This window comes from Geotrypetes seraphini, chromosome 16 (genome assembly GCF_902459505.1).
Source record: "Geotrypetes seraphini chromosome 16, aGeoSer1.1, whole genome shotgun sequence".
Taxonomy (NCBI): Eukaryota; Metazoa; Chordata; class Amphibia; order Gymnophiona; family Dermophiidae; genus Geotrypetes; species Geotrypetes seraphini.
The window spans coordinates 41,159,548-41,303,726 of record NC_047099.1 but is presented as its reverse complement, the minus strand read 5'-3'; the positions used below and the strand labels follow the sequence as shown (position 1 = coordinate 41,303,726).

Below are 144,179 nucleotides of genomic sequence, written 5' to 3'. Positions count from 1 at the left end.
TAGACAATTACAGCAGTAAAAATATTCAAATAATACAAAGTATGGGCATAGGATGTTACAATATACAATAAAACATTTCAATTGGCAGCGTGGGGTCTACACAAGAATGGGATATATAGGAGGGGGTGCTGAAAAGTTCTCAGCCCAGCCAAGGGTTCAATCAATCATCTGAAACAAGGTCAAAAAGCATAGAATTTGGGGTTTCATCGTATAGGAAGTTGGTTGGCTGGGCTGAGAATTTTCAGCACCCCCTTTAGCTAGATAAGATAGAGTAATAGGAATTAAGAAATGATAAAGACATGATCAAAAATATAGCCCCATTAGATAGGCAGATATGTACATATATCTCTACCTCTATATTTGTATCTTACCTTTAAAAATGAAGGGCGGCCATTTATAATAAAAACAAGCCTTTCATTGCAAAAATAGCAACAAACATTTCTTATACTTTGGTTGGGGGGGGGAACTCATTATAACAATAAAAGCATAAAGGATCAAAAAAATTGAATTTCCAGGGGTGGAGGGAGGAGTAAGGGTACAATGAACATTTTAGAAAGAAAGTAAGACTATGTTGGGGGGGGGGAGGTGATGGAAGGTTCTCAGCCCAACTAACCAACATCCTAAATTCTGGGTTTCTCTTATTTTCACGAAGTGCCAGTTTGCAGACACGAAATCCTCTGTTTTCGAGACTCTTTCAGATCACTGATCGAACCATATCGTCCTTCTTTTCTTGGTTGGGCTGAGAACTTTTCAGCATGTCCTCTTGCTTCAATGGCCAAAGCCTTCAACATAATTTGAGGGGCCCGGCAGGTCATATGTTACCTGCATTGAACAGAAAACTTAGAAGGCTTTAGACAGCATGGAGGGGGGAAAATCATTCTACCTTATCTACTGTCTTGGGAGCTGCACCTGTGCGGTGAGATGCCCAGAGGTCCTTCCCTCGTCTCTGCCCGCTGAAAATGGTTGAATCTCTTTTCTTCTGGGCGTTGTGTACTCTCCACTTAGAAGTTCACCAAACCAGGACATTTTGAGGGAGCAAGTTGGAGACAGCTCAGTGAAATGCAGAAGCCTGAATTATAGATAGATTCATTAAAAAAATACAAAAGCTCGATAATGAACATCAAACAGCCAGGAATATATTACACAGAGATATATTTTGCTTTTAGTTTTCCAATTTTATGTTTAACATGAACAGAACAAGCAAATAGCCCTGATCCAGGTGAGATTTTTACCTTCCAGAGGGCAATATTACATTAGTGATTTCTATTCCGCCAATACCTTGTAGTTCTGGGCGGATTACAAAAGAAGATAACTGGACATTTCCAGGAAAATGACAAATTAGGCAGCTGTTTACATGGGTGAGACTTTGATGGGAAATTTGCAAGAGTCATGGAGATGTGTATCTACTCCATACTTTCTTTATAGCAAAGGTGAATGTCCAGTACAAATAATCACACAAACTGCACATAGACAACTAGACTTACCATCAACACTCAGAAGAGACCGTTCCTACTCCAAAGAGCTTACAATCTCGTCAAGACAAAGAAGGTGCTCAGGAATGACGCTAACCAGCTGCCAATAGCCTATGAACCACTGAGCCTCTCCAACTTCCTGCTCAAATATGACGTAGGAGAGCAGGAAACTGCGTCACAAGTTGCAAGAGGCTATCAGTCTTGCTCTAGGCTATTTCTTGGCCGTCCATTCAAACTACAGTGGACTGAGTCAAACTAGCACAAGAGAAGAGTCTAATAGTCAATGTCAAAAGCTACCCACAGATCCCATAACCATATATTTGGAGGATCCCAAGATTTCATATGCTTTTTACCATTTTTCATAGGCCACCGACTGTATACCAAGTCTACACCCAGCCAAAGAGGTCCTATTGGAGTGTTAGATGCCTGTTAATTAAAACATATGATAAAAAGAGAAATCTGTGTGTGTGCATATACACTTGGGGGAGGGGGGGGGAGAGAGAAATTTGGGTGCTTTTGTGGGCAAGTGCGTTTGGGGGAATATAAGCAAGGTCAAGCGGGAAGCCTTGTCTATGAGAGCAAGAGTTTCTTGCATGACCTTATCAGCCCCATGAAATCAGATTCTGGTCGGATCTTGTCCTTTGACTTTTTTCCTGGGTTCAGAGTTGCCTGGAGACCACCAGGATTGGCAATTAGCCTCCCTCTCCCACTGTCCAGTACAATCAAAGAGATAGGCTCGGATCTTGCTCTCAAGGATGACGCCATAGCTTCACACTTGACTTGGGAAAGGTACCCCCAAGTACCCCCGGTGGCTGGAACTGGGAGAAGCGTTAGATTGTCAACCTTTTTAGCCCCCCCCCCAGTTCAGAATCCCTTGTCAATAGTTCTTTCTTGATATCTTTGGCCAATGGAAAGATCTAGAAGAGTAACGAAAAGGGCTTGTTCGCATTTCTTGACGTTTCGTCTTCCTTTGATTTCAACAAAAGAAAATTCCATTTTCTAACGAAGTCTTTTTTTTTTTTTTTTTTAGCATCTTTGTTTTGGATAAAAGTTTTTCTCTGTGCATGAAAAATTTGCATTTCTCCAATTGCATCAAAACATGCTAAAAACAGATTCAAAGAGGCAAGTCGTTTTCCTAATAGTACAGAAATGAGAATTTATTACCTGAGTTCCTTCATCATTAAAGAACACTTTTCAAAGGACCAAGAGATAGATTGAAATACAGGGGAGGGGGTGGATCTGAACGGAAATATACCCCTGTTTATCTTCCAAATTGCCTCAGGAGATCAAAATGGCATTTGTCCCCTTTGAATGTTTCAGATAAGTAAAGGGACCCCAAGAGGGGTTTTATGGACGCTTCCAGGGCAGTTGACTTTTAGGCGAAACTCAATAAAAAAAAACTCAATAAAAACTCAATAAAAAAAAATAATTGAACATAAACACCAAGTCCAGATTCAAAATACTTGAGCCATGGGTGCAAAAAGGAAAAACAACCCCAAAACGGGGGAGGGGGGGGGAGAGAATTGCCCATGCTATAAAATGCATCTTGGATGTCTATTTCAATCTTCAAAAAAGAGTCACTCAGCATCTTCTTCTTCTCCTTGGGAAGGAGTATTTGACATATATCTAATTTACAGGATGGAATCAAATCAGTTTATTTGATTTTCTATACTGGAGAGCTCAGAATGGTTTACATGAGTTTATATCAAGCATTTGCCCCCTATCTGTCCTGCAATCTCTCAATGGGGGGGAGGGGATTGGGTGACTTGGCCAAGGTCACAAGGAACAGCATGGATTTGAACCCACAGCCTCAGAGTGCTAAGGCTGTAGCTTTGACCACTGCGTCAAACTCCCCTCCCACCCACCCACCCACTTCTTGCAAATACAACCCTGTTGCTCTAGCTCTGTTACCAGAACATTTGTGCCCCCCAGTGCTGCGTGTACCCTATATTTTAATTCTGGTTTCGTATCTCAAGCGAATATTTTACGCACTGAAGAAGAGCGATTTTAAAGCAGTTTTCATGTGTTTTTAGACCCATAATCCAGAAGAAAAAAAAAACAACTCCACACATTTCCACTTGCCCTATGGTATATTGAAATCTTACGAAATGTCCAAGGCGACTCGTAAAACTGGGAATGGAAAAAAAAAATTTGTTTTCGGAAGGAAAGGAAGGAACTTTTTTTGTGGTTTCTTCGTGTTTATTCTATGAAAACTGGGTGCAAATCTATATGAAATCTTTGACTACAGCTCTGGTCCTTTTTAAGTACATATGTATTCGCAATCGCTGCCTGCACTTTAAGAAAATGGCACTGGCGTAAATGATGCGAAAAGAGAGGTTTTGGGGGGTTTTTGTCAGTAAGAGCCGAGATCTTACTGTTCAGTGGAAATGATTTAAACCGTCAGGCGGTGAAGCACATTGTTAGAGACTGAAACATGTTTTAACCAATTGACGACTTCTGGATTTTTTTATTTTTTTTTAATTAATCCACACACAGGATAACGCAAACAAAACATGCTTTAAGATCGAAAGGATGTAAATGAAGGTAGGTGAGAGCTCTGAAGTACGAGGGGCCACTGGAAAGTTCTCAGCTCAACCAACAAAGTTGGGTCAGTCTCCATGGAGGTCAGTGAAAACAGTGGAAAATCACTGGATGGAGACTGCCCCCAACTTTGGGCTGAGAACTTCTCAGCAGCATGGAATGGTGCTACTCCTTGGGTTTTGGCCAGGTATTAGGGACCTGGATTGGCCACCGTGAGAAGGACCATTGGTCTGACCCAGGATGGCTATTTTTATGTTCTTACGTAAGCCAAGTACAGGACAATTAAGCCATTGTGACATCACTGATGAGGTTGGCTCTGAGGCACTGTGGAACGAGGCATTATGACGTCACAGTCTCAGCTCCGGAATGTTGCTCTCATTGGGGTTCCGGAATCTTGCTATTCTTTGAGTTGCTGGAATGTTGCTACTCTTTGGGTTTTGGCCAGGTACTAGGGACCTGGATTGGCCACCGTGAGAACGGGCTACTGGGCTTGGTGGACCATTGGTCTAATCCAGTAAGGCTATTCTTATGTTCTTACGTGAGCCAAGTATAGGACAACTAAGCCATTGTAACATCACTGATGAGGCTGGCTCTTAGGCATTGGTGGAGAGGCATTATGACATCACAATCTGAGCTCTGGAATGTTGCTCTCATTGGGGTTCCGGAATCTTGCTATTCTTTGAGATGCTGGAATGTTGCTACTCTTTGGGTTTTGGCCAGGTACTAGGGACTACTGGGCTTGGTGGACCATTGGTCTGATCCAGTAAGGCTATTCTTAGGTTCTTATGTTCTCATAGCTTGGTTGGAAATCCTCAAGCTAGTCGGCCACCCTATATTGACCGCACTGCCTGCCACTGGGATGAAGCAATGCATCCTGGACCCAGGCCATTTTCTCCTGATGGAGAACAGAGCTATTGTGGAGCTGGCTGGAGAATTTCTGGCTCTCTTCTACTGGACTGTCCTGCAGTGCTACACCTAAGCTTTGTTGTCAAACATACTGGGACTTTTTATGCTAATATTATGTGGGTGTTGGTTGTTTTAAGACATCTCGCTCAGTGGCATAGCAAGGGTGAGAGGCAGCCGGGGTGGTGATGCCCTCATCCCTTCCCACCTGCCACATGCATCCTTCCCTGATCCCTGCTCCTTGCGACCCCATTGGCTCTCCCCCCCTGTTGACCGCCGTGAACCACAACTTCCACTAGAGCAGGGGTCTCAAAGTCCCTCCTTGAGGGCCGCAATCCAGTCGGGTTTTCAGAATTTCCCCAATGAATATGCATGAGATGCTTTCAATGCATATTGATTGGGAAAATCCTGAAAACCCGACTGGATTGCGGCCCTCATGGAGGGACTTTGAGATCCCTGCACTAGAGGTATGGGGGAAGGGAAGGGGGGCGCACGCATGGAGTGGAGGACTAAGAAGAGGTAGGGGCAGAGAGGAAGAGGGGTGTTAGCGCCCTGAGCAACATGGCACCCAGGGCAGACCACCCCCTTCAAACCCCTTTCTACGCCACTGATCTCACTTGCCTTTTTTGTGGTACACCGACAAATCTGCGCAGGACAATTCCACTCTGACACATGTGCCCCGACAATTGCGTACACGGTCAAGTGCGCGCAGGACAATTGTGGCCCATGAAGGATATCTGGAAAGCCCTGATTTGCTGAGACTCCTCAGGCCCCTCCCCTTCGGAGGGGCTTGAGGCGCCTCAGGTCCCTCAAGCCCCTCCCAAGGGCATTTTTAGGGTTTTCTGAGTTTAAGACCACAGTAAGTTGTTTTCCACAAAATGCTTCTTCTTCAACATCTGGTTGCACACAGGTTGTTGATATCACAAAGCTACCAGTCACAGCCGGATTTAGTCGTAGCATCATCGGGGGTGTTGCCTTTGAAAAAGTGCATGAAAAAGTTCCCCTGGCCCAATCTTCTCCTGTAAACTAGTGTCTCAGTTTAGATACCCCAATGCCATGCGCTTAGCGCCAACTCTGTATTGATATTTTGGCTAGAGTAAGTCACCATTGGCACACCCTCTCAAGGCATGTCAGAAAGGTATATAAAGGAAGCATATAATGAATAGCATTCTATAATGTACATATGTAACTGAGTGGCAAGCCATGCTCCACCCACAATGAATATATATGAGATGGATTTGCATGCACTGCCTCCTTGAGATGCAAATCTATCTCATGCATGTTTATTATGGATATCCTGAAAACCTGACCTGGCTCTGGCTCTCGAGGACCGGAATTGCCTACCCCGGCCCTAGAAACTCGTGATGGACGGTATAACAAGAAATAAATAAGCTTGGAAACTTGAAATCTTGGATAAGCAGAATGGAGGTGAGTCACCAAAGCCGCGGCCCGACCGTCTGTTTCCCTCACATGGCTATCAGAAGCTACAAAACTTGTAGGGCAGGGATAGAAATCGGTTTGATTTGCTCTCTCCAGCCACAAAAAAAAAAAAAAAATGGTTCTTCTGCCCCTGGAAAAGAGAAGTGGGTGCTGAAAAGCATTCCCCTGTCCAAGGTGCTGATCTTATTTTCAGTGACTGCTCTGTTACAGTTTTCCAAATTCAAAATATTGACCCCTCCAACCAAAATGGAGCACTACCGTAGCTCCAAGATGTTTGGATTAGTGCAAAGGTCTCTGTTTTTACTTATTTATTTATTTATTTGATACATCCATACCTCTGATTTCAGTGTTCTAGAGTTTATCTAAAATGCAGAAATGCTTACAGAAACTTTGCCTACCCTGTTGCCCCACCATTGCTGAATTCAACAATGCAAAATTAATCTGGAAGATTCTAAGGTTATTTGAGGAGGCGACAGACTTCAAGGGGGGTACTTTCATAAAGCTTTTTTTTTTTTGTGCATACAGTACTCCCTCGATATTCGCGGGGGCTCCGTTCCAGGAACACCTGCGAATTTTGAAAAACCGCAAATGCGGTTTAGGAGAGGATCGGAGGCAGGAGAGGGCAGCAGGGGGCGCTGTCGGGATCATTCTTAGTATTTTCCGCCCGCCTCTTCTGGGAACTAAAGTCAGGCTACACCCAATCAGGTGCTTTGACACGCCATCTGATGTGTCAAAGCAGCACCTGATTGGTGTAGCCTGACTTCAGTAACAGGAAGAGGCGGTTGGAAAATACCGCGAAAGATTGAGTCCGCGATTTGTGAACCGTGAATTCACAGGGGGCATACTGTATATGAAAGGGTTCGGGAGTAAAATTTTACTTCTAAAATGACCTCCTGCGGAATGTGCATGCTGTAAGTTGCAGGCAGATTTTTAGGGACTCATCTTTGATGCTACTTCATGGGTAAATCATACAGCTTCCTCATGTATGTAAGAACATAAGAAGCGCCATCTCCGGAACAGACCCTAGGTCCATCAAGTCCGGCGATCCGCACACGCGGAGGCCCCGCCAGGTGTACCCTGGCATAGTTTTGGTCCCCATATCGCTCCAAACTTCTCGTAAAGAGAAGTGCATCTAGCCTACCCCTACCCATGTCACTTCATGCCACTCATAAGGAGATGTACATCTAACTTACCCTTAAATCCTAGAATGGTGGATTGCGCAATTACCTCTTCTGGGAGAGCATTCCAGGTGTCCACCACTCGTTGCGTGAAGCAGAACTTCCTGATATTTGTCTTGAACTTGTCCCCCCTTAGCTTCAGCCCATGTCCTCTTGTCCGTGCCACATTGGACATTGTAAATAACGTTTTTTCCTGCTCTATTTTGTCGATTCCTTTCAGTATTTTGAATGTCTCGATCATATCCCCTCGCAGTCTCCTTTTCTCAAGGGAGAACAACCCCAGTCTCTTAAGTCTTTCCTCGTAATCCAGATTCTCCATACTTAATATAATACTGCATTCACATGTAATGTCTGTGGCTTCATTGTAGCCTCAATTTCAGCAGCTTTTCCGGAGCAGTGCGCCTTTGTAAAAATAGACCCTACTTAGGCCCTGATTCACGAAAGTCAGCGATCGTCGCTAAACCTGTTTTCACAGGATTAGCGACGATCGCTGCTAGCCCGAAGCGCGGTCTGATACAATTTTGTTCCGTTTTGAATTCTATCAAAATCTTCATTAGGGTAGACACCCCTGATGGTGCGGATAACGCGAGGAAGGAGATCTTTTTAGAGGATGGAACGAAACCCCAGGGATTTGCGATTCCCAGCTCGGCTTGCGTTTGGAGAAACACGACCCATTTTTGCAGACGTGAAAAGAAAGTTGTGGATGATCTCATTTTAAATTTTGACATTTGTGAGTTATTTATCATTTGTAAAGAATGTCTTTCTGTATAATTTATATGTATTTTTACTCTATTCCTTTAATAAAATGTTTGAACATAAACGCTGGATTTGGGGGTTTTGGTTGGGTTTTTTATAAAATTTCCCGCTCAAATGACCAGCAGTGGAAAGTCCAATTTCTGATGGGTGATTCTTAACCCATGTAAAATAAATCCATATACCACAGCAAAAAGCAAATTCGACCACGTCTCCCCACTTCTGTCTAAGCTTCACTGGCTCCCAGTTCTCCTCAGGGTTCACTACAAATGCGCCTGCCTAGCCTTCAAGTCTCTACAAGTCATCCTTCCTCCCCTGTTTCCACTATCTTGGCTCTCCCCGAATCCTAACTCCACCAGATCCACTCAAAAATTCAAACTATCCTTCCCCCCTTTAAAAGGCATCTCCCATACAGGAAAACTTGGAACATCCCTCTTCTTCAAGATCACCGAGCTATGGAACAGCTTATCTGCCCCTCTTCGAAGTTTGCCCTCCCTCCAACGCTTCAGAAAACATTTGAAAACTTGGCTTTTCTCTAAAATGTAACCTCTCCCTCCCTCTCCACCCTACTTAATCCCCCCCTTCTTTCCTTTGGAGTTCCTTTCTTTAGTAGTTCCTGTAAACCGTGTCGAGCTCTACTTCCGTGGAGATGATGCGGTATACAAACTTAAGGTTTAGTTTAGTTTAGTTTAGATCAGGGATATCAAAGTCCCTCCTTGAGGGCTGCAATCCAGTCGGGTTTTCAGGATTTCCCCAATGAATATGCATTGAAAGCAGTGCATGCATATAGATCTCATGCCTATTCATTGGGGAAATCCTGAAAACCCGACTGGAATGCGGCTCTGGGGGACCGGAGTTCCCTACCCCTGCTCTGCACTTTATGAGGAAGACAAACAATTTTGGTAGCCTTCCTCTGGACCAGGGATCTCAAAGTCCCTCCTTGAGGGCTGCAATCCAGTCGGGTTTTCAGGATTTCCCCAATGAATATGCATTGAAAGCAGTGCATGCATATAGATCTCATGCCTATTCATTGGGGAAATCCTGAAAACCCGTCTGGATTGCGGCCCTCAAGGAGGGACTTTGAGACCCCTGGTTTAGAGCCATATAGCACAACAAACCTCTAGGTCCCCGAGTATATATTTAATTGTAATGTGAATTTGCAATATATATATCTATATATCTTAATTAAAGGCTTTCTTAAGATGACACTAACAGCATAGGCAGGGGTGTCAAAGTCCCTCCTCGAGGGCCGCAATACAGTCGGGTTTTCAGGATTCCCCCAATGAATATGCATGAGATCTATTAGCATACAATGAAACCAGTGCATGCAAATAGATCTCATGCATATTCATTGGGGAAATCCTGAAACCCCCCAACCGGATTACGGCCCTGGAGGAGGGACTTGGCACCCCTGGCATAGAGGAAGCAGGGCCATAAGCTCAAATTCTTCCCCTGGCAAACTTCAGCCCTCTTTGGGGTTTCGAATCGATTTCCAGTTTTCTACCATGTCTTTGTTCTGGGGAGGAAGCAAAGGTATCAGAATTTTTAAATTAGAGATTCAGGCAAGTTTCCATTTATATATATATATATATATTTTATACATTTTGCCAGCTGCATTCCTGAAGACAAGAAAAAAGCCCGAAATTAGGGGACAGGAATTCATCTGCATACAACTGTGTCAAGGGAGAGAAATGTACTCTATAATTTGGGGGGTGTTTTAAATAACAATTATTGTATATTTCCTTCAGAGCGGTTACAGATAGGGGTAATAAAGACCGAGGACTCCGACTGGGTGGGCGTGGCCTTCTCTGAGAATCTGTCCGCCCCGCATCCGCCCGTGCAAAGCGTTGCCGCGGCGCCACCTAGCGCTCGGTTTCCAGATGGCCGCAACCCAGCTCATAAAGAGATTTTTTTTTCCCCATTTCGCTTGTCCGTCTGGGGAAAATGTTTCGTTGCCTCTGACCCCCGGTTAAATGATACTATTAAGACCTTTAAAAAAACCACAATAAAATGCATTTAGCAAAACATGAGCCGATGAATTATGTAAAGAAGGCGCATATTTACTGATCAAATGTCACTTTGCAGAGCAGACTAGATAAACTGCCTCCTGTTACTATGTCAGATCTAAATTATTTTATCCACATCAGCAGAAATATTAGGTAAATACCACTTCTCGTTTCAGCTTTAATGGAGTTTACCATTGACCTAGGCTGGCTATGAAAGATGGTGCAGGCTGATCCAGAAATTTAATCGAACGGAATCATGCTTAAACATTTAAAATACCAAACCCAAAGGGAAAAAAGAAGGGTCCCTAAACCATTTAAAAATCGAAAACACTTCATTTATAACATTTTATTGAAGGAATCAAATAAATATACAATAATATGATACAAAGAGATATTCATTACAATTAAATTCACAATAATAATTTTTCCATACATATTTTTATCATTCCTCCAAAATATATTTCCATATAAACTAATCCATTCCTTTCTATACCCCCCCCCCCCTTGATCCCTTCCCCCTACCCTTCTCCCCTTCTTAAATGTGTACTGGAAAAATGAGTAGGTTATGAGAAATCTGGTTGTAACAACGAAAAGTGACATTAAAAGTGTCATAGCCTGCCAATATATATATATATATATTATATATATTATATTATATAATATATTATATATATTATATATTATGTAATATATATATTATATTATATAACATAATATATTATATATATATATATATAATATCCTTGTGCATTCACTAATACTGATGTCCATAAGGTAAAGAAGGTGTCAAGCTCCACCTTAAGCATTTCTTAAACTGGAAAACCTGGGCGTTTCCCCAGTGGTTTTGTGTAAGATGAGAAAGGGACATTAAACTGTTTCTAGCTGCCCTTTTCAAAACGTCTAAGTTTTATTTAAAAATATATAGAACATTAGTAAAGAAATGTTTAAATTTAAAAAAAAAAATCAAAAGGAGACAATAGAAAATTTTTTTTACATGCATTCTAACTTTTAATGTGTGGGAAGGGGACGTGGCTGCTGAGGAAATTAATACCCCCCTCCCCCCTCTCCACTTCCTGAAATGTCTTGATAGCTCTGGAAAAAAAACAAACATTTTTTATTTTACAAATTCGGAATTTTTTTTTTAACGTTTGACATCTTCTTTTTGCTTAAAAATCGCGCCGACTCTTGCATTAAAATCAAAATCTATTTGCTTACGATCAATAAATATCTTTTTCTAGGTCAGGGCTCTCTCATCACAAGAATATGGGGTTTGATCGGGGGAAGTAGCCACACTTTTCTATGTTGATATTGGATAAGGCCTTCCAGATAATATCCAGGATTTCGATGAGCAAAAAAAAAAAAAAATACTCTCAGAATCCTTAAGGTACGAGATCAAAATGGAATGTCACATATCCTAATAAAAATTCATTTTCTTTTGAAATGCATTTCTGTTTCCTGGCTTGAACAGAAGATGCTTTGGGCTTCTTTTAATTTAGAACTTTTTATTGAAGGAATCAAATAAGTATACAATAATATAATACAATAAGATAGTCACAATACTAATTTTTCGTACAGATTTCTATCAGTCCTCCAAAATATATTTCCATATTACCTATTTCTTACCTCACATTTCATTTTATACTTTTATTTTACAGGACTTTTTAAAGTCTTTTTCTGTGTCAACCTCTTGCCCAGAGCAATGCGTTGAATTCTAAACGGTGGCCGCTGGGCTATAGCGGGAAAGCTAAGATTCCAAAGGCCACCCCTCTCTCTTTGGGGCTACCCTCCTTATGTACTTCCCTTTTATGTACTTTTTCTTTAAAATTGTATTTCCTCCCCTCTTTCCTATTGTTTCCTGTGGTTTTAAAAAGTAATTACCCATGTAGGTCTGGTTTATGTGTTATGTATATGTGATTTCTCTAAAATCATATTTTTACCTTTTGTACAACACTTTGTAATTTGGAAAAGCGTTCAATCAAATAAAATGAATAAACTTGAAACTTGAATAGTATGGACAAAAATGTTCTTGACTAGAGTTGCAGAATGGTGAGTTCCCCCCGTCCAAAGTCATCGTCTTGTGGACAATACATTGAAAGTGTCAACCCCAAAAAGGGGGGAGAGGATGTTAGAGATTATTCAGAAAAACATGGCTTCATGGTGCGAGGGGGGGGGGTGCGAACAAGGATCCTGCTCCCTGTTTTGTGCAGTTTTTGTCCCCCACATCTCAAAAAATATATAAGGGAAATAAGATTCAGAAAAGGGCAACCCAAATTTGAAAACAGATTCAAGAAGTTAGGGCTTTTCAGCTGGGGGGGGAAAGAGGGGTTGATTGAGGGAATAAGTTCCTCTTTTCAAATAGGGCTAGAATTAAGGGGAAACTAACCAGTGGCAGATTTAAAACAAATTGGAGAAAGTATATCATTTTCCCCCACAATGAAGTTATGGAGGTCGATGGCTTCAAGCATGGCAGTGTTTAAAAAAGGGGGGTTGAGAAATTCCTGGAAGAAATATCCATAGTCAGTTATTAGGTAGCTGGTTTTATCCCAGACAAGGGCAACTCCGGTCCTCGAGGGCCGGAATCCAATCGGGTTTTCAGGATTTCCCCAATGAATATGCATGAGATCTTTTTGCATGCACTGCTTGCACTGGGGGAAATCCTGAAAACCCGATTGGATTCCGGCCCTCGAGGACCGGAGTTGCCCATGTCGACAGGGAACGACGCATCCATTGCCTGAGAATCTTCCATGTACGGCCCATGGACTCCGACGGGGCTTCCTACAGAAAGGGGCAAACCCATCATAGGAGTGCCTTAAGACAGTGGCTCCAGTCAGGTTTTCAGGATTTCCCCAATGAATATGCATGAGATCTTTTTGCATGCACTGCTTGCAATGCTTATTCACTGGGGGAAATCCTGAAAACCCGATTGGATTCCGGCCCTCGAGGACCGGAGTTGCCCATGTCTGGTTTATCCCATCCAGTCCCGACAGGGAACGACGCATCCATTGCCTGAGAATCTTCCAGGTACGGCCCAGGGACTCCGACGGGGCTTCCTACAGAAAGGGGCAAACCCATCCTAGGAGTGCCTTAAGACAGTGGCTCCAGTCAGGTTTTCAGGATAACCCTAATGAATATGCATGGAGCAGATTTGCATGCCTGTCACCTCCATTATATGCAAATCTCTCTCATGCATATTCATTAGGGTTATCCCAAAAACCCAAACTGGCTGGTGGTCCCCCCAGGACAGGGTTGGGACCCACTGCCTTAAGATCGCAGGAGCTTAAAACATACAAGGGGCCGCTGAAAAGTTCTCAGCCCAACCAACAAAGTTGGGGCAGTCTCCATCGAGCGCTCCGCACTTAATCCAGCGATTTTTCCACCTTTTTCGTTCCATATTTTTCCTGTGGACTGCCCCAACTTTTTCAGCGGCCCCTCACATCACTGAGTGGGAGGTATCTAGGAGGATCAGTGGAGAACCGGGGTTCAAATCCCCACTGCTGCTCCTTGTGTCTTGTGCAAGTGGCTGCTTCCCCCCACTGTCCACACTTATAAGCTTCCAGGGGCAGGGGAATAACTGAATGCAACTGAGCTTGGACTCGGAGTTCAATCCGAAAGCTCAGCTCCTGTGTAGAACCTGTTCCTGGCTCCCTAAGGTAACTCTCCTATGAACCAGCATAAAGCTTCTGCATTACTTAGGTCTGGGGGTACAGTATTTTTTTTTGCAATATTTTTGCAGAAGGAGTGTCAGCCGTGGAGTGTGGACTTTCCTGTGCAAACCGGTTAGTGCAGGGGTCTCAAAGTCCCCCCTTGAGGGCTGAATCCAGTCGGGTTTTCAGGATTTCCCCAATGAATATGCATTGAAAGCAGTGCATGCACATAGATCTCATGCATATTCATTGGGGAAATCCTGAAAACCCGACTAGATTGCGGCCCTCGAGGAGGGACTTTGAGATCCCTGGGTTAGTGCATCGAAATTATTAAGCTGGGGAATTGTATAGATCAGGGGTAGGGAACTCCGGTCCTCAAGAGCTGTAGTCCAGTCGGGTTTTCAGGATTTCCCCAATGAATATGCATGAGATCTATTTGCATGCACTGCTTTCAATGCATATTCATTGGGGAAATCCTGAAAACCCGACTGGATTGCGGCCCTCGAGGAGGGACTTTGAGATCCCTGGGCTAGTGCATCGAAATTATTAAGCTGGGGAATTGTATAGATCAGGGGTAGGGAACTCCGGTCCTCGAGAGCTGTAGTCCAGTCGGGTTTTCAGAATTTCCCCAATGAATATGCATGAGATCTATTTGCATGCACTGCTTTCAATGCATATTCATTGGGGAAATCCTGAAAACCCGACTGGACTAAGGCTTTCGAGGACCGGAGTTCCCTACCCCTGGTATAGATGGTGTCCTAAAATCAGACACTGATTTCATGCCCAACGTCTGCAATACAGGGTGTCCCAAAAGTCACTACACACTTTTTTTTTTTTCCTTATTTTGTTTCAGGTGTCATTCGCAGAGACTTGAGCCCTTGCGCTACTAGGTGTACACAGCACTGTACACATTATAGGCAGGTACTATCTCTGTCCCTAGCGGGCTCACAATCTAAATCAGTGGTTCTCAACCCTGTCCTGGGGACCCCCCCCCCCCTGCCAGTCGGGTTTTCAAGATATCCCTAATGAATATGCATGAGAGAGATTTGCATATAATAGAAGTGACAGGTATGCAAATCCTCTCTCATGCATATTCATTAGGGATATCTTGAAAACCCGACTGGCTGGGGGGTCCCCAGGACAGGGTTGAGAACCACTGATCTAAATTGTGTACCTGGGGCAGTGGAGTGCCCCGGGGTCACAAGGAGGCTATGGTGAGTGCTTTAGGACGAGGGGGTTATGAGTTAAAAGCACAGTGTAGGGAGTACATCCAAGCATACATATTCAATGCGTATATCCTGAAAAACAGCTGTAACTTTACTTAGGAGACGAGAACGATGCTCTCCGCTTTCTCCCATGTGGGTGGCGTTGCATGATTTCTTGCTACCTGGTGCCATCTGGAGGAATGAAAGAACTACCACACTTTAATTTAGAGGTGACCAGAAATCAGAGGGAGGGGAGCTTGATGGGGCGATTACCTGGGTTCTGAATTGGTGGAGGGGGGGGGGAGAGGTTTCACAAGGTTGGATTAAGGAAGAGGTGCAAAACTTAGGTTGTGAGGCTGTGGGTTCAAATCCCTCCCTGGGCAAGTCACTTAATCCCCTCATTGCCCCAGGTACACTAGGTAGAGTTTGAGCCCATCAGGACAGATAGGGAAATATGCTAAAGTACCTGAATGTAAAACCACTCAGGATATAAGTGGAATATTAATAATAAAATAATAAACGTAACAGTAATGGGGGCAGTGTATGCAAATGAAGTTTATGCATATTCATTGTGGATATCCTGAAAACCAGGACCGAGTTGAGAAACACTGCCCTAGAGGGCTCATAGGCTAAGCCAGGGGTAGGCAATTTCCAATCCTCCGGCAGGCCTGGCTTTCAGGATATCCACAATGAATATGCATGAGGGAGATTTGCATCTTAAAGAGGCAGTGCATGCAAATGTCTCTCATGCATATTCCTTGTAGATATCCTTAAAACCTGGCCTGCTTGTGGCTCTCGAGGACTGGATCTGAGTAGCTAGGATCACAAGGAAATGCAGTGGGATTTTAACCCTTTTGTCTTTGGCACCTAAGACTTTTCTTGCCGCTGACTGTTGGCTCATTGCACTGGTATATTCAGCACCGTATGTAGGAATGAGATATAAAGTCTGTTGCTTTTGTGGTATTCAGCCTATGCCTGCTACGTCTGTCCCCAGAGCAGTGCACAAACCAGAAGCTGATGCACTAGGACAGGGCTGCCCAAGTCCAATCTTCGAGATCTACTGGCAGGCCAGGTTTTTGGGATATCCACAATGAACATGCATGAGAGAGATTTGCATTACCAAGAAGGCAGTGCAGGCAAATCCCTTTCATGCATATTCATTGTGGACATCCTGAAAACCTGGCCTGCCAGTAGATCTCAAGGACCAGACTTGGACAGCCCTGCACTAGAAACAGCACACTTTAAATATCAAGCTGACAATTTTGAGGACATTTCTTCTCTGGCCTCTAGAGCAGTGATTCCCAACCCTGTCCTGGAGGAACACCAGGCCAATCAGGTTTTCAGGCTAGCCCTAATGAATATGCATGAGAGAGATTTGCATATGATGGAAGTGATAGGCATGCAAATTTGCTTCATGCATATTCATTAGGGCTAGCCTGAAAACCCAATTGGCCTGGTGTTCCTCCAGGACAGGGTTGGGAACCACTGCTCTAGAGAGAGCAGGAGAGCAGATTTGCCTGTTCCACAACACACACACAGCTCTAGCTCGGTTCCTCGTAGTCACCTAGAACCAGCAGGAAAGCTCTCGCACCTGAGGGCTTGGGGTGTGGCTGCAGGCTTTTACTCCAGAAAGCAGAACAGCTAGAGAGGTGGAGGGAGAAGTAGCAGCAGCAGCAGCAGCAAGGAAGGCAGGTTAGCAGTGAACAGCCAGAATGCATGGACCTGGTAGAGGCTGGATCAAAGCAGCTGGAGCTAGTACACCAGGATTTTCAAGCCATGGAGCTGTATCCTGAACTGCCTAATGGGACCCTGCCGATGGAAGTCTGCTGCACTAAAGGCAAGTTTGGACTGGAAGTTTTCTTTTTCTTCTATGGTTTGCTTATGAAAAACTGAATATTTTTGGATAAGGCTGCTATATGCTTATTGTTGAGTAACCCTGAAGAAGTGAGGTGATTTTTGGCACCTGAACTATGAGAGAACTGTTGTTTTCTGTGGGGGTGGGTTCTTTTCCTCTGTGTGGGGGAAGAGCGGTTAACAGTCCCAGGAAGTGGGGACTGCTCTGTGTTTTTCTGTGGTGGTTTTTTGTGGGCCTACTATTTGCCATATTGAGACCACACGGAGCACGCTCCCTGTCCAGCACGCCATATGCTGGTGCCTAGTGCCATAGCACTAGGTAGGGCAGGCTGAGTTATCAGATGTCAGCCCAAGGAACTGATTTGATAAAGTTGAATATTTGCTTTACAGAAAAAGCTGTGATGGCTTGGAGAAGTCATAACTGTGAGTTTGAGTTTATTTTGATTTTCAATAATGAGAGACTCAAGTTGCAGGAGTTTCAAAGAACTTTATTGAACTACAACACAGAGACTGATTTGAAATAAAATACCTTTCTTTCTGTGTGCATGGTGTGCACTGGTAAAAGGGCCATACTTTATGTGCTTGGAACATCCTGACAGTATTGCTTTCTTTTTGAATCTTGAACTGTTTAAATGGGGGGGGGGGGGGGAGGGGGGTTGTCTGAATAAACTAGGCTCTTGTTATTTGAAACCATACTTACCTGGTGTTGTGGTGTTCTTGTCGCTGGTGCCCTGAGGCTGCCCTTTGACACTTTTTAACCTTTTATTAGGTTTTGATTGATTTGATTTTAAATCTGCCCTATCTTTCATTGGTGTTCTTTTCTATGACATTATTAGACTGTACAGCGCCTCTAAGGTCTTCTAATTGGGTGGTATAGCAAACTTGAATAAAACTTGACAAATAGATACTCACTGGATACCATATATTTGTGTATTTATCTGACAGCTGTGCTGAGAACCAGTGGGGTATGTTGGTGGGGGCACTGGCACCCTACCTCCTCCCCTCACCAAGCGTGCGTCCCTTCCCTTCCCTGTACTTCAAGTTGATCACCGCCGCGCCACCATAATGGAAGTAAAACCCGGAGCACGGATATCTCAATCTGTCCTACTTGCGTTCATTTCTTTCAGTGGAAGTAAAAGCCGGATGTCTCAGTCCGTCCTCCTTTTTCTGGAGCTATATGGTAACCCTATTAAAAATCCTGAATTTAAAACCAACAGCAGCTCCCTGCTCTCCCACACACCTCTCTCTCTCTCTCAGCCTGCATTTTATTTTATTATGTATGTTTTAGGACTCCTGATGCGGGCAGGTAGATTTACCAAAAGCCCTGTGTATGTTTAGATGGTAGCCTGTTTGTGCTCCATTGGTTGCCATTAAAGTGTGGTTCATTCGAAGACCTGCTTCACTCTGCTCTTCCTCTGGATTCCTTGGGATTTGTGCAGAGCGGATTTTCTCTGCAATTCGGTTTACTGCCCCCTAGTGGTAGTGTCATGCTTCCACCTCCCTCTTTCCTGCATTACAGCTGGCCAACGTATAGAAAGAAGCCACCACTTTGAAGAGATGTGCCTCCCAGAGCTGGGATTTTCCCATCTTTTTATGTTTTGTTTTAAACTTGGAGTTTAAAAAAAGAGAGAGGGGGGGGAGTCAGAAAAATATGTAAAAGATATATATCTAAATATTTGACTAATAGCCACACTCTATACTTTCCACTTGTATTGATAAATAAGCAGGGGATTTGCCTATAAAGTTATTACGTTTGTTTGGTATAAATCCACCAAAAATGGGAGAAAGTGGGACAATATTTTTTGCTCAGGGTCACCCCACCCACTCCTCGAATATTCACCATTTTCACCAACACTGGCTTTTACAAGGCCGTGGCAGAGGATTCTACCATGGGCCGTCGATGTAAAGGTATTTTATTTAAAAATGTCAATTCTGCTTAATACCAAAGCAGATTACAGTAAAGCGTAGCTTTATCACATCAATAAAACGTCAATACATAAGAGCATCTACCTCGCTGGCCCAAGGTAGAAACCTCTACCACAGGTTTGTGAAAGAAGCCCTAAACCCCTGACTTCAGACCCATCTTACAAAGCTGCAGCAGTAAATGCACCGAAGCCCATTCAATCCCTAAGGCAGGGGTGTCAAAGTCCCTCCCGGAGGGCCGCAATCCAGTCGGGTTTTCAGGATTTCCCCAATGAATATGCATGAGGTCTATTTGCATGCACTGCTTTCATTGTATGCTAATAGATCCCATGCATATTCATTGGGGGAATCCTGAAAACCCGACTGGATTGCAGCCCTCGAGGAGGGACTTTGACACCCCTGCGTTAAGGGCTTCATGCATTTATTGCACCAGCCTTAATTTGTTTGCTTCAGTGCATAATATATAATGTTTGGTTTTCTCTGTATAAACATACATTTTTATAGATAAGATCTTTGCACATATCCCAAAGAACCCTACAGACAAGGTAACTTTTATTGTTATGATAATTATTACATCATGCTACATTTGCTTATTTTCCCATTAAGGAAAAGCTTAAGGATTTTTTTTTTGGGGGGGTGGCCTGAGATTGAGAGAAGTTGCTCAGATTTCCTGTTATGACAGGTGCCTCCAACCCAACCAAAAACCTGAGGTAATAGGGCGGTTGTTTCCCGATTTTGTCTTTACAAGAAACATTTGTGCATATCTAGGCCCTTCAAGACAGTTTAATGTAATTGAGGACCAGAAGATGTCTTGATCAATACAATATGCAACAGCCTTGGCTCTCTCTCTATTTTTGGGAGCTCAAACTATGCTCTCTTATTGAACTTCACATGGAGTATTGGCGCCATCCAGTGGCTAAACTATTTATCACAACTATGCATCCCCTGTAATCTCTCTCCCTACTCTCTAGTCCCCTCCTGTATGTAAGTAAGTTTTTAAAGAGTTTCTCATAGTTCAGATACATTTTACAGATCCTAAACATCAGAGAAATGCAACATATCTTGAAAGAAAGGTTAACTGCCCAGGTGTCGGCTCTGCTTGGGCGCCCCAATATTGAAATTCATTTCAGTGTCCAGAGGGGCGATTGCTGGGGAGGTTTGAAAGATGACTTCTAGGAGTCACTGCTTCCCCTCCAGAATTGCCCCTGTGGTAGCTGTCCACTATTGGATTAGGAATGCAGGTCAATGACTCACCTATGAACTTTGTGTTTTATTAAATATCTAGTTTTATTTTAAAAGTGTTCCTCCTTTCTGTCTACAAATAAGAGATGATTTGGTACGAGGAACACAAAAGATTTCAAAGTGTCGCACAAATCATCTGGATTTTGCAAAGAATTCTCCAAATGTTGTCTCTCACTCCTATCTGAGCGTTAGCTGCCACCCTTCTCCTCCAGGTGGTCAGCTCACAAAGGCCTTGGAACCACCTGAAGGCCCTGGAAGGAGTAAGGGCACGGGGCAAGGGGAGATCAACTAAGAGTCGGGTGCCAGACAGCCACCCCAAACTGGCTCTGTTTGTTGCTTTTGATCTTCATTGGCAGTTTATTTACACAGCCTCAGAATCACCTCAACAGAAAGATCACTCCTTGGGACGCGGTCTGTGCTTAAAGCATCTGAAGCTGGGGTATCTCCACCATCCTTCCAAAAAAGAGCTTATAATACCAGAAAAGAGCAATATCCAGGAGATAGGGTTATCTGATGCTCCCTGTCCCTAAGGCAGGCTGAAGATGGAATTTCTTGGAAGTTCAGTCTTCCCTAAGTGACATGGTGTCCTCTGGGAGTGCGTAGAAACTACCTTCTCTCTGTTTCACAAATAGCCCACGCCATTCTCTTTCCCGACTCATGGGATTAAAACTAAAGTGCCTATAAGAACAACATTAAATACGACCTCTGTGCAGATCTACAGGACAGTAATGAACCTCTCTCCTAAGTCAGGGTATGTGGTGTATGATCTTAGGCTCTCAAATGCACTGCTGACGCTCACCTTGGTACCTGCAACGTGCCAACAAGAGCTTCCTTCTGGGGGTTTGTCAAATGTAATACCCTTGGGCAACCTTCGCTATGCAGGGCAGCCTGATGCCTCTTTCTGTAGGAACGGAATGAGAAGCCCTGGGTGGGACCGGGTAAAACGCGGAACTCGCACACTCCACAGACCCCATGGATCTTAACCGAACACCCTTAAAAATCTGCTCATCTTGGGGGTGAGCGGGATCCATGGGGTCTGTAGGAGTTAAAACAAGGATCCCACGCCATGGCCACTTTCTTTTCAAGGCCATGCGCTTTACTCCTTGCGGTCCGCAAGATCGTCTTTTTAACTTCTACCTTTGCTGGCTTCTTTTCTGTTGGCGATTGGGATTGCTGGTACTGAATACTGGAGTCTTCCCCCGGACCTCACGGATCCTGCTCACCCCTGAGATGAGCAGATTTTTAAGGGCATGTGGTTAAGATCCATGAGATCCGCATTTTACCCGGTCCCACCCTGGGCAACTTAAGGCCAAGGGAGGCCCTGCAGTGTCGGGGAATTGTAGGGTCTCCACAGAGAAAGAGGCCTGGGAAGTTTCGCACTAGGGACGGAGGCCTAGATTCTCTAAAAACTGTGTTAAAAAAATGACGGGCCACTATCGCAGCCATTCTGGTAGTGAATTTAAAAAAGCGGGTCATTGTCCCAAAAATGCTCATGAACATGAGGTTGGCGGAGAGTAGCAAAGACTCACTAAATTTGCTTGTGCCCATCCCTGGTAGCAGCGGGAGAGATGCCCATTCTCTCCCACTGCATCACAACATCCCCCCTGCCTCCGACCCCTCTCCTCTGTACCTTTAATTAGATGGCTGACTGGAATCATTCATCTGGGGAGGACCCTGGGACCTCTGATTGGCCCGGATGCCTAAGGACCCTTTGGGGGGGGGGATTAACTTCTCAACATGGCTTTTCTAGCAGTCTCCGACACTACCGTAGCAGGGTTTTAAACAGTGCTATCACTGTACCGGTACCCCTGGACCTGTTGCTGATTTTTGTCGCCAAAAGCCCACGCCGCTCACGGAGAATGGCTTGGCAGTTTTAAAGAATTATAGTTTTTGGTGGAATTCAGTGTGTCATATATATAAAGAATGGAGAGAGCATTAGCTATTCAGAAAGGGAATTTTCAAAAATTCCAAGAAGTGTGAGGGCCATTAACAAATTTTTGCAATAAATAGGTATTATTTTCCCTGATTTGTACAAATGAAAGAATGGGGTGGGGGGGGGGGGACTTTGTTATGAGGTATTGAAGGGATGGGAGGGAAAGGGATAATTATTTGTAATTTAAAGAATTGTAGAATTTCAAGTGATTTAAGTAAAAATGATGTGGGTTGTTTTTTTTTTTTAATGCACTTGATGTAAGTTATTAAAAAAAAAAAAAAGAAGAATCCACCGGAGTGCTCATTTTTAATGTTGATGAGCCCATTTGCATGTCGGAGACTGATAGAAACCTCGCTAAAAATAGAGAGAAGCTGATTTGATAATCTGCCGCTGAAATGCGAGCGGGCTAACCCGTCGGAAAACAGTTTAGCCACGGCGTTAAACTTTTGAGAGTCTGGCCCTGAAAGAGATGCAGTTTCTACAGAACTTTGGGTGGGGCTAAGTTTTCCGCACGGTCTGAGGCGTGGAAGGCGCAATAGGGGAGAGAAACCAATCATTCTTATAAATAAATTTAAAAAACCCCAAAACAAGGTTCTTGTACATACCCACTTTTGATAGGGGTCCCTGCATTATAGGATGTTCCCTGTTCAGACTTAGCGCTCCTTTTACGAAGGCGCGCTACATGGAAAATAGTAACGCCAGCTCTATGGAGGCGTTAGTGTCTAGCGTGCACGCTAAAAACGCCAGCGCACCTTAAAGCGTCCCTCCCTGGCCATTCTTGTTCAGGGTCCAGGCACCTTAACGCCAAAACCTGCTTTTTTTTAACGATGCGTTTGCAGTGCGACTGTCCTTTTAAGGACATTCAAATGGATTTTTTAGCCCAGTTTCTGTGGCAATGATAGCAAATCGGGTTAAATTTTTACCCCTTCCCTTCCGGTTTTTTCCCCTCCCTGTTCTTACCTTTCTGTTCATTGGAGTTCGACCCTTTTTCCTCTCGTGTGAGTTTGATTTGCGAGACTCTGTAAATGTCTTTGTTGGACACAAAAAAATGTAGGGCTCCTTTTACGAAGCTGCGATAGCGGTTTTGCCGTGCACGCTAGACACTAACGCCAGCATTGAGCTGGCGTTCTAGCCGCGTAGCGTGGGTTTAACGGGCGCCGCAATTTTGCACATGCTAAAAACGCTATGGCAGCTTAGTAAAAGGAGAGCTTAGTTACTCATTTTTAATGTGTCTGTACTACCCTGCTTTCTGTTTTTTTATTTATTCTAAAGCCGCTTTGTAATTTTAAAAAGCGGGATAACAAATTTTTAATAAACTTGAAAACCTGGAAAGATTTATTGCATTACAAAAGGGTTATTTCAGGATGTATGGAAACCATTAACAAAATATTGTACGGAGTAGCTGAGTTTGTTTCCCTTAATTTTATTAGGGTTGGGATATTTTATTAATACATATTTATATTATACTGGATTATATGCTAGGGAGGGAAGGAAGATTTTAAGTAATGTGCAAATGATAGTTTGTAAGTGATATATTTATTGTTAATGTGATTGAATATATGTAACACTTAATGTAATCTTAAAAATGAATAAAGAATATTAAAAAAAAAACAAACAAACCTGCCCTTCCTACATGGCCACAGTATTTGCCCTAAACTTTCAAAGAGGGTACCTTCCTGACCGCATTCTCCTGGGCTTTTCTCCCCATCCGCTTCCCCCTCTGTGTGGTGGAGCATTTAAGAATAACCCCGAGACATAAACACACACCATGAATGAAGATGATAAAATTGCATTTGGTTAAAAATTGATTCAAACCTGCATGATCCGACCATGCCAGCTGAACGTCAGTTCAGAAACCCCCCCCAAGAACCCGAGGAAGGCGCAGTTGGGCAGTGTCCCCTTTTTTTGAGATGTACTAGGTGAACGATTCAGGTCCTGGTTTGACCCCCAAACCCATCCCTGGATTTGTAGCGTCTTCTCTGATGCAAAAGTATAAATCCACAAAAGCAAAGTGGGTTTGAGGATAAAGCCACAAGTCCAGGCCAGCCTTCCAGGTGAGCTTAGCTCCCTGCAGACCTAATGCATATATTAAGTGAACTCGTAAACCCCCCCAAAAAATACTACATGCCTCAATAAACTGGTCTAAACGTTGGCAACTGCTTCTTTTATTCTAATAAATTCATCCTCCAATGCCATCTTTTCTTGGAATTAGGTTTTTTTATACCCTTTCCTTCCCCCAGCTTTTAGCCTTCCTTACTCGATATCCTGAAGGCATAGGAGCCAACTTTGCAAAATTATTGGGGGAGGGGATGCTAAACTCACTGGAAATGACCTCTCCCAAGACACGGCCAAAAAGCTTTGCTCAACATTGAGGGTGCTCCAGCGCTCACAGAGCCGGCACTTATGAATGAGGTGACCGATGGATTCACAACCGCCCCTGCTCTTCCTTCTGTTCAGGAGAGGCAGGAATTTCTGATCTCATCATTTAAAAACCCTTTTAAAGTCAAGCCATAGGAATCTTGAAGAACAGCTCAATATTTCTACAAAGTTGTCCCGTGCCTGCAGAGCATCTTTGGCTTTTAAGAGGGATCGACTTGATAGCACACATTTCGGAACTCCTCCCAGCGAGAAATAGGGACAGTCAACCCCATCATCTATCTTCCAGGATTTCTCTTCAGCCGACACTATGGCTAGAATTCTTCACAGGCCTGGATGCTCTTCCATCCAAGTCAAAACTTCTAAAACCTATTCATGATCCACCCAGAGGTTTGACAGTTAGGGAGTAGAGGAAAGATATTTGGGAATGGGAGGGAGGAGGAGGTCAATAACTCAAGAGAGTAGAAGCTGTACAGTTAACTTTTAAGGTTCAATATTGTTACAATATACTCTGACAAAAATATAAATTTCATTTCATATCAATACAATCAGAAGAAAAGACAGTTCCCTGGAACCTGCACTAACATATTAAAACTCCTTATTTACAATTAGCAAGGTTAGACCAATGGTGATGAGAGGAGAAAGCAATGGAAAGGGGAAAAAAGAGGGAGGGGGAAAGACTTGTCTGGACAGCCACCCATCCCACCCCCAGAAAAGAAGACCCTTCAGAAGGTCGGTGGGGTTGATCCAAGTTGTCTTAGAAAAACTCAAACCACTTTTTTTTTTAGCCCAATTTAATGAAGATATCTTGTCCATAAATCCCAGCCAAAAGCAAAGCGGTTCTGGGGATAAAACTAAAGGATGAAGCGCTCTCTCCATATGTCATGACCAGAGAAAATGGAGGCGCTCAAGCTCAGTGAAAAACACTGTTTTAAATGATGCTTTTCACTGATTTTCAAGGCACCTAATGGCGCCGGAATCAAGCTTCCATATGTGCTTTATGGTGTCTAACGCCGCTGTAGGCTTGGCTAATGCCAGATGGAGGAGCGAGTGCTGTCACGTGATTGGCACAATCAGCAGACGCTTTTATGGTGGCCACTGACAACGCGGCGGTTAGAGAAGCTGAGTCTGTGTGGTTACTGCGGATGGACAGACTCTGCCATCATGTTTCTATGTTTCTATAACCCTAAAGCTCTATGACCTCACAATGCAGGTGTAAAGAGCCTTAGCCTATAGGAAGAAGAGATGCAGATGTTAAGAGCCTTAGCCAATAGGGAGAGGAGGAGATAGTAGATGCTGCGGATGGACCATTTGGCCTTTATCTGCCATCATCTTTCTATAACCATAAAGTTCTATGACATCACAATGCAGGTGTAAAGAACCTTAGCCAATAGGGAGAGGAGATAATGGATGCTGTGGATGGGTATCTGCCATCATGTTTCTATAACCCTAAAGCTCTATTACCTCACAATGCAGGTGTAAAGAGCCTTAGCCTATAGGAAGAGGAGATGCAGATGTTAAAAGCCTTAGCCAATAGGGAGAGGAGGAGATAGTGGATGCTGTGGATGGGCCATTTGGCCTTTATCTGCCATCATGTTTCTATGACCTCACAATGCAGGTGTAAAGAGCCTTAGCCTGTAGGAAGAGGAGATGCAAATGTTAAGAGCTTTAGCCAATAGGGAGAGGAGGAGATAGTGGATGCTGCGGATGGACCATTTGGCCTTTATCTGCCATCATCTTTCTATAACCATAAAGTTCTATGACATCACAATGCAGGTGTAAAGAGCCTTAGCCAATAGGGAGAGGAGATAATGGATGCTGTGGATGGGTATCTGCCATCATGTTTCTATAACCCTAAAGCTCTATGACCTCACAATGCAGGTGTAAAGAGCCTTAGCCTATAGGAAGAGGAGATGCAAATGTTAAGAGCCTTAGCCAATAGGGAGAGGAGGAGATAGTGGATGCTGTGGATGGGCCATTTGGCCTTTATCTGCCATCATCTTTCTATAACCATAAAGTTCTATGACATCACAATGCAGGTGTAAAGAGCCTTAGCCAATAGGGAGAGGAGATGCAAATGTTAAGAGCCTTAGCCAATAGGGAGAGGAGGAGATAGTAGATGCTGTGGATGGGCCATTTGGCCTTTATCTGCCATCATCTTTCTATAACCATAAAGTTCTATGACATCACAATGCAGGTGTAAAGAGCCTTAGCCAATAGGGAGAGGAGATGCAAATGTTAAGAGCCTTAGCCAATAGGGAGAGGAGGAGATAGTAGATGCTGTGGATGGGCCATTTGGCCTTTATCTGCCATCATCTTTCTATAACCATAAAGTTCTATGACATCACAATGCAGGTGTAAAGAGCCTTAGCCAATAGGGAGAGGAGATGCAAATGTTAAGAGCCTTAGCCAATAGGGAGAGGAGGAGATAGTAGATGCTGTGGATGGGTCATTTGGCCTTTATCTGCCATCTTGGTTCTCTGTTTCTATACATTCTATCCAAAAATTGGGAGTTCAATCCTCAGCCATATCATATGACTATCTAAAAACAGAGGATCAATTTATCAGATCAAAACAAATAAATAAATGTATTATAACTAAATAATAGTGCTCTCAATGTGAGAACCCTCCTCCCCTTACTTCCCTACTTTTGTCAACAAATAGGGTGTCTTAAATAACTAACGATGGTAATATGACAGATGAAAAAAAGTATGATTTTGTACTTATGTCGCTGGCTGCTTTTCACTTAGGGCCTGTTTTACAAAGCCACGCGGCAACAGCCCCGAAGCCCTTTCAATCTCTATAGCCTTCCGGGCCGTTACCGCGCTGCAGCCACTTTGTAAAACAGGCCCTTAGTCTACTGCTTATAGTACTCCACGCCCTCAACGTGCATATTATGCTCCCAGTGATATGTGTTAGCCCAAAAAATTTTTAAAACTCGAACCACAAAAAACTTATGTCCATTCACCAGCTAAAATCCATACTCCAAAATATTAATCCATCATAGAAACATAGAAGATGACAGCAGAAAAGGGCTACAGCCCATCAAGTCTGCCCACTCTGCTTACCCACCCCCTGTCTATGCCCTAATGACCCAATTTCCTTATCTTGACCCTCGTAGGGATCCCACATGGGTATCCCATTTATTCTTAAAGTCTGGCACGCTGTCTGCCTCGATCACCTGCACTGGAAGCTTGTTCCAATGATCAACCACTCTCTCTGTGAAGAAATACTTTCTGGTGTCGCCATGAAATTTTCCGCCCCTGAGTTTGAGCGGGTGCCCTCTTGTTTAAAAGTTATACTCCTTCAAACTTCCTCAATGCGGTACGTGTTTGCTTCTTCAGGAGGAAGAAAAAAAAAATCCGCGCTGTTGACCCAATGGAGTCTAGTTTATCTTCTAAATATCACAAAGAACTCGCATTCTTGAACATTTTGGCTTCCCAATGAACTGGAGTCGCCTCCAGAACCCACTAACGAAGCAAGTGCTTCAGGACGCCGCCAGCTGCCACACTGAATCGACTCTTTTGAATCGCTTACAGGGCGTGTAATCGAAGACGTTATTCAAACGGATTGGCTAAGCTAGCATTCATATCATAGACCACTCGATTAGTCCTAGAGAGGATACTGTTTTCCATTTCAAAATAGATCTCTGTTCACAATTCAATAATTGACGAGATATATTACCTCCCTGGGCATTGTGGAATTGTTTCAACGCTACAAATTCCAGATCTGATATACGATGATGTTTTGCATACCATTGCCTCCTCTCTCTCTTAGATCTTAAACAGCTAAGAGGTTCCACTATTCTAATCTTAACCACCAGCCTGCAAGGGCAGATCATGGCATGGATCACTTGTGCCGAATTACAATTAGTATGTCCAAGTAATTCAAGACACTGACCAGTATGAGGTATAGGCACTGACCTAGTTTGCAGGGCATGAGAACAATAAACATACTGGTCATGGACTTGATGGGCGCGATGGACCCCCTGGTCTGACCCAGCGGAGGCAACTTCTTATGTTCTTATACTGTCCACAGGGGTAATGACCTCGATTCTCTCTTGTAGGTTTAACGCTCTTCACCAGTTCACCTACATTGTGACCTCGCTTATAGGCAAATTAAGGCAATTCAGTAAACTCTGGGTGAAATTGCAATATCTCCCAGTGTCGCTGAATAGCTCTCCGCAATTGTGGAGCCTCGGAAGAGAACAGGAGAACACGTCATAGCCTTCTCTTGATCTTGTTTCGAGTTACTACCTAGCCAATCCCGATGTAAACTCCTAGTGCGTTTATAGGTGGTCTTCAAACATTTATTAGGGTATCCCCTTGCCTGAAATCTATCTATCATTTTAGAAGCCTGTGTTTTACTCTTGATCAGAAGAGCATATTCTCTTTAAACGGAAGAGCTGACCTACTGGAATACTTTCCTCCAAATTCCTGGGATGATGACTCTTTATAGGGAAGGCGAGTATGTCTATCAGTCTTCTTACGATAGATCGTGGTATCAAAGCTACCAGCCTGGTACGATCACTGTGATATCCCCAAAATTTATTTGATTAGCACGGATCGTTTCAGTGAAAACCAGATGAGGGTCGCAACCGTTCAAATATTGAACAAATTGTTGACCGCCACGCAACTCGCCTCTCCAAATGAAAAAAATATCATCGATGAACCGCTTCCACAGTATCATCGATGATATTTAGACACCATAAAACATCTAGAGAGGTGCAATTCCAGTGCCATTTTTTTAGGTGCCGGTAGGCGCCTTGAAAATCAATTTACGTCATTTAAATGGTGTTTACGTAGCTTGGGCGCCTACCCACAGCTAAAAAAAACCGGCACTGTTTAGAGCAATGTTTCTCAACTCGGTCCTGGAGTCCCCCCCCCCCCCTTGCCAATCAGGTTTTCAAGATCTCCACAATGAATATGCATGAAAGAAATTTGCATATAATGGAGGCAGTGTATGCAAATCAAGTTTATGCAAATTCAACATGGATATTCTGAAAACCTGATTGGCAAAGGGGAGAATCCAGGCTATAATGCCACAGTTCTTGAATATTTACACACCTAATAGGCTTGTAACTGTTATTTTGGTGCAAATGACACGGTGACAAAATTCATCACCATTCCCATCCCTGCGGATAACCGCGGAAAACCATCTTCATGTCGTTCTTTAAGGAGAGAGGGAAGAATCAGAGTATGAATGGCCACAACCACTGACCCACAAGCTTTGCTTTGAAGAATGCTGAGATTGAGCAGCAACATTCCAGAGCAGATATTATGATGTCATAATGCCTCATTCCACCAGTGCCTAAGAGCCAATCACATCAGTGATGTCACAATGGCTTCATTATCCTTGGCTCACATAAGAATCAGAGTATGAATGGCCACAACCACTGACCCACAAGCTTTGCTTTGAAGAATGCTGGTGTAGAAGGACCGAGGTTGAAATAGACACTAGAAAATGACATGGGATTATTTCCCGCGGTTATCCGCGGGGACGGGAACGGTGATGAATTTCGTCACCGTGTCATTCTCTAGTGCAGACTAAGAAGTAGTTTTATTTATTCATTTTTTTTAAAAAAAGGCCCTGTTGTGCGTGACTGGAACGATTCTGAAGGACCAGATTGGAAAAGCACGGTTTCAGTCTCGTTTACGTCCAGGCCTTCCCTTTCTAACCGGAATGTTCTGTTTCTCGCTTACCGTCTATATCATTGTAGCACCTGAATGTCGCTTACTGTACCCCAGCCACCTCCTCCTCTCCTCTAGGGTACAAATATTTAAATCCGATCTTACGTTGTCTGCGTTGCAGACCCGGCACTCTTCTGGTTTGCCTTTTTCTAAACCATCTCCAGCCTCATCTGGCTCTTTTTGGAGGTGCCACTCGTTCGTTTGTTCTAGCGACAAAGACATAGATCCAAGTCTATGAATTTGAGCTGTTTTAACCCCTTACATCCGAGTCGGCTTCAATCGGATAAGTCTTTGAAATATCCAGCCACTCTGCTTGCCATTCATGGATTTACTGTGACTATTCAGAGGTTCAAATCAAAGTACTTAAAGACATCTATCCCCCGACCCCCCCCCCCCCCAAAAAAAAGAAAGTGCAGTAGTGCAGACGCTCTAACACCCATTCAATCCTTATGGGAGTTGGATCGTTTGCCAAAGCTCGTCGTGATAATCGCCTTTGTAAAAGGGAGCCTGTGTTTGGAGTACCTTTAAAATTAGAATCGTCAGTTACCAAAAACTGCAAACTTTCGCAATGGTACCAACTCGATGAAAATCCAAAATGGCTTGAATCGACTCGAGAATGGTCCCAGGATCTGCTCTGTTAACCAGTTTCTCCGAGGCCGCTGGTTTAACTATCCCACAGCCTGAACGAACACCAAATCGGGGTGGTGGGAGGAGGGGGGGGGGAGGTAAGGTTCAGGAGGCTGAGGTATAGGGCAAGAAATGTGTTATGAGATGATATCGTATCCCAGAAGGTAAAGGACCATAAGAACGGGGGTTAAATAGGAATATTTCTATTAAATTCAAGAGAAAAAGAGCAAGACAGAAACTTTGGTAAGTAACCACACTTTTAAAAAGCAATAATATATATTTTTAAACATATCAGTGCATACTTCTTATATGAAAATATACACAAATCGTATTTCATTCTCAAAAACAAAACAAAACAGTAAAAGGAACATTTAAAAACAAAAGCAAACCAGCCAACACACAATATATTAAGTTCTTTTTTTGTCATTGTTTAAGTCTTAAAACGCTACACTTTTGTTGAGGTTACACTTTTTTCTCATTTTTGTTATTTTTTATATATTTTTTGTAAATGTTTCTTCATGCATTTTACACCTTTTATAGCTTTTTTGAGAATAAATAAGCTCATCTTTTTTTCTTTTTTAAACTACACTCATCTAAAAACTGCAGCATTTAACTGTTTTTTTTTTTGTTTGTTTGTTTCTGGTTTCAAAATCGTGCAATTTTATTTCCTTTTTTTTATTTTTTGCAACACCCCTTAACAAATTAAAAATGGAAACAAAACAAGTGAAGAGAGAAAAAAAAAAACAAAAAACCAAAACTGTCATATACAACTCAAAATTTCAACTTTTGTTTAAAAAAATATACACAATGTAAAAACACTGTCAACAGCACAGATGAGCACAAGAAATAAGGTTTAAAATTGGAAACACATTTATACAAGTTAAAACAGGGTGTTTATATATAATATATATATATATTTATATATATATATTTTAAAGATTGTCATTCTTGGATTCTTTCAAAAAAAATCAGCATGAGGTTTAATATACAGTCTGCAAGAAAATTAAGTTACAAATTCACAAAAAAAAAAATAAAGGTGAACGTAATGCCATTGCTTACACCCGATTTGCCAGACAGCCCGTGTCCTGGTCACCCTCTTTTCATAATCAGATGACCCAACAGCATTTGAACACCGCCATCCTTTGCCCAGCCCCCCTTTTGGAAAGGTTTCAAATTTAGGCCCCCTTTCATGAAGCCGTGTTAGGCTTTTATATCGCTGGCCGCAGCTCATAGGAATTCTATGAGAGTCGGGGCTTTCACCGCCATGGCCAGCGATATAAAAGCCTAACGCGGTTTGGCATGAGATCGCTCTTCCCTCTCGGGTTCTTCATGTGGAACCTGGAGCTGAAAGGGCGAAGGCGTAGAGGAAGGAGGAACATTGGAACCATGAAATAAGTTCCCCCCCCCCCACACCTCCTCCAGTTCACTCTATGGAGAGATCCATAATAGAGACTTCACCCAGACCTTAGCCATGTTGATGGTTACCCCAGAAGAGCAGAAAGGGACATCCCTTTAGTACCGTATTTTCCCACTCTCGCACCTCAACAAATGTTCTGGAAAGAAATCCATTGGGTTTAAATAAATGCCCTTTCCAGGCAGCTCACCCCAAATAGTTTACTTAGGAAGAAACCGAGCAGAAACGTTACAAGGTACTTCTGTAATATACAGTATTACTGGTGCCAAGGGAGGAATCCTTCTGGCCTGGCATATTAAGCCAAGTCAAACAGTTCTGATGGTGACAGAAGTGAACGAGAAAACACTCCTTTCTCTGCCTCATTAAGTATTTAGAAGAGGTGCAAACCCAACTCCATGTCCGATGCCGCACCTAAAATCCAACTACTCGGATGGCAGAAATCAGTTCGTGTAAGCCTGTAAGTGGCATTTTTCTAAAAGGGGCTGGGGGTGAATGGTGGTCCTGTCCAGTGATAAATGAGACTCGTGGGGGAGGATCAATCAGGAAACTGGGATCCAAATCAACTGTTAAGTTTACCGAGAGTCTTTCCACGGGCCTGTACCCACAGCCCCGTAGTAGACCAAGGACTTCTTGGTGCTGAGGAAAATCCGAACACGTGATCACATTGGGCATTATATTCGTAGAAGATTCTGAAAATTGCGTTCATATGGCTTATGTCAACCTAGAAGGGGTTAATATAAAAATGAGCAGACAGGACAGTGATGATGATTATTCCCTTAGGTTGCTTGGAAAAAATAGCAGAGGAAATCCTGATCTTTATGAAAGGTAGAAGGGGGGATTCCTATGACTCCCCCCCCCCAAATAAAATTACTAAATGTAAGCCGATAACCTGCCCAGCTTACTATGGATAGGACATAGGGTGAAATCAGCAAAAGGGGGAAAGAGATTCTGAACGGGCTAAGCCATAAAGTGGCAACTGATCAAAGAACTTGCTAGCCATATCCCTTGCCACCAATGGGTTAAGGTGCTTTCTTGACTGCTGTGGACCCATTTCTTAAAAAAACATACCACCACCTAAAACGTGATTAAAAAAACAAAGCTGGGTACAAGACATCAGGGCTCCTATCGGAAGGGACACACGGGTTTGCTTCTGGATATACCGGCCAAAAACCCACATCCTTCACCAAAGAGAAATGGGGGAAGTCTCCACTTTTCAAAATGGCTGAGTTGTGGAATAATGTTCCTGCTCAACTGCGTGATCTGGGCTCCTTCCAACCATTTCGAAAACATCTGGAAACTTGGCTATTTTCAAAGTTGTAAATTCCAGATCCATATTGCATCTGTTCTCTTTTCTAATTTCTTGTAAACCGTGCCGAGGTCTACTGTTATAGAGTTGATGCGGGATATAAACCTAGCTTTAGTTTAGTTTAAAAGCAGGAAGATATCAGTTCTGGTCAATGGGCTTGAACAGAAACTGAAAACGCTCAATACAGAGAGCCTGGGGAGGTTACAGAGATCAGGGGAAGGGATATTATTCTAGACTCCAGTGGAGCAAGAAGGCAGCTTCAGGAGCTCCTAAGACACTCTCAGAAAACTTCCCCCTCTGGTCACCTTTCCCTCCAAAAATTTTTTTTAAAATTCTCGCAAAGATTTTCTTAAGTTTTATATTAAAATGATGGTTCAAAGAAAAATCCTTTAAGGTTAAACCAACAACTAGTCTCCCACGTCGGCCTGAAAGATTTTCTTTCTAGTGGCTGCGATAAGGAGATTGTTGGTTCTTTAGAGGTGGGGAGAGGAGCGATCATGGAGGAAACTGGCCTATGGCCATTTAGATCAGATCTGCTTCATGCATATACCAATAATGGTCCGAAGCAAGGGCAAATCCAACATTATCTGACACCAACTCAGGAAAGATAACATTCAGAGTTCTCTCTCCTCTGCAAACTGACATTTTTAAAGGTGATTTTAACCAGTAAACCAGGGGTGTCAAAGTCCCTCCTCGAGGGTTTTCAGGATTTTCCCCAATGAATATGCATGAGATCTATTGGCATACAATGGAAGCAGTGCATGCAAATAGATCTCATGCATATTCATTGGGGAAATCCTGAAAACCCGACCGGATTGTGGCCCTTGAGGAGGGACTTGAACACCCCTGCAGTAAACTGATGTGTGAGCCAGAAGTCGTATACTGACCACTGTCACTTGAAGGTCAATTTAGAATTTTTATTTAAGGGCCAGGAGCTTAGAAATCAGAATCTGTTCCAAACACCGAGTTAAAGAACTGCTTCCCCCCCCCCTTCGTATATTAACGTTGAAATAACTAAAATGCAGTTTTGAAAAGCGTATGGCATTCGTAAACCGGCACACAATGATTTTCAGCTGCCAGAGCAGGTGGGGTGTACGATGGGCCACCGGGGTAATTTTGGTCTCTAAAGAGATAAAAGTAGCCTGCCTAGGATCACAGAGCTAAGAATCGGAACCGAGGCGCAATGAGAAAAAGCGACTTTCCCACAATTATAGAGAGAGTCGGGGGCAGAGCTGGGATTACAACCGAGCTACAGTATGCAAACCGTCCCAGTTTCAGGCCCCAGAGGCAGAAGGAGAGTGAGGACAACACCTGGTGGCCAGATTCAGGGTTGCAGAAAAAACTTGGGAATAGGAGGCCTGCCAGTCCCAGAAAGCACTTTGAACATTTATTCAATAAAATACAGATCCACTGACGGCTCAAATTCACCTTCAAAGCCATTTCCTTTGAGCAGGAGGGAGAATGAGCTGGCTTTACCCTCTCCTGACCCCACAGACAAGACCATGAAGGCAGCACTCGGCAGGCAGGCAGTTCACCATAGTCTCCAGCAGACAGCACGTGGGGAGTACGAGACCATGGCTGGCTTTGCAAATCGAATGCCCACAAGAGCCAACTTGTTACGTGAAGTCCTGTTTCTGAGAAATTGGTGTGCTCCCCTGTCCCCCTTCGTGTTGGTAACTTAACATACCTTGGCATTGGATATAAAGCTTGGAATAGCAGCGGTCACCGGTGACCAAATCATTCCACTGATCCGGTGGTGGTATATGCACTCTTCCCCTCCCCCCCCCCCCCACCACCACCACACACACATACACACCTACTGCATGCCCCAAAGGAAGAAAGCTGGCAAATGGCTCCATTTTCCTAAGGACAGTTTGATCCAGTCCTGGATTTATCCCATTGTACACTGGGACTTGTAGTTTTTTTTACAATCCCTACTGACTTCCTTACAAAATGCAAGACCAGAAGCCCGTATAAAGTTGTGCAAGAAAACCAGGACTGGGCCGACCTCCTCCTGAAAATCAATAGCCATCTGGCAACCATACAGAGAAGTTGGCTCCTCTTTCTTTAGGATGCATTTTGGGGGGGTGAAGACAGTTGGGGGCTAAGCATTGGAAGGCACTCTTCTTCAGGCTGGACTTTCAGCGTAGAAACTGGGGGTGGGGGGACCCTGCGTCAGCCAGGGGAGAGGGGATGGACGCCTTACGAAACGAGTTTCCATTTCTCTTCCTCGTTTTTGGCCAGGGCCCCAACACTCTCCTATTAGCACGCTGGCTTATTTGAGAAGAGCGGAGTTGTGGGGGGAGGGCCTCTCTGAGGCAGATCATCCCCAGGGAGGATTTTGGGGCGGGGAGGAGGGGGGGGGCAGGTGAAGTGCGCATATCTACAGCACAAACCGCAAACACTGCCCAGTAGCGCTGGACTTTGTTACAAAAATGCCTACAAAAAACTTCTAAAGCTATTTTTTTTTCAGGCAGTTGATACCAGGGCCCTCCCCCAAACCCCTACACACACATACATACCCCCCCTCCCTCATTGGTTACAGCCCCTCCCTTCCTCCCTCTCATTCCAACCCCAGGGTGGGGGAGGGTGTGAGCAGAAAGTGACAGAAGGAAAAAAAAAGCGCCCTGGGAGCAGCGGGTTATGTCACCCAGGCGTCGAGACGCATCCGCTTTACGGACGGGCTGTCTCCCTCGGCCTCGGTGACGGGTCTCAGGAGGCTGAGGGTGGAGCTGTAGTCGGCCCGGGCGTCCTCCCGGTCGTTGCCCTCGAAGGAGCTGGCGTTGCTGCTCAAGCTGTCGACGGGCGAGCGCCCCGTGGCTTCGTGCCGCGTCTGCTGAGCGTAGGAGGAGGACGGCGTGTTGCAGTTGGGCTCTTGGTTCGGCGAGACCGGCTCCGTCTTGATGTTGATGTTGGCGTTGGTGTTGACGGTCAAGGTGGCGGTGTGAGGCAGATGGCTCCCAGACCTGAAGAACCAAAACAAGACTAGGGTTAGGGAAAGAGAAGAAAGACCAGCAGATCCCACACAGGAAAGCTAGGGACCTCCCGCCACTTCAAAATCACTGAGCTCTGGAACTACCTTACCTCCCCTCTTCGGAACTTGAGCTCTCTCCAAGTTTTCCGCAAACATCTGAAAACCTGGCTTTTCTCAAAAAATGTAAGTCTCCCTCCAACTTAGGAATCAAGGAAACTCTTTTATCTTGGCATCCCAAGTCCTCTAAATTTTCTTCACACTTCTACCTCTAACCCTCTGTTGTAGTTCCTTCCTATTTCTCCTACTGTAAACCGCGTCGAGCTCTACAAACGTGGAGATGATGCGGTATACAAACCTAAGGATTAGATTAGATTAGATCAACGGAAGAGCGCTGGGCCTTGACCAGAGGGCCGCCGTGCGAGCGGACTGATGGGCACGACGGACCACTGGTCTGACCCAGCAGCGGCAATTCTTATGTTGTTATGAAATATTTTTCAAATCCTGTAAATACCATTATTTCAATCTTGCCCACCTGATATAGTAACGGCAAACAAATCTCTTAAGTGTGACTCGGGTGTCTCATTTATGGAACCTGCTACTGTTGACCATCGACAATGAAGTGAATTTTTTTTTAAAAAATATATTTGTTTTCAGTGTTTGCAAAACGAGCAGCGCCTGCAAGCTTGAAATCTTTCGGCGGCCCTTTACGTGAAAAAGGATGGAGTCCAGAGGCCTAGACCCGAGGAAGGTGAGAGCCGATTGCGAGTTCTTCCCTTCGCTCTAAAAATAATGTCACGAAATAACAATAGGACTTGATTTTCTAGTCGGCTCCTTCCAGCAGACGCGAGCTTAATTGCAGTTCCTTAATAAGGAGCCACCCACGGGACTCTTTACAGCACATGTGTGGCTTTTTCTTTTTTTTTTTTAAATCTTGGATTAATAATGTGTGTAGGCGAGAGCTGGTAGAGGGGTGCAAAGAGTACAAGAGGGACCTGACAGCCCCTTCGCTGCCAGCTCAGTTAATAGGAGGGGGTGGGAGGGGGGGGGATGTTGTGTTCAGAGATGTCATGGCTGTAAACATATTTAGAGAGAAATGGGTTTCACCTTATGATCTTAATGTTATACTGAATAGAGTTCTTTTCTCAAGCCTGCCACCAAGGTAGAGAGAACGAGAGGGCACTCTCTAAAGTTGAAAGGGGATAGATTATATACGAACGTAAGGAAGTTCTTCTTCACCCAGAGGGTGGTGGAAAACTGGAACGCTCTTCCGGAGTCTGTAATGGGGGAAAACACCCTCCAGGGAGTCTGTAATGGGGGAAAACACCCTCCAGGGAGTCTATTATAGGAGAAAACACCCTCCAGGGAGTCTGTTAAAGGAGAAAACACCCTCCAGGGAGTCTGTTAAAGGAGAAAACACCCTCCAGGGAGTCTGTTAAAGGAGAAAACACCCTCCAGGGAGTCTGTTAAAGGAGAAAACACCCTCCAGGGAGTCTGTTAAAGGAGAAAACACCCTCCAAGGAGTCTGTTAAAGGAGAAAACACCCTCCAAGGAGTCTGTTATAGGAGAAAACACCCTCCAGGGAGTCTGTTATAGGAGAAAACACCCTCCAGGGAGTCTGTTATAGGAGAAAACACCCTCCAGGGAGTCAAGGCAAAGTTAAACAACTCCTGCTGAACCAGAACGTACGCAGGTAAACTCAGGGCATGGACTGCTGGGCACGATGGACCACTGGTCTGACCCAGCAGTGGCAATTTTTATGGTCTTTACTCCCCACCCCCCACCCCTTTAACTTTTACTTACTGAATTTTAAAATGTAAATTGCTCTGAAAGCTTCTACTCGAGGGCGGTAAACGTCAAATTTTTAATACACCTAAAACAAGAGACTCCCCCCCCCCCCTTCCCAAGATGAAACAGCAGAGAAAGGCAAAGTACCGAGTTTTGAAAAGCCATCCGGACCCCCCGGACATGTCCTCGAAAAGGAGGACGCGGCTGAAGAAATCCAGACGTCTGTTCACCCTACCTGAGTTAATAGGGCATTTGCCATCACCCTTTACCGCTGACTCAAGAAACAACAGCGCAACTGAATTAGCAATTTTTCCCAAAATCTAATTTTTCCCAAAATCTAATGCTTCTGTTTTATAATACATCTTATGTGGAAGGAACTGTTTGATTTACTTGCAAATGTCAAGAATGCAGCTTGCTTCTCCTTGGCCTACGCTCGATCGCTTTTCTTTCAGCCTAAAATGCATCAAAAACCCACCAGAGAGTAAAAACTAAATTTAAAAAATGATAAAACCGTACACTAAATACTGCATTTACTATTTCTGTGCTGAAAAGAATGGGTCGTCACTGCCATCACTGTCAAACAAAGACGGCTTCCTCCAGTGTAACCACAACGCACGTAGGTTACAGGACATTCTTTTAAATTGCGTCGTAAAAGGGATCCAATCGGCTGATGCAGCATGGGGGGACGTCACAGTGTCATAATCGATAAGGGTGGGGAACGAGGGCCGCAATCCAGTGTTTCCTCAATGAATACGCGCGAGATCTATTTGCATACAGTGGAGGTAATGCCTATTCGCTGGGGAAATCCTGAAAACCCAACTGGATTGCGGCCCTCTTGCCGATCTTCGATTTGGGGGGGGGGGTCTCTTTTTTTTTTTTTTTTTTTATTCCCAGGTGTATTCTGCGCATGTGCCAATTACTATAACCAGCGACTCGTCCCATGCAAATTTAGAGACCCTCCGGGAGCCTCATTTGCATGTGCAGATTTTAGAGAATGACTCGTCTTTTTCAAACCGTCATATTTACGGCCGCGACAGCAGCCCGTCGGATTTTGGCGCGAGTGTTGGAGATTCCTCGCCTCGTTCTTTTTGAGCCACAAGGATTATACAAGACAAGCCCCCGTGGGAGGGGCTGTGGTCCATTCGATAAATGCTTTTCAAAATTCCTTTTGCATCGGGGTGTTTTTATCGGTTACACCCTAAAATCAGAAGTCTTAAGTAAACTTTTTTCAGTTTAAAGCTGGTTCCAAATGGTCTGACAGCCCGATGGACAACATTCAAGAGATGGGTCAATTCCAGGATTGGAAATGTTGGGGGAATCGGACATCACAGCACTTCTCTACCCAAAGAAAGAAGACCCCAATGCAACAGAAGCAGTTACCTTCTCTCTTCAGACCTGATAGGGGAGAGGAACTACACAGCATCCTTCAGGCGTCGCAAACACTTACACGATGTTGCTTAGAGAGCTGGGGATCAGCTGCTGGGGGTGAGCGTGCTGGTGATGCTGTTGCCAGGTAGAGATGTTGCCTAGAGACAACCCACCAGGAGAACTGAATGCCGGGAGCGAAGAGAGGTCCGCGCTGGTCAGTTGATAATCTGAAACATGGAAAAACACAAGCGACTGCGGGTGAGAGACCTCTCATTTACTGATCAGAAACATGTCAAACCTCCTCCTCGCTCGAGTCTATAAATGCAATGTCTCTTTGTTTCCGTAATGGTTGAAAAAGTCTCCACCTTCCAGAATTACAGCAAAAATGAGGAAGGCGTGGAGTGGGGAGAGACTTTCCAGGCTTTCAAATTGCTGATTATAAGCATAAATGTACCGATATATGCACACACACGTATGAATGTCAGGAATTGGGGACCGGGAGGGACTGGGGGTCCCAAGTCTTTCCTGTCGGTTCTCCTCCCCCTTTCCCCCCCCCCCCCCCAGCAGTAGAGATGCTCTGCCAGCAGAGTCGCGCCCGTACTGGGAAGCCAGCAGGGTGCTCCATCTACCGACGCTGGCACTTCCTCACATGCTCATTTCAACGCACCGACTGAGCATGTGCGGAAGTGCCCGCGCTGGCAGCCTTAAATGGCACCACTCGGCAATGAACCAGCTAGGGCAACCGCACGAAAGGCAGTCCTACCTCAATTCCCATGGATAATGCTGGCTGAATACTGGACCCTAGACGTTTGGCTCGTATATCCAGTATTTAGGTCTGCGACTGGCCTGTGTCTGCATCTACATTATAGGTGCGTATTTTCATGTTACACTCAATGGACCACCCCAGGCACCGTGTTCGCAGTGGTGCCAGCGCCTCTCCTCTTCTCGCGTGAGCAGCTTGCATCTTTGGCTCCTTTCTGACATCACTTCCTGGTTGCAGGACCCGGACGTGACATCAGAAGAGAGCCGAGGCCGGCGCAAGCGGCGGGCGGACGATGCTGCTCGAGCCGACGAGCTTTTCAAGAGGTACATAGGGAGGGCGCTCAAGCAGTGGGGAAGAATGAGAGAGATGCACGGCGCAGCCATGCCGGGTGCCAACCTCCCTCGCTACCCCACTGGTTAAGCTGGTGTTCCATGAAGGAAAGTGGGAGCTTCTAGTTCTTTACAATTATCAGTGCTTTCTTATAGAATTACCGTATTTTTCGCTCCAAAAGACGCACTTTTTTCCACCCAAAAGTGGGTGGAAATGTCGGTGTGTCTTATGCAGCAAAGATACAAATTTTTACCCCTCTCCCCTGTCGTACCTTTTTTAATTCCCCTTATATCCTGGTGGACCAGCGGTGTATCGGCAGGAGCGAGCTTTCCACGCTCCTGCCTGGGCTCGCGCCACTTCCTGAATGGCTGCGGGACTCACGAGAACTGACGGCAGCCATTCAGACAGCGGTGCGGGGTCAGGCAGGAGCGCAGAAAGCTCGCTCCTGCTGATATACCGCTGGACCACCAGGATATAAGGGGAATTTTAAAAAGGTACAATGGGGGGTGTTTCAAAAAGGTACGGGGGGGGGGGTGGTAAAAAATTGTTAGTTGGCTGGGACGGATCCCTCCTGTCCCTGCCTACCACTAGGCCACCAGAGAGGGGACAGGGTACAGATCCTGGTATATATTAGTACACAGTTTGGTTCAGAATGGTTTTTTTTTTCCTTGTCTTCCTCCTCTAAATCTAGGGTGCGTCTTATGGTCAGGTGTGTCTTATGGGGCAAAAAAAAATACAGTACCACCACACTGTATGTCAAGGAGTATAGGGGTGGGGAGAAGGATGGTAAAATTTCATAAGATATATAAATTTTCCGCTATTACGGCACAGAAAGGCCTGTGCATGTAGCAGATTCCACGCCACAAACCGAGCGAGACAGCAGAAAGCACGCTGCAGAATTCCAGCCCCCGGTAAAATCATTTCGTGAAGTTCTCCACTGGAGCTGGACTCACCTGTGTTGTATGCTGTGGTCATGGGAGAGAAGGAGAGGCCTTGTGTCAGGATGCTCGGGGTCGCCACGGAGACGACAGGGGTCGTTAAAGCATGGGCCGCCTGAGAGACCCCTAACCTCTGTGCATTCTTGAAAGGAAAAAGACAGACAAGACAGATCAGGGTCACATCACCAATAAATCCTACAGGCTTTGGAAGTCTCCTCACTACCCTGCCCCTCCACCGAATCTTTGGAGCTTCAATGTGTTCATTCCCCCTCTGACCTGAGGTGGAGTTTGAATACCTGGGGACTATGGAACCATCGAGGCTTTACTTCCTCCCCTCCCAGTTTGCAAGCTCTGGCAGGGCAAAATCTTGCTCAAAACATCAAATCCAGCTGGCAAGCTTTGCACCCCCGGACATCGCATATACACCCATGAAGTCAAGCACTTGTTAAGAAACTATTTTCAAATGGCTAAATGGTCTCTTTGCAGAGCAGACTGGACAGCAAAAAAAAGGGATTTAACCCTGCCCTGCAACACACCTTTGCACACAAAAAAACACATTCAGATAGGACGGCAGTGATAACTTGACCAAATCTTGAGGGAAAGCGCCAAGACTAGTCCAGGTATTTTATGACTGTCGTGTTGAAGATTAGAGAATGACACGGTGACAAAATTCATCACCGTTCCCGTCCCTGCGGATAACCGCGGGAAATAATCCCATGTCATTTTCTAGTGTCTATTTCAACCTCGGTCCTTCTACACCAGCATTCTTCAAAGCAAAGCTTGTGGGTCAGTGGCTGTGGCCATTCATACTCTGATTCTTCCCTCTCTCCTTAAAGAATGACATTAGAGAATGACATGGTGACAAAATTCATCACTCAGGATTTTGTAGACTAAAATCCTATCTCCCCTCAGCCATCTCTTTTCCAAGCTGAAGAGCCCTAATCTCTTTAGTCTTTCCTCAAACGAGGAATACAAGTGGAAGCCATGTGGAAAAGCCTCACGGCTTCAGAGAGAACTGCTGTGGGAGGGAGAAGGGAGAGGGTTACAGTGAGGAATGACTTTATCAGGTAGAATACAGACTCAAGACTCGTCACACAAGGACAGTAGAAAGGTTCACGAGAGTCTCCCAAGTGAGAAACACAACCACACTCGGGGGCCTCACCGGTCCACACCCACATTATCCCCGTTAGACAAACTCCCTAGCCTTCCTTAAGCACCCTATACCAAATTATAAGGTTGAGGTGGGGGGGGGGGGGGTTCCTGACGCAGAAGAATACTTCACAGGGATTAAGTTAAACCCCAAATGATTTCACTTACAGCCTCATATGGATTTGAAACCAGGTGTCCAGGGATAAGACACTCTAGTATTATCAGTGATTCACTCACCTTCTCCTCTATCCTGTTTTTAAAGCTTCTCTGCCCCCCCCCTCAAAAATATGACTCCACAGATAAATATTTATGAAAGTCAAGTAACTCTTTCCCCCCCCCCCCTGATTTTCATGACATTCTCGACACTAATAACTGTTTTCAAAAAACTCCTTTTCTGCTGTGATCTCCCCTGATAAGAATAGCTTTACTGGGTCAGACCAAAGGTCCATCAAGCCAAGTAGCCCGTTCTCACGATGGCCAATCCAGGTCCCTAATACCTGGCTAAAACCCAAGGAATAGCAATATTCCATGCTACCGATCCAGGGCAAGCAGTGGCTTCCCCCATGTCTTTCTCAATAACAGACTATGGACTTTTCCTCCAGGAATTTGTCCAAATCTTTCTTAAAACGAGCAGCATCTAAGTAATATCCAAAGTAAGCACAAAGGTGACCAGGGGGACACCAAAAAAATGATTTTAGAAAAGAATCAAAAAGACGGCAGAATTTAAATCAAAACAGAGAATCTGATTTAGAAAGAACTGTTGCTTCACACAAGAAATAGTCCGTTTCTAAAGATTTTACATCAAACCCAGCCGCCGCCTTTGCCATTTGAGTCTGCTGATTTGAGATTTCAGAAAGATGTAAGACATTCTTCTTTGAATAATTGTTTGATTTGTGGTATATTGTATATTTGTAGATTGTTTGATTTGTGTTTTGGACTGATATTAGATGTTTGATTGTTACTTGATGAAAAGGATCTATATTCATTTTAAAGAAATTCACGGACTGTTCAGTTTCTCCGCATGCATGGTGAATTATTTCAGGCGCGGGTCTCTCTGCATTTCCCACCCATAAAACCGTTTGAAGATTTGGGGGACTCTTACTACATTTGTCCACTGTTTCAGTGGCATGGGGGTAATCGGTTTCTGAATTTCCCCGTGCAATAATGGAATTAGAAATCAGGGAGGTGGGAGGAACCCCGACCCCCATGAAGGGGAATGACTGAGCTCTTTTGCTCCTACAAAGCACGGACATGTGCAGGGGATACCACACGCATGCACACGCATGCAAAAACACACATACACACAGAATGTCTAACATCTCACCAGCTCCAAGTGCTCCTCTGTCTGCGTGCAGAAAAAGCAGAAACATTTGTGCATTTAGACCAGGCTCGAATCCCTCTTACCGTCCCTCCCCCCATCCCTGCATAAAATGTATATACTAGCATGTGTATGTGTACTGGAAGAGTCAGATTAAAGCACAATTGCACTCTTGTCTCCCTCTTCCCGTACCCTGTATATGCCCACGGCTCTGTTTCCCCCCCTCTTTTCACCAGGTTTCTCAGAAGTGGCCACTCACCAAATGGTGCATTAAGCCTTTCCCGCCTTGCGCGGTGATGACGCGGAGGTCGGGCTTGCGGCTGTTGGTGCTGAGCTGAATGCTGTGGGACTGGGGCGGTGGGGACTTTGCCGGGATGAGTTTACTTAAACTGTTGCCGTTCGATACTGGAAGGAGACCTGGCGAAGCTCTGGCACTGATATAACCGTTTCCTGGAGGACAGGGGGGGAAAAAAATATCAGGAAAGTGGTGATCAAAACAGGCCTTTGACGCTTGGCTATCCATCTCCTCATGGAAGCTATTACAAATATTTCATCCTAACACCAGGCTTTGGTATATGTCCAGTATTCAGCTAAATTTCTTGGAACCTTTGCTATTAGAGTCAATCTAGCTGACAAAGATCAAGCTGCATTCTGAATCTCTCTCAGACACTGTGCGTGAGTCACAAGCTGTAAATATTCCACATGCTATGAGACAGAGCCTTTAAAGTACCATGTTCTCTCCACCACAAGCAGTCAGCTTTAATTACCCATGATGTAGTGGGTCGCCTCGAGCTCCTTGAAGGCAGGGACATCGCAGGCTGGGTGATGAAGGGGTAGGGGGGAGGAGTGTTTCCTTTAGAAAAGATTTCCAGTTTCAAAAATGATTTAATCAGTTTGGGGTAAACGATGGTTCATGATCTTCTTCTTCCCCCACAGGGGGGCAATTCTGTAACATGGGCCCTAACGTTTGCATGTGCATGGCACGAGGGCGGTTTGAAAAGTTCAATAATAAAAACCAATTAAACAAACACTTTAAAATTTGACACAACCTGTATTTTGTTTTTTCTGACGGGATGGGAGAACTGGACACACGCTGGATTAAGTCTCCATCGAGGGCTGTTTGCTATGTTGAGAAATAGAACTGGGTTTCGTTTTGTTTTTTAAATGTTTCTTTAACTTGATTTTTTTTTTACTGAACTTTTCAAACCACTCTTGAAATTGTTTACAATACTAGCATGGACGTTTGTATGTGTTATTCTAAATGAAAGCGGGTACCTTGCATACTTTGCAGCTGGGTGTACGCTGAGCAGGCCTTGGGCAGTTCTCACACCTACACGTGACTCTCTTTACAGGATGCTATAAAACATATGTGTGAATACTCTAAAGTACACCCGTGCCTCCTTAAAGACTTTAAAGTACATAAGGGAATACTTATTATAAAGTATGTGCATACCTCTTTATAGAACACCATAAAGTACACAAGGAAATAATGTAGTATTCTATAAATCGGTTAGCTTAGCGGGGTTTAAAAAAGGTTTGGAACCATTCCTAAAAGGGAAGTCCATAGGCCATTGGGGAAATAATATATTACATTTTGTAATCATCAAAGAACCTGATATCAAAATATATCCTGAAAAAAAAACCAACCAGGTTAACCAAATTATCATCTGTGAAATAAGGAATTTAAGCATTATAACATTGCACGACCTACAATTGAACTCTTTTAGAAGCCGGCACTTTTCATCAAGCCCAGACTCCACTAACCCAAAAATGCTTCCGACGCCACAGCCCCGACATGAACCACGAGACTCTCTTCCCTTCCTCGCTACCCACAAAACGCCTTCCGCTAAATTTTATCTGGAGGAAGCGTGCATCGTGGAAGGCGTGTGCCGAGACCCGTCCAGTCTTGTGGTTTTACTAAGGTGCGTTGGGGCTAAATTGCCCCGTGCGCTAGACCTTAACGCCAGCATTGAGCTGGCGTTATTCGAGAAGCGTACCGCGCGGTAATTTTCTGTGTGCGCTAAAAACGCCAGCGCACCTTAGTAGAAGGAGCCCTAAAAAGGCGATTCCACAAGCGGTTCTTTGCGGAAGGGCTCTGCCTATCTGGTTTAGTGCGCAATTGCTGGGGGCTCACACAAGTGGGCGGAGTGTGGTGGGCCAATAGACACTCGCAAACGTACAGACTGCGCCCTCAAGCCGACGCACCTAACTTTTGGCACGCCAAAGGCAACTTTCTTCAAACGTTCCATGATGGCTTAGTGCGTGTCCCAAAACTGTTGGAACAGTGGCATTTTCTACGTAGCGAGGGTGAAAGGCGCCCGGGTCGGCTGCGCCCTGCCTTTTTCTCTAGTTGAAATTGGTGCTCGCGGCCCCATCATCTTCTCCCGCCGACGTCACTTCTATGCGCGCCACCCGGAAATGCCATCGGCCGGCGGAGTCGCCAAGAGCACGTGGTTGACCACCGCAAACAACAGGGAAGGAGGGTGCACGCGTGGAGGGGAGGAGTGGGGAGGAGGGGTGCCCCATTTGCAGTTCTTAAAATCCGACGCACCGCACTGGGTCATGCAGAGTCACTTAGCCTTCCCATAAGCCTTGCTTTCCCCATAACCAGATTTGTACACTGTATCCTCCTGACCTTCAAGCTCAGGTCTGGGGAAGCTTTGAGCCTGCTGTATGAAATTCAGCAAAAGCGAAGGAGGAGGGGGGAGTGATCTCACTGCTTTCATTTGCACAAGTCGGCTTTCTGACACGGCCCTTACGCCTGTCCTCTCGGCAGCCCTAATACCCATGGCCTTAGCTTCAGATTTCAACTGTGGCATATCGGATGAAGCAGCTGGACGTGTGCAGAAGGGTGAATATCACATTTCAATTCCTGCTGGCAACATGCATCCAAACCAAAAGGCGTGACACAGACACACACAGTCTGCTTGCAAAGCCAAATGCTTTATTTTCAAGCTGCCCTGGGGAGAAAGAGGGCACAGGGAGATAAAATGACCTTGCCTCAAGGTCACCCAGCAAGATGACTGTACAGTGGAAGCTCGAACTCATATCCCAGGCCTTCCGAAAGCCATAGGCCAACTCCTCCCCGAGACAGACATGGAAGGGTGCCCCTGGAAACCAATCATGTCACGTAACCTAAAAGCCATGACTGTGCCTCAAGGTCTGGCAGTAAAAACCAAAGACGTTTGCCCCGCACATTCCTCAGTGGGGACAGCCTGAAGAACTGCCTCGCTGCCTTCACAGACCACACATGGTAAAACAGACAAGGAGGTTGGGGGGTATAATTTTTTTTTATTTTAAAGAAAGGGAGCTGCAGCAGGCAAAAAAAGCTCTGGAGGAGGGGGGAGGGAAGCTGCTTTGCTCGACAGGAGCAGGGCTGGTCTTCTCTCTTCCTGGCGCAGCTGAAGGAATGCGAGGAATCCAGCGGTGACCTCAGTGCTGACATTCAGAGAAACCTGTCCTGCTAGTAACTGGAACAGCCGCTCTCAACAGCTGACGCTGACAGGAGAAGGAAGGGGGAGGGCTGGTGCATGCAAGGGAGACAGGAAGGAAGGAAGGAGTGACTGATCCTTACAGGACAGTCTTCAAGCTTCTGATAAGATCATGACAAGGAAACCGGGGAAAATCAGGGTTCAAATCCTCCTGTGACCTTGGAGCAAGACGCAGACTCCTGCTTAGACTGTAAACTCTTTGGGGATCAGGCTTCTCGTACCTGAAAAAAATCCTGTAAACCACCTTAACCTTCAAAGGTTTTGTAAAAAATGAATACCCCTAAAACATTAGAATTAGGGACGTACAGAAGGCACAATGTTCAGTTCTGTTTCACACATTAATGCTAATTTAAAAAAAGTTCTGTTGCACAAGAGAACTTTTTAACACGAGCAAATCTGCTTTACTTGCTGACTGTACATAGATTAATGTGCCCTTAAATTGCTTTTGGTTTTATAGCACACCTTAAAAATACAGTGTGTGTGCAAATTCCATGCTAACAAATCAACATCTCTTGCTACCATGACCTGGTAGATATTTCAGTGGAATGATGGTCTAGCACACCCTAAGACAGGGGTCTCAAAGTCCCTCCTTGAGGGCCGGAGTCCAGTCGGGTTTTCAGGATTTCCCCAATGAATATGCATGAGATCTATTTGCATGCGCTGCTTTCAATGCATATTCAGTGGGGAAATCTTGAAAACCCGACTGGATTTGGCCCTCGAGAAGGGACTTTGACACCCCTGGTGTAGATGGACTGGAGCAGGGGTGTCAAAGTCCCTCCTCGAGGGCCGCAATCCAGTCGGGTTTTCGGGATTTCCCCAATGAATCTGCATGAGATCTATGTGCATGCGCTGCTTTCAATGCATATTCAGTGGGGAAATCTTGAAAACCCGACTGGATTTGGCCCTCGAGAAGGGACTTTGATACCCCTGGTGTAGATGGACTGGAGCAGGGGTGTCAAAGTCCCTCCTCGAGGGCCGCAATCCAGTCGGGTTTTCGGGATTTCCCCAATGAATCTGCATGAGATCTATGTGCATGCGCTGCTTTCAATGCATATTCAGTGGGGAAATCTTGAAAACCCGACTGGATTGCGGCCCTCGAGGAGGGACTTTGAGATCCCTGCCCTAAGTGGTCTCTTTAACCATGTCTAGAACAACATTCCCTTGAAGATAAGTGTAAACACATTTATTTTTTATATATACTTATTTGGAACAACCAAAAATCTCTCTTGGGTACCACCCTGCCCTACCCACTCACGGGTCACTGGCAGTTTTCAGAGTCTGGGCACAAATTCCATTCTTTTAGGCTAGACCAAGGCTAGGGAACCACAGACACTGAGGGCCATTTCCACAACGAATATTTGCATGCAATGGAAGCAGCACATGCAAATCGATCTCGTGCATATTCATAGTGGAAACCTTGAAAACCCGACTGCTTGTGGTCCTTGAGGACAGCGATTGTCCACCCCTGGTCTAGACAACAGGGAAAATGAAAATGTCATTCTGGGCCCAGTACTCACCTACTGGACTTGGACAGGCACCATTGGAGTTGTTCAAGTCTCCTCCTAGCATTGCTCCTAAGTGAAAAGGAAAAAAAAAAAAAAAGAATTGCACTGGTTAGAAATTCCCCAGAGTATTTCTCAGCCCATCGGCAAGTTAAGAAGTGTCTCTCTCATGTACCTATTTCCCCATGGCTGGGCCACCCTGAGGATACAGTCCTTTGGGCATGCAACAGAATCTAGATCTGTGCCAGGTCCGCCATGCTTAAGAATGTGGGTGCCAATTGTCCTATGGTGGCTACGAGCCTGGCATCTCCGATTATTCCTAGGAGACGGTGATCCGGTCAGGGTTTTGTAGCAGGAAGGGCTGGCTCAACTTGCCCTAGGAGGCAAGGAACCATTTGAAAGCCTTTCTGCTGCTCTCCTAAGCCATGAGGCTATCAGCCGCAGTTCATCCTGCCATGTGCAAATCGGTCGCTGCCAGCTTTCTCTATCACCTTTCTTGCCCCCCACTTTCTCTCTCTCTCTCTTAAAATATTTCTTCAGCTCACATCTCTCCTCACAGGAGCTCGCAGGTGTCGGCCAATGTGTGACTGGGAGCGGGAGGGGGGAGGGGACCAACAGAGCCGCAGTCATCTGTGCTAAGTATTTGACATTAAAGGGGTGAGAATCTGGAAGGAAATTATGGCTTACGTGTGAAAATGGAGTGCTGTTCGCAACACCACGTCAAATTCACTCAATTAAAGCCACGAGACCGAGGAAGAAAAAAAAAAAATGGTGCACGTCTGTGCACGCGTGTGCAGAGAAATGAGCAAAAGTCTAGGCTTTTCCTTTTCAGACTGCTAACTTTACTTCTGAAGAGAGAGCAAAGGGTGTCTGAGGCTCAACTTACACACCTACCCCTAGCATTATGAAACTGGGCTCACAAGAGCCCCAAACAGGTGTTGCACTAATACACATGAATACAGCACGGACAGGTGAAGAGCAAATTCAAGGGAAACATACAAGTCAATATTCACCTCGGTCAGCTTTTGTTTCAAACACCAGCTGTGGGAGTCAAAAAGACCACCTACGTTCGGTGTCGCTATTCACAGAAGCGGTGGCCAGACGGCGGCAATATTCAGCAGCTTTCTGAATTAATCGATTTAAAATTAGCCTTTCTATACTCCTAACGTTATCCAGGCAGTAGCTAAAGATTGCCGACTGGCCAGACCAATCTGATAGGGTCAAGGAGATCTGTGAATCTTTTCAGCTATAAATTCGTGGGGGGGGGGGGGGGAAAGGCACTAAATACGGAGAGTGGCTGCCACTACCTGGACCCAAACTTTTGAAAATCCAAAGCAAAATACAAGTGGCCCTTTTATTTCAAAAACATCAGAACATATTAGGAGCAAAAGGAAAGGAGAAGATTCCCTTCCCTTCCTGATTTAAACAACAACAGGGTTGGGAGGGGGAAAGCAGGGATGGAGGGAGGGAAGAGACAAAAGTGCCGTGAGCTGTGGCCACCACTGGTACTTACCTGCGCTGGCTGGTCTCTGTGGTAAGCCCGGCGACACCGTATTGCGCTGCATCGCTGGCTGCTGCGGTGATAGGAGCCGGGGGTCTGTTAGTGAAGACGACATGAGGGACTGGGTCACCAGGGAGCCCCCAGGGCTGCTGAACTGTAACACGTTCTGATTGGTCACCGGGACCGTCACTGGCATGGCGAAGTTGGGGGCTGGCACTGTGGACTGGAGAGACGAAAACAGGAGAGAGAGGCGTGAAGAAAAGCATTCATTTTAGGCAGCTCACGTTATTTCACGTTTGGTCTTTTGCACGTTGCACTAGGACATAGTGCTACACAATTACAAAGAATATACTAACAACAGTTATCTGTTAAGCGTCACGGATACACCGCAATGTCTTTCATATGACGTTTAGCATTGATTTGGAGCAATTTAACCAGATAGGAGAGACTCCTGGGTTGCACGTTTCTGTTGGGAGTTTTTTTTAACCAGAAAAAGTTTCAAGGTTATTAATTCTTGTTATCCCGCAAATCGTATCACAACAATAACTTCTGTAGTAAATTTAAAAAATAAAACTTTAAACTAATTATAAAAACAAATGTGAGACACGAGGATAGAGGAAGAATTACAGCGTTTAATAGGAAAGCAAGGGGGGGGAGGGTAACACATGGGGTTCTGGGAACGGTCCATTTGCTTCGTCTGGAGCGATTGATATTTACAGATCGTAGAAACTGATGCTTCTGAAAATAACAACAAAGTTTTGAGATCTTTCTTAAAAGTTATCGAGAGAAGTCTGAGATGACTCGGAAGAGAGTTCCATGACAGGGAAAAACAAAATCGAATTACGTATGGAATCGAGAAATGCAGGGCCGGAGTTCCGGGAGGGAACTCTTCAAATTGGCAAAATTACTGGCATTGAAGAGTTTCGGCAGAATTAATTTCTTTGTCTACACCAGTGGTTCCCAACCCTGTCCTGGAGGACCACCAGGCCAGTCGGGTTTTCAGGCTAGCCCTCATGAATATGCATGGAGCAGATTTGCATGCCTGGCACCTCCATTATATGCAGATCTCTCTCATGCATATTCCTGAAAACCCAACTGGCCTGGACAGGGTTGGGATCCGCTGATCTACACTGTTATTTATCCAACATTTCATTGTTTCTGGACTCTGTCTGTGGATTACTATTAAAATAAATATATTTTTAAAAACAGGAGAAGCTCCTACTTGGTCAAATTACTTTCTCCAAGCTTCCAAGGCAATTAACCAGACAGGTCTCTGACCGCTACCGCACTGTCTGGTTAGCGCCAGGGAAGTCCACTTATCCAGACAGTTATCCGAGTACTGGCAACGAGTATTGACTAATGTCGGATACCTTCCAGCAGCCGCAAAGCTCAATGTCGGTACCTGGATGAGGCCCAGCAGTGAATCTCTGGACCGAATTCAGCCCACAGGGATCGGTGCTTTTCACAAACGCTAACCACTATGAGCCGAATGATGGGGAGTCAATACTTTGGTACAATGAATTTGGCATTTTGTGAAAAATCACGTCAAGAGGGCATGCGTGAATGTACCAGTTTCTTCGATTTTCAAGAGGGCCTTCTCTCAAAATACGGAATCTTTCTGCCATGGTCTGGCTTATCCCCCAAGGCTCTCTAAAATGCGTTTGGGGCTGGTCGAGAACTAGACTGAAATCGTCAAGACGGTGAAGGCGACAGGGAATATGTGATGGGCACTTCAAAAATATGGTGTTAACCCCCAGCCCCAACTCCCCCCCCCCCAAAAAAAAAATAAAAACAGCCAGCAGCAAAAGATGAAAGCAGGTGAGAAATAAGAGATGGACGATATATATCCTCTCTCAGCAAAGGTGAAAAGTCGGTTTTCAGCGTTTCCCATAGTCTCTGTATTACGTGCCTCTATTCCTGGGCTTCGGGCCTATCAGGGACCAAAAATATATGAAAATCTGGCCCTCATTTCTCCAATACATCAAAAGGATGCAAAAAGATAACGTACATCAAATGTCATTTGACCGGGAGATATGATAACGGATTCCAGGGCCTGGACTTATTACAACATGATGATTTCAGAGTTCAGCCATTCTTTGGACCTCACTATCACCTTTGACGTCTTGTAAAAAGCCCAGAGGGGAAAAAAAAATATCATAAATGCAATATTTCATAAAAAGAAACCAGCCCAAGGAAGAGCATCTTCGGACTCAGAAAAGATGGCCTTTGGTGGTTGAAGGCCCCGAGATCTTGGTCAAAGGCTTTTCTACTAGAACAAGGGAGCTTGACTTTACTGAGTCACCTGAGATTACTAAAGGCTTCTTGAAAAATTCATCTTCTCGCTGAGCAAGAGAATAAGCTTAAGGTAAAAAGGCCTTCACGAGCTACTTTGGACGCAAGATGGATTACACAAGATCACGATGGCTTGACAAACCAAGTTTCGTGGCAGATTTCGTCTGCAAATTGGAGGACGTCGCTTCCCAAAGAACTTCAGAGAAATTTTGTATTTTCCCGCCTTGCGCGGGAAGCAAAAGAAACACAGATTTCACCATGCAGGGTGGCCTGACTAGCACGCTCTCTTTCAGAAGGCAGGGTTAGTCTTCCGATGAACGAATGGATTCGTGAGCACACACAACCAGTTAGAATAACAAGTCACACAAACGCCAACGTTAAGATACACAAATGTTGCACAAGAGACTTGGTGAGAAGCTGCTCTGCCTCTGGTACCAATCGATGAATAGTCCTGAAGGCCATCTCTTTTCCAAACATACCCCTTCCCCTAACTGCTCAGCTTTCATCTGACCAGCAATTTCAACAAAGTAGATGTCGTTGGCAGGAAGGAACTATTTGGTCCCCTCAGTCTTCCCACTAGTGACCATAGGCCTTACTTTATCTGTGCTTTTCTCCCTCCCCTCCTCCCCCCCATAGCACTAATGTCCCTCTGTGCCTGTCCCATGCATGCTGGAATTCCATTTTGACTCCTCTAACCACCGCTGACATCTGCTCCAGGTTTCCACCAGTTTCTCGCATGCATTCTAAGAAGGGTTTGCACAAGACATGGGGGAAGCCTCTGCTTGCCCTGGATCGGTAGCATGGAATGTTGCTTCTTCTTGGGTTTTGGCCAGATACTAGGGACCTGGATTGGCCACCGTGAGAACAGGCTACCGGGCTTGATGACCATCAGTCTGACCCAGTAAGGCTATTCTTATGTTCAGACGTGATAGAAACAAAATACCATAACCACAGCCTAGCCCGTTTCTAGCCATCGCAACATACGTGGGGTTGAGTCTGTTCAATATCTTCCGCACTTCCGAGATGACACGGCTATATATTTTCTACAGCGCGACAGGGTCTACTGTTCTGTCATTTCTGACAAATTCTCACCATCCGTCTCATTCCTTAGAGGTGGGCTATAAGCCGCTGTAAGGCCGAAGGGCCCTGCTTTATCATCAGTACTAACCCGATGCATCCTCGAATCCAGGTGTCCATCAGTTTCGCTCTTTCTTTTGGGTAACACAACATTTGCGATCTGGTTTTATCATTGCCTGAAAATTAAAATGCAGGTCTTTGCCGTCTGCCGGTGGGCAACACATTAGAAAAAGGCCAGGGAGAGAAAAGGTAGGCGTGTATTCCCTGAACGGCCCTCAATAAAGTGCCCCACCCTTTTTTTTCCCCCCCCCCCCCCGTACCAAAAGATATGTGGCAGAGCAGTGAACAGACCAAGGCTCTGAAAAGCAATGCCATGCAAAAAAAAAAAAGATAATTATATCCCCCCCCCCCAATCTCAAAGGTCTCCGTTTTGTGCAGGCACAGAATTCACTCCAACCCAGTACTCACTGCGAGTCTATAATTTTGCATCATTTTATCAAATTCCTCGTCAATCTTTTTATATTTCTCCTCCGTCTGTGGTGTCAGCGCAAATACCTCATCTGTGCCGGGGCTCTCGCATTCCCTGTGTTTCTTGTGCAGCACCTGTTGCGTTTCAGATTGTTTCAGGAAGGGGGAAGGTGGGGGGGGGAAATGGGATTGTTTCCATTAGGGGGGCAAGGAGGAGGGATAAGGAAGGAGCAAACGAAACAGAAAGGGGAGGGAAAAAACATCATGAGAGAGAGAAAAGCTGTGGGTACTTACACCATAGTGCTTAAAGAGAATGTCAAGGTCTTCGCTGGTTTTGCGATATTTGTCCTCCAAGAGGGGACTCTGATCAATCGAGTCGTCTCCATCAGGCTCGGGGCTGTCGCAACCGTTAAAACCTTTCTTTCTTAACGTCTGAAAACACAACCAGGAAATTCTCAGGGCTGCATCATCTCTGGCGGGGCGGGGAGAAAATGGGGACATGGGGCAAATGAAAGTTTAACAAATAATCTCAGGGGTGGGGTGGGGTTGCAAAGCAGGCTGTACCTTCTGGGCACAGCAATACCCTAGCCCCGCCTTCATTCCCAATGTTCCAGCCCCGTCATTACCCTAGCCCCGCCTTCATTCCCAATGTTCCAGCCCCGTCATTACCCAAGCCTCGCCTTCATTCCCAATGTTCCAGCCCCGCCTTCATTCCCAATGTTCCAGCCCCGTCATTACCCAAGCCTCGCCTTCATTCCCAATGTTCCAGCCCCGCCTTCATTCCCAATGTTCCAGCCCCGTCATTACCCAAGCCTCGCCTTCATTCCCAATGTTCCAGCCCCGCCTTCATTCCCAATGTTCCAGCCCCGTCATTACCCAAGCCTCGCCTTCATTCCCAATGTTCCAGCCCCGCCTTCATTCCCAATGTTCCAGCCTCGTCATTACCCAAGCCTCGCCTTCATTCCCAATGTTCCAGCCCCGCCTTCATTCCCAATGTTCCAGCCCCGTCATTACCCAAGCCTCGCCTTCATTCCCAATGTTCCAGCCCCGCCTTCATTCCCAATGTTCCAGCCCCGTCATTACCCAAGCCCCGCCTTCATTCCCAATGTTCCAGCCCCGTCATTACCCAAGCCTCGCCTTCATTCCCAATGTTCCAGCCCCGCCTTCATTCCCAATGTTCCAGCCCCGTCATTACCCAAGCCTCGCCTTCATTCCCAATGTTCCAGCCCCGCCTTCATTCCCAATGTTCCAGCCCCGTCATTACCCAAGCCTCGCCTTCATTCCCAATGTTCCAGCCCCGCCTTTGTTCCCTGTGTTCCAGCCCCATCATTACCCAAGCCCCGCCTTCATTCCCAATGTTCCAGCCCCGCCTTCATTCCCAATGTTCCAGCCCCGTCATTACCCTAGCCCCGCCTTCATTCCCAATGTTCCAGCCCCGTCATTACCCAAGCCCCGCCTTCGTTCCCAATGCTCCAGCCCCGTCATTACTGACATTGCAAACATGAAATCTCCCAGTGATTCAAGGGAATTACTTACAGGAATAGATGAATGCAGTGCATTGCAAGTAATTCCCTTGAACCACTGGGAGATTTCATGCTTGCAATGACATCACCAGTGACGGGGGCTCCCATTGGTTCATGTGCTGTGGGTGTGATGTCATCGGAACAGAACAGGAAGCTGTCAAAGACTTCAAGAGGATTTCAAAATACATTACTTGAATGTTATTTTTATGCGATGTAAGGGTGGGATGTGGCAAAAATACCATTCCTAGACCCAAGACACGCCTCACTCTTACAGGACCAGCACTAGCAAAATAAAATATAGGTTTAGATAACTCAGCCAGCAATTCAGAGGCCCTTTCAGACACCACTTCCTGCTTAGCCATGACTCCCACAACTGAACTTATAATACAGTGAGAAGAGAGGGGACACTGGTGCCACTGCACTGATCATCATTTGGAGGGAAGGGGGCTAGGAGGAACCTTTGTTAAGTTGGGAATTTGCTGTGTACACTTCTCCCTCCGTATTCGTTGTGATAGGGGATTAACAGAACCGCAAATAACTTTTTCGTATGTTATTCGCGATTTTCTATTAAAAACCATCGTGAATATGGTGAAACCGCGAATAACACGGTGGGAGATCTGGCCTGTTCCTGAAGGAGAGGCAAAACACGGTGAAGAAAGTGCTGGGAATCGGCGATTTTCTCTATGCAAGCGGATGCAATTGGGGGAGGGGAGGGGGAGGAGCCAGCAAGCTAAAAACCACATAATCGAAACCGCGAATATGGAAGGAAAAGTGTAAAATGTTTTCCTTTTGTGTTCCCATTTCCTTAATTTCTTTGTGAAATGTATTTTAAAACCCGTATCATTTAAAAAAAAAAAATCCAATCCTGCTGAAACGCAGTTGTGTCGAGCTTAGACAGAATTTATCTTCAAAACCTAAGCAACTATTTCTTAATCCCTTGGCCCTCACTTTTCTTTTTGCGCTCATTTACTATGTCGCTATATTTACACACCAGTTATGCATATAAATGTTTAAAACGTATGTGCCTACAGCCCAGGTATGTGACAACCTCCTATTCTGCACTATGCCCCTATCTCCAACAATGCGCAGTTTGCAGATGGGCGCAAGAGCGAGGTGCACATTTATACAAATAACTATTAGACTAGTGTAAGTTTTGTGCCTATCTCCAGCAGTTAGGAACGCGTGCTAACACCGAAATACCCATTAAGGCACCCATGTTCCTTTAAAGCAGGCTTGTCTCACTTTTTTGATCTGGCCAAAATGCGTACAAACACATTCACACTCGCTTTCAAAGTATGGATCACATACTCTAAACACACCAAGTCTCTTTTTCTCTCATATGCGCGCACACCCCCCCCCCCAAAGATTTCTCCCAGCCTCGTTCTCTCTTGTGTAGCCCACCAGCCTTCACCTAGGGTTACCAGACATCTGGATTTCGCCGGATATGTCCTCCTTTTGAGGACATGTCCGGGGGTCTGGACGGCTTTTCAAAACCCGGCACTTTGGGTTTTGAAAAGCTTCCAAAAAATCGCCATTGGGCAGTAGGGCATCCGCACCCCGACAAGAGCCGGCAGTGCGGCGGTGGGGGGGGCAGGATGGGTGGGTCTAGGGCAGGGGTCTCAAAGTCCCCTCCTTGAAGGCCGCAATCCAGTTGGGTTTTCAGGATTTCCTCAATGAATATGCATGAGATCTATATGCATACACTGCTTTCAAGGCATATTCATTGGGGAAATCCTGAAAACCCGACTGGAATACGGCCCCTCAAGGAGGGACTTTGAGATCCCTGGTCTAGGGGGTCCGGATTTTCCATTTGGGAAATCTGGTAAGCCTACCTTCACCCGTCATGTACCACCAGTCAGCCCTCACCCAGTGTCTCTCTCTCTCACATACCATTCCCAGCCTTCACCCATAGTAACATAGTAACATAGTAGATGACGGCAGATAAAGACCCGAATGGTCCATCCAGTCTGCCCACCCAGTCTCTCTTTCTCTCAACTGTCTTCAGCTGCAGAAGAAAGTGGGATTCCTGCTTCTTCACCACGACTTGGGCGTGAGCTGCCCACAGTGCCAGAAGTTGGGGGTTGGTTTCACAGTTTTTCAAGCCTCGCGAGCAAGCACGTGAGAGAGACAGACTGGGTGAAGGCTATAAGCATCTGGGGTTTCATCGCAAGAACTGCCAGGCACAGTGACGTGGCAAGGAAGGGGGGGGATGTCGGTCCATCCCATCCCCGCCCCTTTTTTTTACTTCCCTGGCGCGAGGTTGCTGCCCGTGTCGGCATCGGCGCTCTTACGGGACCCACGCCCAGGGAGCAACATCAACGGGCGAGCCGAGACCGATGTGGGCACGCTGCTCGCACCAGAGAAGTTAAAAAGGTTTGAGGAAAGGGAACAGGGAGGGCACACGGCTATAGAACTGCCCTCTACAACTGGCCGGCTCTTTCTAGGTTCCCCAATGCTACAAAGCGAGAGCCCATGGCCCTTTATTTTTTAGGGGAAGTGATGTTTTTCCAATAAAATCCAATAAATACCTATTTTGGCATCGAGGGAGTGTCTAAAATCAGAAGCTCTACTAGCATCGGGCTATTTAAACACGCCAACGCTTTATTGACATGTGCAACGGCTGCTAAAAGCTTCGAAAATGATCCCTAAGATGTTCCTTAATCAGGCACAATACATTGATCTGTAATTCACAGATCGTTCTAGTGGATTCAATGTTCAAGAGAGGATACAGACACACTTCACTTAAAGAGCCCGACGGCTGCCTGAATTTAAAAAGAAAATGTATAATCAATTCCAAGACTTTGGTTTCCAACAGTGCCTTTTCAACTTTCCCGAGGCTTTCATTGCCCGCTTGCCTCCACCAGGGTTTCTGTTTCAGAGAAAGAGAGCATAATGAGAAACCCCCCGAGATGTAAGACGCTCCTTTCGGAAACCCCTGCCGCGTCCGCTCGGCAGGAGAAGCGCAGCAGCCACCGACAACATTTAATGAACGCCTTCGCTCCAGCAGCCAAAATCTTAGCGACTGCACGAGATAGTGGAGCCTTTGAGCTAGGCTTGAGTTTTCATTTTGGATGAAATCAAGAGACAGTTTCATCCTCCCCCCCTCCCCCCCCGGGTCGGAGAGATTAGCGTTCCGTATGCGAGCCCCAACCTTTGCTCAGCTGGAGCTCGACACGCTCTATATTTGGCTTGTGAATATCAAGAAATCTGAAACGGTAAGGACTCGGAAATAGGTCGGGCTTCGAAGGGCCACATCAACAAAGTTGTGTCTTAGGATGCTGGATTCGGTGATGTAGACACCTGGCCCCTAAGGCAGGGCTGCCCAAATCCGGTCCTCGAGATCTACTGGCAGGCCAGGTTTTCAGGATATCCACAATGAATATGCATGAGAGAGATTTACCTGCACTGCCTTCTTGGTATGCAAATCTCTCTCATGCATATTCATTGGGAAAATCCTGAAAACCCGACTATAGGGCCTAGATCAGGGCTGCCCAAGTCCGGTCCTCGAGATCTACTGGCAGGCCAGGTTTTCAGGATAGCCACAATGAATATGCATGAGAGAGATTTACCTGCACTGCCTTCTTGGTATGCAAATCTCTCTCATGCATATTCATTGGGAAAATCCTGAAAACCCGACTATAGGGCCTAGATCAGGGCTGCCCAAGTCCGGTCCTCGAGATCTACTGGCAGGCCAGGTTTTCAAGATAGCCACAATGAATATGCATGAGAGAGATTTGCCTGCACTGCCTTCTTGGTATGCAAATCTCTCTCATGCATATTCATTGGGAAAATCCTGAAAACCCGACTATAGGGCCTAGATCAGGGCTGCCCAAGTCCGGTCCTCGAGATCTACTGGCAGGCCAGGTTTTCAGGATAGCCACAATGAATATGCATGAGAGAGATTTGCCTGCACTGCCTTCTTGGTATGCAAATCTCTCTCATGCATATTCATTGGGAAAATCCTGAAAACCCGACTATAGGGCCTAGATCAGGGCTGCCCAAGTCCGGTCCTCGAGATCTACTGGCAGGCCAGGTTTTCAGGATAGCCACAATGAATATGCATGAGAGAGATTTGCCTGCACTGCCTTCTTGGTATGCAAATCTCTCTCATGCATATTCATTGGGAAAATCCTGAAAACCCGACTATAGGGCCTAGATCAGGGCTGCCCAAGTCCGGTCCTCGAGATCTACTGGCAGGCCAGGTTTTCAGGATAGCCACAATGAATATGCATGAGAGAGATTTGCCTGCACTGCCTTCTTGGTATGCAAATCTCTCTCATGCATATTCATTGTGGCTATCCTGAAAACCTGGCCTGCCAGTAGATCTCGAGGACCGGACTTGGACAGCCCTGCCCTAAGGGATCAAAATGGAGACCATCGATTCATTTCAGACAAGCCAGGTGAAATCCACTCACAGATAAAATTCATCCCGTATTTCTATAATCGGAGGGAGAGGCATTTTCTCTACCGTTCTCCCAAGGGAGCTCAAAACGGTTTACATTCATTTATTCAGGTACTCAAGCATTTTTCCCTGTCTGTCCTGGTGGGCTCACAATCTGTCTAATGGACCTGGGACAATGGGGGGATTAAGTGACATGCCCAGGGTCACAAGGAGCAGCCTCGGGGAGCTGAGGCTCTAGCTTTAACCACTGCGCCACACAAAGAGCAGGTTTCAGTGCTAGGATGTCAGTTCAGATCAGAGAGGACGTAAAACAACCCCAGGACCAATAACTCTACCCCCATGGCACGCTAACTATGGACGCTTGTGCCCACTCCAACCATGAAGGCAAGGTTAGCCACTCCAACCAGTGTATCAAAGCTCTGTGGAAGATACAGGGTGAGTCGCTGCTTGCCCTGGATCGACAGCATGGAATGGTCCTACTATTTGGGCTTTGTGAAGGAAGCTGCTGCTTGCTCTGGATCGGTATCAGGAAATCTTGCCACTATTTGGGTTTTTTGCCAGGTACTAGTGACCTGGATTAACCACCGTGAAGATGGGCTACTGGGCTAGATGGACCCAGTGACATAGCGAGGGTGAGAGGTGCCCAGGGACTCTCCGCCCTCTCTTCCCCTCCCCACCTCCACATGCTCCTTCCCTGCAGTAACGTTCCTGGCGCGAGCAGGAACCCCCAAGCTGCTGTGACACCTCTGACATCACATCCTAGCTGCGGGGAACAGGAAGTGACATCAGAGGAAGAGCTGACACTGGCGTGACGGCAGGTTGGGGGCGAATGTTACAGAGATACGGGGGAAGGTAACAGTGAGGGGAGGGGCAGAGAGAAGGACGGGCGATAGCACCCCTTTACCACACCACTGGATGTATCGTTGATCTGACCCAGTAAGGCTATACATGGTCGGTCAATACGTATTATGCAGATGTATTTCATTCAAGGCCAGCAAAGATAAGGGCAGCAGATTCACATCTGTAAATAATAAATTATGCATCTAAATAACATTCTCAGTTATGAAGGGAACATGGTTTGGCAGGAGACCCTCAACACCAGACCCAAAGCTATGGATGAGAGGAACAGAAACACAAGCAAGCCTCTTGAATGGATGACTCGCAGCAAACTATGAAATGTTCCATGGTAATTCAGAGTAATGGACACGTACGGTCAGACCTGCACGAAAATTGAGAGCTGCCTTTTAAGGGTCTGTTGGATACGTCTTCTTTTCAACAAGTGCGACAAAATGTTTTTGATTGCTGGTCCAGCCTTTTGGAACTCGCCGCCTTTTTTAAAATTTACACAGGCGTCTATTTGGAGGTGCTCTGGTCGTTATGTCATGTTTTAGCATGGCTTGTGTCATGAAATATTATGGGCTCCTTTTGAAAAGCTGCGGTAGAGATTTCTACCGTGGGCCGGCGAGATAAATGCTCCGACGCTCAAAGGAGTTCTATGAGCTTCGGCGCTTTTACCTCCCGGTGCATGTTTGTTACAAACAAAGAGTTGGATTTCGCTATAGCCGGACTGTTACGCTCGTGTGGAAATCTCTTGCAATTCAGGATGTAGCGTAAAACCCATTTGTTTGTCCAAAGCGCTCTTTACGTTCAAGTTTTTTCAAGTTTAAGTTTATTAGGTTTCTTGATTAATCGCCTAATCAGACTTCTAAGCGATGTACATAGTAAAATTTACATTTGTTAGGTGACAATACAATACATAAATATAAATCCTCTGATGGGTTATGTTGTCATCGGACAGTTATCTATTAAACTGAAGAATGATGCTCTTTGATAATTGCTCAGATGCGATGATATAATATTGTGACCTTGTATTTTTCCTCTACATGATGTTACATAGAAACATAGAAATAGACGGTAGATAAGGGCCACGGCCCATATAGTCTGCCCACCCCAATGACCCTCCCCTACCTTTCTCTGTGAATAGATCCCACGTGTCTATCCCATTTGGCTTTAAAATCAGGCACGTCGCTGGCCTCAATCACCTGAAGTAGAAGACTATTCCAGCGATCAACCACCCTTTCAGTGAAAAAGAACTTCCTGGTGTCCCCGTGCAGTTTCCCGCCCCTGATTTTCCACGGATGCCCCCTTGTTGCCGCTGGACCCTTGAAAAAGAAGATATCTTCTTCCACCTCGATGCGGCCCGTGAGATTCTTGAATGTCTCGATCATGTCACCCCTCTCTCTGCGTTCCTCGAGTGAGTACAGCTGCAACTTATCCAGCCGTTCCTCTACAACCTACCTCAAGTTCTATCTGTACCCCTCTATCCCCTTATCCTCCAGGAACCTATCCAAACCCTCCTTGAACCCTTGTACAGAGTTCTGGCCTATCACATCCTCTGGAAGTGCGTTCCATTTGTCCACCACCCTCTGGGTAAAAAAGAACTTCCTAGCATTTGTTCTAAACCTGTCCCCTTTCAATTTCTTCGAGTGACCCCTAGTGTTTGTGGCTCCCCACAGTTTGAAGAATCTGTCCTTATTTACTTTCTCTATGCCCTTTAGGATTTTGAAGGTTTCTATCATGTCCCCTCTAAGTCTCCTCTTCTCTAGGGAGAACAGCCCCAGCATTTTTAACCTGTCAGCGTATGAAAAATTTTCCATACCTTTTATCAGTTTAGTCGCCCTCCTCTGCACTCCCTCGAGTACCGCCATGTCCTTCTTGTGGTACGGCGCCCAGTACTGCACACAGTACTCCAGGTGCGGGCGCACCATTTCGCGATATAGCGGCATAATGACTTCTTTCGTCCTGGTTGTGATACCCTTTTTGATGATGCCCAGCATTCTGTTTGCTTTCTTTGAGGCTGTCGCACACTGCGCCGATGGTTTCAGTGATGTGTCTACCATCACCCCCAGGTCCCTTTCAAGGTTACTCACCCCTAGCAGTGTTCCCCCCATTTTGTAGCTGAACATCGGGTTCTTTTTCCCTACATGCATGACCTTGCATTTCTGTACGTTAAAACTCATTTGCCACTTGTTATCTTGAACGTTGATGGCGGATGGGAGGGAGGTGGTGAATCTTGTTGAGAGATTGTCATGTTTGTATGAATCGATGTGATACAGTTGTGTATCTCCTCTGAAAATTGCTGCATTTGTATGCAATTGTGTCTGTTTTATCTAATAGAAACGATTTAAACATAAAATGAGAATCGGAGAAATACATTTTAACCTGCCCAGGTCATGTGCAAAAGACACCCTTTTAAATCTCTACATCCTGACCAAGTACAAACAAAAATGCCGCAGTTTACATGAATAAATGCTTCTAAAATGAGCCCATTAACTCAATTCTTTATTTATTTTAAATAATTTATATTCTGCATATCCTACAATTCTATGCGGATTACAAATTATTCAGGTCCTCAAGCATTTTTCCTTAACTGTACCGGTGGGCTCCGACTCTATGTAATGTACCTGGGGCGATGGGGATTAAGTGACTTGCCCAGGGTCACAAGGAGCAGTGTGGGATTCGAACCCACAACCTCAGGGTGCTCAGGCTGTAGATCTAACCACTGCACCCCACTCTTCCACTGTTGACTGGTCCCTTACACATCTTCAACGGCACCTGGCTGCCACACAGATCTCGCCATCCTGTGTCTAAATGTGTCCTCTATGCACAGGCCAGCTACCAAGGAAGGCTAGGTGAAAATCTGTCTTGCCTTTAGAGACTTATTAGGAACTACAGCATAAGGAAACCATATTCACGAGGGGCATTAAAATCAACAAAGGAGGTGCTAGGGGGTCTCTTTGCATCTCCTCTCAAGCTGCTCAGCTTGGAAACAGAGGGGCTGAGGAAGGGAGAGGCAAAGAGATCGTGAGGATCCCGAGATGAGAGATAAATTAACAGTCTTTGATCTTCCTACGCAAGCGAAGAGATACGCAAACGCCCAAGAAACCAGATGAAAGTGCCACGCTATAGACACCGTCGGTAAGTATGACGGCCGGACGCTGGATGAGAGGGTGCCGGCACGGTGTCTGAGACAGGCAGACCTCGTTTAATTACAGATGTGCCTCCATTTCCAGTCTCTCATCTCACCCTGCTTAGGAGTTTTTCCCAGGAAAGCAGAACACAGGGGTGGGGACGTCTCCAGATGTTCCCATGACACGGTTTTCCACGTGACTTCCCACTGGTAGCCATTACACTCGCACACATGCAGAGAGGTTTCCTGCCTCAGGAGGCTTAGAAAGAATTCACAAAACAGTTTCTTGTTCAGATGCAGAAGCCATGAGTGACCACGAACGCGCACAGCGGTTGGGTTGGAAGTAAGTGGGGGGGAGGACGGACAGATATTATATAGAATCTCATCACGATGAGCTCGCTCAAATTTAAGAGGTAATGGATTCAAGATACCACCTTTCTGTGGTACAACCCAAAGCGCTTTGTACATTAATTACTATATAAAGGAACATCACAGGAGCAAAAACCTCAATGACCCTTTCCAAACCCCCTCCGTGATTCATCACAGACCAGTACGGACATCCATCCCTTCTGCTCAACTACCAAAATACAGAATTCAAGTAACTCAGGTCCAGGTGTGGGATGGAGCAGTTCTCCTGATATTGATATTAGAAATAAAATACATTTTTGCTAAAGCGATTTTGGGGTTTCTAATGAAAGCCAGCCCTTCCCCCCCCCCCCACAGCTGATCAGATCTCCATCCCTCCCAACTCCCCTTGTTGCGTGTCACCGGGCACCGTTTCATCCGGCGTACGCAGAAGAGATGAGGCGGGAAAAGCGCAGGGGCAAAACCACCGTGTGCTGGCCCAGCTGCCACCAGCTAGTATTAGAGACAGTTCTGCACGTTTACATGTTTTGAGAAGACGGCATATTATCCGTTCTAACCACTGGGCCAACTGGTAAGTGAGAGGCGGACAAAGCTGCCTCGGTGGGTGGCGAATGGACCTGCGGCCATCACGACGAGCAGCGTTTCTGGGAGACTGACCAGCATTCATTTGAGGGGCAGGAGGGCATCTAAGCCTCTTCTCAAAGTCCTGTTTCAGAAAGAGACTTCAGTGCTCATGCAAACACAGACACATATTATATATTAGAGAGAGAAAGACAGACAAGTAATAAAGCAGGCAAGAGTAGCGTAGCGTGCCATGCCAAAGAACAGGCAAAGCATAGCACACGACGGAACAGGAGCCGAAGGCTAAGAGTGTGTCATATGAGATTCAAAAGAAAAGCAGCTCCGAGGACACAGGAGATGTTTCACTGCTGAGACAGTAGCGGTGACGACGGGAGCCTGGGACAGACACTAACAGAAGCAGAGCTGAAGCACATTTGGGATTTCTAGAGAAGGCAATGGCGAGGTGAGGGGTGGTGGGGGGAGAGAGTCGATGCCCTGCAGCCCAAACCGGCCGGGCCAAAGAGGTGCTTGGCGGCCACAGCTACTAGAGGGCTGGGAAACGCACCGAGCCGCTCGTGCCAACCGGGGGAGCCGACCCGGCCAAACTCTTCGGAGCCCTTTCCCATCCTGCTGACAGGTTCATCGAGGTCGTGCCGTTCTCATGCATACCAACCCAAATTTCCCTGTTCTCGACGGAAGCTCTGTGCTTACCATGAGAACTTCAAACTGCTCTCCCTTCCCCCATCCTCCCCCAGCAGCCCACGCAGTAATTACTGAGCAGAACATTCCCCGAGGAAACATCGGAGAAGCCATGCGCTTGCCTGCCTCCGACACGTTCTAGAAACATCCAAACGGTCTGCAATGACCCCGAAAACCCCCCCCCCCCCCCCAGCTACCAGCAGTGGCTACTGAAATGGCGAAAATGCACCTACCTTTAAAAGCAAGACAGGATGCCAACCCCCCATCCTCCCACATTTCAGGGTATAACTGTGGATGGAGTGAGCCGAGTCGTGCTCGGGCAGAGAAAGTGACACATTCAGGACGGGACCGCTTAAAACGCAATCGGAGAACAACAGCTAACGGAGAAGGGCAGCGTTAGCCTGCTTCTGAGCGGGGCGTGGAAGGACGCGCTGGTCCTGCTCACCCACAGTCATTGAGGACTTGCTTTTTTGTTGTGAATCGGCGAGCGCTGGCAGGAAGTCATATTGGAGAGCTAGTGAACAGGAAACAGCAGGTCACTGCAGCGAGAGGGGGGGAGACCTAGGAATGTGAAACTAAGTGAAGTGGAAACTATGAGGTGGGAGAAGGACTTTCATATCTCAGCAAAACATCAAGCAGGGGCACTGGGTTAGTACTGGTTCAGAGGGGAGAGTGCCCCCTACCACCATGCTGGGACACTGGGTCAGTGCTGGCTCAGAGGGGAGAGTGCCCCCTACCACCATGCTGGGACACTGGGTCAGTGCTGGCTCAGAGGGGAGAGTGCCCCCTACCACCATGCTGGGACACTGGGTCAGTGCTGGCTCAGAGGGGAGAGTGCCCCCTACCACCATGCTGGGACACTGGATCAGTGCTGGCTCAGAGGGGAGAGTGCCCCCTAACACCATGCTGGGTTTTAGAAAGCCCTGAGCTCCAGACGCGGCCTGGAGGTTAGGAAAAAAGAGACACATTTAGGGGCAGGGTTGGAGGCAGAACAGGAAGGGTTGGATGTGGAACAGGTGGGGCCATGCGGTATGAGACATAACTCTAAACAAAGTGGGATGAGGTAGAACGACAATATTTCCAGAAAAGCAGACATAAAAGGTAAAAAAAAAAAAACAATAAGAAGGGTCGGAAAGTTTCAGCCGTTAATCAAGAATGAATAAGAGCTGGAGACCTGGAGAGGCTGTAAAAAGCCTAGGACTCGAAAGCTTCTTTGAAAAGAGAACTTTTCAATGCCCTTTTTGAATTTCTCTAGGTTTTTTTCCCCCACCCTTAAGTGGACGGATAAAGAATTCCATATACGAGGAGCCGTTACCGAAAAAAAACGGCTGTGCGACGGGTGTAGATGACCTTTAGGGAGGACACAAATAGTAGGTTTTGTCCAGTGGATTTAAGTGATCTGGACGGTCAATGAAGAATGAGAATATTGTCAAGAAAACTAGGGGCCTTTGTAATCTGTGTTTTGAACTTTACCAATGCAATTTTGTGAGTTATTCTATATGAGATTGTGGTGCGACATGATCCTACTTCTTGGATTGGGTCATGATTTGAATCGCGGTGTTTTGTATCATCTGAAGTCGTCTTTCTGCAGAATGCCATTATATAGAGCAGGGGTGTCCAACCTTGGCCCTCGCCAGGTCGGGTTTTCAGGATTTCCCAAATAAATATGCAGATCTCATGCAAATTCATTGAGGAAATCCTGAAAACCCAACTGGATTGCGGCCCTCGAGGACCGACATTGGACAACCCTGATATAGAGAGTTGCAGTAATCGAGCTTGGATATCACGAGAGTGGTGGAAGAACCAGGAAGGAGGGCTCGGACCCAGAAGATTAGTCATTTCATTCCAGTTTGGCTGTCATTTCTCGTCTGCCCTTCACCGATGGACTCTACACGCCTGCCTGCTCTTCGCTTCCGGATCTCTCTTCAATCTCTCCCTTCCCTTCGAAGCCCTTTGCCGTTACTAATTCTCCATGCCTGCACTCTGTTTAATTATTGTGCCATTTAACTGTAATTTCTGTTTAAACACTTGACAAAAAGCACTTTTATAAATAAACAGCAGTAGGTGTCACAGCAAGGAAAGTCAACGCGGAATTTTTTCGTACTCGAAAGAGGGGTTAGAACAGGGAAAAAATAAACCCAATCGAAAGGAGGGAGAATGTAAGCCTCACAGTATCTACAACTGTTCCAGGGCAACTTGGGTACTCTCTGGGGTAAACTGCACAGATGGTCCTTGCAAATTTACATCAAAGAAATGCAGGCCAAGAACTGACCCCCCCCCCCCCCCAAAAAGAAACAGGACCCCGGACAAAGGGATTGAGGGGTACAGATAGGAGTAGAGGTAAGGTTATAGGGATAGTCAGAGACCAATGTTCAGGCAATGGGCCTGATGGGCCGCCACGGGAGCGGACCGCTGGGCGAGATGGACCTCTGGTCTGCCTCAGCGGAGGCAACTTCTTATGTTCTTATGGAACCCAAAACAGAAGCCAAGGATGATTTTCAGCTTTTCCAATGAGCTCCCTTAAGGACACACCTGGAGGGCACTAGCCGAGGGCAGAAGACCTGGCCAGGGGCCCATAATCGGGATCTTAGGCCTCTTGACATGCTATGACTACAGCAGCTGGTCTTCGTTCTCTTAAGTGACCGCTAGCTTCTTTTTCTGCGTTTCAACTTTCAGCTAAACATCTAATATTTATTTAAAATATTGATATCCCGCGGGTTCCAAAAGTAAATACGGAATCAAAAACCAAAATCCAATCGAATCCAATCCTTAGTCTTATACACCGGGTCATTCCCAAAAGGGACTCAAACCAGTTAACAAAATTTAGCTCAAAAGAACACAGGAAATCAATAATTGGGCAGGAAGATCGTCGATTACAATCCCTTATTTGTCAGCTCAAAATTTATTAACCAGATACGTCTTCAAAGTTTTTCTAAAACAAGTCAAAGAGGAGAGAAGTCTAATTTCTGAAGGGAGGTCCTTCCCGATTTTTACCAAGGCAAATGCCATAGAGTGTGAACGCCAACCTAAAGTTTGAATATCTCTAGCAGAAGGGAAAATCGATATAACGAAAGCTAAAAAAACATTAGAAAACGAGACATTTTTTTCTCTCCGTCTTGCTTTCTTTATGAGAGAGCAAGCCGTCTAACCCAGTGGTCCCCCAACTCTGTCCTGGAGGACCACCAGCCAGTCGGGCTTTCTGAATATGCATGGGGCAGATCTGCATTCCTATCATCTTCATTACATGCAAATCTCTTTCATGCATATTCATTAGGGCTATCCTGCAAACCTTGGGGGCCACTGGTCTAACCATCTTTTGCTGTTGGCCGTTGAACATCTCTACACTTTGCTATTTGCGTTCAGTCCAAAAAAGGTCAACAGCAGGTTCAACCCAAAGTGGTTCAATCCCTGATCCTAAGCACGCTAGATTATTGTAAATATCGCCTATCTGGGCATTTCTAAATATCTGTGAGTGAAATGGTGTGGTGGCCGTGTTAGTTCACTCTTCAAATAAAACCAAAACACAAAGGAAAAAGAAATACAGTAATACCCTTCAGACGTTCAAATACTTGAAGGGTATTAACGTAGAACAAAATCTTTTGCAGAGAAAGGAAAATGGTAAAACCAGAGGACATAATTTGAGGTTGAGGGGTGGTAGATTCAGGGGCAATGTTAGGAAATTCTACTTTACGGAGAGGGTGGTGGATGCCTGGAATGCGCTCCCGAGAGAGGTGGTAGAGAAGAAAACGGTGACGGAGTTCAAAGAAGCGTGGGATGAACACAGAAGATTTAGAATCAGAAAATAATAGTAAATATTGAAGAACTAAGGCCAGTACTGGGCAGACTTGCACGGTCTGTGTCTGTGTATGGCCGTTTGGAGGAGGATGGGCAGGGGAGGGCTTCAATGGCTGGGAGGGTGTAGATGGGCTGGAGTAAGTCTTAACAGAGATTTCGGCAGTTGGAACCCAAGCACAGTACCGGGAAAAGCTTTGGATTCTCGCCCAGAAATAGCTAAGAAGAAAAATTTAAAATGAATCAGGTTGGGCAGACTGGATGGACCATTTGGGTCTTTATCTGCCATCATCTACTATGTTACTATGTTAGCTTTCAACGGTCAGACCAGAGGAAGAAGAGGGTCCCCTATACATCTACGGACGAGAATGTAGGAGTTCGTTTAAGCTTTTCTTTTTAAAAATACTGCATCGATTCCCTTTAGAAGCCAAAGTTCTCTAGAAATTTTACGGTTTGGTATTTAAAATCCTTTACGGCAGAGTGCCAAAGAAGACGATTCAACTAGGTTCTAATCTTTAATTTTATATACTGATTCATCCCAACAAAAGGGCTCGACTCGGTTAACAAAATATTAATAAAATATACAAGAGATTAGAGCAGAAACTGTATCTTTTATACCCCCAAAATTGATCTTTTATGGTTAATTATTTGAAGAGGAGGAGCCATTAGTAAATTTCTGAAAAAAATATGTCTTCAATGCTTTACAAAAAAATGGGTAAATGAGAGAGAACTCTACCTATAGACGGAAGGACAACATAGCCAAATCCTAGAAGTATTTCATCTGTGAAAGCGTTTTCCTCTTTATCTTCTTATCAAGCTGCTGGGGCCTGATCTACTCTACCTAACGAAACAAGATTTCTTTTCTAGCTATGCTATTTTTAAGAAAGCTATCAAAACTGTCATCCATTAAGACAGCATTAGCTTAGGTTTGCTTTTTATCTTGCGTCAATCTGCAAGTTCCAAGACATATAATCTAGTCTTTTGTTTGCAATCTGCTTAAAACCATCGGCGGGGATTGGTGTAATAGAAAAGGTGTAACTGGAACAGTAATTAGGCAGGCGGTGTGGCCGCATAGAGCAGAGGCGTCAAAGTTGTGCCTCTCCTGCTTGGCCATGACACAGTGGGTGGGGTGAGAGCACTAGGGGACGTGTCGCACCGTTTGGGATGTAAATAAAAGCAAGAGGAAAAGGGCGGTGTTCACGAAACGAGAATATTGCAAGAGGCTGAAAGAGTCAAAGAAAGAAATCAGGATGGCAAAAGCTCAGACAGGAGTACAAATGCCTTCAGAGAGCAAGCAAGGTGCCGAGATGTTCTTCAGGTGCACTGGGGAAGGCAGGAAGGACAGAGGTGGAGTTACGAGGAAAGACTTCTGTTGGGTTTCACAGAAGAAGAAACACTGAGAAATTCCAAATAGCGAACGACACGGTGACAGAATTCATCACTGTTCCCATTCCCGCGGGAAACGATCCCGTGCCATTCTTTAGTGTCTATCCGAACCTCGGTCCTTCTCCACCAGCATCCTTCAATGCAAGGCTTGAGGGTCAGTGGCTGGGCCCATTCTGACTCTGATTCTTATGTGAGCCAAATATAAGATAATGAAGCCATTGTGACATCATTGATAAGCTTGGCCTTTATTAGTGGAATATGACATCACAATATCTGCTCTGGATACCAGAGACGGTCATTTTCTAGTGTCTCTCTCAACCTCAGAATATAAAACAGGAGAACCAAATCCACAAACTCCAAAGACGTAAAGCTAGGAGTGGAAATGTCCTAAAAAAAATATAAAATGGTGGACTCAAGTCAGTGGCTGGGCCCATTCATACTCTATTCTTCCCTCTCTCCTTAAAGAATGGCATGGACATGGTTTCCCTGTGGTTATCCGCAGGGACGGGAGCAGTGATGAATTCTGGAGATGGAGTAGAAGCCACAATGTACACAGAAGAGTTTATGAACAACTTACAGTACTGAAAGTGGACAGTCGTGGGACTGGATGGGCCATTCCACCTTTATTGGCCCTCATGTTTCTCTGTTTTGAATGAGATACATCCCAGGATGCTGAGGGAGTCTGAAGACGTTTTGACAGGTCCTCTGAAGGATGTGTCTGATAAGAGCCATACAAACGGGGGAACGTTCTGTGGAACTGGAGTTAGGCTGATGTGGTCCCTCTTCCCAAAAGCAGTACAGAAAAGAGAGTCGGGAAAGTACAGACTGGTGAGCCTTACCCTCAGTGGTGGGAAAGCTAATGGAAAGGATCCCAGACAACATTGCTTCACCAAAGGCAAATCACATCAAATGAATCTGATGCCTTTGATTGGGTGACAGGAGAACTAGATAAAAGGGACATGTGCTAGATGTGGTCTACTTAAAGCTCAGCAAACTCTTTGATACTGTTCCTCTTAGGAAACTCAAACGCAGCAGCTTGAGGGAGGGACCCAAACTAGTGAACTGTCTCACAACTTGGCCGACAGAGGCAACAGAGGGTGATGGTAAATGGAATTTGCTTAGAAGAAAAAAAGGTGTCTGGTGGCGTGTGTCTCAGATCGATCCTAGGGCCAATTGTGTTCAATATTTTTGTGAGTAATATTACCAAAGGCTTAGACGGAAAAGTTTGTCGTCTTGTGTACAACACGAAGACTGGAAATATAGTGGACAACTTGGAGGGCGTGCAAAGCATGAGAAGTGGTCTACAGAAATTAGAAGGGCAGGAGAATGTTTGGCAGTAAAGCTTTATTGTGAAGAAATGTAGAATGATGCATTTGGGGCGCAGAACCCCAAAGGAGCTGTATGATATGAAGTGAGAGGTTGATGTGTGGACCTTTGGGTGACGGTATCTGAGGATCTCAAGGTGGCGGCCAAGGCCAGAAAGGTGCTCAGCTGAATCATGAGAGGAGGTGATAAGGCCTCTATACAAGTTGTTGGTGAGACCGCACTTAAGAGTACTGTGTTCAGTCCAGATCTTTCCAAGGCCATAAAAAAAGAACAACTTTGAGTGGTTCAGAGGAAGGTAACCAATGGTATGGGGTCTGCACCAGATGACGTACGAGGACAGACTTGAAGACTCAAAGACAGAAATAGAGCTAGAGGACACAATAGGAGGCTGCAAGGAGTAGGGGGCAACTGAAAAGCTTTTTTCATGGAGAGGCCGGAGGATACCTGGAATGCTCTTCCATGAGAGGGGATGGGGATGAAAACAGAGACGGAATTCTCCAAAGAGGAGCCCGATACGGGAAAAGGGTGGAATCGAAATCTAGTCAACTAAACCATAACTGAGTCACAAAGAAAAGGCCTGGGGGGTGAGGAGGGGTTAACCTGCATGGAGCAAGAGGATGGATGGAAAAGCTTGGATGTCATATCGTTTCCCAGAGAAGCTTCTGCAGGTCCCAGACTGCGGAGGATACCACCCCGAGTGTTGGGGGATCCACAGTGTGGACAATAATTACAGTAATCTAAGGAGCTTCAATCCTTAGGCAGTCCCATACTGTGCATAACAGCCCTGAGGGTCCCCTGCTGCAAAGTTATATCTCCTGCTAAGTTTCCCAAGTCTGCCAGTCTGAATGTCGCCTTTTAAGCTACAAAAAAGATAGCCTGACAGCAACCTGAATAGCCATCTCTCATATATCCGCATGGGGCAAAAAGACCCCGCCACCCAAATCTTTCTCTCTCTCTTTCCCCTTCCCTCTTTATCTCTCTCTCCCTTCCTCCCTCCCTCCCTTTCTTTATCTCTTTCTCTCTCGCTCCCTCCCTCTCTCTCTCTCTCTTTCTATTTCAAGTCTGTCCTCGTACGTCATCTGGTGCAGACCCCATACCATTGGTTACCTTCCTCTACATCTCCTTACAAATTAGATGCACATCTCCTTACGAGAGGCATAGAGGGATATGGGTGACTAAAACTACATCAGGTGTATACCTGACTGGGCCTCCGCGTGTGCGGATCGCCGGACTCGATGGACCATGGGTCTGATCCGGAGAAGGCAGTTCTTATGAGAGCTGTTACTCGTAGAAACCTGGAAAGGGAGACTTGCTACTTAGCCCACCTCCAAAGGGAAGATCATTTCATCAGGTGCCAAGCAGAAAATTATAACCAAGGGTTTTTAATTGCAAGTTTGTTTATTTTTACCCAATTAGGAATTCAGAAATGTCCCCTTCTCTAAAAGTCTCCTCCCCCCACAGCCCTGCCGCTCTCAACGACAGTCCCACCACCATCTTCTCCTGTTCTTCAAGGACCATGAGCTGCTGAAAGAATGAGCGACCAAGAGTGGTCAGCAGGGAAAAAGAATCAGGGACGGGTAAGAGATGGAGGGTGAGAGAACCTACCAGTTGAAACCCCAAAACAGAAGAAGCCTTAGTTATAATGTACCTCCCACGAAGCTATGAGTAAGGCTTCTTAGCCACAGGAAGAACCTGTTAAGCATGGGCCTTGAATGGGACCATTCTTGTTGGCTCCAGAAAATGACAGGAGCTTGGAGAGGAGAAGGAATAGAGTGGACTGACAATAGAAAGAGAGAGAGAGAGAGAGAGGGATAAAGAGAGAGAGAGGGAGGGAGCGAGAGAGAGGGAAGGAGCGAGAGAGAGGGAGGGAGCGAGAGAGAGAGATAAAGAGGGAGAGAGAGATAAAGAGGGAGGGGGAAAGAGAGAGAGAAAGAGACCTAGAAAAGTCTAGAAGACATCAAACCATTCCATGGACACTAGACATGAAAACTTCACTTCAAAATTACCAGCACCCAGATGGACACTTTCTATATAGAGAGATAAGGTGGAAAGAAAGACCACAGGAGAAGACAAACAAACAGACCCAAAAAAATCTCCATTCTTAAATAAATAAATACAATCGGAGATCTGCAGAGCAATAGCATAGCCAGAAGTGAATTTCTGGGTGAGCCTGGGATGAATCCATGTACCTCCTCAGACCTCTCCTGCCCACCTTCCACATTAACAATTAATACCTTGGCTGGCAGAGATCCCCAAGCCTTGCCAATTGAAAACCTCTACTGTAACCTCCCCCCCTCCCCAAACCAGTTGACGTCAACATCTCCGTGTACACGCTCAGATCATGCACGTGAACTCGGCGTGCGTGGGAGTGCCAGTGACTTTGCCAGAGTTCAGACAGCCGAGGGCTTCTGGTACAGGACGTCTTCAGCTGATAGGGCAGGGGGGTTCCCCGGTCAGGTACACCAAAGGATGTGCAGCACTGCTGCGTGGGCTCCTTGCCAACCTAGGCTCACCAGCACAAGAGAGGGAAAATGCCAGGCCATGGGAGGCTGAATTTCACATTACAATGTTTAATCTCTGCAGCCAGCCTCAGGATTGTGGCTTTCAGTCCCTCCCCCCCCCACCAACCACCATCATCGGATCGTTCACTTTAACAGCTGCTGCAGCCCCTAGAGCGAACAAAATGAAGGAATGAATGTACCAAAGCAGGGGGCGGGAGGGGAATGTCATCCTTTTTCCAAATATATCCTCAGAAGCAGCACAACGAACAGTTTGCCAGTGCATGCACAGACATGGACCAGCAGCCCTGTTCCTCCTGACCTGGCACAATGCAAGCTTTCTCAGGCAGCCAAGTGGCCCAGTTCCTGGAGGGAAACCTTAATCCTGAATACCCCTCCTTTCTGGCACTTTTGGATATCTGTAGTGCCCGATTTCCAGCGGAAAGAAGCAAAGTGGAAGCCCCACAATGCACTGGGGGCTTGTAAGAGCAAAACCCGGATGTCTCAATCCGCCCTCCTTTTTCTGGAGCCATATGGTAACCCTACCAAAACCCATCCTCAGCTTCTGGCTGCCAACTGACTCCATGTCATCAGGAACCGGCTAATCCATAGGAGTCAAGCACCCACAACACCGGCTCCTATGGGCTAGTCCAGTCCTGGATTTACCCCAGCAAGAAACTGTAGCCCTGATTATCCTAGCAATTCCCTGCATGCAAAGCGGGTAAAATCAGGAATGACCACACGGGAAATGGAATGGCAATAGGGTTACTAGATGTCCGGATTTCCCCAGGGGGTCCGGACGGCTTTTCAAAACCCAGCACTTTCTCAGGTTCTAAATACATGCGCAGTCGTGCAGAAGGCGCAGTATGACAGCTTTTACTGGAGAAAGCTAAGAATTAGCCCAACGTGTCCTCCGTGAACTCGCGAGTCCCTAGGGGCCCCTCGCCAAGTTCAGGCGGGACACCGCGTCCGGATAAATCCCCTGTTACTTCAAGAAAAGCCATTACGGCGGGCGGATTGCTGCCGACGCGCGCACCCAGCCTCCTCACCTCGATAATGTCCGCGTTGGTCCGGCTCTCGTGAGGCTCGTTGTATTCCGTGTACTTCAGGAGCACCTTGTCCATGTCCGTGCTGGCGTACTGGAACAGCTTGTTCGAGTGGTTGAAGATGATGAGCGCAATCTCGCAGTCGCAGAGTACGCTCAGCTCGTAGGCCTTCTTCATCAGGCCGAACTTCCGCTTTGTGAACGTCACCTGCAGTCGAGAACAGAAAAAAAAGAGAGGCAGACAAGAGCGTTACCCAAATAGGCCTCAAAATAGAGCAAGACCAACGTATTTTGGGGCGGGGTTCGGATCGTTGCTGGAGGAACTGGGGGGGGGGGGGATTTTCTACATATATGGTGGGCCTGCCCTGCTGTAAAAGGATAATTGGCAAATGGTGGGATGTCTGCTGGTCCGTGTGTTGGCGGAAACGTTGCCCAGTGTGTTTGGAGAGTTGTTTATTGAATGTGGGAGTACCGGGCTTGACGAAACCGGAACAGAAATTTACCGCTTGTGTGTTTACAGCTGCCTGGTTGGCATTAGCCCATCACTGGAGGTTGCCGTGAGATCTATCACCGGCTGGACTACCTCCAACTCATGTCTACGTGGGATAACGCAGTACAGTAAGCGTTCTGTGATGCGATAGTTGCTCCCTGCCCAGATGGTCTAGTTGTCTTGGGGGGAGGGGAGGGGGGGAAAAAACCTGGGAAAAATTCAGAGTGTTTTTTGAATTACTTGTTTTACTGATACGGAGAATTTTGCTTCTTGAGTTCCGTACTATGTTTCTCTCGTGAAATAAACTTTATTGAGGGATACAGAAAGGGGTAGATATCAGCATGGAAACAGTATAGATAAAAGCAAGGGGGCTATAGGGCTAAATCATGATAACCTGACAGGTCGTGGACCTGATGGGCCGCCGCGGTGCGGACTGCTGGGCGCGATGGACCTTTGGTCTGACCCAGCGGAGGCAAATTCTTATGTTCTTATGTTCTAAAAAAAAAACAGAGCAAGACAGGCGTGGGGGAGGGGCATGGTGGGTGACAACTGGTTTCCGCTTGCGCAGAGACCACATTTCGGATTCCGGTTTGAGACGCTGAACCAGCTCAAAGGCCATCCGAACCCAAGCAAATGCGGGAAACGGGCATGGCCCTTGTGCACACGGCCGCAAGAAAGCGTCGCGCCCCTCACGTGCAGCTGCTCCAAGGCTCCACATCCGGTCCTGGGTTTACGCCAGCGCGTGCATAAACTTTCCGGGTCTTGCTTATTTTTAGGGAATGCAATCGAGATCAGGGCTAGCCAACCCCATCGGGCAACTCTGAAACGGTTACCGAGTACCTGGGAAGCTGCAGAGTGAAGGCTTCTGGGACAGGCTGACGGCAGCAGGATCAAGTTGGAAATGCTGCTGGCTGCAGAAAGTTTAGAAACTGCTGCGCCGGAGGAGGGACTGGGGACCCTCAGAGAGCCATAGCAGAGTCTGGAGTGAGGGATGGACAGGAGAAAATAAGTCCAAAACTTGGACAAACTCCGTCCAGCCAAGGAAACCGTCCAGCCCTACAGCAGCCATTACCCAGAAAGTGTCCTGGCCAGCCTGATATTTAAATTTTTAACAGCACCATAGAGTAGGGTTATTAAATTTAAAATGCAGTACTTCATAGTATCCTATACTGTGGATGTGTAAGCAGCGTTCCCCTTGTAAATAAGCACTCTGAAACATACATGTATTTACAGATTCGATACAGGGCTGCCCAAGTCCGGTCCTCGAGATCGACTGGCAGGCCAGGTTTTCAGGATATCCACAACGAATATGCATGAGAGATATTTGCCTCCACTGCCTTCTTGGTATGCAAATCTCTCTCTCATTCATATTCAGTGTGGATATCCTGAAAACCTGGCCTGCCAGTCGATCTCGAGGACCGGACTTGGGCAGCCCTGGATTAGAACTTAGGTGGTCTACTTTATATACCAGTCTCTCTCAAACTGTGTGCCATGGCACGGTGGTGTGCCCTGAAGAGATTCCAGAATTTTTCCTTATTTTTTTTTTTTTAAATTCCCTTCGTAAGTATACACGAGAATAGACGACATGTATGTCACGCACGCAAGGGTCTGCCAATGTTATGAGCGTCTGTGGCATTAGGAAACCACCGGCCAGACAAGCATCATTTTTTTTTTGACGCGTTCGGTCCTTGAGAAATCACGGCAAATAATTTTAGTTTTAGCTTTTATGCAGTGCTTATCTTAATTAAGGCGTTGCTACCGTTTGGATCTTCTTATCTTTTCGAACTTGGATTTTCAGCTCCGACAAATTAAATTAAAAAAAAAAAAAAAGAATACAGATGGCGGATGTTGAAAACTGTGTGTTTGCTTGTGGACTATCGAGCCACATTTTGAGTTGACTGGCATTTCTATTCTATCTACTTTAGTTTCACCACTTTTATAGCTTAAAGAACTTTTAAATAAATAACTCTCAAATGTAATTTTTTTTTCTTGGCTTTGCAATTTTATAATTTCAATTCTAATATGCCGTTTAGTGTTCCGGAGCTAAAAAAAAAAGTTTGAGAGTCACTGTGGTACGTACAGATCTGCAACCATAAGGACAGCGCTGCTGAAAATCATTACGGATCGCGCCGGGGCAGCGTGAGGGTGAAGTGTGGGCACTCCGGACACCAATACAGTAATATTCAAGGAGAAATGAGCTGGAGAGCTGTGCAAACAGCGTCCTCCCTGCACAAAGAATCGGCTTCACCCGTACACAGTGGCCCTGAAAATGTGTGGCCCTGAAAATGTGTCGCCTGATTTAAGTTCTGCAGCTGAAGCCCAAAACAAACGTTGACTAGTGGTTCAACAGTGGGCTTTGGGATTTTCAGTGACAGCTTGGAGGATCTCGGTGCAAGTCCCAGAGCGTGTCAAATATTCAAACTTTCCCCCCAAGCCTCTGTGAAAAAGTAGTAACGGGATTCATCTATAATCCCTCCCCCCTCATATCAAGTTCAGAGCCACACCAGCGATCCCTCTCTTCATTGCCCACCTCCCTAGGAAAGCTGCTGACCCCCCTGCACGACGGTAGACTCTTAACATTTCAGGGTCAAGCTCCGCTGTCATCCTTCCCACCCCAAGAGAGATGATGGTAATCCTGTAGCTACCCAGGCCCCAGCTAAAGACTGTTCATTCTACCGATTCCCAGTTAAAGAATGGAGTTTCCATCTTGATCCATGAGGGGCAATTTCACAAGCTCACACGATGTATCAGTACATAGCAAAATGGTGGCAAGGTCCCTACACAGAAGAGCTGACCACTGGAACCCAAGTGCCAGACTGGAGCTGGGGCAGAAAGGGAGAGGAAGAGGTTACCATAGTAGAAAGACAGAAACGTGATGGCAGATAAAGGCCAAATGGCCCATCCAGTCTGCCCATCCACTATCTCTTCCTCTCCCTAAGTAGATCCCATATGCCTATCCCAGGCCCTCTTGAATTCAGACACAGTCTCTGTCTCCATCATCTCTTCCAGGAGACTGTTCCACGCATCTACCACCCTTTCTGTAAAAAACTATTTCTTAGATTACTCCGGAGCCTATCGACTCTTCACTTCATCCTATGCCCTCTCTTTACAGAGTTTCCTTTCAAACGAAAAAGACTCGACTCGTGCACATTTACATTACGTAGGTATTTAAACGTCTCTTATCATATCTCCCCTCTCCCGCCTTTCCTCCAAAGTAGACAGATTGAGATCTTTAAGCCTTAAGATGACCACGTACCATTTTAGTAGCCTTCCTCTGGACCGACTCCGTCCTTTTTATATCTATTTGAATGTACACAATATTCTAAATGAGGTCTCACCAGAGTCTTCTGCAGGGGCATCAATACCTCCTTTTTCCTGCTGGCCATACCTCTCCCTATGCAACCTAGCATCCTTCTAGCTTTCGCCGTCACCTTTTCAACCTGTTTGGCCACCTGAAGATCATCACCTACAATCATACCCGAGTCTCGCTCTTCCGTCGTGCACATAACTTCTTCACCCCCCCCCCTAAACTGTACCGTTCCCTCGGGTTTTTGCAGCCCAAATGCATGACGTTGCCTTTCTTAGCATAAAATTTTAGCTGCCAAATTTCAGACCATTCTTCAAGCTTCGCCAGGTCTTTCTTCATGTTCTTCACACCATCCGGCGTGTCTACTCTATTGCAGATTATGGTATCACCCGCAAAAGGGCAAATCTTACCCGACAGCCCTTCAGCAATATCGCTTATAAGAACCGAACCTTGAGGCACACCACTGTTAATATTCCTTGTATGTAGTTTTATAGCCACACTCAAAAGTGGTTGACATACAGGTCCTTCAAGCATTTTCCCTGTCTCTTCCGGTGGGCTCATAATTATCCATCACATGTACCTGAAGCAGTGGAGGATTAAGGGTACTGAGGCTTTAGCTCCAACCACTACGCCACACTCGCCCTCGGAGGTCATACTGGCCGCCATGAGAGGAGAAAGGGCTGCAGCCCCTCAGACTAGGCCTACACAACAAAGCTCCTGGTCCGGTAGAGCTTCAATTTTTCACACACAGACTTCTATCCACTTTAGCCACCTCCGTCATCCACGACCACCTTAGATTGAAGGCAAAAATACCGTTAAAAGTAGAAGGCCTTGAATTGATTTCCAAGCGCTTGGAAGGCCCCAGGCAGCCCTGGATAAGCTGTTTGGAGATTAACCGCTGTTCCCTTTTGAACTCTTCTTTGTTATTCTTCTGGATAAACCGGGATGCCACAATACAGGAGTCTACACATGCCCTGATGCCTCCAGGCACGATCAGGGATCGACACGAAACATTTACTGGTTCTGCAATGGATATTCCCATGAAAAACAAGTTTACATAAAAACTCTTCCCGTTATCACGTGACTGTTAAAGCTCGGAAAGAAACAGATTTTCTTCTGCAGACCCACATCACGATTCTCTCTGCAAAGCAGCTGGAGGTGGCTGACGGCATGATAAGCGGAAAGTTCACTCGCTATCGCCTTAATGTTTCTAGGAGCAGAAAACGATAAAGAGCTTCTCAGATTCTTCATCTCATGGAGGATCCTTGGACAGCCCAGACGCTGAGCACCTCAGAAATTAATCACAGAGGGCCAGGGCCGACAGATGCTTCGCTAGTCAGTTTGGAAAACAATTACGAAGCGCCAAACCGTTTTAAAAGATGGTAAGTAATCACTTCGTATTTAATCTGAGTCGCCTGTGAATAGTTAAGAATTAAAATTATTCACGATTTCCCCCTCCATTTTTATTAGGGTTACTGCTTTGTGAAACTGGAAGAGAAAGCTCAGGATGTGTTCTTCCCAGAAAAAGCTGATATCAAAACAAGGTATACATGTTCTTTGGGTTGATGGCATTAGCTTAGGAGAAACCAGTATCCTGAGGGCTTTCAAGTCAGTTTCCATGTGCGGTAGCCAAATGTAAAAATATTTGTAACAAGGAATGCAGATTTAACCCACGAGGTGCGTAACCATTTTTGACAAGGAAGACAACTTCTTCCCTGGCCGACAAGAGCAGGCAGCGGTGGGGGGGGGGGGGATTAGGGTGTTGCAGGGCGGGCCTGGGGTCCGGATTTTCCGCTTGGAAAATCTGGCAACCCTAGGCTAGACCCTCATTTTGGTGATGGGATTCTCTGAACGGATTTGTTCCTGGATACGGTGCCTGTATGCGTATAAGTTTCCATTTAACAGAGAGATGTTACAAGGAATGGTTCTGGAGCTTTGGAGGTGATCCACACGGCCCCCACTGTCTTATCCACGTCCGCCTGGTGGTCTTGGGGCTTCGTACACAGCATCCAACTCCACTATCGAGTGATAAGGACGTGCTAAATATAGCAGACTATTAAAACAAGAACAAGAGATATCGGAGGCTCTTACTTCTAGCTAGACAGATTCTTCGAGGGTGAACCACATCATTACAATCCCTCAGAAGGAGAACATTTCACATTTCCCCCCCAAAAGCTTTAATCTGTGGGTATCCTGAGGCAGCGGGAGTTTAACTCGCAGCTTTTTAAGTAATATCTCGGGGTGAGTTACATTTAAGAAAAAAAAGCTTGAGTACCCGAATGTAAACCAAGTCTTAGGCTATAAGTGGTCTATATACACATAAATTCAGATAGTCTAGTTATTTCCCTATCTCTAGAGGGATTATAAGGGGGAAAGCGGATGGGATTTTATATACCGCCTTTCTGTGGTTACAATCAAGTCAGTTATACACAGGCACCTGAGGCAGTGACTCATCCAAGATAAGAACCTAAGAATAGCTATACTGGGACAGACCAGTGGTCCACAGGAGCCAAACGAGGTCACAAGTACCTGGCAAAACCCCAAATAGTAGCAACGTTCCGTACAGAACCCCAAAGAATAGCAAGATGCCCAAAAAAGTAACAAGATTCTGGAACCCCAAAGAGTAGCAACGTTCCATGCTACCGACCTCAGGGCAGTCAGTGGCAGACTATGAACTTTTCCTCCAGGAACTTGTCCAAACCTTTCTTAAAACCAGCTACGCTATTCGCTCTTACCACAACCTCTAGCAATGCGTTCCAGAGCTGAACTATTCTCGGAGTGAAAAAAAAACAGTTCCTCCTACTGATTATAAAAGTATTTCCCTGTGACTTCATCGAGTGTCCCCTAGTCTTTGTCATTTTTGACGGAGTGAAAAATCGATCCACTTGTACCCATCCTACTCCACACAGGATTTTGTAGACTTCAATCCTATCTCCCTCAGCCGTCTCTTTTCCAAGCTGAAGAGCCCTAACTCTTTCCTCATGCGAGAGGAGCTCCATCCCCTTCACCATCTTGGTCGTTCTTCTTTGAACCTTTTCGAATTCTAGCATATCTTTTTGAGATATGGTGACCAGAACTGAATGTAATACTCGAGGTGAGCTCGCACCATGGAGCGATACAGAGGCATTATAACATTCCTTAGTCTTATACAAGAAGCTACAGCAAGATTTCAACTGGCCACCCCTGGATGTCAAGACCAATGCTCTAACCCAGTGTCCCGCAAACATGCCATAGCATGCAAAACTCTGCGCCCCGGCCGGAAGGTGTCCAGAAGTGCATGGACGTCGAGATGATAACGTCACACGCATGCATGAAGTCATTGAAATGGCATCCGCGCATGCACGGAAGCCCTCCGGCCTCAACCCTGAACCCGTCACTTTGCCGATGGGGTTCCTGGGGGAGGGGAGAGGAGGAGAGATGCCGGCAAAGAGGAGAGTCGCCGGCACCTCGGGGCATACGGTTTGCGATACACTGCTCTAACCACTAGGGTACTCCTCCAGCCTGGATGGAAGCTGGATCAAGTTCACAAGAAGTGTCCGAAGGGGAGCAGGATTCGAACCTGAATTTTCTGGTTACCAGATCTGAAGATCAAAAACCACCAGATTATTAGGCCACGTTGCAGCCAGGTGTGTGACACCAGACGTGTGTGTCCAAATCTAAAGGCCAAAGCTGTGGCGCAGGGGTTCAAATCCCTGGCTGCTCCTTGTGACCCTGGGCAAGTCACTTAATCCCCACGTACACTAGATGGAGTTTGAGCCCGGGAAATATGATAAAGTACCTAGGATATAAGTGGTTTATAATTAATAAAATAAACCTCACCCCAGACCACGCGAGTGAGATGCAGGGCACCTTTGCAAAGATTACTTAATCGTAAAAGTTCCAGAATGCACACGAGAAGTGAAAGTGGAAAGAGCGAAAACTTGCTCCCAGCTCTTGAAGTTTTGCCAACGTTCCTAATGGAAAAATTGCCAAAAATGCTGCTGCCCGATTTTGTCAGTTTATTCCTGCCACTTTTCATTTCCACATGGATCAAATGAGAGGAGCTTTCTGACAATCCCCCATCGACACGGAAGAGACCAGGCCACGGTAACCCAGGCCAATGATTATTTTTATTTTTTTTCTTACGGATTTGGCTCCGGTTCCAAAACCGCTCAGCTGCTTCCTGCCCAGATCGCACAAGGGTGGGGAGCCTGCAGACACCTCCCTCCCTGCTTCCCAGCTCAGGTTTGTTTAGCAAGTTGGGGCTCTACTTTTCGTCATCAAAAATATCACCTGGTGTCGCACCCTGCGTCCCCAGGGCAACGGCTTTGGGCATCGTCTACTCCCACCGGGCCTCGTGGACTGCAAGAATATGTCACATCAGAAGAGGTCAAATGATTATTTCGTTAATAACTTGCTCTCTGGACTCCCCCACGATTTCTCAGATCTGCCTGGTCTATTGGCTTCTCATGTGGTTAATGGCCCCCCCTCCACACACTGTGCAAACTGACCCTCTTGCTCTGATTCAAGCGGGCCCGAGGTGGGGGGGAGCTGGTGCTATAGAGAGGCAAGACCATTATTCACTTTGAACTATTCTGAGGTTAAGACTTCTGTCCTGGTCACAGCAAGCCATATGGAAATTCTGGGGCCACTGACAAGCCAATCTTTGTATGGGCTGCCAAGAGACTGCCCCCCCCCCCCCCCCCCCCAGCATAATCGTCAGCAAAATAAAAATGCCTCTACAGCCATGAAAGTTGGGGCTGTCTTGTAAGCTGTAGGTGATGGGCAATGTATAGGCTAACGCCAAACCGCATTCATTTCATGGTCCCCTTGACAAACACTTACACAACTAAATTCCTGGGACTCTGTAGCTACAATACATTATTCAGCAGATTTTCAAAGACTAGTATGGGCCGCCTTAGCCACTGGACCAGGTGAGGCAGATCCCCAGCCTCTGAATTCATCGCTAGTGCTTCAGCTGGTCCAAAGCTCTCTCTCCCCTCCTCTCTCGGTCCAACATTTCTCTCTTTTGCTCTCCAGCCCCTTGCCCAACATTGCTCGTTCCCTCTTCCTTCCCCCTCTAAGCGGTACCTTGCTTGCTGCTTGTGGACAGCCCTGGGTCTTCCCTTGGCCGTGTTCTTCTCAGGCGGAGGGAAGACGAAAGGGAGCAAGAGAAGAGGGAGCAATGCCAGACTAGGGGCTGGAGAGAAAAGAGGAGAAATGTTGGACCAAGTAGAGGGGAGGGGGGAGGTGAAAGCTTAAGCTTTGGGGATAAGGGGACACCGTCATTGAAGTTGGTTCAGGGCAACATAAGCCTTTGGGCTGGCCCTGGGTGTCTAAATCACGATGCCTCAATAACATGGTTTGGAAAGGTGCTACTGAAATGCTTAAGCATGCAGAAATTTCAAGGAGGCATGTTCTGGGCACGATTTGGGCAATCCTTCAAAGCATGTATAGATGCTGTATTTTAGAAGGGTAAGGGGTGTATAATCTGGAAACATTTCCCTGGAGGCACTTACACAATCGTCAGCTAGCATGGAAACAAACAATGAAGGCCGATAAAGACCATATCGCCTATCCATGCCATCTACTACCCCCTCCTCTCCCTTAAAGATCCAACGTACTTATCCCAAGCTTTCCTGAATTCTTCAGATGGAGTCTTCATCTCCACCGAGAGGCCATTCCACAAATTCACCACCCTTTCTGCTATCGGTCTGTCTTGGGACCTCTTCTTTTCTCCATCTACACTTGGAGCTCTAAACTTCTCCCACGGCTTCCGGTACCATCTCTATGCTGACGACTCGCAAATCTACCTCTCTACGCCCGAAATTTCTACAGCAATCCAGGCCCGAGTTTTGGCCTGCCTGTCTGACATTGCTCCATGGATGTCTTGCTGCCATCTAAAGTTCAACACGGCCAAGATGGAACTCTTGAGATTCCCTCCTAAACCTACCTCTCCTCTCCCTACGTTCTCTTTTTCGGTGGAGAAAGCTCGCAACCAGTCATCTTTGACTCGTCTCTGTGCATATCCAAGCTGCCAAAACTTGTCGCTTCTTTCTTTACAACCTCACCATAATCCACAGTTTCTTTTCTGAGCACGCTGCCAAGACTATTATATCCACGTCCTCGTCACCTTTCACCTGGATTGCTGCAACCTGCTTCTCATGGATCTCCCACTAACCTATCTCTCCCCCCTTCAGAATTCTGCTGCGCGCCTTGGTTATGACTGGTTTCTATATAATTGCGCAATAATACTGTTAATCTAAAAGGCATTATGGTTTTTTCGGCCTACCAGTCACCTCTTAAGACATTGAGTGGACCAGCATCCCATCTCTAACAGTGGTCCGTCTAGGTCACATGGAAGCGCCTGGAGGTCCTAAAGAACAGATCTAGCCTTTGAGCCTTTTGGCACTCAAGCATGAACACTGTCTGGCTGGATTTTTGTACGTATTGTAAAAAAGATTTTTTGAAAAAAACTTATCGAAAGTTCAAAGAGGACCATCCACTCTGCAAAGAGCCACGTTTTCTCCTGGCAACTTGTCAAGTCGCTCTTTCCGATTCTTGCAGTTGTCTGGGCCTTGCTGCTATTTCTGGTTATACTGTAAATTTAATTATAGTGCAAACAATGGAAGTGGTTACTGTGTGCACTATAAATAAATATTCCTTTGTCAATAACGGTTGCATGGGTTACTGAATATACACCTCTGCCAGTTCTCTCCTCCAGACTGACGCAAGAGCATTTACTTCCCAGCCTTCTGAATTATATGGCATTGGTGCTTTAAGGGCTTTGGGACGGGAGCCCGACCTGCTTCCTCTCCCCCACCTAAATACAAGCAAGGAACATGCAGTTTCCTGCAGATTGGAATATCTAAATAAGGGAATTTAATTCCTTACCACGGAGTTATAATACTGACGAGTATAAAGTTCACTGGCAATTTGCACGATTATCACTTTCAACAACTTGTCCCTGGTGAAGCACTTAACTTGTGAAACGGTAGAGCCGCCGTCGGACTTCCAATGGAGCTTTGGATTTCTAAAGGACTCTTCATCGGTTACAATCGTTTTGGCTCACGATCCGTTCAACGTCTGTTTGACCTCGAGATGGACATTTGCGCTTGAGGACTTCCAAAGGACTTTAGTAAGGTGCGAGCCATTTGGATTTCAATAAGTGCTCATTTTTCTTCATGTTATGGATATGTGCAATGGATTTTTAATCTTTGAGAAAACATACTCAAAATAAGGATGAAATAAATGATAAGTAATATACACTGTATCGGTCTCTCTTTGCAGCCATTTTGACACACACATTCGGCGGTTGATATTCAAAGCGAATTAAACAGCCACGAGAGGCTCCTGGCCCTTTAAATTGCTTGGTGGGGGCTGGCCAGGTGTCATCAGCGACACTTTACCGGAGAGTTCTGCTGGTTAGGCTGAAACCAGCTATTTTGTAGGACGTTCAGGGGTGGAGTCAACCAGAGGCCCAGGCGCTATCTTCATGGGGGCGCTGGCAACTCTCCTCCCCCCCCACACTTACCTCCTTAAATGTTTGCTGGTGCGAGCTGCATCTTCCAGTTGTGGCTCGCGCCGGCCTTGGTTCCCCCACATCACTTCCTGGTTGCGGGACCAGGACGTGACATCAGAAGGGAGCTGAGACCGTTGCAAGCAGCAAGTGCAAGATGCTACCCGGGGGAGCGCTCAAACGGCAAGAAGAGTGGCCGGGGATTGGGGGGGGGGCACGGTGCCACCGCTCCAGTCGCTAAACTCCCTCGCTACGCCACTGCAGTCAGCACTTATATGGTTAACCGGATCGCCGCCCACTGAATATTGACACCTCTGTCTCTTTTAAGTTTCCTCTCCCTCTCGCTGCAGTTGGCAGAAAGGACACTGGGACAGAGCGACCTTTGCTCGGAGCCAGCTTGGCACCTGCTCCCGTTATTCTAAACGTACACCATCTGAATTTTGTTTTTCCGCAGCGTTATGGGGCAAGGATTTAGAATAATTGCTTTTGCTTACCGACACTTGTGGGGAATTTAGGAGACATCTAAAAACGTCTGTTTTCAAAGTATTTGGGCAGCTAATTCGTAAAAATGTTATTATGCACTATTTTGATCATTTTAGTGGCATTTAACGTCTTTTATTGGGGTTTGTTTGTTTTTAACTACTGAAAACCGCAGTATATAAATTGATGATGATTATTATCATGAAATGTGTTTTCAGCCTACATCTGAAACCAGCTTCAAAGACACCGGCCCGCAGCTTCAGCCTACCCGCACCAATGGACGCAGCCAAGAGCCAAAATGAGGCGGGAGACAGTTAGCGAGAAGGGACCGACGCAAAGCGATGGCTGGATACGTCAGACCGGAAGGGATTTCGGATTGAGCTCGGGCCTTTCTCAGTTGTACTTCAAGGCGGAGTTACATTCAGGTCCTGAAGGGTTCCGAGTTTGCCCTCGAGGGGACGGGGACTGGATGGCTTGCCCAAGATCACAATGAACATCAGTGGGGTTTGACCCTCGGCTCCCCAGATTCATAGCCCCTCTGCACACCGGATGCCCACGATACTTGAATTCCGCAAACTGACCATCTCTGGCAGTAGCGTAGTAAAAGGGGTGTGTGTGGACTGCCCAGGCGCTGTCTCGATGGGGGGGGCACCGGCACCTCTCCACCCCACCCCCATGACACGTTTGCGTCCTCCCTTCCCTACCCCTTAAATGTTCACCAGTGTGTGTAACTTTTCCAGCCTGCTGTTTGCACCAGCCTGGCTCCCCTCTGAAATCACTTCCGGGTCACAGGGTCAGGAAGTAACGTCAGAGGGAAAGCCAATGCTGGCATGAGCAGGCCAGAAAAGCTGTTCGCGCTGGCAAAAATTTAAAGAGTTTTATGGGAGAGAATGGAGGGGGCGGGGAGCGCTAATGCTCCGGGTGCCTCCTACCCTCGCTACGCCACTAATCTCTGGCACAATGCAAGCACGAGCAAAAGTTATTCATAAAGCAGATGTGAAAGGGGGAACATACCACAAAGCGCCAATGTTTCTTCAGCAACCTGCCAGGGCTTTGGATGTCGAAGCTGACCTGTCCCCTCTGCATAGCACGCAAGGTCGGCGTAAAAATGCACAGAAAATGTTTCCGTTTGGAAAATCTGGCAGCCCTAGGCCCAACGGAAGGGGCTTTTGAAAAGCAGAGGTGTCGCGCGCCCACACAAGCCCATCTTTACCAAGACTTTGAAATCAAATAGCTGCATTTGAATTCTCCAATTACATAATCACCAATTCACTGGGGAGCTTCTCTCGATAGCCTGAACTGTTACAAGGTGGATAATTTTGATATGTAGAAGGATGATGCTAGCAAGGTATAGGGAGGATCGCCTGTGGTTTACTCCCATGGTGACAGAGGTGTGTTTGGGGGGCCACAAATCCAGAACGAGCAGGGGTGGGCTGCCGGTGAATTTCATGGGAATTATACACTGAGTTTTGGTTATTTTTAAATGCTGTATTTTCCAAATGTTTTCAGAACAGCCACTACAACACTTGGTCTCCATCATGTTAAGTTACGTTTTTACTTTTATTACAGAAGGTCTTTTGGCGCTCTGGGCATTTCTGGTTCTGACATCGCGTAACATTGTGGCCCGCTAAGAACGATACCGACATTCATACGAACCTCTGTGTATAAAGCTGCCCTTCCCTGCACTAGATTAGATTTACCAGACGTCGGGATTTCCCACGACATGTTTTGAAAAGCTGCTATCAAATCTTTATTGGGCAGGAGGGCATCCGCGCCTGCATATCCGGGGCAATCCAGACGTCTGGTAACCCTAGGCTTAAGTAGGAATCGAACCCAGGCCACTGCACTGAAAACCATTAGGCCCTACTCCTCCACAAGGAGCCATTTTGAGTGATCCCTGGGCTTGGGGAAAGGTCAGAGGTCACATGATATGGCCTATAAAGTTCCCTAATTCCATGTGATTCTCGTAGCGGAGAAGGGCCTCTTTCATAAATTATCTTAGAAAACCAAACGGAAGGCGCTAGAGACAGTTCCTTAATTTTTTAAAAAAAAAATTAGTGGCAGCTCCCCAGATCATGGCCCTAGGAGATGACCAGGATCTGGAAAGAGGCTACACAGCGCCGCGCACTCTGCTTCCAGCCCCAAAAGCCAGCTCCCGACACACTACCACTGACCTGTCTGTTCCGCTCGTCCGTGATCCGCTGGATCTGAATTTTTTTCCTACCCATGGTCGCTATAAATCCTCACCGGTGATGCAGGGACGATATATATTCCAAAGGCGGCAGGGAGCGATTGGTTTTAACGTTTTAGGTCGTTGTTTAAAATCTTTCCATTAAATAATTGTTCAATAAGAAACCAAAAAAAAAAAAAAAAAAAAGAAAAAAAAAGCCAGGTCCTTTTTTTTTCCTCAGTTCATGCTAATCCTCCACGTCTTCCTAATTCCCAGTGTCTCGAGACCTAGAGGAAATACAAACAGATTAGGTTTCAGCAAAAGATACGGCAATTTTAAGAAACAGACTTCTCCACACCCCACCTGGTTTCACAACCGATAGGCCCACATTGTTTTACAGAAACATTTCTCTGTTTTTTTTCTTTACAGCATTATTTTCGGTGACCCGTCAAATGTGTGTAGGACAATTGCACGCAAAAGGGGTGACCACCCCAACAGGATACTATTTTTGTAACCCTCTTTTTTGAGGGGGGGGGAACTCCTCCCCCACACACACCACACACACTACACACAAAAGATTCACTTCCGATCTAGTGTTAGGGTTAGGTTTACATCATGATTATGGGAACCCTTTTAGTGGATGTCTGGAAGACCCTGATTTGCTCAGACTCCTCAGGCCCCGTCCCTTGGGAGGGGCTGAGGCACCTCAAGCCCCTCCCAATGGATAGGGCCTGAGGAATCTGAGCAAATCAGGGCCTTCCAGATATCCTTGACGGGGCCCATTTGTCGGAGTACCTTATTTTCGGCCTTTTTAAAGCGCTGTGATTACAGAGCATATCGGCAACAGTAGATCTTTGTTGCTATTCTATCATTCCCCCATCACCACCACCAATTTCTCAACTTTAGGGTTACCAGATTTTACTTTAGTAAAATCCAGACCCTTAGACCCACCCCCCTATATAATTACTGCTCACAATACAGTCAAAAAACATTTAAATTCAAAACAAACTCAAGAGAACTTCATATCAAAGCTTAAGAGGTCTGTTCCACCCTCATAAGAGTCAAGGGAAAAACCAAGTATGGTGTGGGATCTCCCCAAAAAACCACCCCAATGATTCTCAGCCCCTAAAAATCTGGACCATCCAAGACTGCCTGATCACCCCCAAGTCAACACCATATTCAGTCTCCAATCCATAGCGCCCTAATATTGAGCAAACTCCTTTACTGTGATTAGGAAGTATTAACTTATGTTGAGTTTAGCACCCCAACTCCCCAATTGTTTTTAAAGATTGGCTTGGGCTCCAATCGCCTTCCTCCTCAGTATTTCAATTCTGCCACCGCTTTGCAGACGGTGACTGCATGACAAAGAAGCAGGCCCAAAAGACCTGAAACGCTATTTTGAGTCCCTCAGGTTCCCGACAAAGGAGGGCCATGCAGGAGTTCTACTGAAAATCTTGGGCCTAAGTCATTCAGAAGGGCTGCCAAGCGAGTCAACAACCCAGCTGTTGACCTCGGTGGGACTCTGCAGAAAGAGCTTCTTACTGTGGGGCCCCTACATGCCGGCAAGAATATAATGTTCTACGTCAAGAACAATCCATGGGATGATGTAACCTTCTTGAGATGGCTTGAGACAGGCAAAGATAATCCTCGGTGGTGGGGAAGCAAAGAGAGGTTTAGAAACTTATTTTAGTTTATATTGTGTGTGTTTTTTTATTCATTAGTTTTAATGCTTGTATTAGGTACTTAGAATTTTATTATGGATGAGGTTATTATTATATTGTATGCGGAGTACCTAGTGTGCAAACCACTATGAACTGCTGGGTAGGCAGTATATAAAAATAAATTATTATTATTATTGGTGGACTAACTTATGATTGTGCTTTAACGCTATAATCTCTTCGTATTTCCTATATACATATAAATCATCCTTTATTAGAAACTGGAACATCTTATACAATACAACAATAGCTGCATTATACATAACAACCTCAAAAGTTGACCATGTCAATGAGTACAATATGTGCCTATTTGTTGAAAATTTATAAATAAATAAATGAAAAGAGGGCAGAGGAGATGGGCCTATATGAGGGATCTCAAAGTCCCTCCTTGAGGGCCGCAATCCAGTCGGGATTTCAGGATTTCCCCAATGAATATGCATTGAAAGCAGTGCATGCACATAGATCTCATGCATATTCATTGGGGAAATCCTGAAAACCCGACTGGATTGCGGCCCACAAGGAGGGACTTTGACACCCCTGCTTTAGAATCAAAACTATCAAGACAGGAAAGGGCCCGGGTCTGAGAGAAAAGGACATTTCTCAAGTAAATGAAAACTTTGCTCTATGTTTTGTTGATTTAAAGCAGGGGTCTCCAAAGTCCCTCCTTGAGGGCCGAATCCAGTGGGGTTTTCAGGATTTCCCCAATGACTATGCATTGAAAGCAGTGCATGCACATAGATCTCATGCATATTCATTGGGGAAATCCTGAAAACCCGACTGGATTGCGGCCCTCAAGAAGGGACTTTGAGACCCCTGGCCTATATGAATGTTCCGGCATATTCTCTGCTGTGCGTCTGGAGTTAAGCTAAGGGCCCCCCAAAAAGCCCAACCAAATTTCAGTTTTGATTTCTGCACCAAAGCCAACCTGAAACATTTTTGGCTGAAACTGAACCCCCTCCCTTCTGATCGCTGTCCTCCCTGTGCTCCCCCCCCCCCCCCCATCACCACCCAAAGGCTCTGGGCCTACGTTTAAACCTCCTGGTGTCTAATGTGTCTTCAGGGGAAAGAAAGACCAGCACCCTAACCGAGACTAGCCCTAACAGCGCCCGTTCTTGTTCAGCAAGACTTCTGTGGGAGGTCGCAGCAGCCATATTGGACCTGGAAGCAATCTCCTGACACACCTCCTTATGCTATTTCCAATCTCAAAATATCTACCGGGACCTCCTGCAGCTGTCTGACAAGGCTGTCGCAGGAAGTCCTACAGAACTGGCAGGGGCAAGAACTGGGGATAATTCTTGCCCCAGAGGTTTAAAAGCAGGTCTTCGGGTGGAGCGAGCAGCACCAGCAAGAGTGATCGCAGAGGGGAGGCGGAGTTCGGTTGCAGCTCAAACCAACCTGCAAAGATGCTGGTTCGGTTTATGGACTGTAGCCCCCAGTAAAATCCAGTGCATCAGGCCTACACTGGATCACTGTGTGTCTGAATAAAATGGCTGATTCTGTTGTAAAAAAAAAAAAAAAAAAGGAACGCTTGGATTTTTCATGGCTGATGCTACGACCAGCAGACACCAAAATCAAGCTGACTCCAGGAGTCGGAGGCAGCCACGTCCCTGACCTCGATGGGACAATTCAACCGGGCCTTTTGTCGTCGCTCGGCCTTCCCAAACTTTCCAATAAAAACAACTGAAAGAAAGAAAGGCCACGGGCTAGCACTTCATTTGGTGCATCTCAAAGTCAGGATGTGTGTTGCAGACATGACCAGCACATTCTTTGCACAGCTAACGTCCCCCAACCTTACAAGTGTTGCTCCGCAGACCTTGAGAATCACTGCTCCAAATAACGTTATAATCTGAAGCAGAGGAATGCCAGACCCTCAGTGGACGTTGATTCCGTTTCTCTCAATCTGACATATGCATTTTAAACCGTACACAGCAAGGCTTACGTTAGCGAAAAAAAGAGCTGCTCCTTTTTCGTCTCTTTTCATGAAACTTGGAGGTCACCTCGTCCCTGACCTCCTGTGGTGGTCAAATATTAATAAAAATTTTTCCTTTAAAACCCACAGAGTCACGATGGAAGTATTCCCATTAGAATCCAACCTTCCTGTTGTGACCGAATCACGGGCCTTAACACAAAATAAATGAGCCACTGAGAACACAGTGAAATGTGATATTTTTCGCACCTCTAATGCCAGAAATGTGTTAATGTTAGGATGTTGTAAATTATTTCACTCATCGCTTGCTCGCCTGCTGCTTTTTGGGTTGAATAACTACAGGCGGGATCCAAGTGCAAGCCTAACTCATTCTGAGACTTAGACTCCATGATGAAATTGCTGCCACTGAAGCCGATGGAGAGTATAAGAACGTAAGACGAGCCTTACTGGGTCAGACCAATGGTCCATGAAGCCCAGTAGCCAATCCAGGTCACTAATACCTGGCCAAAACCCAAGGTGTAGCAATATTCCATGCTACTAATACAGGGTAAGCAGTGGACCATGTCTTTCTCAATAATAGACTATGGACTTTTTCTCCAGGAACTTGTCCAAACCTTTCTTAAAACATGGGGAAAAGCTATTTAAGAGGGCGACACATCTAAAGTCTAAGAGGAGAATGGGGTAGAGAAGAGATATTTAAGAGGGTGATGCTATGATGTGTGAAAGTTCATGGAGGAAAAGTCTATAGTCTGCTATCAAGACAGGCATGGGGGAACGCCACTGCTTGCCCTGGATCGGTAGCCTGGAATGTTGCTTTGGGGTTTTTGTCAGGTACTTGGGGCCTGGATTGGCCACCGTGAAGACGGGCTACTGGGTTATTGGTCTGACCCAGTCAGGCTATTCTTATATTCTGTGGAGAGGAAGGTAAAGAAGATGTCATTCTCAAAGTACACAGCCCTGAGAGGGCACAATTTTACAGTCCTTAACATTTCTTTGGTTTGTTTTAAAGCCCTGCATTTCCCCCTGAATTTGTTTTCTCACTGGGAGGGGGGGGGGATGGAGGACTGAGAGAAAGAGAGGCTGGTGATGACAGACATTCACCCAAGTACAGGTTGCCCCAGAGTAACGGACGCCTGTGACGATGGCACCCTGGCAAACCGAAAAGGCTATAAAAATAAAAAAATATATATATATATATATTCACTAACCCAAAGGAACACACACAGAAACGCAGGAAGTGACAAGCACAAATTAGCCCTTCAGCATGCCACCAGAAGGCCGAGTCTCCCTGTTCCCCACGGAGCCGGCTACACACCCTCCCCACCCTGAAAATCAAGCTCATTACACAAAGCACACTGCGTGGCACCCAGCACACAGAGCTGTAATAATTATTTCTAATTGGTGCAACAACAAATTTAGCACAAGGCTAGTCAGAAGCGCTCCCCCCACCCTGCCCCGCTTTGCTCTTTTCCTTGCAATTTAGATAGGGCAAACATCACCACACGCTACCTGACCTAAGTGTGCCATACACTCACACAAATATTTAGGAAAGTAATTTGGGGTGGGGGGAGAATACAGCTAGCCACGGTGAAGGGGAAACTGCAGCGGAGGTTCAGTTCCCGTCAGCCTCTCCCCCGGAAAAAGACTGGAGAGAGAGACCACTGGGCAGCATCTCATAAGAAACCAGGATACCAATCCACACAGTCTTTCTTTTTTTTCATCATGTGAGTTTTAACTGGAATCTTTATATTTTATTCTCTTTTTAAATAAAGAGCATAGTCTCTCATCTTTGAAAACTAAATACTATTTATTAGCTCACCAGAAAGACAGCTAGGGCTGACACCTTACTCCAGTCCTGGTTTTTGCCACAATGCATGCTGGGAGTTGTAGTTCTGACTTCCCCAATACCCTGCAAGCACTGGAATAAACACGGTTCTGTCAGACGTCCAAGAAAACCTGGACACGTCCTCTTTTTAGAGGACTGTACAGGTGCCCGAAGGAACATCCAAAACCAGGTAGTTTGTCCAGGGTTTGGAAGTCCCTGAGCTCGGGGCCACATGTGGAGGACATTCGCGCATGCACATTCGTCGAAGCGATGACATCATACACAGGACTGGTGGCGGAATAGGGCGGGGCCAGAGGAAAAATCTGGTAACCCTACCTAAACATATCACCTGAGAACATAGAAGGTGACCCCACAATAAATCTTTTTGGAGCCCAGCCTCACTGGTATATTGCGGACACAGACATTAGCACAGCCCTGGGGAGGAAAGAAGCAAGGACAATCGGAAACCAAGGAACAGCTACTCCAAAACCTCCAGCACGACTGCGAGACCTTCTACCGATCCAACGGTTTTTAATCCAGTCCTCAGACACACCCAGCAGCTGAGGTTTTAGGATATCCATAATGAATATGCATTAGAAAGATTTGAATACAAAACAGGCAGTGGATATCCAGAAAAGGTTACTGGCTGAGTGCATCTTGCGTAGAAATGGGAAGGCTAGGAAAAATTTGGAGAAAAATAGTTTTCTCCTGACCACCCTGCCCCCCCCCCCCACTCCCACTTTCTAGGCCAGAAGTAAAACACGGCATTGAAAAACTCAAGGGGGGGGGATGTCCCTGTCCTCAGGTGTTTTTAAAGGCCCTCACATCTCTAACCCTAAGGACCAAGTTGAAACCCACGGTGTTGAGCAAGTATAAGCGAAGGTGATGACAATGGTGTGAATGGGTGATCTAGTCCATGAGGGTCATAAGATGAGAAGAGCAGACATCAACGATCCCCCTTCTCCCATGATCTTTTCCGATAAACCCCATCAGAGCCTAGAATGAATCCAAGGATCTCTCCGAAATGGATAACCAAGATGCGGGGGGAGTGCGACTTTAGTTAAATATGTCATCTCCCACCCACCCCCCACTCCTCCCCCCCCATCTCCTTCCTCCTCCAGTGCAGCAGAACACAAAATGAGAAGGGATGTGCTGCAAACACAAGATACCAACGATGAAGTAGTTGCCAAGGCAACAACTCCCATGCAGCAGCCGCGCCGCTTGGAGAACAAGGGACTTTTTGTGTCATATGAAGCCATTGCGGTGGCAGCATGCGCCAGGACAGAAGCACAAAACTGATGCAAACTGGACTCAAAGGTGTCTTTCTCTCAATGGGTCACTTCCCAGACATGTGCACACATGTGCAACCTCTGTCTAGAAGGTTGCGCTATCGATATCCGCCAATACTGAGATGAATCTGAGGGTCAGATCTCCAGTCTGGGTCCAGAGGTACAGCACGCGGCCCTGGGTAGAGGGAAGAGACGTTCTCGTCACGATTCACTCATAGCAGAGGGAAAGCAAAAGTGAGATCAATCGAGCAAAGGAATTTGCTGGTGGAAGACCCAAGGCAATGCATCTAGAACAACATACTGTAAACAGGATTTGAACAAATCCCTGGAAAGAAAAAGGTCCAAAGACCATTATTAGCCAGGTAGACTTGGGAATAGCCACCGCTTATCCATGGAGCAAACTAGAAGGAAAAGATCTACTCATCTGGGATCTACCAGGTACCAACTAGTGACCCAAACTGGCCACTGTTGGGAGTCAGGATGCTGGACTCAGCGGATCTTTGGTCTGGTTCATGACGAAACACATCCTACATAGGCAGATGAACGAGGTTTCAAATACTCTGTTATCCCTGGTATTGAGAGAGAATTTCAGAAGAGGAGGCGTCTAGCAAAGCTTGAAGAATGATCCAGACCCTACATGGTCATGTACTTAGGCTACAGAAACTCAAGGGAGTGGTACCATTTGGGGGGGAGAAGAAATTATGTGCTTGAAAGAAGAGAATGACTGGGGGGAGGGGTTGCGATCATTTCTGATAATCTTAAGGTGGCTAAATAAGGAGAAATGGCGATGGTCAAAGGATGCTTGGGTGCACAGGGAGAGGAATGGCCAACAGGGAAAAAAAAAAGGGAGGTGATAATGCTTCTGCATGACTCTGGTGAGACCTCATTTAGAGTACTGCGTACAATACTGGAGAACGCACCCTCAAAAAGATATAAACAGGATGAAGTCGGTCCAGGTCTTCATCATAAAACATACAGAGACAAGACTCGTAGACCTCTCTACCTTGAAAGAAAGATTGAGACATTTAAATATCTCCACAGCATAAATACATAGGAGGCAGGCCTCTTCCAACTGAAAGAAAGCTCTGGAATGAGAGGGCATACGACGTAGTTGAAGAGAGAGAGACTCAAAATACCTCTTTACGGAAAGAGTGGTGGATGTGGGACACAACCTCCCAGTGGAGGAGGTAGAGAGACAAGGGCTGTATCTGAATTTAAGAAAGCATGGATAGGCCCGTGGGATCTCCTGGGGGAGAGAAAGAGATAGTGGATGATGGGGATGGGCCGTATGGTCTTTATCTGCTGACATTTTATGGTTTATTTAGTTCTATTCCCCCTTTTACAATACCACATACACAATAAGCATTAGAAATCGCCATAAGACACAAATGTATAAATGTCATCAACATATCCTACAGTTTCCCCAATGGAATTGCTCAACACCCATGCTTCATTTCGCAAACGAGATGTCTCTTCAAGAACCTCTTAAAAACAATCGCATCTTTTTGCTTTCTAATATACGCTGGAATGGCATTCTACACGTCTGGACCAGCCCAAAAAAAAGCTCCCATTCTTCTGACTTTCAACCTTGCCTGCTTGAGCGGAGCGTAAACGACATACTCAGAATATCTCTTAGCCATTCCATGAAGGCAAAGGTAAGTTAGGAACAGCGGTTTATATCGTATTTTGAAATCAATCCTTGACCAGTAAAGTTTCACGTAAAATTCAGACACACGGTCAGATTTCCCAATACCAAACAAAACGCGAATAATCGAGTTGTGTAACTTGTAGTGCGTGAATCGCACTCTTGGGAACATGTCAAGAACATTTGGCTTGAGTCCGTTTCAAGTCTTACTCTAACGGTCTAAATTAGAGGAAGGCTTGAAATGGACTCGAGAATTTGCACAGTTGAGACTATCGAGACTGGTTCATCAACAGTAACGCGGAAGACAAAGGCACGCGCCAACAATTGAGCGCAAGACGGAGGCGTGTGCCAAAGAAAAACTGTTTATAGGGGCTGCGATGGGGGTTTTGTTGGGGAGCCCCCCCCCACTTTACTTAATACAGATCGCGGCGGCGTTGTGGGGGATTGGGGGGTTGTAACCCCCCACATTTTAGTGAAAACGTAACTTTTTCCCTAAAAACAGGGAAAAAGTTAAGTTTTCACTAAAATGTGGGGGGTTACAACCCCCCAAACCCCCCACAACGCCCCCACAACGCGGCGCAATCTGTATAAAGTAAAGTGGGGGGGTTCCCCCACACACCCCTTGTCGTAGCCCCTAAAACAGTCTTTTTCTTCGGCGCGCGCCTCCGCGCTGTGCTCAGTTGTCTGCTCGCGCCTTTGTCCCAGCACGCTTTTGACCTGACACCATCGAGACCTCGTGCCGGGTGCTGTCACTCAGACCAGACAGATACAGCACGGCTCTTATCATTGGTTGGGGGTAAGTGGGAGGGTAATCATGTTTCCGTGGGGGCAGGAAGTTCTCCTCTGTCTTTGTCGGAGGTTAGCAAGCAGACGCACCTCCGCAAATTTTCTTTCCCCCCCCCCCTGCCCCATGTCTTCTGGAGCTGTGCAAGAGGAAATGGTTTTGGGAGGCCTCCAAGGCTGGCATGGACTTTCAGCACATATTTAAAGAGACAGCATCCGATCATCAGGGCACAAGTGATTTGCAGAAAAGACAGCTTCAAGTGCTTTAGCAAACTGGGTGCGTAAAAAACTTTTTTTTTTTTTTTTTGGTGCTACAGAGCGCACTGCAAAACAAACAAAGGAAAAACGTCACGAGCACAAATCCTGCTCCCTGGCCGGGTGTTAATTAAACGCAATAAGCTTTAAATGCATGCCTCGCTGGCATCTGCAGCACCGTTAAGGTATATATCCCTCCACTTGGCTGTGCAGCCTTAAAAGTGGTTTCTTCCCTCCCTGCACCTGTTGTGGCCCACATCTGCTGAATCAGAATCTCGCTTGACGAGCCATGCCATGTGGGACTGGAGGCCGGACTGCTCTGCTCGCATGGCGCAACTTCAAAACATTAGAAATAAAAGTATTTGTCACCAGGACTGCATGAGTTGCTGATGTATCCACCACCCCCACCCCAGGAGCCTGGGTAGGAATAATGGCGAGGGGGGGGGGAGACAGCAAATTTCAACAGAAACTGGTTCATTTCCACCAGAGCCCTCGTTCCATGCGACTTTATGCACAAACCTCAAGCTATTTAAACTAAAAAGTAGATCATACCCCTGTTCCCAGCACTGCTTCTGCTGAAGAATGGGGGGTGGGGTGGGGGGAATCGGCAAGAGCTCATTGCAATGGGCAAAAAGAGAATTACAGCCCATACTAGAGGGAGGCAACGTTACAGAGCGGATAGCGTAGCTGGTTTTAAGAAAGGTTTGGACAAGTTCCTGGAGGAAAAGTCCATAGTCTGCTAATGAGAAAGACATAGGGGAAGCCACTGCTTGCCCTGGATCAGTAGCATGGAATATTGCTACAATTTAGGGTTCCAGAATCTTGCTATTCTTTGAGATTCTGCCTGGAATCTTGATACTCTTTGGGGTTCCGGAATCTTTTGTTACTCTTTGGGATTCTGGAATGTTGCTACTCTTTGGATTTTGGCCAGGTACTAGGGACCTGGATGGGCTATGGTCTGACCCAGTAAGGCTAGTCTTATGTTCTTACAGTTCTCAGATTGGTACAACAGTTTTCATTTGTTCCATGTTTCATTATGAACTAGTTCAAATAGCAAAAGTCTCCCACCTGAACAGATAAAGAAACTTGAGAGTCAGAGGTGCCAACTGGCTCCAGATTTCCTAGCTGGTCTAGTCCTGTCTTTGGTTTTCCCCCTTTGCATGCTGGGAGCTCTAGTTCTGGTGTCTACATTGCATTCCCTATGAAAAGTCCATCCATGCAGCAGGATAAAACCAAGACTGGACTAGCAGCCTCCCCTCCCTTGAAAGGCCAAAGCTAGCTGGCCACCCTATTTGGTGTATTTAAGCTCTTAGCAAAAGCTGGAACAGAAGGAGCTTCATCTACGAGGGACTTCCAACATGGTGGTGACCAAGTGGAAATCTGGAGCAGATGCTACCATCACCAAACCCATCTTGCTAAAGAAGTGGATGAGACTTACCCCACTAGTGAATTGCTAGAGGTGCTATTAGCTGACTATCTGGCCTCAACGGACACCACCCATCCACCACCATCTGACATCAACCTGGGGTGTTTCTTGAACCCAGCTACCAGGGGCCTGTGGTTTAGCTAAAGTCATACACTCTGACAAATCTATGTATTGCTTTATGCATAAAAATCAAATTCAGTTTAAGCAGAATATTCTGGAGAGGGTGGAGGGAAATACGATTCAACGCCTACTCTAGGAACAGCTGAAACACAAGAAGACAGCTGGTCTTCAGCTGATAGGAAAAAAACATTAACCTCTGTAACCCGTCTTTGACCACACACAAGTGGCCTTTAGGATGTGTCAGAGGGGTGGGTGCCAGGGCACACCAGAGAGACAGGTTTCTGCTCGGGATGACTCTCAAACCAAAGTCAAAAATTTTCCACAGAACACGCTGTCCTTCGGCCCAGTCCCTCGCTGGTGAGATACGGTTCTAGCTGCCATTAGTAATCTTTTCCCTGCTGGGAAAATGGCTCTCCCTACTCAAAAGGGAGGCTTCTCCTAGGGCCTGTGTTATCAGCTCGCTTCTTGACCAGGGAGCACTTCAGAAATCAACGGTGGCAGACAGGCCGGAACCTGATTCACCCTGGAAATCATCTCCCAGGTTCATGGAGTGACCATCAGGCTTTTACATAAATATAAATGCGCACGAGTCGAGTCTCTTTCATTTGAAAGGAAGCTCTGCAAGGAGAGGGCATAGGATGAAGTGAAGAGGTGACGGGCTCCGGAGTAATCTGAGGAAATACTTTCTTACAGAAAGGGTGGTAGATGCGTGGAACAGCCTCCCGGAAGAGGTGGTGGAAAACAGGGACTGTGGCTGAATTCAAGAGGGCCTGGGATAGGCACGTGGGATCTCTCGGAGAGAGAAAGAGATAATGGTTACTGCGGATGGGCAGACTAGAAGGGCACTCGGTTCCTTTCCACAGAGACATGGCTCCTCTCTCTGGGACCCCAAAAATACCATTTCCTTCCAGCAATCAGGAAACTTCCAACAAGCAGGTCTACTCCCCCTAGGCAACAGGGCAGAGAGGAGGAGGAAGAACATAAGAATTGCCCGGCAATCTGCTCACGCGGCGGCCCTTAGGAGAAGGAGGTGGCGGCAGTGTGGGGGGAAGCTGTGGCCCCATTTCCTGCCCATTTCCCCAAGGTTGTTTTGACCGACAGCCTTGTCCTGTCTTATACTTACTCACTATGTCAAGATTTTTTTTTTTTGGGGGGGGGGGGGGACTGCATTTCCAGACTTGACGTTCATCCCCACACACATGAGAAAAAAAAAAAAAAGACATCCCCAAAACTCATTACCAAACAGATAAATATTACTGGGATCCCTTGGGTGCGATGCTTCCTTCCCACCCCCCCTTTTTTTCTAGGATGAGCAGAGCAGAGTTCCAATCCCAGCCTGGCTGCGAGACCCAATGGCCTAGAGCCCCAGCCTTAAGATTAGGTTTAGTCAAGCTGGTAAGAAATGCAAGCCTTATAAGGCGTGCAGCATGCTTAGACACTTTTTGGCTAGCCTGATGGGTCTGTAGTGGTGAGATCGCTCTGAGAAACACAGCAGAAACAGGAAAACACCACAAGGTACTTACTCAAAAGGAAGCTGGTGAATGGCCTGTCCTTTCTGTTTCCAAAGTGCCCCTCTGCCCCCATCCCTCCTCTCCCGGTATTGCCCGACAGCAGAGCCTATGGGGCAAACGGGGCTCTCAACCCCACCCCTACCCGGAAAACAACTGGGTCCAATCGTCAGTGACAAGGACTGATCTCTGAGCCCTAATCCCAGAAGCTCGCCTGCCCGGCTGTGATTAAAGAGCAGTAACAGATGTCAGGGAGTTGGGGGGGGGAGGGGGGGTGATGAGTGCATGTGTGTTGGGTGTCAGAGTGGGGGAAGGGAACCACCGACTGCCCGAGTCTCCTTGACTTGCCTGGAAACAGCTGTTGAAAGGGGCTGCCTGGTTTTATTTCCTTTCTAGCAAGAAACGTTGAGCAATTTCACAGCCTCCCCCCCCCAAAAAAAAAAAAAAAAATGACAGACAAATCCTTTTCCATAGCCACCAGCAGTGAAACAAAGGAGGGGAGATAAGCCAGAAGCTGTGGGGAAGTGGGGAGCAGTTCTGTGCATAGCCAAAGGAGAGAGGATGTGGGGAGGAGCATCCCCCACCAACCCTAAAGGAAGGGAGGGAGGGGGAGTGTGGCCGCACAAAAATAAGGTGCAAAGGGAAGATCCCAAAGACAGCAGCGAGCACTACCACGTTTTCCCGTAAACACCAAGGGCCTTAACGCACGCTAGCTGCTACCACCTCCTCTTGAGCTTCGGAAAAGAAGCCCCAAGTCTGTCCTGGAAATAAACGGGAATCTCTGTAGCCTTTGGTGTCTCAAAAAAAAAAAGCACAGCTCCACAACTCATGAAACCACATCACCGGCCTCCAACAATCGGACCAATAGATACCGAAATCCAGATGGAGGTCAGAGGGTCGGCTGCCTCCATGACAGTCAACGGCATCACTAAGGCAAATTTGACTGTCGCAACATGGTAAATGAGGGCAGATAAAGACCTGCGTGGTCCATCCAGTCCGTCCAGGAGCCACATTCATTATATACCCCAATGAGAAAAAGAGGCCGAAGCCATTTTGGGGTTACTGGAGTCGGAGTTGGTTAAACTGTGCCGAGTCCAACTCTGCAAATATTATAATGCTTCCATTTCTTATTTCACAGATAATCATTTGATTATAACCCGTTATTTTTTTTTCAGAATATATTTGATGATTACAAAATGTTATATATTTTATGATATTTATATTAGTGAAAGTGGAACCTAGAGAATGACCTGGGGACAAAGTTTGTCCCCGTGAACTCTGTCCGATTCCATCCGCACAAGCCTCGAACGGTTACGATTTTAGATTGAAATCATTTAATTACATTTTTAAAAAGAAACAACTGTCATTTTATAAATCACAAATATAGAACAAGGATCAACAAAACCCCCGTGTTCCCCTCCACTAGCAAGACAACTGAACAAGCAAAATTAATGCAAAACGCGGCACAGAAAAAATCATGCTAACAGAATAGTCGGTCACACACAGAGAACATAAATTCCAAATTCATATAATAGCTGACCAAAAATGATAAAACAAATTAAACCAAAATCCCATGTAGTACAATTAGATAAATAAAGGAGTCGGAGTCAAAAGTTGTATGTACACTTCTCCCTCCATAGTCACGGTTTCAAGCATTCGCGGTTTTGATTATTCAGGGTTTTTAGCTCCTCCCCTCCCCAAATTACGTCAGCTTGCATAGAGAAAATCACCGATTCCCAGCACTTTCTTCACCGTGTTTTCCCTCTCCTTCAGGAACAGGCCAGGTCTCCCACCGTGTTATTCGCGGTTTTACCATATTCAGAATGTTTTTTAATAGAAAACAGCGAACGACATATGAAAAAGTTATTCGCGGTTTTTCTGTATTTGCGAATACGGAGTGTACCCACTCCACAGCCCTGAAAAGAGCTTTATGAAGTGTCACTGTCACCTAAGCTAACCATTCCCCCTAACTGCATCCATGACATCCTGTTTGTCTGTTTAGATTGTAAGCTCTTTGGAGCAGGGATTGTCTTTTTTGTGACGCTGTACAGCGCTGCATGCGTCTGGTAGCGCTATAGAAATAATTCGTAGTAATGTGAAGCGTTTCAGTCTTTGGGAAGCAGAGCTGAGATTGTGACGTCATAATGCCTCATTCCACCAATAAGAGCCAACCTCTTCAGTGATGTCACAATGGCTTGATTGTCCTGTACTTCCTTCTGCCCTCCAATCCAGCCCCCTTAACTGTAACTATGACATCCTGTTTGTCTGTCTAGATTGAAAGCTCTTTGGAGCAGGGACTGTCTTCTTTGTGACTCTACAGCGCTATGGACATCTAATAGAACTATAGAAATAATTAAACTGCGTATTTATGTATGTTAACTTGAGTTCGTTGGGGAGAACAAGACAGAAATTGAATTCAATCAATCACTAATATTAGAAGCAGTCGTAGGAGTCACCTAATCGAAGCCAAATGAATTGAGGAAGTGGACGCTGCTTTGGTCAAGGAGTCCACAAATGGAAGAGCTGGTATTGGAAGCCTTAGTCCTCAGGGTGACAGGGACGTCCCCTCCTGACTCGTAAGTCTGCATATTACCAAGGGCGCCCTGTTCCCTCCGTTCTCGCTTTTTCCGTCCAGCCGTATTTTCTGGAGCTCGATGCTAGCTGAATTCATTTGACCCTCGTCAGAGACCTGGTGTGGAGGAAGGATTCTTCGCCAACGTTAGAATTATCCAAAAATACAACACATAGGCTTCAAAACATAAATCCTTTTTTTTTTCCCCCCAAACAAAATGTTCAGTAAGGAAAATATAAATACATCTTAGCACAAAAGAACTTAAAGGCGGCATATTAAGGGTTTCGTGTTTTCTTTGGAAACCACACGATTCTGAAACCAGAAGGGTTGCTCATAGGCAGCACTGGTTCTTCTGTTTGATCTTAAAAGTGGAGAGTCACGATGGCTTGGTGGCTACCAGACTAATCTTTAATTTGTCTTTCTGGAGAGGGAAAGAGATCCTTCGCTCGAGTCCCAAATTGCCAGTGTGCCCACACTTGGAAGCGGCCAGAGTTTTCAAGCTGGTCAACCACTTTCCAGGGCCTCAAATTATAGACGCCTACGTCTGACCTAGAGCTCCCAAACAATAATCCTAATACAGCAGACTCGATTTTTCCCCTCGCCTTCTTTTTTTTTTTTTTTTTAGGGGGGGGGGGAAATAGACAGACATAATAACATAGTAAATGACGACAGATTAAGACAAACTTCTGACCCCTTATGTCCCTCCAGGACTCTTCGTTCCAACAATCAAAGCCTGCTTAATATCCCTTCTATACATGAGCGATTTTATGACGCAACCCATAAATCCGTTTTCTCGGTTACTGCCCCCCTCCCGTTGGATCTCCGCCTAGAAAAGTCTCCGGAGAAATTCAAGTCCAAACTTAAGACTTTTCTTTCCAAAGATGCCTACAACCTCTGACCTCATGTCTTCCAAATAGAAACATGACGGCAGATAAAGGCCCAAACGGCCCATCTGCAGTAACCATTACCTCTTCCTCTCTCCGTAGCTCCTGGATGGACTTCGCAAAAACGCTTCTTTTGACGCGAGCCCTACTTTCCCCTGCCACCTCATTCCTCCCTTTATTTTCTATCTCGATGTATTTATTAACTTACCATGCCACTCCTCCCATCGGTCCGTTACGCTCCCTCTTTCAATATTTTTAGATATGTTTTATTTGTAATTTTTAAATTTTTTTAGACTCGTTCTATTGTAAACCGTTTAGGGAACGGTATATCAAAGAATAAAGAAACTTGGAAGACCCATGTGGTCCATCCAGTCTGCCCAACAGGGGTGGTGTAGTGGCTAGAGCTACAGCCTCGGCACCCTGAGGATGTGGGTTTGAATCCCGCACTGCTCCTTGTGACCCTGGGCAAGTCACTTAATCCCCATTAAGCCCACCGAGACAGGGAAAAATGCTTGAGGACCTGAATAATTTGTAGGAATACAGAATATAAATTATTTTTTTTTTAAAGTCTGCCTGGTACCATCATTAAGTTCCAGTTACTGGAGTTGCTGTCCAAATTCACGCCAGCCTTTCTAAACCATCCCAAAGTATTGTAGCTCCCGTCGAAGCCCTCCCCAGCTCATCCCAATCATAGGCATATACAGTACGTACGCCGATCACGCAAGTCCGCTCAGTTCCGGCCCTAGTTCTTCAATTTATACCCTTCACTTTCCAATTTGAGATCCTCTGTGTTTTTCCCATACTTTTTTTTTTTGAGAAACACAGTACCAACCTCGCATCCCTTAAGACGTGTCCTAGGTTACATCAAAGTGTACAGTCAAAGAGGTTCCAAGGTTAGGGTTACCAGAAGTCCAGGAAACCCGGGCATGTCCTCTTTTTAGAGAGCTGTCTGGGTTTTGGAAGGCCCCGAGCTCAGGGAAGGAGGATTGTGTGGGGGCAGAGCTGGGGTGGATAATGCTAGAGCATACAACCAATCTCATGAGTAGCGTAGTTCCTGGTTGATCAAGTTGGGTGTTAACTACACGTACTGAGGAGGACATGGTGATCTCTTTATAAATCTAAGCCAGTTTTTTATTATAAAATATTCCGACAGGCTTTTTAAATGTATTATTTCAACATTCTTTCACAAGAAAACCTTGCGAAACAACCAAATCAAAGACAATGAAGAATCAGCTATATGGAGACGGGTTAGACCAAATGGCATAAAAGTGAGACCTAGAATGAAGACGATCCATCGAAGACAACCTCTTCACAAGGCAAACACTCAGTCTTTGTTATCAAACAGATAAAAAGGGATTTTCCAGGGCTTAACAGAGAATGCAATACGATGCTGTGTTTCGGAGTAAACACCTTCATCGGGAATTCGCACCTCTAGGAAAACTGAGCACAGATGGTACGGGGAAAAGAAAATCAAGGCCAGAAAACATCATTTTCCAAAAAAGTAAATTCTGTCTTGGTGTAAGTGCAAAAAACCACACCAAAATTCACTGCTTGGTTACTGGTCAAGTAAAAGGTCTAATGTAAAAATAAAAGAGAGATGGGGGGGGGGAGCTTCTCCCCCAAAAAAAGGAACAATGAAGAAATCCTCTCCATGGACTTTAGAAGTCGGTATCTCACCCATATCCTGGCAGAAATGTCCCCCTCAAAAACCCCGATATACTGCAGTTCTTTTAACATTTTTGTAAGGGATGCTGGGAAAGGTTTGTCTTTATGAGGGTGATAGACTCCAGCAAGATGTGGAAAGCTTGACGAGGGGTCTAGCAAAGCTTGAGGAATGGCCTACAGCAGTGGTTCTCACATCCAGCCAGTCAGGTTGCGAAGACAATGCCCTGATAAATTCCCCTAAGAGGCTGGGGGTCCTCCAGGGCAAGTTCGGGAACCTCTGGTCTAAATAACATTTTTAACGCTGCATAACGCAGACTTATGCATTTGCTTTCCAAAACTCCAAGGCAGTCAGTTGCGTAACTAAGGGAGACGGATCGCCCCGGGCGTCATCTTTGGGGGGGGGCGCCGGTGCCTCTCCACCTCTCTGACCCCCGCGTACCTCTTTAAATGTTTGCTGGTGCATCCACTTGCTGCTGGTGCCGACCTTGGCTCCCTTCTGTCACTTCCTGGTCACAAGGCCCGGACATGATGTCAGAAGGATGCCGAGGCCAGCGTGAGCAGCAGGTGTAAAATACTGCTCCCACCGGTGAACATTTCAAGAGGTATGCGGGGTGCTCAAGCAGTGGGTAAGAGTGTGGGGGGGGGGGGGCAAAACCGCACCCAGGCACCAACCCCCCTTGTTATGCCACTGAAGACAGTACAGGGAGCAGGATCTCAAGGATTTCCCCGGACGGCTTTTCAAAACCCAGCACTTTGTCTGGGTTTTGAAAAGTTTTCATCCACATCGTGTTGGGCAGGAGGGCATCTGCTGGGTCGGGGAGGGGATGGGTGGAACTGGGCAGGCGGGTCTAGGGGTCTTGATTTTCCGATTGGAAAATCTGGCAACCCTAGTTACATGACCATCTTAAGTTGGCCAAACAGATTAAAAAAAGGCAACAGCTAAAGCCAGAAGGATGCTTGAGTTATTATAGGAACTGGAATGGCCGGCAGGAGAAAGGAGGCAACAGTGCTTCTTTATAAATCTTTGGTGAGACTTCATTTACAGCATGGAGGACAAATCTGGAGGCCGCACCGTCAAGAAATATAAACAGGACGGAGTGGGTCCAGAGGGTAGCTACTCAAATGGTCAGTGCGGCCTTCCAAAAAGCATACCGAGACAAAGATATGAACAAAGGTGCCCTGGGGGGATAAGGAAGGATACGAGAGAGACATTTACATACCACTGTGCTATACACTGCATAGAAGCTGGACCTTTTTCTACAAAAGGGAGTCTTAGGAATGAGGGATGGAATGGTGCAGTGGCCCTGTTAGTCCACTTTCCAAGGTAATTAAAAGAAATAAAACAAAAACCCAAAGGAAATAAGAACATATGAACTGCCGTTGTTGGTCAAACCATCGTGCCCAGCAGTCTGCTCCCGCGGCGGCCCTTAGGTCAAAGACCAGCGCCCTGAGTCTAGCCTTACCTGTGTACATTCTGGTTCAGACTTGGTCTTGAATCTCTGGAGGGTGTTTTCCCCTATACCTTTTTTTTATTGGACTAACTCGAAGCATTTTACGATGAGCTTTCGAAGGTAACCCTTCTTTCTTCAGATCAGCAAAAAAGCAAATGTTGACAAATAGAAGCATATATAAGGAAAACATGAAAGCATTTTGGGGATAGGAAAAGGGAGGGATGGGTGGGCAGGAGATAGAAAGGTGGAAGGGCGTCTTTAAATGTTCATCTTCTAATGTGGTAGACATCATTCAGTGCGAAGAGGCATGTTGCATCGGTGAAAACAAGCCAAATGCTAAAGACCAGAATCAACCTACATAGATATCATCTTAGGAATTGCAAGACCAACCAGGATGTCGCCTCTGTCGGCCCAACACTTTGGGAAAACTGACCACTGCACCAATGATTTTATGGTGAGAATACTAAAAGGGAACTTTAAGACAATCCAAGAACGTAAAACCTTTGAAATCAAAACGATACGGTATTTTGACACCTATCACGTTGATGTCCGCGCACTTCCCGATGCCTCAAGCCGCGGCCACCACGTTTAGTGTGCCGCAGCTTTGGCAAAGTTTGCGAGGCGCTGGTCTGGGAAATGCATCACTTGATACCACTGCACGTGGAAATGCTCTTTTGCAGAGCTATGTAGGCAGCCAAGCATCATCCCCTGGTTAGATCCACCGCCACCTCCTTTTCCAAAAGCAAATCATACAATTTCAGTAACTCCTGAGACATTGCCAGATATGCTGACACAGCACATCTCAGAACATGACACAGGCAAAAAGCAGTCCTTCCGCAGACTAAAAACTGCAAGGTCTATGTACCCTAGAGTGAAAAGAATTGGTCAGTTTTCAGCCAGTGCAACCACCGTGGGATTGAGGTCACTCACTGGGGCCACACAAGACGTAAAAATGTCTCTCACACGCAGTGCAATCAAGAAATGTTCCATCTCCAACTGCCCAAACCAGAAGTCACTACATCCCACTTAGTAAACGGAGGCAGCACGAGCCAGAATCGGGATATTTCCTGACTCTTAATCCAGTGAAGAAATACGTGCAAAACCCAGAACTCGGGGGTGGGGAACAGAACCGAGTCTCCATCAGAGAATCTGGGCAGGTACCACTGTGGCCTGAGGCCACTCCCTGCCGTCATAAAAAAGAGTCGAGGAAAAGCAGGGAAAGGCGGGAGGGAGAAAAAAAAATGGCAAGAAAAAAACACAGACAATCAGAGAAATCAAACAAGACAAAATAATCCAGCAATAATGGACAAAGAATATCTGAAACCAGAAGCAACAACAACAAAAAATCCCTCCACCTCACCCCTATATAAATTTTTTTGGAGGGCCTAGCACCTAAACCAGTGTAACGAGGGTCTAGATCTTCTAGGTAATTTTCCCCCAGACGATCCTTTTAACCCTCCTTTCCTATCCCGAGCCCTCAAAATTGATGATAAAAATGTCATTTTAAAAACCACTGTGCATATTAACCAGTGCTGGAATGATTTACAATTGTAGGGAAAAAAAAATAATAAGAATAAGAATACATGGGGATCAATTCAGCATGGATTTTTCCCCCTTCGGGTGAGGAGCGGTAGAGTGGGATGGGCGAATTGGAAAGCTATAAGACCCTAAGCTCTCAACGTCATGTTGGATCTGTTGTACCTTCATGTTAAATGCCGATGATGTTCTTCCTTTTCTTGTTCTTCATCTGTTTAATATAATAATAATAAAAAGATATGAATCTAGAAAGTGCTGGAGGTGCCTTCCTTAGGCTGGGGACTCGGACATAGTGTAAGCAGAGTGTATCAGGCAGGAAAAGCACAAATGGAGACAAGAAAGCAAAGGTGTTTTCTGACCTCTTTATGAGGGAGGCGGGAAAGGATGGTCCGTGATGCGCCCACTGTCACCAAGCTGCTGCCCCGCCACTTGCACCATGGGCAAACTCCAATCGACACATAGCTTGGGGGCTTTTTTTCCTCGAAAAATAAAAAAATTAAAAATACTAGTCTCGGAGAAGAAGTGATGAGCGCCTGCTCACGTGATGAAGAGATGATCGCACGCTCCCGGTGTCCCTGCGGTTGCAGAGAATGAAACAGCTCTCTAGCCCGTTGCTTCGTCTTTTTATTTGCTGCCTCCGTCAAAATCCTTGTCCGTAAAATGAGTCTTTTCTCTGCCATAAGCCACACAACATCTCCTCGTATTCATGCTGCTTGCAAGACATTTAACTGGCGTGAGAAAGGAGGAGGTGGGGGGGGGGGGGAGCCCTTGGAACTACTTTATGAAAACTGAACAGTGGAGTCGCAGCAGATCACCTAATTAAATTGTTCCAGATTTATAGGGCAACACTGTTGTTGATTCTCACCCCCCCCCCCACCCCTTTTCAAATAGAAAAAAGAAACCTCAAGAATGATTCCTAATAGGAATATCAGCAACCGTGAGTCCTCTCTACCATGTAAAGAGAAACAGACATTATCAATGACCAAGAGATGCAAAGACCAGAAAAATGTAGCTTAAATGTGGCTTAAAGGAATTCTGGCCTTTGAACTTGTAGGAAATGACACAGTGACAGAATTTGTCACCTTCTCCTTCTCGGCGGAGAGCGGTGGGATAACATCCCCATGTCATTCTTTAAGGAGAGAGGGAAGCATCAGAGTCAGAATGGGCCCAGCCACTGACCCTCAAGCCTTGCACTGAAGAATGCCGGTGTAGGACTGAGGTTGAGAGAGACACTAGAGAATGACCATCTCTGGTATCCAGAGCAGATATTGTGATGTCATAATATCTCATCCCACCAATAAAAGCCAAGCTTTTATCACTGATGTCACAATGGCTTCATTATCTTATACTTGGCTCACATAAGAATCAGAGTCGGAATGGGCCCAGCCATTGACCCTCAAGCCTTGCATTGAAGGATGCTGGTGGAGAAGGACTGAGGTTGAGATAGACCTCCCTGGGATGAGCAGAAATGTCCTCCTGCAAAATGAACACATTGCCCCATCCCCAACAAAAAATGAGGCCTCTATCTCACTGCGCCATGAGTTTCATGTAGAGAGCCCACCAAACAAAATTTGTGAATGTCAAAACCCTCCTTCCCCCCCCCCAAAAAAAAAAAAATATCGATAACTCATCAAAAATATATTCAAGGCCCCATCACACCTTCCTGTCCCCAAGATAAATCCAGAAACCTTCACAACCTATGACATCTCTGTGCAGCCACAGATTAGAGGAATAGCCGAATGGTTAAAGCAGTGGGTTCAAATCCCGCTGCCACTCCCTGAGAGCTTGGAACACCACTCTCTGTTAACTAAGGAACAAACGGCCTAAGTCCCCCAGGGACAGGAAAATACCTGCTGAACCAGAACGTAACTCACCCTGAGCTACTGAGAAAGGTGTGAGCTAAACCCATGAGAAATCCTTTGCTGTCCTCTGAAACAACTTTCCAGCTAGATGTACCTGCAAAAGGCAATTTATACAAACAACTTTTTAAGCTCATATGAATTTCCTGGGTTGGGTAGTACAACTCCAAAAGGGAATCCGAGTATGCATCAACATTTACACATCCAAATAAAATGGGGGTGAGGGGATGTTCTTCTGAAGGGGCTACACGATCTTGTGACCACCAAGATTTGCTCCCTTTCCCCACTTCCATCCAGAATGACTTAGGGCACAGGTGTCAAAGTCAGTCCCAGTAGGGTTTTCAGGAGTTCCCCAATGAATATGCATGAGATCTATTAGCATACAATGAAAGCCGTGCATGCAAATTGATCTCACGCATATTCACTGGGGAAATCCTGAAAACCCAACTGGATTGCGGCCCTCAAGGAGGGACTTTGACACCCAAATCCTATATGTCAGTCTTGTTCAAGGTCAATCCTTGAGGGCTGCAAACAGTCCAGGTTTTCAGGATATCCTTAATGAATATGCACGACAAAGCTCTGCATTCACATTACCTCCACTGTATGCAAATCTCTCTCATGCATATTCAGGATTAGCGGCAGCAGGAGCTGACACTTTATGAAAGCATCGCCTGCTGCTATGGGACAAGGAGGTCCTCGGCGAGAAAGTGCAGTTGCTCGGCGGGAGACGGGAAAAATGGCGCATACGCAGGAGTCTCCCTCTGAAAAGCAGAGGATCTGGCAGGTCTGCTAACCTCAATTAACGCTTCTTTTGCAATTAAAACTCATTTGATCAGACCGTTTCCTAAACCATGCTTGGATGCAGCAAAGCTGCTTAACTCTGAAGACAGGAATATGCTATGTCTTTTCTCATCTTAAGACAGGGGAAAGTAGGCCAAGCCATGCTCTCCAGGGTCATGATGGAGAGCGGGGACAGAAGGGGGCCTGGAAAATACATGATCATGAACTCATCTATGCTAACCATAAGAACAGTCCTTAGTGAAGAGGGTCAATTGCACCCAAAGCCTGGATTGCAGAGTCTCAAGAAGGAGAGCTGGGTGGAAAGAATCCAGAAGCAACATCAGTTCCTGGGATGGAGAACCAAGCTAGTGAAGGACACCAGCTGACCAACTCACCTGGCAAGAGGCTGCAGTCAACCTAGCAAACGAAGAGACACTGAGAGGCAGAACGGATCAGTGAGAAAGTTGTCAGGTCTACAAGCCCGAGCTGGACAACTGCTATTGTTACCGACCGATTATCCTAAATGTGACAATGCCAGAGGCTGTCAAGCGAGTCCTTAGGTGGTCTTAACTTCTGGTTTCCCGACTCTCCTCATGAATATGCATGAGATACAAAGATTTCGCTCTTGCGCATTTACTAGGGATACCCCAAAGCCCAGACAGGCAAAAGTCCTCTTAATTTCAGGGGGTAAAACTACAGGGACAGGTTCCGTTGATCTGCTTTGGAAGGACATATGGAATAAATTTGGCTGACGTTGGGGGGGAGGCAGGAATGGCCACCGAAGGTAAAGACCACAACAGGAAACTGCCTCCAAGCTGTAATTTTGGAAACAAGTGAAAGGCAGGACATGGAGCTTGGGAGGAAAGGAGAAACAAAGAACAACGGCGAAGGTGACCTTGGGGCTCAATCACTTTATTGTATGATATGACTCGACACGATCGTGTTTCGGCCAAAAAGGCCTGCCTCAGGAGTCTGAATGCTGATTGAAAGGTAATTATAAGAAAAAGTCACAGGCAGTCGTCGTCTGTGTTGTAGGGTGTGACATTATTCGTGAGTCCCTTGTGGAGATGTTTGACATTGCCTGTTACACTATGAGCCTGTACGGACAGATAGGGAAAATGCTTAAGAGTACTTGATTACTATTCAATGTATTGCAACCGCTTTGGGTGAATATCTTCATGAAAAGGCGGTAAATAAGCCTAGCAAGTCACTGTGGGAACTCACGGCGGCCATTTTGAGCAGTGAGACTGCACGGAGCAGGAGCATAGGAGGACTGCTCTTGCCACGGCTCAGGGTAGGCCCAGGGAGAGGCCTGTGAAGGCTTTAAGAGGGGGAAAGACCCAAATATTTGGCCCCAAAATCTAGGTTTATATTTGAGTATAAACAGTGCTCTAGAACAGCAACGTAATTACCTCAGAGAAAGACACAATAGTACAGGGCGTGCATTTTATTATCCTTCGGCCATGACTAGGAGGCCATATTAATAAGTAGTAACCATGAGCAACAGGATACTGGGCTCAATAGACCATCAGGTCTGACAGAGCCTGGCAGGTCTTATGCTCCCAGAAACCCTACTTTTTTTGTATGGATGGCGGCCATACCTGCCATTCCCCACCCCCAACAACTTCTGAACGGCCCTTCCAATCCCATTCAAATTGCTGCCAAGGGCGGTCAAGTACCCCATGAGCCCTGCCTCCCATGTTCCGTACCCTTTCATGCAGAATCTAAAAAGGAAACAAGCCACTTAGGTTAAAAGGAAGTCATCATACAATCTGATGTCAGAGAATTTTGAAAGCTGCCCTGCCATTGGTTAGTTAAGACTCCCATTTCTTGTCTCCTGTTAAGTGGAGGGGAAAAAAACTCTCTACCGTGCAACAACAAATGTATTTACAAATCTATATGCCACATTATAAGTGGTGCACAAAATATACAAAAAAAAAACAACATGTAAAACAATTAAAAACACATAGACGGAAATTTCTGTAGCAAATGCCTCAGGGTACAAATCTTCGACTCAAAAGGAAGAAACGAGGAATCATTAAAATATTCACGAGTCCTTGGTTTTGTTTTCGAGGAAGCTTGTACAAAAAAACAATTATGAAAACAGCATTACTGCAAGCAACAGCTTTCTCTTACTAAGTAAACAGACATAGAAACATGATGGCAGATAAAGGCCAAATGGCACATCCAGTTTGCCCATCCGCAGTAACCATTATCTCTTTCTCTCTCCGAGAGATCCCACATGCCTATCCCAGGTCCTCTTTAATTCAGACACCGTCTCTGGTTCCACCACCTCTTCTGGGAGACTGTTCCATGCATCTACCACCCTTTCTGTAAAAATGTATTTCCTCAGATTACTCCAGAGCCTATCACCTCTTATAGAAACATAGAAACATGATGGCAGATAAAGGCCAAACGGCCCATCCAGTCTGCCCATCTGCAGTAACCATTATCTCTTTATCTCTCTCAGAGATCCCATATGCCTATCCCAGGCCCTCTTGAATTCAGAAAGTCTCTGTCTCCATCACCTCTTCCGGGAGACTGTTCCACGCATCTACCACCCTTTCTATATCACCTCTTAACTTCATCCTATGCCCTCTCATTCCAGAGCTTCCTTTCAAATGAAAGAGACTTGGCTCGTGCGCATTTACATTACATAGGTATTTAAACGTCTCTATCATATCTCTTTCCTCCAAAGTATACAGATTGAGATCTTTAAGTCTGTCCCCATACGCCTTATGATGAAGACCATGCAACATTTTAGTAGCCTTCCTCTGGACCAACTCCATCCTTTTTATATCTTTTTGAATTGCACACAATGTTCTAAATGAGGTCTCACCAGAGCCTTATACAGGGGCATCAATGCCTCCTGTTCCCTAGACACAAGGATCCTTCTAGCTTTCACTGTCGTCTTTTCAGCCCGTTTGCCCAGCTTAAGATTATCACATACAATTGTACCCAAGTCCCACTCCTCTTTCGTGCACAAAAGTTCTTCACCCCCCTAAACTGTACCGTTCCCTCGGCTTTTTTGCAGCTGAAACGCATGACCTTACATTTCGTAGCATTAAATCTTAGCAGCTTAGTATCCTGGAGAAAAAAAAAAAAAAAAGAAAAAGCAAGGAAGGAAGGAAATGAAGACCCTTGAGAAGTTCTTATCACCGTCTCTCAGCAACTCCTCTTGTGCAGTCAGTATGCATGTACAGCATCCCACTTCGATACTGTCTCACTCGTTTATTCCTTCAGACGGTGCTTCTCGCTTTCTATTCTCCAACACCCTTGGCACTGAAATGAGTGCCAGCTTGTCCTCCCCGCTCAAAGCTTCTTCTTCTCAAAGACCTTGTAGACAGGCTCTTAACCTTGTAAGGGTGACACCAAGGCCTGGCATAAGAAATATAGGCCGAGATGCACTAAACTCACCGGGCGATTCGTGGCCGAGTTCTGACAGGCGACTGATTCGCCAAAGAGTCCTCATTTGCATGCGAGGATCGGATCGTACGCACGCCCCCCCCCCCTCCCACGGATCGCTGCAGAGCCATCACGACGCACGTGCAGACCATCCTGGTTGGCTGCAGATGCCATCCGCACATGTGCTTGCTCGCCGCACAAGCGAGGTCAAAAGAAAGCACTAATTTATTTAATTTGTGCAGGCAGAATGGAACAGAACCCGCAGGTTAAAACCACATGCTTGGATTTTTTTGCACACTATATAAAAAGGGGTGGGGGAGTATGCATATGTCCAGCTTTTTTTAAATTTTTTATGTTGATGGTTGTTTTCAGGGCGGCAGAGAGCAGGGAGATTTCAGGGCAGTGTGCAATTCTGGAGGCCCCACTACCGAAAAGATGTGCCGAGAGTAGAGTCGGTGCAACGGATGGCCACCAGGATGGTCTCGGGGCTCAAGGATCTATCATACGAGGAAAGGCTGAAAAATTTGCGGCTGTACTCACTCGAGGAACGTAGGGAGAGAGGAGACATGATCGAGACGTTTAAGTATATTACCGGCCGTATCGAGATGGAAGAAGAGGCCACAAGAGGGCATCCGCTCAAACTCAGGGGCGGGAAATTTCATGGCGACACCAGGAAATATTTCTTCACCGAGAGAGTGGTTGATCCTTGGAACCAGCTACCGGTGCAGACAGCGTGCAAGAATTTAAGAGCAAATGGGATGCCCAGTGGGATCCCTTAGAGGGTTAAGCCAAGGGAACCTGTCACCAGGAGTGGGATCCCTAGGATAGTAGACTTGGGGGTGGGTCAGTAGAGTGGGCAGACCTGATGGGCTATGGCCCTTATCTGCCGTCATCTTCTATGTTTCTATGACGTGAGCGGTCGCTTCAGTTTGGATCGGCTTAGTGAATCGCTGCCTTCCTACTTACACATGCAATTTCCCCTCATTTGCATGTGCGGATCGGATCTTGATCGCAAAGCTGTTTAGCGAATCGGGTCGGGAAACGATCGCAGAACCATGGGTACACGATCGGTAAGTTTTGTGAATCTAGCGGCTAGCCCATGTTTCCTACATGCTTGTGGCGGGGAGAATACACTTGGGTGCCCACAGAAAATCAAACACAGTCAACACGTGAGAAAGATGATGCTCAGGTGCTAAGAGAGGCCAGAACGCCGACACCAAACGGAATATCTCTGAAGGGTCAGTAAAAATGTCGTTCGCTGCTCAAGGTGGCCACTCCTGGTCCCGGATGAAAACTGGGCCCCCAAGGCTGCAACGCTGGAAGGCCAGTTTTGGGAGGAGAAATAACATTTCAAAATGAAAACAATTTAAAATTCTACAAAAGATTCAGGTAAAAAAAAAAAAAAAGCAGCAAAAGCAACATTTTAAGTGCAACAATTTACTATTTCTACGGCACTACCAGGCGTACGCAGCGCTGTACATTGGGCGTCCCTGCTCCGAAGAGCTTACAATCTAATTATTACAGACAGGACATAGTGCTCATGTAGGGGATTAGGTGGGTGGGGGACCACTGAGGGGATGACAGACAGATACGATGGTAGGGCTAGGATTGAAACTATGGGAGAATTTGACAAAAAAGAATATTAATCTTAAATCAGCTGAGAAACCTGCCTACGAGTGAAAGAGCCCCCTGGCATTCCCCTCTTTCCTATTAACCGAGAAATAGACGGAGGCTAGGCAGTTTGCCCACGTGAAATGTGACCATCATCCCAACCCCTCAAAACAAATTTCATCCCATTGCTACCTGCATAGGTTTCTAGTGCTCTTTTCTCAAAAATGAGGTAAAACCAGGTCTGGATCCGCCGGAGGGGGGGGGGGGGGAAGAGTCAGCGGATCGGTACCCTCATCTTTCACATGATGCCCTGGTTTCTAGTTCAGGTCCAACTGCTGGCGTAGACAATTACCTTCACGGTGGAGCCGGTTGCCATGGCGACTATTGCTTAAATGGGTCAATCACAGCTTATTTTAAGGCATCTGTCTCTCTCGCTCGCCTGCTCCTCTTTTACCTGGCTTTCGTGTTCCAGCTCCCTGGAAGCAGACTGTTCAATCCGGGCAACCACCCCCCCCTCCAAAAAAAAGCTGCCCCCGGACATCAGGGAAGGCACACAGAACCCCTCCTCCCCCTCCCGGAAGGTGACGAAGGGGTTCTGACCATCACTGAACAGCAACTCTTGCTTGTCTTGACTGCGACTAAAGAGGCAAAGCCTGATTGCCTAAAGAAGCAGGAATTACCCAACATGCCTTTGGGGTAAAATCAAACCCAGATTAACCTGGTCCTGGAAAAAAAATATGGGTCCAAGGGCACTCTTGTTGTAAATGCCTTCTCTTCCTTTCTAAACCGTACCACTTCTCCAAGCTGGTAGCCCAGCCCACTTGTCTCAGGTACGTCCCAGTGACCCTGAATGGCCATAGTCGAACACGGGAGGCTGAGCTGAATGGATCTTTGGTCTGATCCAGTATGTATGCCTCAAGGTCTTGTGCCCAGAGGTTTCAGAGGGACCTACCACTGCCAAGAGGCTTCTAGCCAAGGATCACAAGTACCGCCAACTCTAAATCAAGTCAACCCTTTGACTGGTCCAAAGACACACATCCAGAAACGACAAAAACAACAGAGCACGTAAAAACCTGGAGATTACCTGAGTGGAGCAGAATGGGTACAAGTGGATCGATTTTTCACTCTGTCAAAAATGACAAACACTAGAGGACACTCGATGAAATTGCAGGGAAATACTTTTGAAACCAATTGGAGGAAAATTTTTTTCACTCAGAGAATAGTTAAGCTTCTGTTGTATGCAAATATATCTCCAGGAATTTGTCCAAGTTTCTTTATAATTTGATATGCCAACTGTCTACATGTATCTGGCGGTTTACAATGCTAAAAATAAAAAAAAATTTTAAAAGAAAAGCAGGGTAAAGGCAAAATTGAGACAAAGACATTAATAGATACGAGAGGAGTTTGGGGTGGGGAAGGTTAATGATTACATTCATTGTGGATATCTTGAAAACCTGACTGGTTGAAAAACTCTGGAATATTCAGTACCGTCCATAATTGACATATGGAGGAGGCCTCATATAGATGGATGAATCTTCCAACAAGGACACAAACATTTCATGCAAGCGATGTCAACAATGTTTATCAGGCAAAATTCCATGCAGTGATAAGTGCATCGTTAAATGTTGAGAGACATTTCTCCTTATTGGTAACGAGGCAAGGAATGGAGTCGGCTGATAATGTAGACACTAACCAATGAAAGAGCAGCATTTAGAATTTCTGATGACGTCCCAATGATGGCCATCTCCAAGATACTATAACATAACTATACTTATATTCCACAATTTTCTACAAGGAATCAATGCAGTTTACAATAAAAGTGATATCTGGACAACATAGTTACAATATTTTCCCCAGACACGGAGAATGATTAGAATGGAAGAGTAGATCAAGGTGAAGAGATATGTCCGTAGCATTTTTCTGAAGTGATAATAAGTGGAGGTTGATGGGTTGTTCCAAAATCAGGATCCTTGGAATTCAAAGGCAGTGGTTCCCAACCCTGTCCTGGAGAACCCCCAGGCCAGTCGGGTTTTCAAGATGGCCCTAATGAATATGCATGAGAGAGATCTGCATATTATGGAGGTGCCAGGCATGCAAATCTGTTCCATGCATATTCATTAGGGCTATCCTGAAAACCTGACTGGCCTGGGGGTCCTCCAGGACAGGGTTGGGAACCACTGCTCTAGAGTTTGAGAAGGAGAGCAAGACTTTAATATTGGATACTAATCCAATGGAATTTTCTCCGCAGATGGTTTTGTAAACCATGCAAGCTAACTTGAACTATATTCTCGATTTCATTGTGGCAGCCAGTGGAGTTTTTCCAATAGCAGATTGACCCATTCCAATCGATTTGATTGAAAAATGAGTCTAGCGGCTGCGTTTTGGAGTAATTGAAATCTCCTAAGTTCTTTCTCTGTAATGCCAAAGTACAAAGCGTTGCAGTAGTCCAGGTATGCTCAACTATTCTAAAACTGGTTTGAGCTAGAACAGGTCTTATCGTTCTTAGTTGCCTCAGTCTAAAAAAGGATTTTCTAACTAAGGAAGTAATTTGATCATTAAAGGTTAGATTGGAATCCAGTGTAACGCCTAGCACTTCAGAGGATTTTCTGTAATTATTCGTTTCTCTCCTGTGGACAACTCAGCTAAAATGCAAGAAAGAATCTGCAACATGGGTTGTGTCAGCGAAGAGTTTCGAGGGGCACAAGAACCTTCCATTAAGGGAGAAAAGTTAGATTTACAACTAGGGCAAGACAAAAGTCAGCTACCATTTTGGACCAGTGGAAAAGGGATTTTCCAAGTTTGGTCATTAATAAAAGCAACTAATTTATTTTTTAAAGGTGAGGATGACGGGTGGGAGGGCAAGAGAGAGAGAGAGGATGCTTCCTGACTAGATACAATATGGGTCACAACGGAAGTGAAAGGCAAGGCAGGGCCAGACCAGGGATCGTAACACAGGCACAAAACAAAGAAATTTTTTTTTTTTTCGGGTCCGTTAGAGCCATTGGTTTCGATCTCACTGACCAACTTCCTCCTTTGCCTCAGGGGATACAGAAGTGAAACTGGCAGCTGGACCAAGTGGGCTGGGAAGGTGGGGGTGGGACAACAAACTGGATTAGGAGATGGCTGTGCAGCCATGCCAGGGGAGTGACGGGGGGGGGGGGGAAGAAGGCAATATGAATGTAAGCAAAAAAGAAACAAGATGAACAATTATCCCCCAAAGTAGTGAACAAAAGATGCCCTCTACTGTATTTTTCAGAACTTTCTATGAAAACCTTTAAAAATGCAATTAAGATACCTAGACCCACTATAATCTCCCCAACCCTGAAATGTCCCGTCTAAATTAGATTGTAAGCTCTTCTGAGCTGGGACTGTCTATTGTGTGTTAGAATTTACAGAGCTGTGTCCGCCTTTCAGTGCTATAGAAATAATAAGTAGTAGTTTTATTTGCTCTTTGCCTGTATGTCTTGTCAGTCTGTCTTCATTAGTTAATTAATTGTGCACATAATGATAATATTAATAACTCATGCTCTCATACCCACAATGGTGCCAGTTCGCATTGAATGAATTTAAGTGGTGGGAGTAGAGGGAGGGGAGTAGTGATGCAGACTAAGACCACCAACTCACTTCACAGAGCTTATCAAATGACTTTTAGATGGTAATGAATTTAAGTCACTAGAGGTGACAGGCTCTGTATCCATGTGCCGTCCATTCAATCATCCATCCATCCCCCCCAACCTCCTTTGTTATAAGAGATAACTTTCGTATAGACAAGTTCGTCACATCCACAGACCAACCGATCCACACAAGTGCTAAGAAAGGGCCAGCTCCAAATATCCTGATCTACAGCTCACTGCAAACACCAGAGGCCGAGGCTTCATTGTCCAGGAGAGAAATTAATCAGAGCCTCCGGCACTCCAATCTCAGATCAGCGGAAGCAGGCTATCTTCCAACGCCCATAGCAACCCCTGAATGGAGGCAACGGAAGGCCCCGCTCTGAAGGTGTTGAGGTGTGAATGATATGCCCGTGGATACCTGGAGAAGAACACCTCCCCTTGCTGAGATATTACAACTGGCCGATACCATTTTAAATCAGCACAAACAGAGGTTTAATTAAATTGCACGCACTGGAGGTGAAAAATTGACCTCGGCATCTTCAAACTTGGAAATAGAAGCCATAATCAGAACACCGTTCAGAGTCATACAGTTTATAAAAGAATTGTGGTGGTGTTGCCTATTCACATATACAGAAATGCACCTATCTCTTGAAAACGTATTTCTTTGAGCGCGCTTTCTGTTAACTTTGTAATTAGTAGAGAACACACCTTTGCAGTGATAGACCGTGAACGGTTTTCTGTACGAAAGCAATGTACTCTCCTATTGTAATGGCGTTCCTTTTTCCTTTTTTGTTTTCATATATTTTATTGTAAACCGCCTTGAATTGTGTTGAGACGTAGGCCCAGATGCTATAAGTCACCAATTTAGGCACCTAACTTAATTTTTTAATTGGCTTAATCAGCGCTGTTAATTGAAAGTACCCACCACCTTGCAGTAGGCGTCTACACCTACTGCATGAAACGATACTATTATATATATATATATATATATATATATATATATGAATATGCATGAGATCTATTTGTATGCACTGCTTTCTTTGTATGCTAATAGATTTCATGCATATTCATCGGGGAAATCCTGAAAACCCAACTGGATTGTGGCCCTCGAAGAGGGACTTTGACACCCCTGGTCTAGTGGATCACATATTTGTATCAAGCTTTCATAATTCAAATTACAAAATACCAAACAAACTATGGTTTATTGGCATTTCAGACAAATGAGATGATTTCCTATCCCCTTCTGCACCCAGAGACAAGAGTAGCTCTATTGAGCTGAGGGTTTCCGTTCACTAGCCTACTACCGTTTCGTTTATCCAAGTAAGGGGAACGCCGCCATGAATCAAGACTTCAATTTATCCTCAAATTCTGGCTCAAAAGCAAAGGGTGGGAACGTCCCAGGCGCCAGGTCATTCGAGAGACTCAACATCAACAGGGCAGATCCAAGCAGAAATACTTCAACACTGCCACCACTGGCCAGAGAGGGATGGGGTGGTCAGAGGAGCAATGATGGGGAAGGAGAGAAGAAAAACCTGGCAGGAAGAAATTAAGATGGAGAAAAAGGAGTGGCACATGGCCGGCATGATGAGAGAAGCAAGTGAAAATTAAAGGCCCAAAATGGCTTTAAAAAATCCTTACTGTTTAAATTGGTTGGCTGGCACACTAAGTTTTCCAAATCTTTGTCCACTCTTTTTGTCAGGCTCTTTAATCACAGACAAGGCAGTGGAAATCCAATGTTCTTGACGCTTCTTTTATTCAATTAATCCTTTAAAATGTCCCCATTTGGCATTGAAGGACCCAACACAGGCTGTGTTTCGGCAAAATGCGCTTTCCTCGGGGATTCGAAATACAAAATGCATAGATTAATAAAACAGCTTGACCAACCAAGCTGTATGCCACCAAGAGAGGCACAAATGCCATAAAGATGGAAGCTGAACTTACATTTAAGAAGGCTGGCGGGGTTCTCTCTCAAGTAGTTAGAAGGCCCAGAAAGGCTTCCTCATGTTCTCTCTAACAAGAGAGCTGCAGGTGGTGTGCCCAGCGACTCAGGCCGTCTTAAACCTGTCCTGTGGAGGTCGTGCTGTGAAGCAGGGATTTCACGCTGTGGGCAGCCACAGGCGTACGGGCTGCAGGTGTTTTGTGGCGTGATGAGTTTTGCAGGAAATTCTAGCATTTCATACAAAGTCTTATTTCCTACCAGATCTGGAGGAGAGTTTTGTGTGTTATGTTTTTAATTTCTTGAAACTAAGAACCCAATCAAACTAAAACATTGACCCTTATCTCTACCAACGACTCCAACAAAGACTTAGAATTAACACATTTTTTTTAAGGGACCAAAAAGTACACATTTCAACTTCTTTTCTGTACTTCCCCCAGATTTAGGGAGGGGAAGAATCGCAGAATCCAGATGCCCCAGAGCTATATTTAATTTGGGGAGCCTTCAATGTCAAGTAGCCGATGAAATTTAATGTGGGCAAATGCAAAGTGATGCACATGGGAGGAATAACCTGAATCACAGTTACCGGACGCTAGGGTCCACTTTGAGGGTTAGCGCCCAAGAAAAGGATCTGGGTATCATTGTAGACAATACGATGAAACCTTCCGGCGGCCAAAAAAGCAAACAGGATGCTGGGAATTATTAAAAAAAGGGATGGCTAACAAGTCTAAGAAGGTAATGCAGGGTGACGCACTCCAGATGTGGCATCGTCAAAGTTTTCTATTATTAATTAAACTTTTGTTCTGCATTTCCAAAATAATGTTTTGTTTAACGTACATTACACAAAAGTAATGCCATATGGATAACACCAGCAGTAGGTAGCACAGCCTTGAGCTAATTAAATTGTAAGCTCTTTTGAGCAGGGACCATCTCCTGAGTGTTTATTGTACAGCGCTGCAAAAAAAAGGTGCGAACTAAATTCAAAATTTAATAAAAATATATATAGAGTAACAACACATTAAAAAACCAATATAAACAATCTCAAAACCAAAAATTACACTAAAAACAGAGCAATCACAATGGTAAACACTCAGAAGACCTCAGAACTGCTGCTGTATGGGGTATTACTTTACCATGCAGACTTAATATACTACGATCGCCATCAGTCTCCCACATAAATTTGAAAACATTCTTTAATAAGTCTCTTATTGTCTTAATATTTAGAAATAACTTTAATGTAGCATTTAAATACCCATCTTTCTTAGCCCCAAAACGCGTGCGGCTAGGGCAGGGGTAGGCAATTCCGGTCCTCGAGAGCCGGAGCCAGGTCAGGTTTTCAGGATATCCACCATGAATATGTATGAGATGGATTTGCATGCCCTGCCTCCTTGAGATGCAAATCTATCTCGTGCATATTTATTGTGGATATCCTGAAAACCTGACCTGGCTCCGGCTCTCGAGGACTGGAATTGCCTACCCTTGGGCTAGGGGCATAGAGTACGTTTTGCACCAAGCTTTCTCAAGGAATTTCCCTTGGAATCTATAAATGTCATCTCTGCATTTCACGGGGGATAGGTATGGCGCTTGTATGCTCCAGGCCTGGCTTGGGGAAGGAGGGAGAAATCGGTGCAGTGGCTTGGGGGGGGCAGGGGGAGAGAGGAAGAAAGAGAGGGGGGGAGCAGAAATAAAGAAATATTGGATTTACAGTCAGAAGAAGGAAGTGAAATCACCAGACAAAAAGGTAGGAAAAATGATTTTATTTTCAATTTAGTGATCAAAATGTGTCCGTTTTGAGAATTTATATCTGCACTATATTTGTCTATTTTTCTATAGTTGTTACTGAGGTGACTTTGCATATTTTAAAGTCATCTGCCTTGACCTCTGATTTAAAAAAAAAAACCCGAATACAAACGATAATTAGCATTTTCTCTGCGTACAATGTGCTTTGTGTTTTTTTTAAAATTTTATTGTTGGTAGATCATTTTGACTTGGTCATTTTAAAAGTAGCTCGCAAGCCCAAAACGTGTGGGTAGCCCTGGCCTAGTGGATTGAGCTGTGGTTCTCCAAGAACCTCACCCTCCCACACCAAAAATTGGTTCCCTCATGCTCGACTGGCGGGCTGGTTTCACTTTCAGGATTTCAAAAGGGGGACGTGAGTCAGCAACCACTAAGCGCCTTCAAAGACACAAGCCGAAGCCTATAAGGAAGCGGGCCCAAGGTGCAACGCAGTCAGGCACACCCCTGGCCTGACCACAAGACAAGCTGTTTGATTGATGGCATCTGCCCTACATCCAAGGCGAGACAACACATGGAGCTTAGGAGGGGGGTGGGGAACCTACTCTGCTGGGCCCAAAACTGCCGTTGCCAGCGCCAAGCGCCCTGTCCTGACTGACCATAGGCCTGCTGACAGCAGCTTCAGGCACAATGATGTCCCAGATAAGAAATACAGGCAAAACCTTCCTCATCATTAGCAAACCTTCGACCTTACAGTGGTTTTGTTCCCTGGAGGTACCTCAGGTCGACGCCAAATCAGAGAATGACATGGGGCAAATGTTTTCCCGTTCCCGTGAGTTGTGTCGCTGTCCTTGCCCCATTCCTGCCTTCACCGCACAAGCCTCGAAAATATGGTTTTAAAGGGTTTGAGGCTTGTGCAGATGAGGACGCAGCTTTCAGGAATGGGGTAGGGACAGGAAAAGAACTCGCGGGGACGGGAAGATGAGTTTCTGTGGGGACGGAGTAAAATTTGTCCCCTTGTCAGTCTCTGCCCACCACCTCAGTATTGCAGCTGAGAACTGTTTTTCTGTGTTCCGCTTCTTGAACGGATTCTCCACCCCACATCCATTTAAGGGGAAATTAATCCTTTAGGGTCTCAACCTACAGAAAACGCTACCATGTCTTCTAGTTGTACGCACACTGGTCTCCTGGCACTTAAGGGTTAATTCTTTTTAGTCATTTGCTCTTTGGTGGGTGTCTCGGGGGAGATTTTCTTTCCAATGTTACTGCTGCAGCTGAGCTGATAAGGGGGGTTTCCAAATCTGGAAAATATCCCCCCAACACTTTTGATTCAGCTCCCCAAAAACATCCTTGGGGGGCTTCAGAGAGGAAGTGACCCAGTGATTAGAGCAATGAGCATCGGGGAAGCTGGGGTTCAAATCCCCACTGCTTGTGACTCATCAGTAGACTGAAAAACAAAACCTGCGGACGACATGAGGTGACGACATGAGGTTCAAGCAGGTCTACAAATTTTCTTGATCTCCGGTAACCATAGGCTGCTAACTCGAGAGCAGGGATATATTCATCCCTTTAATTTATTAGGATTTATAAAGTACCTGAATTCTAATCACTGTTAATCCTGGAAGAATTCCGCACAAGCCTTCCATTCTGACACTGTTCCTGTCCTCTCCTCCGCATGGGTCTGACCTCTCTCCCTCTGACCGACCCCCCCTCACCCCCCCCCACCACCACCACCACCAAGCTTTAGTGGCAGCAGCGGACCAGCACGAGCAGCGCTGTGAACAGGCTGGGCCCTGCTGGGCCTTCCCTCTTCCACATCACTTCCTGTAGACGGATGATGCGACCCATTCACAGCACTGCCTCTGCTGGCCGCTGCTACTGATGCTCTGGGAGGCCCGCAAGAATGTTGGCTCTCAGAGAGTGGGGGGGTCAGTCAGAAAGAGGCCAAACCTGCACGGGGGAGGAGATGGGGACATGGGTGCTAGAACACAATTTGGGGGTGAAGGAGGGAACGTGGATGCTAGGCCCTTGGGTGGAGAGAGAGAGAGGAGGAGACATGGATCCTGAACTGAAAGAGGGGGAGAGGGGGGACATGGATGTTGAACCTGTAACTAGAGAGGAAAGGGGGTGAGAAGGAAACCCAGGTCAGAAAGGGGTGTGAGAAGGAAGAGAGAGAGAGAGATGCCAGACCTTGGGGAGTAGGGAAGGGATTCAGTGTGCAAGAGAAAGAGAGAGGTGGTGGGTGGTATGAGGAGACATGGATGATGGACCTGCAAGTGAGGTAGGGGGAGGGGAGGGTGACCAAGACCAGAAACAGGGCAGGAAGAGATTCTTAGCCAATAGAGAGATGCCAGACTATGGGGGCCAAGGAGGGAATTCAGGGTGCAAGTGAGAGAGGGAGACTGAACTGCAGTTGGAGTGAGAGGGAGAATGGAGGAGGCCGGAACGAATTTCAGGCCTCAGGATAGGAGAATTCTACACAAAACACTACACACGGTGACAGTGTGGGATGAACACAGGATCTCTAATTGGAAAATAATGGGAAGATATTGAAGAACGAAGGCCAGTACTGGGCAGACTTGCGCGGTCTGTGTCCCGTGTACAGCCATTCATTTAAGGATGGGCTGGGGAGGGCTTTGACGGAGACTCCAGTAGATAGAACCTAAGCACAGTCAACTAAACTAGAACTTAGCGTTATATACCGGATCGGGTCAGACCAGTGGTCCATCATGTCCAGCAGTCCGCTCATCAACCAGAGGAAGCTCGACACGGTTAACAATAATTAATAAAGAAATGCTAAAGTTGCAAGGAGATTAATTTTCAAAATGTTTAGCAAATAGAAAAGTTTTAAGATTTACAGAACGATTGGAAAGGACTGGGACATCTGAAAATTAAAGGAAGTTAATTCCATAATTGGGAAAATTTATAAGCCAAAGAAAGGCTAAAATTCTTTAATTCCTTTCCTAGATGGGAGGGAAAGTTTAAATCGTTGAGTGCCTCTTGCATAGGAAAATCTGTAAACATTCCATAGAAGAGGAATAAAAATACCATATAAAATTTTGAAAATAATACAAAAACATTTAAACTGGATTCTGAGATAAACCGGGAGCCAATGGAGTCACGTGGTCGAATTTGCTCTTTCCATAAATCAATTTCGCAGCGGTATTCTGAATCAATTGTAGTCTTTGGAGGCAGATCTTTTGATGCCAAGATAAATATTATTACACTTCTCCCTCTGTATTAGCTGTGAAAGGGGATTAACAGAACCGCGAATAACTTTTTTATATGTTATTTGCTGTTTTATATTAAAAACCATCGTGAATATGGTGAAACCGCAAATAACATGGTGGGAGACCTGGTCTGTTTCTGAAGGAGAGGCAAAACACGGTCAAGAAAGTGCCGGGAATCAGCGATTTTCTCTATAAACCCTTGGAATCAGGAATTTCTCTATGCAAGCTGACGTAATTTGGGGGGAGAAGCCAACAAGCTTAAAACCGTGAATAATCGAAACTGCGAATGCTGAAACCGCGAATACGGAGGGAGAAGGGTACAGTAATCTAGCCGAGATAGTATAATTGATTGGACCAAGACAGAAAAATGACGTTGATGGAAAAGAGATCTAACCTTCCTCAGCATTCATAAACTGAAAAAAACATTTCTTAACCAGAGCGTTTATTTGATCCTTAAAGGTAAGGGAAGAGTCGAGAAGCATTCCCAAAATCTTGGATGAGAACTCAATTTGCAGGGAGGCCCCAGAATCCAGAAGTATAGTCCCGGGCAGAGCTCTGGGTTTCTGGCCCAGAAATATCTAAGAAAAAGGACCATTTCAATTAAAGCATTAATTTATAGAGCATGTATGGCTGGGCCATTCGGGTCTTTATCTGCCATCATTTACTTTGTTACTATAAACCCCTACCCTCTTTTACAAAACCACGATAGCAGTTTTTAGTGTAGGTTGGCACGCCAAATGCTCTGCGCAGCTCCCGACGCTCATAGTCAGCCTCGGGTAGATTCTCGGTTAAAATCCTTTGTGAGAAAGTCTTTTTTTTTTTTTTTTAAAGAAGCCTGGTCACCAACGAGCAGAATGATGTGGGCAAAGCCATCCAAGCCAACACAAAGTTTTCGGGCTCTGGGCTGGCGGGCAGAGAGGTGCTCTGCCAATCCCATTTCAGTCACAGAAATAATTTGCTGATCAGGAACAAAAGACCCCCACCCAAAAAAAAAATATCCTACGATTCTACACGGATTACAAATTATTCAGGTACTCAAGCATTTTCCTCATCCGCACTGCTTCTTGTGACCCTGGGCAACACTTAATCCCCTCATTGCCCCAGGTACATTATATAGATTGTGAAAAGTTTCAGCCTCTGGTAACCAGAGCTGCTACTGTGACGTCATAATGCCTCATTCCACCAATGGCTAAGAGCCAACCTCATCAGTGATGTCACAATGGCTTCATTGTCCTATACTTGGCTCACTTTTTCTATATTATGATTTCTAGAGTGGTGCAGTGGTTAAAGCTACAGCCTCGGCACCCTGGGGTTGTGGGTTCAAACCCATGCTGCTCCTTGTGACCCTGGGCAAGTCACTTAATCCCCCATTACCCCCAGACAGATTGTGATAACCAAAGCTGGTATTGTGACATCACAATGCCTCATTCCACCAATAAGAGCAAACCTCATCGGTGATGTCACAATGGCTTCATTGTCCTATACTTGGCTCACTTTTTCTATATTATGATTTCTAGAGTGGTGCAGTGGTTAAAGCTACAGCCTGGGGTTGTGGGTTCAAACCCATGCTGCTCCTTGTGACCCTGGGCAAGTCACTTAATCCCCCATTACCCCCAGACAGATTGTGATAACCAAAGCTGGTATTGTGACATCACAATGCCTCATTCCACCAATAAGAGCCAACCTCATCGGTGATGTCACAATGGCTTCATTGTCCTGGACTTGACTCACTTTTGCTACTTTTGATTTCTAGAGTGGCGCAGTGGTTAAAGCTACAGTCTCAGCATCCTGAGGTTGTGGGTTCAAATCCCTCACTGCTCCTTGTGACCCTGGGCAAGTCACTTAATCTCCCAGTGCTCCAGGTACATTAGACAGTGTGTGAACCTGCCGGGACAGATAAGGAAAATGCTTGAGTACCTGAATAATTTGTAATCCGTGTAGAATCGTAGGATATGCGGAGTATAAATAATTAAAATAAATAAAGATATTTGTGACATGTACAGGTTGCTTGAAATCAGAAACAGGCAGAAAATTCTTTAAATTCACAGAGCCATACCTGCAATATTTTTTTTTTGTTCCTGAAAGAAAAGGGGATTGAGGGGTACAGATAGAAGTGGAGGTAGGTTACAGAAATAGTCAGAAACCACTTCACAGGTCGTGGACTTGATGGGCCGCCGCGGGAGCGAACCGTTGGGCACGATGGACTTCTGGTCTGACCCAGTGGAGGCAACTTCTTATGTTCTTACGTTTACAAATTTCAAGAGAGTTATGACAGACAACAAGTCACAAGGTTGTGATTTTAGACATTCGGAGGCAGAAACACAATAATTAGAAGCCTCTTAATTAAATATAACATTCATTCCGTTCTTGTTTCTCAAAAATCAAGCTCAAATGGTTATTTTTTAAGTCAATGAATCCATGCGATCTTTTTGCTGATAACGCAATTATCCTCCTCATCCTACATGTGCACCAGGATTAAATATGAAACACTGCCACCAGATGAAATTAAGACGGAGACGAAGCCATTTCAGCTTCTGTGCTCTTTCGGTATTTGCAATTTTCCAGAAGCTGTGGTGCCACCAGAGCTCCAGCCCCGACACCCCCCCCCCCCCCCCCGTGGGCCACTTAACTCCGTCTTAGGATGCCACATTCCCAGCCCTTTCCCGGAAAGGCAGAACCAGGCTGACTCACTCCAAAGCAACCCTGGGTAGCTGCTGGGGCACCAGGCAAACAGCAATTAAGAAGGAGGTGGTGCGTTGTCTCGCCGATTTAGCTTGGCACACTCCAGTGGCCATCCCTAAAATAAAAGTTACACCCTCCCCTCCTGTGGGATGCCTTTCCTGACATCCAGACATCTCTCCGGTGCTGAAAAGGTGCTTTTTGAATATGTAGCTGGGCAATCCTAAAGCACATCTGTTCAATATTCTTGATCAAATGCTCTTCTGTATCGTCCAATTACTGCACAATGGCAATGGACTATGAGAACAAGGCTGCAGTTCAGAAGTGGACAGAACACAGCCTGAGATGAGCAATCCAGTTTCACCCTGCAGTACCCCAAGGCAAACGAGGGGGAAGTGATCCTGAGACATACAGAGATGAGGCAGCAGGAAGTCATCACATTTGGAGAAGGGTGAAGACACCTCCACGCAGGCCTGTCAACATCGGAGGCACATATATGGCTCCAATTTCAAAATAAGGAGTTGTATGTGGAAGTTGGCTATAATTGCATACTGTACTACAAAAATAAGCATCACTAGCCCCACCCCAAAGAGAGGTATAATCCAGGGATAAGTTAAGGATTAAAAATATGTGAAGTGAAATTCTATATCTTCAGTGCTACTCTACAAATACCCACTTAGGGCGACATTCTATAAATGACACTGATAAAAATCAAAGCTCAACATTATTCTATAAGGGGCATTGAGTGCTGAATTCCACGCTCAACTTTGGGCACAAGGATTATGCCAGCTGAAACCGGGTGTAAATCCCGGCATCCCAGTTAGGCACATAAGAATCTAAGAGTAGCCATACCAGGTACTGTTTGCACAATGGACAATCCAGATCACAAGTACCTGGCAACATTCCATACAGAATCCCAAAGAATAGCACCATTCCAGAATCCCAGAGAGGAACAAGGTTCTAGAATCCCAAAGAATAGCACGATTCCGAAGTCCCAGAGAGGAACAAGGTTCTAGAATCCCAAAGAATAGCACGATTCTGAAGTCCCAGAGAGGAACAAGGTTCTAGAATCCCAAAGAGTAGCAACATTCCATACAGAATCCCAAAGAATAGCACGATTCCGGAATCCCAGAGAGGAACAAGGTTCTAGAATCCCAAAGAAGAGCACGATTCCGGAATCCCAGAGAGGAACAAGGTTCTAGAATCCCAAAGAATAGCACGATTCCGGAATCCCAGAGAGGAACAAGGGTCTAGAATCCCAAAGAGTAGCAACATTCCATACAGAATCCCAAAGAATAGCACGATTCCGGAATCCCAGAGAGGAACAAGGGTCTAGAATCCCAAAGAGTAGCAACATTCCATACAGAATCCCAAAGAATAGCACGATTCCGGAATCCCAGAGAGGAACAAGGGTCTAGAATCCCAAAGAATAGCACGATTCTGGAAACCCAGAGAGGAACAAGGTTCTAGAATCCCAAATACTCCATCAATGTTTAGGGTGGGGGCACAGCAGCTTAGACTGGTGGGCTTGCGACAAGACAGAGGAAACAGACTTTACAAACGAAAGGTCAGATATACAAAACATTTTTCCTGAGAAAAGTTCTTTAGTGCCTTTGGCCTTAAGTCTGGCAATATGTTTGAGCCAACGTGAGGTGGGGTGATGGGAGGGGAATGGCATATTTCATACCAAGGCCGGGCACCAAGCCACCAAATACAGCAGCTGAAAGGGTGCAGGAAACTAGAGAGAGAGTTTATTCTTGAGAAGAGGGGAAGGAGAGAGAAAATTTGCAATCCACAACTATTGAGGCCAAAAAGCTAGGTTAAAAAAAAAAAAAAAGATATAAAATCGATCATTCTGTCAACACTACCTGATCTTAAAAAGAAAAATGGGTCTATTCTCCGACCAAATAATGTTTTCCCCCTAAAGTTTTGAAAGGAAAATGGCAGCCTGGAGGACTCCTGACGGGGAGAGGATGGTGCAGTGGTTAAAGCCATTCAGCAAGCAGAGTGAGGCCAGGCTGGATGCAAAAAAGATCGCAACTGCCCTGCACCGCTGGTTGCGAGATTCAAGGAGGCAGCTGGCAGCCATCCAGCGAGGAACGTATTTAAGGGGGGATATTAAAAAGGTACAGGGGGAGAGATGATTTGAAAGGTTTAGATAGGCCTCCCCATTTAAGTAAGCCATGCCCCATAGGCAGGTTTGTAAAACCCATGTATAGGCCGCAGCCTATATATGGGGAAATAAGGTACTCTCTGTGATTCCAGAATCTTGCCATTCTTTTGAGATTCTGCCTGGAATCTTGATACTCTTTGGGATTCTGGAATGTTGCTACTCTTTGGGTTCTGGAATCTTGCTAGTCTTTGAGATCTGCCTGGAATCTTGATACTCTTTGGGGTTCTAGAATCTTTTGATACTCTTTGGGATTCTGGAATGTTGCTACTTTTTGGGGTTCTGGAATCTTGCTATTCTTTGAGATTTTGCCGGGAATCTTGATACTCTTTGGGGTTCTAGAATCTTTTGTTACTCTTTGAGATTCTGGAATGTTGCTACTCTTTGGGGTTCTGGAATCTTGCTATTCTTTGAGATCTGCCTGGAATCTTGATACTCTTTGGGGTTCTGGAATCTTGCTATTCTTTGGGGTTCCAGAATCTTGCTATTCTTTGAGATTCTGCATGGAATCTCGATACTCTTTGGGGTTCTAGAATCTTTTGTTACTCTTTGAGATTCTGAAATATTGCTACTATTTGGGATTCTGGAATGTTGCTACTCTTTGGGGTTCTGGAATCTTGCTATTCTTTGAGATCTGCCTGGAATCTTGATACTCTTTGGGGTTCTAGAATCTTTTGATACTCTTTGGGATTCTGGAATGTTGCTACTTTTTGGGGTTCTGGAATCTTGCTATTCTTTGAGATTCTGCCGGGAATCTTGATACTCTTTGGGGTTCTAGAATCTTTTGTTACTCTTTGAGATTCTGGAATGTTGCTACTCTTTGGGGTTCTGGAATCTTGCTATTCTTTGAGATCTGCCTGGAATATTGATACTCTTTGGGGTTCTAGAATCTTTTGTTACTCTTTGAGATTCTGAAATATTGCTACTCTTTGGGATTCTGGAATGTTGCTACTCTTTGGGGTTCTGGAATCTTGCTATTCTTTGAGATCTGCCTGGAATCTTGATACTCTTTGGGGTTCTAGAATCTTTTGATACTCTTTGGGATTCTGGAATGTTGCTACTTTTTGGGGTTCTGGAATCTTGCTATTCTTTGAGATTCTGCCGGGAATCTTGATACTCTTTGGGGTTCTAGAATCTTTTGTTACTCTTTGAGATTCTGGAATGTTGCTACTCTTTGGGGTTCTGGAATCTTGCTATTCTTTGAGATCTGCCTGGAATCTTGATACTCTTTGGGGTTCTGGAATCTTGCTATTCTTTGGGGTTCCAGAATCTTGCTATTCTTTGAGATTCTGCATGGAATCTCGATACTCTTTGGGGTTCTAGAATCTTTTGTTACTCTTTGAGATTCTGAAATATTGCTACTCTTTGGGATTCTGGAATGTTGCTACTCTTTGGGGTTCTGGAATCTTGCTAGTCTTTGAGATCTGCCTGGAATCTTGATACTCTTTGGGGTTCTAGAATCTTTTGATACTCTTTGGGATTCTGGAATGTTGCTACTTTTTGGGGTTCTGGAATCTTGCTATTCTTTGAGATTCTGCCGGGAATCTTGATACTCTTTGGGGTTCTAGAATCTTTTGTTACTCTTTGAGATTCTGGAATGTTGCTACTCTTTGGGGTTCTGGAATCTTGCTATTCTTTGAGATCTGCCTGGAATCTTGATACTCTTTGGGGTTCTGGAATCTTGCTATTCTTTGGGGTTCCAGAATCTTGCTATTCTTTGAGATTCTGCATGGAATCTCGATACTCTTTGGGGTTCTAGAATCTTTTGATACTCTTTGGGGTTCTGGAATCTTGCTATTCTTTGGGGTTCCAGAATCTTGCTATTCTTTGAGATTCTGCATGGAATCTCGATACTCTTTGGGGTTCTAGAATCTTTTGTTACTCTTTGAGATTCTGAAATATTGCTACTCTTTGGGATTCTGGAATGTTGCTACTCTTTGGGGTTCTGGAATCTTGCTAGTCTTTGAGATCTGCCTGGAATCTTGATACTCTTTGGGGTTCTAGAATCTTTTGATACTCTTTGGGATTCTGGAATGTTGCTACTTTTTGGGGTTCTGGAATCTTGCTATTCTTTGAGATTCTGCCGGGAATCTTGATACTCTTTGGGGTTCTAGAATCTTTTGTTACTCTTTGAGATTCTGGAATGTTGCTACTCTTTGGGGTTCTGGAATCTTGCTATTCTTTGAGATCTGCCTGGAATCTTGATACTCTTTGGGGTTCTGGAATCTTGCTATTCTTTGGGGTTCCAGAATCTTGCTATTCTTTGAGATTCTGCATGGAATCTCGATACTCTTTGGGGTTCTAGAATCTTTTGATACTCTTTGGGGTTCTGGAATGTTGCTATTCTTTGAGATTCTGCCTGGAATCTTGATACTCTTTGGGGTTCTAGACTCTTTTGTTACTCTTTGGGGTTCTGGAATGTTGCTACTCCTTGGGTTTTGGCCAGGTACTAGGGGCATGGATTGGCCACCGTGAGAACGGGCTACTGGGCTTGATGGAGCACTGGTCTGACCCAGTCAGGCTAGTCTTATGTTCTCAGCATTCTCTTCCAGAGCCTGCTTCACCAAAAATCTGTCAAGCATTTAAGCATCTTCATTTTGCTTGGCTCGTGCAAGAAGATCCTTTTATTTGTGCAAGAAGATTCCACTCTGAGGTGGGGCTACTTTTGTTTTCTTCCCAGCTCAGTATTCAAAGCAATTTAATCGGCCAAAAACAGAACCTGGCCAGACAAATTGCTCGTTTGGGGCTAGCTGGTCATTTTCAGTAGCAATTAAAAGAGGCTGCCGATCACGTGTCAATCGTGTGACAGCACCGGAAATATAGGACAGGGTTTTCAAGGCCTTTGACACGAATCACGCTCCAGAGGCGCCCAACGCCACTTCTGGCGTTAGCCACACCTACAGTGGAGTTAGGCGCTTCCGGAGGCGTGATTCCAGCGCCGTTTGTTTAGGCGCTTTGAATTGTTATTTAAATACCATTGAAAACGGCGTTTCCCTCTTCATTTGGGTGCCAGGAAGACACCTATCTGCGCCTACGTTAAGGTGCCATTTAGAGAATTTCCCCCAGTTCTTTTGAGGGCATTTTGGGGGCGGAGTCAGCACTTAACCGACCAAGGGAACCACATAAATAGGGAGGGTTACCAGATTTTGCATCTGGAAAAAAAAAAAAAAAAAGAGGGCGCGTGGCCCCGTCCCGTTCTGCCCCCTCAGCCCCACGCAAACCTCGTCTCTTCGGGCCGAGTCCCGAGTGCATTTGCGGGTGCAACGTGAAACGTCACTGCGTCACGCGCACAGATGCACTCCGGACTTAACAGGTTTTTCAAAACTCGGACAAAGTGCCAGGTTTTGAAAAGCCGCCTGGATAGTCCTCTAAAAAGAGGACATGCCCGGGTAAATCCGGACATCTACTAACCCTATAAACAGGACCACATAAAAGTCAGTCCTATCTTTACGAGAAGCTCCACGGCTGGTTAACGCACCAAATACCGCTCTTCGCCTGCTATGCTTTAGCCGGCTCTGCAAACCCAGAAATTCAAAGTTGAAGCCCGGACACGGCCCAGAATTCAATTTCCAGGCATACGTTAGTGACTCGTCAGCAAAACGCCGAGTTCCACAAACTGTATATCAAAGGGGTCCTTTAATTAAGGTGCACGATAAAGGCAAAGGAGCTCATAGAATATAATGAACGGCTTAGCGGTAAATCGGTTACTATACCGCTCATATGCAATGAAATAATTAAAATTAACTCCAATTAATGATAGAAAAGGAACATAACGCAAAGGTTTTCGTAAGACCACACTTTGAATACCTTTTCCAAATTTGGAAACAGGGACGAGAAAGGAGACGCAATAGATTTCCAGAGCACGAGTGCTTTCCAGAGGCCCCTCCTTTCAAGGAAAAATCGTGTCGGTAGCACCAAATTCCACCACCAACATATACACCTTCTCTGAAGGTTGCGCCAGTCGTTCGAGAAGAAAAACCTGATTTATCTGGGAGTTGAGAAACCGGAAGCGCAGAGCCACGGAGGGAAACGCGACGGGGCAGTGCTGGATTAGAACTCGGAACTCCCCGTAGCTCTCTCTCTTTGTCACCCGCTGGATCGCACCTTCACCCTCAGGCATCCTTTTAAAATGCCACACATTTGGGAGACGCTAGGCTGGCGTCCGTTTTGTTCCGTCTCTGTGCTCTGAGCGAACCGAGGGACCCTGGGTTTCAGGTTACCAGGCCCGATGTGTCATCTGCCACCATCCACCCCACACGCACAGACTGACTCACTCCGTTTTCCTCCCACCATACAGAGCTACATGTCCATACTGGCAGCGGGACATGAACGGGACCAGTTCAGCCTGTTAATAATGACCTAAGTGTCATAAACCCAGTGCCCCACCCAAAAATACATCTTGCAGGAGCTCTTTTTTTCTTTTTTTCTTTTTTCCACAGCTGCATGTGAAATGTATAAACACTTGCTCTACCTGCCAAGAAAAGCCGCCTCACCGTCTTCCCTTGTCCTGTACCCGGGGTTTTTAACGTTTCCGATTCCCATGTGGTATCTTATAGGCCGCTAAAGTATACGTATAAAAGAAATAATTACTTACATTTACCTATATAAAGAGAAGGAAGAGGGAAAAGATAATACAATAAATTAACCCCCTCCTTTACAAAGCCAAAGTAACATTTTTAGCGACGGCCGCGATGGGAACAGCTTCAACGCTCATAGAATTCCTATGAGTCTCCGAGATGTTACCGTTACGGCCGGCGCTTAAAACGCTAAAGGGGGGGGGGGGAATACTTTAGGCGCGTAAAAGGGAAACTTCCAATATCAAAGAACCCCAACGAAAAATCCTAAAAAATAAAAGCGGGGGGGCAAAAAAATAAATAAATAAAGCAAAAATTAATTCTCAGTCAGCTTCTAACTCATGTCCCTCACACCGCCTTCCTAAACCACGCGTCCACTAGCGACTCCCGACGGCTATATGTTTCGCTATTAGCAACTAACAGCGCAACCATGACACCAAAAATACAATCCGACCGAGGAGGAGCGTGTGGCGCAGAGGTTGGCGCTTCGGCCTCAGCACCCTGGGGTTGTGGGTTCAAACCCTGGGCAAGTCACTCGGTCCTCCATAGCCCCAGGTACGTTAGACAGATTGAGAGCCCGCCGGGTCAGATAAGTACTTGGGAAAACGCTTAGATAACCTCGATAGGCGGTATAGAAATACCTACCGTGTTTCCCCGAAAATAAGCCCTAGCCATAAGCAGCCGACCCTCCATCCTTCCCTCCCAACCGATCCCCGCTGAAAATCTACCTATTGAACGCAGGAACACATGACAGAGCGAAGGTCCAACCAGGTCACAAGCACCTGGTGAGATCCCAAAAGAGAGGTTGGCAGGAGGGCACACTGCCAACCTATGTTTACACAGAGCAGCCCTTTGCTGGGCAGACTGGAGGGAACGTGAAAATCATTCCCTGTGCCACTATAAAAATTCAGACAGCCCCTCGCTGTTTTACGCGGGCTTCAAAGAATCCAATTCAGAAACCCCCCCCCCCCTTCCAAAAGTGCTCGACAGCCAGCGGTTCTGGTACAGAGACCCTGGTTCTGCCGTAAAACCAGAGATTCTTCGGATTCAGTCACTGGAGAACACGTCAGCCGGGCTCTCCAAGTTCCTCCTTACCATGGGAAGATTTTATTGATTTGTTCAATTTTCTATATCGTTCTCCCTGGGGAGCTCAGAACGGTTTACATGAATCTATTCAGGTACTCAAGCATTTTTCCCTGTCTGTCCCGGTGAGCTCACAATCTATGTAATGGACCTGGGGCAATGGGGGGGGATTAAGTGACTTGCCCAGGGTCATAAGGAACAGCATAGGATTTGAACCCACAACCGCAGGGTGCCGAGGCTGTAGCTTTAACCACTGCGCCACTCTAGAAATCAAAATGTAGTAAAAGTGAGCCAAGTCTAGGACAATCCAGCCATTGTGACCTCACTGATGAGGTTGGCTCTTATTGGTGGAATGAGGCATTATGATGTCACAAGACCAGCTCTGGTTATCAGAGGCTGAAACTCTTCACACTATTTATTCATTCAATTTTCTATACCATTCTACCAAGGGAGCTCAGAATGGTTTCCATGAATTTATTCAGCTACTCAAGCATTTTTCCCTGTCTGTCCTGGTGGGCTCACAATCTCTCTAATGTGCCTGGGGCAATGGGGGGATTAAGGGACTCGCCCAGGGTCACAAGGAGCAGCGGGGGATTTGAACCCACAACCTCAGGGTGCCGAGGCTGGAGTTTTAACCACTGCGCCACACGCACAGCCCTATTAAATTATTAATAAGAGCGCAAATCACCCTAAAATGTCCAAGTGCAATTTGGGTGGGAAAAAAAAAATGGCTGTGGCATTACTTTAAAATGTATTATTATTATTATTATTGGGCCAAGTGTCCAAGAATAATTCTGAAATGTCCAATTCTAACCAAAGAAACCTTGTATGGAGTTGATGGGTAAAAGAAAGACTCTTAAAGGCTCCTTTTACTAAGGATGCGTCAGCGTTTTTAGCGCGCGCTGAACGAAAAATACTAACGCAAGCTCTATGGAGGCGTTGGCGTCTAGCGCGGGCGGCATCGTAGGGTGCGCTAAAACCGCTCGGGCGCCTTAGTAAAAGGAGCCCTAAGTCTTTTGAAAATATGGACGATTTTGCCGCGACGTTATTAACCCTTGTTAACCCAACCGGGGGAGTCATTAAATCCGGGAGAGAAGAGCGAAAAACAAGCACATCCGAGAACGCCCAGTTGGCCAATCTGGCCCTCTTCTTTTTCCCTTTGGCTGTACGCTTCACTTTGCTCCAGAAAAACTGAGCAGCCTAAAAGTGCTGCTTGAAAGGCTGAAGCAGAGGAAGTGCAGGATGCAACCCTCCTGGAGGTCATTCCGAGCACTCAGAGCGGATGGGATGAGATGCAAAAAAAATCGGCCATCACCATCACTAAAAGGGAACGGCGTTACACCGGTGCTATTAGAGGCTCAGAATCTCCTGCTCCCGTTCAATTATTTAAGGGCACAACATTACTGACGAGGAACAGGCAGAGCAGAGCGTCTCTCCCAGTTAGCTACCGGGCTGACAGGCAGCAGACATTCAGTTCCGGCCTAACTCCATCCGAGTTTTAGTTGGACCTATTGTACTTGGTTTGGCCTCGAAAATATTTTCATTGAAACCCAATTCAGGGCGGCCTGTCGTTTGACACTAGCCTACTGTCCAATTTTGTAAAAAAAATTGATAGCACTATATCTGTTTACATCTTTCTGTACAAGTGTAATACTTGAAATTTAAGTTGAAAACAATAAAAATATAATTTAAAAAAAAAAAAAAAAAAAACAGACATAAGAACAGAGAGTATGCAGGTTTTGTTCTTTTCAGCCACAAAATTGTACTAGTGAGGGATTGTTACTGGCAGATCATAAGAACATAAGCGTTGCCTCTGCCGGGTCAGACCAGGGGTCCATCGTGCCCGGCAGTCCGCTCCCACGGCGGCCCCCCAGGTCCATGACCTGAAAGTGTTCCCTACCTAACCTAAAATATCCATACCCTATTCGCTCAATGTCCTGTAAGGTAAACCTCTATCTGTACCCTGTTATTCCCTTTGCTTCCAGGAAATCATCCAGTCCCTTTTTGAACCCCAGAATTGTACTCTGTCCTATCACCTCTCCTTTAATCTGTTTTTAAAAAATATTTTTTTATGGTTTACTTTTGTTGTGAGTCGCGAAAGGATTTTTGCAGGCACGGCTCGGAGTCCATTTTGAAAAGGGCTCGGCTTTGCATCATGTCATGGCGACCTGTGAGGCATCTTGGAAGGGAGCTAATGTTGCTTTTCTTGGCTTTGAATTTTGTCCCGTTCTTGGTTGGTGCTGGGTCTGTCCCAGTGAAATCTGGTGTTCTTCTCGCTGTCTCCTTTCACGACTCTTCTTTTAGGGTTCTTATGAAGGCTTGAAAGGTGCAAGAGACCAAGGCACGGACAAATAATTGCGGTAGGTTTTCAGCCTGTGTCCCGTCCGCCACTACTGCCAAGATACCCTGAGCTACTGTTTTTGCCAGGATGAGGCCTTCAACCTGTCGATCCAATCAGGTAGCAATTCCTCTTCCCTCACCCCCACCACTTTTCCTACCGGTCACCCCCCTTCAACGAGCGCAAATCCTACCGTGAAACAGAATGCCAGCGCAGGGGAATGAGAGAAAAGAGAACGAAAAGCACGCACTCAAGCCAAGCAAGCCTCCAGCGGCGTGAGAAACTTTAAACAGACATAACTCCTTGAGACGGCAGGAAGAGAGACAAACAGCCTGGCCGGATGAGAATCCAGTACTGCCAGGGTCCAGTGAGTGATTGTGAAATGGGGAGGGAGGGGGGGACCAAAGGAGACACCATATCACTCAGCCAACACTCAGCTAAACACTACCAATCATTGCTTTAATTTAGTTAGAAAGGGAACGAGGCATGAAAGTGTTCTAAAATCATCCAAAATACCATCACACAGGTTATTCGAAGTCTAGCTGCCGTAGGAGTCTTGGAGAAAACCCAAAAGAAGGGGAGGGCAGATGCAGGGCACGGAGGAGGTGGCAGAGATGGAAAACAGCAACAGAATTCAAAGACCAGGACAGCTGATAAGGACCCTACGGCCCGTCTCGTCTCTGCTTTCTCCCTCGCTTCTCTGCAATTAACACTCCCCTTTATCTTCATCCTGGGCATTCTTCGGTGCCGTTATTCTTTGGACCCCCCCCCAGGTGCCGCCAGGGCTGTGGAGTCGGTACACAAAATACCTTCAGACTCCCTTACGGTATGTCCACTTCGACGCTGTCCCCGTGTCATTCTCACTAATATGATCATCAAAGAACACGATATCAAAATATAGTGTACAAGTAAAACATATCCCGAAACCAATGGGTTAATCAAATTATATTAGCTGTGAAATGAGAAATTTAAGCATTCTAACATTTATGTCATACAATTTAACTCTATTAGGAGTCGGAACATTTTCACCGACTCCACAGCCCAGAAACTGCTTTCGACCAACTGCACAGCCCTGGGTGCCCCCCCCCTACCACCCTTTCTGCCAAGAATGTCTGAGGAAACCAAGACAGCTATAGGGAAGTCTAGTACTTAAAATGGCAGACTGAGAGCCAGAGACGCTAGGGTTCAAATCCTGCCGATTCTTGTGACCTTGGGCACGTCACTTTCCTCAGGTATGAATTAGGACCCCCCGCTGTCAAACAGTCACTTCCTAGGCCCTGGAGGTACGAATAAGGGCCTCACTTTCCAACGGGCATTAAGGCACATCATCTGCACAGTCACTAATTAGGCCCCAGAGGTTCACTTTCTAATGTGCATTAGCACGTGTCACACGCACAGGCCCTAACTAGGCCTCATGAGCTCTTACGCTATTTAACGTGCGTGAAAATTGCATGTAAATGAGACCCGCAGCCCGCGAGCCCTCTGGGGAGATGGAAATACCCGAATCCTAACTCACCCTGCACGATCAAAGCGGAAAGGCCCCTTGAATCCACGTTACTGATGTCGGCTTTATTGATAGAAGTCTTCAAAGCGATGAAGTACATCCGTGACCCGTCAAGCTGGATCCTACGGTTTACGGACTCGTGTTTCAAAGGGCGGCTGAAACGAAGCGGGATTCAGAGCGGACAAAAGGACCCGCCGACCCATTCACCCTGGCCAGTCTTCCCAGTTTCCAATGCTGTAAGGGTGGTACAGGCCTGAACTCCTGTAAGTCATCGCTTCCAAGATAGGCGAACGAACCTACGAGATCCCAACCTCATCCTCCCCATCCATCGTTTCAACCCAGGCATACGTCAATTCCGGCACAGTAAGACCTTTTCTCCCTGCCAAAAAATATTTGATTGCTTTTCATAACAAAGTGGCCAGGGCTACTCCACGGCAGTCACACCCTAGTAAAACAGTCTGGCCTACATTCCCTGAACAGCGAAGCCACTTAGCAGAGGAGGAGGTGGGGGGGGGGGAATATCACAAAAAGCCATTCCATTCAAGAGGAGACACTAGACCTGTTGAAAAATCATCCCGGGAAACTTGTTCTCCCGCCTACAAGGAGATCTCGCAGCCAAGCTGAAAGCATCGTGCAAAACTGGTTAACAGATGTCACTCGCAAAACCTCTTACAGCATAAGAGCACACATGGGGACGACCCAAACCGCTTCTCGCTATTCTCCACGGCGTTCCTTACTAGGCCTAAAAAATAAAACGTTTCGTGCTCAGGGGCTAATGAAGTTCCATTTCACACAGAAACCAAATGTTCTTTAAATATGCAGAGCAAAGATAATTAGTCATGACAATTCCAATCAAAAGTGTTGTGCTCCCTCCCACCCACCCCTTCCACGATACACTACAGACACACTGGACCCCCCACCGGAGCCCATCGCAAAGCGACAGCAGCCCAACAGACACATTGGGGAAACAGACTGCGGCAAGGAACATTTAGCAGATTGTTTAAAAAAAAAAAAATTCACCGTCCCTCTCAGCGAGCATATAAACACACGGGCAAGAGCGTATGACTAAGATTTCAGCAACG

The 144,179-nt window shown here is 45.9% G+C and overlaps 1 protein-coding gene and 1 long non-coding RNA gene across 4 annotated transcripts; one reads left to right on the top strand and one right to left on the bottom strand.

Annotated features, from left to right (window-relative positions):
- Positions 1-31,040: 31,040 nt before the first annotated feature.
- Positions 31,041-90,162, bottom strand: MEF2D (myocyte enhancer factor 2D). 3 transcript variants are annotated; one of them, XM_033924246.1, is made up of 10 exons: positions 89,981-90,162; positions 76,036-76,239; positions 54,758-54,895; positions 50,639-50,849; positions 49,141-49,197; positions 44,392-44,582; positions 44,139-44,159; positions 41,681-41,807; positions 39,714-39,861; positions 31,041-36,473 (listed from the first exon to the last, which is right to left on the bottom strand). In XM_033924246.1, the coding sequence occupies exons 1-10, from the start codon at positions 90,032-90,034 to the stop codon at positions 36,149-36,151; spliced, it is 1,476 nt and encodes a 491-aa protein (XP_033780137.1). In that variant the 5' UTR covers positions 90,035-90,162; the 3' UTR covers positions 31,041-36,148. The 3 variants fall into 3 exon arrangements, with proteins under 3 accessions (XP_033780137.1, XP_033780138.1, XP_033780139.1); XM_033924247.1 differs by lacking the exon at positions 54,758-54,895 and adding an exon at positions 54,464-54,598; XM_033924248.1 differs by lacking the exon at positions 44,139-44,159.
- On the top strand, positions 81,298-90,183 carry LOC117350180. Its single transcript, XR_004537256.1, has 2 exons — positions 81,298-81,372; positions 88,025-90,183. It is a non-coding gene; the product is annotated as an uncharacterized LOC117350180 (long non-coding RNA).
- Positions 90,184-144,179: the final 53,996 nt, after the last annotated feature.

Excerpts from the sequence above, each read along its gene's own strand:
- MEF2D (XM_033924246.1), bottom strand. The coding sequence starts at position 90,034 with ATGGGTAGGAAAAAAATTCAGATCCAGCGGATCACGGACGAGCGGAAC. Across the intron at positions 44,583-49,140 it reads TGCCTGTCCAAGTCCAGTAG|GAAACGGTTATATCAGTGCC; the intron begins GTGAGTACTGGG and ends CCTGTCCTCCAG. Across the intron at positions 44,160-44,391 it reads AAGGCTTAATGCACCATTTG|ACAGAGGAGCACTTGGAGCT; the intron begins GTGAGTGGCCAC and ends TTCTGCACGCAG.